The following is a 144,179-nucleotide window of genomic DNA, read 5'->3' on the forward strand; positions in this document are numbered from 1 at the left end:
TGCAAGAGGATATAAAAGGTCCCCATCTTTATGAATCTTCATAAGATCTATAGCTTCTCCCTGACCTGAAGCATCAGGAATAGTTCAGGGAAGAAAAGGTCCCAACTTTTTTAGTACTGATCTCCTATGCTTTTACTGCAGAAATGTGGCCATGTAGTTCACTTCTGACTTCAGAAAAAAAATGAAGAGTCAATGGATATTAGCTTTGGGTGCAGCCGAGTCTGTTATACCAGAAGCAGTCACCAGAGATATAATTTGCCTATACAAACGGTTATTCCAGTCAGGCCTTACTGGATACTGGATGTAAACAGTCTGTAATAAAGAGCTACATTTTTTTGACCTGAATAAATAGTGCCTCAATAAAAGGTGCTGATAAAATAAGTACATGGTGACACTCGGGGAAACATCTTGGAACAGTTAGAACTTACTAAGCCTGCAAATAATCCATCAGTGGAGTGCCAAATGGGTGTGGTCCCCAACTTCTCAGAAGTTATGTTTATTGGAACCAGCACACCTCACTTTTATTCCTTTATCACCAAACAGCTGAAGTAGGAAGAGTTAGCTTAGGTACCATTTTTCTCAAGAAGACCTGACCTGTTCTGAGCTTAAAAACTACAAAAATCGGAAAGAAAGAAGGTAGTAGAAAAATAAGGACCACCTGAATTTCTGAAATGCTTGGCCCAGGAATCCTGGAGGGAAGACAGAAATGTTAAGATGATCCACAATTATTAAATGCCTGAGAGTAAGCTACAGACAAGTAGACAGAGTTAGGACCTATTTCCTCATAAACAGAGGACTATGGCATTGAAAAGTACCATTTCAAAGCACTATTACAGTAACTTGTACTTACATCTTTTCAGGAGGAGGCTTTCTTCCTAACTCATATCCATCTGTTAGGAGGACAATTTGGGCCCTATAAACAGATAAAACCATCTCAGATACTTTTTACAGGCCTAGGTTGTTATGGCATGTAAAATGAGAAAGCTTGTCCACTAACCACAAACAGAAAATCTGTGGATTTGGGATTGAAATATCCGTGGGAACTGAGGAATCACATAACATGTAACTCAGAAAACGTGATTTACTTGATCACTTGCCCTTTTGGTTTACAATATGTTGAAATGACCACAAGACGGGTCAAGATAAGAATATTAGAACACATGAGTAACGTACAGTGTCAAAAACAATGACGAAACTCCTTGTGCATTTTGTGCAAATGAGTCACTGTCACACTGATAAAGATCTGAAGTGGTTAGTGATAGACAAACCATACGTTCCCACAACTACAAGAGATACAACAAGATTGCTGTTCCTACGGGAGCACACATGGGTACATAGACTCCAAAGCAGTGAAAAAAGACGCAATAATTCCACTCCCTGGCACCATCTGAATAATACATGTTAAAGAGTATGAGAACGGTGAAAAAAACTGATACCTATATGTATTCGTACTGATTTGGGAACTTGAACTAACATGATAAGGGGATGCTATTAGATGAATGAAAAACTCAGGTCAATAGAACGAGGCAATAGGAGCACGTTAATAATTGCTATCTTTAGATCGACCTGAGGGGGGGGGACATGCCAGGAATCTGACATAAGAAATATAATGAAAATATGGCCATGGACAACTTAGTCAAAAATAATAAACAATAAAGAAGATTGCAACAGAATTGGGCTACATATATAAAGGTAATTACATGAGCATTAAAGCTTAATGATTGTCTTTGGACTTCTTTATTGTAAATATTAACAATATATCAAGAATAATCTGATATGTTTGAAGGGTGATCCCCGAGACCAATAATTGAACTGTCCCCAGTAGTGTTGTTAGCCCATTTTTTCAGATGGGGCACACTGCATTAAGATGGCCACCTTAAAATCCAGAAATTCATGACATCTTAAAAGGGGTGTGAAGGAGCAGACCACGTGAGCTGAAGGTCAGAGGTGACCGGTTTAATTGAGGCCGGAAACACCAGTACCTTGAAGAAGTACGTTTGGTGTTCCAGTGTGTGCAGGTGCAATAGAATTCAAAATTTGCGAACATAAGTGACAAGAATTTTCAATTCTATTAAGGAAACGGAGGAGAGGATTATGCGTCTCAATTTTCTTTACTGAAAATTCTCAGCAGCCAATCATAGAAAGTAAAACAAAAATACACACTACAATACCCATAAACACTACTGGGTATCACATGGTAACCGCAGAGTAGACCCCTATATAAGGAGCACAAGAGAATACCACATCCTCTTTCTTTGTGTGAAAATAAACAGTTAAGTCCAATAATAAACATAGTCTGACATCTGGAAACAGTTGGAAATAGAACCAATTCATCTGCACGACATCCGCAGGCCAAAAGGGCAGCAACGACAGACTTGAAGCCAGCTACAACAGAACAGCTTTCTCATGTAGAGACCTTGAAAAAAACTCCTTCAACAGTGAAAATCAGCAAACTTCATTTGAGATCAGAACCTGAAATTAAAAGACAGAGCCGTAATATCACAACCCCAGCAATAGTGACATATATCATAAAGGGAAGGGCAAAAAACAGCAAGAGCACACAGTGCAATATACAAATAATGTAGAGCAGAACTCACAATACTGAATTATGGGTGGGATAATCCTCGCCTCCGTGTCCTTAATAGAATAGAAAATTCCTGTCACGTATGTTTGCAAATTTTGAATTCTATGTCAGGACCGGAGGCTCCAATTATGCTTGTTTAAAGCTGCGCCACCACAACAGATGCAATATTTACAATAGGCTTATAATAAAAAGTTTTAAATGTGGAGTCAGAGGACCAGTCAGCTGCATTTATAATGCCCAATAAACTGAGCCCAAAAGACAAGGCTTTGGATGCCATAGCACCACGAGCAAAATGTGCACCAAATCTTGAAATATCAATACCAGCTTCGCCCAAGAGCTAACACACCCATCTTGCTAAGGTAGCTGGAGTCACTGGGCGAAAAGGTTTCTGCAGAGCTATCAACAACTGACCCCCCCCATATCCTGGCGAAAGCCTGCAGTACTCAACCTCATAATTCCGGATACATTGTACTACACATAGTTTAGATTATCAGGAAACACAGGAAATGTGACAGAAGAGGTGTTACATTTAGTGCGTCTAGTCATCAAAAAAGTAACACCCTCTGGATAAAACCTACAACCCGTCAGATTCAGAGCTCGGATATCGGAAACTCGCTTGCAGGACACTAGACAAAGCAACATAGCAAGCTTAGCAGAAAGGTGTTTACGAGACAGAAATTGATTAGCCGGCCAAGTGTCTAAGAAAAGTAATACAGTGGAGACATCCCGAAGCTCAGAATACTTAGAACAAGGTGGTTTTACCAACCGGATATCTCTGAGTAATTTACACAATAAAGGATGTTCACCAATCGGCTTGCAATCAATCACTACGTGACCCGCCGAGATGGCTGACCGGAAATTATTGACAGTGCGATAGGCAAGACCCGAAGCAGCTATGGATGCAAGAAAATTCACTACCAAGGAGACATTCGCTGAAGTGGGATCCACCTCCTGTTGAGAGCACCATCATTTCCAGGCTGTGGCATAACGCTTGTGTGTGTTGGGCAACCAAGCCTCACTTGATAAATCTGGTAGCGTCTCGCGAAAGGCCTGGGATTTTCCATTGATCCCCGAAATTCGCCAAGCGACCAGCATGAGTTGGCCTGATGCTATCAATGGATGCAGTGATTTGAGAGGGTCCAGCAACAGATTCCACCGCTGGGGAACAAGGATTGGCACCGCACATAACATTTCCAGAAGTACTGGGAACCAGGCATGAGCCCTCCAAAGAGGAGTGATCAGAATCAATTCCGACTGATAACATTTGGTAGGGGCCAGGACCCTGGGAATCATTACAAATGGAGGAAACGCATAACATAGAGCAGGAGGACACACCTGAAGAAAAACATCTGTGGTTGGAGCCTCCGGATCCGTACGCCAGCAGAAAAATACTGGGATCTGTTTGTTGAGTCGGGAGGCAAACATATCGATCCGACAAGGACCCCATGTCTTGTTCAACAACCGGAACACTCGATGGTGAAGCCTCCAATCGCTGGAATCCTGGAGATGTCGGGAATTCCAATCGGCAACCTGGTTGCTGAACCCCGGAAGATACTCCGCCACTACAAACAGTTTGTTCTGAAGTCAAAAGTGCAAACAATCGTTGGCAATCTCCGCTAGAAGTCGGGACTGTGTCCCTCCCAGCTTGTTCACATAACGAACCGCTGACACGTTGTCCATGCAACAATTCGTCCGACGAGGCGAGAAGCAGCGAATCGCAAAGGAACCCACCAGAAGTTCCAAGCAATTGATGTGGATATTCAATTCCTCTGGAGACCAACAGCCTCCCCTGGATACCTGACTGCAACAGGCACCCCAACCCCACCGACTAGCATCAGATTCGATCACCACCTCCGGAGTGGTACCGACTAGGGCTTGACCGTTCCACGACTCCATGTGCTCTAGCTACCACAACATCTCGCACCTCGCCTCCTCCGTGAGAGGAATCTGATCCGAATATTTGAGGCCTTTCTGGAGATAGCATATCTTGAGCTGTTGAAGTGCTTGGTAATGAAGGGGACCCCGAAAGATCACTTGGATAGAGGAAGCTAACAAGCCGACGATCCGGGTTACAGACCTCAAGGACACAATCTGCCTGTGCAAAATAAATCTCAACTCTCTGTTGATAGATCTGATCTTCTGATTGGGCAAGAGGAGTTGACAAGCGAGGGAGTTGACTAGAAAACCCAGGAACTCGACAGACTGAGACGGAACCAACACCGATTTCTGAGGGTTGGCCAAGAAGCCCAGATTCTGCAACAGATCTATGGTCCAAGCAAGATGTTGCATGACTATGCGAAGACACTGACCCATGATGAGAATGTCGTCCAGATAAATTATGAGGCAAACGCCTCGGGCTCGAAGAAGTTCAACCACAGGCCTCAGGAGTTTCGTGAAGCACTGAGGTGCTGACGAGAGGCCGAAAGGAAGGACCTTGTACTCGGACCAGACTCCCTGCCATTGGTATTGAAGAAAACGACGATAAGGTCTGTAAATGGGCACTGACAGATAGCTCCTCCAACAGGTCATCCTGTGGGAGGGGGTTTGACACCCTTTTCCTAGAAAGGTTTTTGTTCTGAGACTCCTCAGAGCAGAATTCTCTCATGCTAAGAGGTCAGAACAGTGTCTCAGCAGTCAGGCTGGCAGAAACCAGTCAGCGAGCACACCGGATGCTGGTAGGTTTTCGGGGGGCATCTCTAAGGTGCCTTTTGGGTGCATGTATTGGTAAATCCAAGACTGTATCAGTGTGGGTTTATCGATATGAGATGTTTGATACCAAATATACCTATTTGCAGTGAAGCTATCATGTAACTGGGGAACTCGTTTTCACCAGTGTCCAGCACATGACCTCCTTGTTTAATTGCACGGTCAGTAATGGATGTAACCAGCACATGGGCATTATACTTATGCAGGTATGCCCTCACATGTAATACCAAGCACTTTGCCTTAGGGCTGTAGTGCCTGCTCAGGGCTGACTTACAAGTACTACATGCGGTGTTAATGGATCTGGCACACAGGGATGTTTGTCAGGTTGTGTTTTCACTTTTGTCTGAACCATAACACACAGCCTGCGGTACCAGCCCTGAGTTTGGGGAGGGGTCACTTAGGGTGATGCAGTTTGTACTGCAGCACTTGGGGGACCCTCTTTAGTGCCACAGGCCCTAAATACCAGGAGTACCATTTACTATGGCCTTGTAGAGGGTGCTAAAGGTATTGCCAATTGGTGAACAATTGCACAGTTTGGGAAAAAGATATGACTCTGGGGACCTGGTTAGCAGGCACCCAATTCACTTCCAGTTGAAATCACATCATGGACCAGACAGAAAGTGTTGATGACCATGTAAAAAAAGAGTACTTTCCTAAATTACCCCCCAAACTAATGAGTATGAAACAAACCTTTCCCAAGAGATGCTTAATTTTCTAAGTGAAAGAACCTTGAAAGGCCATCTACAATGGCATGATCAGTCCCAGATTGGTGTTCCATTGTAAAGTCCATACCCTGTAGAGAAATGGACCATCTCAACAGTTTGTGGTTTTCATCTTTCATTTGCATTGGCCATCTGAGAGGCCTGTGGTTAGTTTGAACAAGGAAGTGAGAGCTAAACAAGTATGGCGTCAACGGCGTCAGGGACCAAACCACAGGAAATGCTTCCTTCTCAATGGTACTCCAACGCTGCTCCCTGGGGAGTAACCTCCTGCTAATGAAAGCAACAGGTTGGTCATGGCCATCATCATTGATCAGGGATAGGACTGCTTCTTTGAATTGCTTTGTATAATCTGGAGCTTTCAGAATAGGTGCTTAGCACATTGCTCAATTCTGGGGGTGGGCTGAGAGGAGCTTCGCGCGTAACCAAGATGGCCGCGTGAGCACAGGGCTCCCGAGACCCTCGTAACCTCCCGCATCTATCCTGTAAACTATCCTGATCACATTGACGAGTTATTGAAGAAGAGCCATAGCTGAGGCGGACACTGTTGTCCAAATTTGAATCGGACTTCAGGAGCCGGAATACTATCGATTTGAATATTGCGGCCTACCCCTCGGAGTTGCCCGGAGCTCGAGTTGGTGGGATGTCCGGGCAGTAATTGAACAACAGCGGCCTGAGGAGACACTGATTTGACTTTCACTTTCGTTTTCGAGGCCTCAGTCTGATCCTACTTGAGAGCTAGCCTACTACTAGCGGAAGCTGCTTGACTGCTAAGCGATCGTAGGTACTGCTCCGATTGTGTGTTCTGGGCCCAGACGGACCGTGCCCCCTGATCGCCACTGCCGGTTGGATTGCAGTTCCCGGTGTGGCCATTTTCTTTCGTTGCCCACTACTCTGGAGGGTCTTCCTGTCCATGATGGCGACTAAGCCTGATGGCAACAAGCAAAAATCCAAGATCACTCGGCGAGGTGGCTTCACCCAGGCGAACAATATGGATCGATATGCTCAAACTAAAGGATCCCCTGGTGGACCGAGTAGATCACTGGATGATACTAAGGAGGGCCTGGCTTCATCGACAGAATTGACCTTGCAGGACGTCATGGGTGCCATTGACGGGATGAAGGCTTCCATCGGCCAACAATTTGAGACTCTCGCCCACAAGCTGGACACCATAGCGATCAATGTTAATTTGATCCGTACGGATTTATCAAAAACCAACGAAAAGGTCAAATCGTTGGATTTGAAAACTTCCAGCCTCACGGGTGATGTGTCCGATTTGCAGACAGAGGTCCGCAATCTGAGGACCTCTAATGACTTTTTTGCCCGCCGGTTGGACGACTTTGAAAGCAGGGCTCGGCGTAACAACGTACGCATTATAGGGGTCCCGGAAAAATCAGAGGATCCGGCAGCTGATCTTTTTGTGGAAGATCTCATCACCAAGCATCTTGCTCCTAAGGGGTTGAGCAAGTTCTTTGCGGTTGAACGAGCCCATAGAATACCGGGTGGTAAACCGAAGGTGGGTGCCCCGCCGCGACCTCTCATCGCCAGAATCTTTCATTTCAGGGATAGAGACGCTATCCTGCAGGGTTCGCGGACGAATGGACCCACGAAATATGAAAATACCTCGAAGTTTCTACCCGGACTTTACACAGACTGTCCAAAAGCAAAGACTTGGGTTTCTGGGCATCAAGCGCCGACTGAGGGACATGGAACTGAAATACGCAATGCTTTTTCCAGCCAGGCTGCGTGTTGTTGACACCAGAGTTAGCAAACCTCACAAAATATACGAAATAACATTACGTATAGAGGGAGATAAGACTAGAAAAACAAGGGGACTATTTTGGGATAATCTCTCCAAGGGCTATGACATCCTTCTAGCTGAAAAAGACTGGCCACCAGAGTTTGTCAGGGAGTGCCCTCATGGCGAAGAAATAATTATGCCTGCCTTCTCAAATCACATCCCAATTCATAAAAAATACACACTTGCTAGAAAGTGGGCAGTAGCTCTAGCTCCTGCTTTATATAAAAATCACGGAGGATGGGATGAGGACTCTCCTCCTCACAAAATCCAGTTAAAATCACAACCTACTGCACAAAGGCAGTACCCAATTAAGCAAGAAGCTAAAAAACAGGTAAAAGAAATTCTAGATCAGCTAGAATACCAGGGGGTGATTGAAACTTGCACCTCATAAATGAACAACCCTTTGTTTCCGGTCTCCAAACCAGACAATTCATATTGTCTAGTTTTGGATTACCGACACCTTAACTCATGTTGCAAAACTTTTGCAGTGCAAAATTCGCATAGTGCTGCACTAATGAATAACATAGTGCGCAAAAAATACAAAACAACATTAGACATCTCTAATGGATTCTTTTGTCAAAACATAGCACCAGAGAGCAGATATTTGTCTGCATTCTCAATAAATGGCACTCAAAAGCAATTCTGTCGGTTAGCCCAGGGGTACAAGAACAGCCCGGGAGTATTCTCAGCGAGAGTAACAGAATTACTACAAATATATGACGACGAAGCATTATCGTATGTCGACGACATATACTTAACAGATGATGACTTGGAGACTCACTTGAAGAGAGTGAACACCATAATACTTGGGTTCGCAGCAGAGGGTTACAAATTCAACTTTAAAAAATCCAGAATTGCCCATCTGACAGTCCTATTCGTAGGATATGAATTATCAAGTGTAGCCTGGCTGACAATTTTCTAGAGAAATGTGCCGTACTCCAAGCACCTAGAACACTAAAAAACCTACAGTCAATTCTAGGCTTCCTAAATTTCGGAAGAACATACATTGCAAATTACGCAGAAAGGGCCAAACCCCTTTATGATCTAATAAAACCTGATTTTAAAAGAACCAATTGGACTCAAATACACACAGAAATTCTGAGATCCTTACAAACAGACATGCTAATTAAAACAAAATTAGAAACACGTGATAACACACGCAATCTTGTGATTCGAGTCATCCCAGGGAGATGTGGATTCACATACCTGACCTCTAATGAGGGAGAAAAGGTACCAATTGCATTCAAATCACACTTGTACACAGAAGCTGAACAGAAATTCAGCAACAAAGAAAAAATTGTTCATGCAGTTCAAACCGCAATAGCTAGAGAAAAAGATCAAGCGGACGGTAGACACATTACAGTCAGAACAGCTGAATCAGCCTTGGAGGCATTAACAACACCATGTAATTTACCAACAACGACATTGAATCCGGAATGGATACAATGGGTGAATTCAATCACAACGGACAAAGTATACTACTACTTTGATCCAAAACTAGAGGAACTAAAAAATCTAGAATATGAAAGAACATTCCCTCTGCCAATCGACATTCTGCCTTTACGACATTACGCCTGTGTAATCTATACAGACGGACATGCTCAACCCTCCGTTTGGGGAGAACAAGCATACAGCCCCACATGTGGGATTACAAAAGAAGTGTGGCGCGGAGGTAAACTAAGACCTCTATTAACAAAAACACACTCAGTAGAAACTAATTCAGAACAACAAACTGAAATATTAGCTTTGAAAATGGCGCTAGATAATGCGGAACGCGAATTCCCGACACTTATAGTGTCAGATTCATATTACTGCGTCAAATCATATAACAACGATTTGCAGACATGGATTCAAAACGGTTACAAAGATGACACAGATGCACCAATAAAGCAGAAAATGCTCTGGGAACAAATAGCTCTTTTACAAAAAGAACTACCAAAGACTCACGTGACACACTCACTGAGTCATCAGCGTGATGGCGTTCACGTTGCAGGGAATTCATTGGCTGACACAGCCACAGCGGTAGCAACTAAATCGGCTTCCGTAGATCGAAAAAAGCGTACAGTGAAGTACATTGACGGTGAAACAGTGCTGGCGGTGAAAACGTCATTAAAAGGCGACTGCTCAGCGCTACCGATCAACTATCCACTCAATTATACATACATAATCGATGCAAACTCCGTCCCTTTTGCTCGAATCCCTGGAGTGGGGGATAGAGTGATTCCAAACATGGACAGGAGAAACTTGTTAATCGCAGACGCACATATGGGCGAGGGTCTCAGACACCTCAAACTAAAAGATTCTCTGGAAGAATTACAATCAAGGTACTGGTGGCCAGGCATGAGCCTGCATCACACCATGTTTGTAAAAAACTGCCGACATTGCAACAGAAATCGCAGTGGGGAGAGAAACAGTGTACTACCTCGTCGTTTCACTCCAGAAATAATCAAGAGTAAAAAGCAAGGCTTGCGATTAACATATACAGGCTAGTTTCCACTTATAATGTAGATCACCAGCACTCGGCTGACGTCTGGACTGTTATACAAAGATTTGCGAGTCTAAATGGCATATACGCTAAGAGCATGCTACGTTTGACCATTGTTTTCACTCTAGCCCTCCAGCCTGATGGGAAACATGGCCAAATGAGCATAGCACAGCGGGAATCTTCTCACTTCCTTCCTGAGGGATACGGGATGGTGTAAAGAAAAAACCAAGGCATAAAGCAATCTATAGCGGAAAGGGTATTAGGTTCGGGAGCTGGGTGGGTCAAACATCTAATAAGTGTCCAACGTAGTCTAAATAACTTGCCAAGAAATTCTCTGAAGGGATTCAGTCCGTACGAATTATTATTTGGAACTAGGATGTTGATCTCTGATCTTGACAGTCAAACTTCAGTGGTGAAAGAAAAAAGCTTTGATATCAAAGTCCGTTTGGCTATTTTGCAGGACTTAAACAAAACAAGAAAAGACCTGAGCAACATAAAGTTGAAACAACAGCCAACAACCACTGAAGAACCACCACCTGTCCCAGCAAGACCTGTCTGGATTCCAAAAGTCGGGGATCTAGTCAGAGAAAAGATCGCGGTAAAGAAGGAAGTTGGGCCTTCTTACAGAAAAGCAGTTCCTGTCTTGTCTGTCAACGGGACAAGATCAGGTGTACTACCGCCACTTGCTGGTAAAAAGGAGAACCGAGTTGTATCCATCGACCTGGTAAAACCACAATCATGTGGCCGATAACAAATAGTAGGCCAAGTGGACTCCCAATAAGTAGCAGAACACCAAGGTTTGCTACCAGTACAGAGGTCCTAACTAAGAGGCTCATCACATTCGAAACGCCTACAGAAGAACAACAAGGACTATGCAACAATGCAATGGAACTTAGACCTCTGAAAACCCAAATAAAAACATTTAGCAGAGACACACCAATCTATAATGAAGTACCAACGAGAAAATGCAAGAAACAGTAATCCTGAAGCAATTGGAACAATTGACAGAACTGCATCCGGCTACTTCATAAACTTCGATGATTCCTCTGAAGGCTTCAGTGAATCAAAGACACAGCCATCATCAAAAACCTTTAAAGATAAAGCTAAAGAACTTTTGAAACAACTGAAAGAAACATATCTGATTTCTCCATGGATCGAATTTTGGGTGGGTTTTGGTGCATTTATCCTCATACTTTGGCTCATCATGATACTAACTTTGGGACGCTTCATTGAGGGAAAATATGCTAAAATGGACACAGCAAGTCAGAAAATCAACTTGATCCTCAAACCACACACATCTTCACACGTCGAGAAAAGAGAACTTTCTTCAGTCAACTTCACAGCCAATCCTATACCGGGTGGGGTAGCATGGGACAACACTGACTATGAAATTTATAGTCCGGTCGAAATCCTGAAATATCCACACCAAATTAAGATCTCATTGAGTGACTTTGTAAAACCAAGCTCATTTGCTGATGATTGGGACTTCGAAAGCATTAATAATATGATGTCTGACTTAGTAATGTCTGCTAAATTTACCAAACATGATTATTTGCAGGGTTCTACAAATTATGATAGTATGTACTGTTATAACCACTATGGTAACCATTTTTTACATAGATCTGCACAACCTAGAAATGTTTTAAATTATAATCAATGGGAACATTGTGCAACACCTCCAAAAGGGAGCTCAAGAACCGTTTACGACAAATATTCATACTTTTCAGGTTTTAACATAAGTAATGCTGAAACATTTTATTTCAAATTGTCAAATAAGACAGGGATGAAGACCATGATAACAAACACAAGATTGATATATTCAGACTCATTCTTTGAACAAATGAATACTTTTGGTTTTGATTATTGGGACAAAAATGTTGAATTGAAAAGTGTTTGGGGCACAAAAGAATGGCAAGTACAGGGTATAGAATCTTTGTTTAGAGCCTGCATGATCCCAGAACAAATGATATTTTTAAATGACACTGTTCAACAAACCACCTGTCTTGGCCTAGCCAAAATCAAAGATTTAAATAAACCGTCTATTCCAAAACCAACAATGAACAGCAATAGTTCCACAGAAGAAGAGATAGACGTAAATTATGTATTAAACCAAAACAGAACACATCCAGATTGGAAACAGTGGTTAATCTGGCCCACAGATACTAATAACTGTCAAGACAGATTCCTGAATAAAACACAGGGGTTCAAAATGACCAGGCCAGACCCTAGATATCCTCAAAGACAACACCCAGGGATAATAACCACCTACAGTGTGGGCAAATTATGCCTTCAATGGCTACAAACTTCCACACTGCCAGAAATTAAGCAACACCTAACTTTACTTACTGATGGTGCTGACTTGCGTGATTTCACTATGGGACGACGCAAACAGCGTCAAAAGCGTTTCATAGCAGCCTCTGTATATGCAGCATACAATGAGGCCTGGAAGGTTACTCAAATTGAAACAGCAGAGAGAATACGGGAAATTGACCGTATTAATTTGGAAAAATCACTTTCTGTAGTGGACAATGGGTTAATGACTCTGTCCTCCAGAATTTTTTCTTTGGACAGCATTGTGTCTTCAGCAATCGACATATTATCGCAAGACTTACTGTTATTACAACACGGTCAGTCACAATTGCGTTCTATTGTACAGCTTGGCTGGACGTTACAAAATCTGCGTTCAGGCTATGTGCCTTGGCGTTTAATCAACACAACATCACTATTCCATATCTTTAACCTTACTGATAGACAAATCAGTATGGCCCAAAAGGGAGCTGATTATACAATCCTGAGCATTGAGAAACTTGAGAGATTACCAGTGACAATGTCAGAACGACCTGTCAGTGAATGGATAATACATGGGATAATTAATATTCCAATATCAACCTTCAGGTTTCAATACTGCCAAAAATATATACAGGCTGGCATGTATGAAAAATTAGGAAAAGGGTACATAAAAACAACATGGAACCTGCCCTATTCACATGCATGTGTCAGTAATAAAGGACAGAAAGTGTTTCTTAGTGGCAATAATTGTGCAATGTCACTAAGCGGTACACTTCTGTGTAACGGAATTAGTTTGCATGGAGCCTGTGAAGGGAACTCAAATAACCTTTCATGTCACCAGCAAGGCGCACCTGCAACAGAGATTGAACCATTCTTTCAAAGACTCTATAATGGGAGTTACATTCTAATTGTAGATCGCAGATGTTGTAGTCTTATGCCCGGGACTCCTTATCTCGTAACTACGACTGCGAAGGTCAAGTGCTGTGGACACTCATTGTTCCCCAGCTCCTTTCCAGACAGGGAGACAAGGGCATGGCCCAACTTGAAAATTACTTCTATTCGAATAGATACTTTAAGCAGAATGAAAACAGTGCTTCTACAGACGCCGACAAGGCTCACGTCATCAAAAGAAACGTATGATCTCCAAGTCGCAAGGACGACTGCAGAGATACATTCATTGTTATCAACTAATTCCCCCATACATTTCGCAGAAATCCTGAATGAAATCTTAAATATATCTGATACCAGCGGTGTCTCAAAAGTATTTAAGACAGTATTTTCGATGGCATTAACACCATTCAAAGCCATACTGGGTATTTTTCCAGATTTCGTCCATTCGATTTTTGGCGGACTTCCCCTCATTTTAGGACTGATTGCAGGAATCCTATTCCTAGTCCTTATATTTTGTTATGGCAAACCATGTCACAGACAGAACACCTGCGACAAGGGAAGAAACAATCCTAGCCATTGGATACCGGGACCGGATATCAAAAATCCTGGGACTATCCCGGCTTAGAGACCTGAACATGACTTGGTTTCTATCATTTCGACCAATGTGGCAACGATGTGTTTTACCTGTATTAAGGTGCCTGCTATGCGGAGAAGAATGCGTGTTAGACACCTGTCTGACGCTACAATCGGATGCGCCAATGGATGCAGCAACATTGTTGAGTCCAATCAAGGCTCATGCTTTGTGCTGCCCTCAAAGGCTACCAATCCTGATGACGGCATTCATGGAAGCTTCACCACTACGATTAAGGGGTAGTGAAGTTCAAGATGAAAGCAGCATCGATCAGGTACGACCTTCTGTCAGCAATCCAAATCAGAATGTCAATGGAGACAATCATGCGCACGAATGCATGGTTACACCTATTTCCGAGTTAGTGGAACTCTCCCAGGAAGCTGTTGACAACTTTTTCGAAAGCCTAAATGATATGATGTTCTCACCAGAACAGAAATAGAGACTTTTGAACAAACTCGTACACGGCGTTCCCTGAATTTGGCCTTCAACTTTCATAATACAGTCACATGAACAATTTTCCCTCCAGTTCACGGACAGCAATTTTTTCAGCAGCCCCAAAATATTTTTGCATATTTTTCGGGACACTATCTTCTGCTTAAAGTAAGAACTATTCTTAAAGAACTAAGATTTCTAAACTTAGCTTATAGACTTTAGCTGCCCGCTGGCATGTTCATGAATATTTTATTCTGTGATGAAATGGTCTCGAACTTTTTTTCTGTATTAAGAGCCATTTCATGTGTAAATTCTCATATACCGAATAGCAATAATGTATACAAATGCGTGATTACTTTAGCATTATTCTACAGCTTGAGTGCATACAATACATATGACTGCAATTCTTCCGTATATTTGTAAATTTCAAAATGCATTTATGTATTTTGGGGTGGTAAGGTATACACACTACTCTATAGTATGTTGTACTATGTTTTACTATGCATAGATTAGTAAATATGACCATAGTTAGCGTGGAGTGGGTGTGATGTATTCCTATAGGTTCTGAATCGATCCCCCTGTTCCTGACCCTATTCTGGTTAGCAAACTAACAAGTTAACTAGCAGTCAGCCCATGTGGCAGCAAACCCCCATGATGCAGATACTGTTATCTGACGAAGCCACACTACGGCACAGGAACGTGTTATCTGATTAGGTCATAACGCTTGCGATCTAATTAGACAAGCGATATTCCTCCAGCCCCTGATAAGGCATACGGAGTTCTCATAACAAATCAAACCTATGACAGACCTGGGAAAAACCCTGCGGCCATTGTTTTGATTTCACCGAGAACTTCAGCAAAAGAATGTGCTAACGACCTGGTCGTATGACATCCTTATTGACGTATCTATGTCCATCCTTACGTCAATCTCGGCACCTTAAAGGTATAAATATTACCGATATTGCCCTATGCAAACACACGCGGTGGTGACGAGACGGAGCAGCCATACTTGCCGAAGCCCAGAGCAGAGCAGACCCCGCTGGCGCAGCCCCGCCTTCCTGACGCGCTGAGAGCAGCTGCTTTCTCCTGCCGAGAAATCCAGCACCGGCGTTTCCGGGTAGCCCTCGCAGGCAGCCTAGAATATCGAGACCAAAACGAGAGATACCATCACTCATTCATCCTAACTTCCAGGTACAGAACTGAATAACCCCTCACAGAGAATTCTTTAGTCAGTCACTTGGCAAAAACAAACTTAACTTAAACTGTAACTTTCTATTCCCGCCCACGTATTAGGCTTAGGTCAGGTACACGGGGTAGGCGTATTTAGAAACACCAGTTGAGTACGTTTAGTCAAATGTATATGTGTATGTAATATATTTTATTCATTTTAAACCTTCATATGGCTTAGAAACCATATCAGTGTTTTTACAGTATTATTTTATACTTCTGCTTTTAATGTATGCACTTTACTTAACTATAAGTATTGCAATAATATCGATCCATTTCTCTTGTACGAGAAAAGAGACTGATCAATAAATAACATCTTTTATTGAACACGCCCGTCTCTTCCTTTTGTCTACAATCTGATGAGACTAAGAATGCACGTACTGACTGAGTAAAATAAATTGCCTTTTGTTCACACGACTCTCGAGATACACTCTTGATTAGGGGAGAGCAAAGTTGTCATGTTCTATGGTTGTCAGAAACTAAATCCCTTCTTGTCTAATCAGGGAAGTTAATTCCTTCCTGAACATTCGAGAAAGTTTCTAGTGAACTCTGAGCTAGCTGGCAAACCCAAAACTTTAAGTCTAATATCGACAGTAGTAGACCTAGTTAACGTCTGGTCTAGGCCTATACTATTGAAGGTATTATTCCAATGCGCAGAGCCTATTGGGATAATAGGAACTAACCACTAGCTTGTGGAAAACGAAAGGATTTGAGAAATGGGATAGGATTGGGATCAGTAAGGTGAGTGACCTCTGGGTTAAAGGCAAGTTCAAAACTTTTGAGGAATTGCAAGTCGAGTTCCAATTTAGTAAGACAGAATATTTTCGATATGCCCAGGTCCATCATGCTTTGCGGTCGGTTTTTCCCGAGAGTGCAAGTATTCCGGAGTCCTCTCCGCTTGAGGTTAGAATACTAGACGGTCATGTGCCAGATAGCACTATCTCCTTAATATATAAAAAAAACTAATCAACGGTAGGACTGACGTGTTAGTGCTCCTCCCGGATGTATGGACACGAGACGGTCTTGAATTAGACGACGAGGACTGGCAATCCGCGATCTCTTCTCCTAAGGAGGTCGCGAATCCGGCCCATCTCCGGTTGGTGCAACTTAAAATTCTACACAGAGTCTATGTGACTGGTCCCCGCTTGATTAGAATGGGTTACTCAGAAGATGGTCTTTGTAAACGTGGTTGTGGGCTACTCTGGACTTTTTTGCATATAATCTGGGAGTGTCCCGTGGTCGCCGCCTTCTGGATTGGGGTCCACAATAGGATGGGAGAGACTACCGGTGTTGCTCTACCACCTGAGGCTAGACGTTGTCTCCTGAATGTCTGGGAACCAACTGATTATAATGTCTCACAGACGCAGTGGGCAACCCTGGGAAATATGGTCGCTAAGAGAGACATAGCACAGCTGTGGGGTTCCCAGAGGCCATCCACGGTCGAGGCTTGGATGGAAAACATGGATTGGTGCATGTTTAGGGAGAATGTGGCACGAGGGCGACCCAGGAAGTGGGGTAAGGTCTGGGGTCATTGGAACACTTACCGTGGGGATATTTGCACTCCTCCTCTTCTGGATGTCCATGAAGTTCAGCTTTCCCCCTGACCCACCATTCCCGTAATGTAGAATTAATAATTGCTCTGAAGCTTGTCTCTCCCCTGCGTCCGTTCCCTGATATAATTTATAAACTTTACTGTATGATTCTTTGCTCTTCCTTCCTCGTTCGGACTATATCCTATTGTATTGTAATGTTTTGCCTTGTATGTTCTTTACCTTCAATAAAAAGATTTACAAAAAAAAAATTCTGGGGTGGGGGCACAATGATCCCATTTCCCCTCACACACCTCCTATAGTACCCAGTCAAGCCAATCAATGAATGCCCCAACGTGAGTCTGGGTGGTTGGAGCTACCCAGTCCACAATTTTCTGTATTTTGGGTTATAAGGGTTGAACTTGACCTACACCTATAAGGTGACCCAAGTATACAACTGACCCTGCCCTAGCTGGCACTTGCTTGTCATGATAGTAATCCCTGCACTTCTCATAGCCTCAAGGACCTTACCAAGGTGGATAAGGTGGTCCTGCCAGGTGAAACTATAGACAGCAATATCATCATGATAAGCTGCACAAAAAGATTTTAGCCCATTAAGGACATTGTTCACCAACCTTTGGAAGGTAGCAGGAGCATTCTTTAGTCCAAAGAGCATAACGGTGAACTGAAAATGCCCATCTGGGGTCGAGGATGCCGATTTTTCTTTTGCTTCAGGGTTCAGACCAATCTGCCAGTAGCTTGACGTCAAATTAAAAGTAACGAGATACTGGCTGCCCCTAACATGTCAATTAATTTGTCAGCCCTAGGAATTGGATGGGCATCTGTCTTGGTTACTGCATTGAGTCCCCTATAGCCTGCACAAAACCTCAGCTTCTTTCTATCACCTAGGGTGTAATGTTGGGGACTAAAACAACTGGGCTGACCCAGGGGCTCTCAGATAGTTCCATGACCCAGCATCTTTATTACTTCAGCTGTGATCCTCTCTGACATGATCATACTGCCTGTAGATCTAATGTTTGACAGGTAGTCTGTCCCCAGTGTCCAAGTCATGTGTATACCACTTAGTCTGACCAGGGGTCAAAGAGAAGAGTTCAGCATACTGTTGGGAAGAGAGGGTGTCTGAAAAGACTATTCCTTCCACTGACCCATCTTTAGGATTGCTAGAGGGGATGCCAGGGAGGGGTTCACTCACTCCTTCCTGGTCCTTATCTGTGACCATCAGCATGGTCATCTCAGCCCTGTCATGGTAGGGTTTAAGGCAGTTTACATGGTTGAACCTTTAGGGGTTTCTGCAACTGCCAAGGACCACCAAATTGGTGACCTCCCCGTTTCTTTCCAGGATAGGGTAGGGCCCACTCCATTTGCTGTGGGCTGCACTATGCAGTCTGATAACAGGGTGTCAGCAAATGTTTTTTCACTAGAACATTAAATTAGGATAATGAGCAGGCAGTTTCTGAGAAGCTGGGAAGGATGGAAAAAGAAAAGAACTTTTGGGAATCATCAACATAAAGGCAATAAAGAGGTCTTCAATTTTTGTTTTGATCTTGTCACATTTGCTATGTGTTCAGAGACAGAGGTCAGAAGTCAGTTTACAATTACCTTTCCTTCTCTGGCTGCAGAGTTCCAGGATTTTGTAAAGTGAACTGTCTGACCTGCAGTAAGAAGTGTGAAATGAAAGGCTGTAGGGTATCTGTTTTTTCCTAACACACATTTAAATAGCTAATATGTCAACGGTATAAACGTATCAAAATATATTTCAGTAGTTGTGAAAGTCCATTTTTATACTTCTGTATGATGAAAAAAACATTTTAACTGAATGAAAAACAAATCAGCACACTTTACTTGGTGAGTGCAAATGATAAATACATTTTAGAAACCCAATTTTCATTGATTCTTGTTAATGTCTGAAAGGTAGTGTAATGGTTTTTGCCTATTTCTTGGAAATTTACTGTCTGTAAATAACAGTGCGCTACCACATCATGTTATAGAACTATATTTATTAATAGTGAGTGTTCAAACAGGAACTGAGAAACACTCCTGCCCCTGCCGTGATGGCTATGCTGTCAGTAAACGGAGAGGTAAGTCAGAGATCATGTGTACCCTATTTGTGGCCTAGATTCTTATTACACATGGAGCAAACATTTAGCCATATCAAACAAAATCGTTTTTTTTTTTTAGTACAGCAGAAATGCTGAACTCACATATTTGAAGGTGCACTCATGTGAGAATGAAGAAAAAGGCAACTCTGTAAAATAAGATATTTGCCAATGGTCACACAATTTGAGACCAGTTTGCAGGTGATCCAGCGCTGCTCTCAAACAACCCTCCAAACCATCACTGTATGTCCCAGGAGCTATCACACTTTACTCGTCGGTGGGGCCCATAACACCGCGAGTCACTCATTCACACAAATCACACCGCTCCTAAGATCAGTGAAAACTAGAGGACGAGCTGCTGGAATAGCGGAGTGCCCTATTTCATCTATTTAATCTAAATTCTATACATTTATATGGATGTATGACATTACAACGCATGCTTTTACCACGCATAGCGCTTTGGGGTGCTGGATAGTGAATAGTTTAATTTACTATTCCAACTCCAGTCCCTGTGGATAGTAGGGAAGGTGTTGGATAGTAAATTAAATCTATTCCCTATCCTAGAGCACCCCCCAGCGCAATGCGTTGTAATGGTTTGCGTTGTAAAAGTTGTGATGTAAAAGCATTGTGTGGTAAAAGTTGCGTTGTAAAGGATGTTTCCCCATTTATATACATATGCATTTTATTAGATCTTACCATGGTTTTACTTCTCGAGAAAAAACATTTAAGACACCCCACTGTTTGGTCAATGGCTCAGCTAGTAGAAGTTAGCTAATGGACAACAAGACCAGCTTAATTCTCCATTTATTTAATTTTTATTTTTTGCTTCAGATCTCCTAGCATGACCTCACTTATGTTTAATTCTTTATTCAAATTCAGGTAAGCATTTTATTAATCACCTTAAGTAAAGAGAAAAATAAATTCAAACAGTTTACATTAATTAGCAGAGTAGTTCAGAAGTAAAATAAGTCAAGACATATTACCCATCTTCTCAGTAATGGAAATCAGGATTAAGAACAGCAACGTTCTCAAAATCAGCCTCTCTATCTTTCTAGATGTTCACCACCCATCAGGACTCCGACCCCGTCAAAAGTTAAAGTCAGGAAAATTTCAAAGTGTTTGCACCAGGGAAAAATCTATCAGTCTGACAGCATGTCGTGGTGCTAAAAGTAATTTGAAGCAAGCTTTTTTCTCTCTTTCAAACAACCTCTTTTATACCCTTTTTCCCTAACTATCTAACTAAAATTGAAACTGTAGGGTCCACACTCATCTCTCATTGGACCATTCCAGGGGTGGATGAGGGTAACCTCTTCTACTCATTGTCCAATTTTTCGCAAAGTCATTTCCTTAAGCCTAATAAAGTTTTAGTTGTCTATTGTTGCAATTTTTCATTCTTGTCCTTTAGTTTGACACTTCGCTGTATTTTCCAAGGCTTACAACACTGTCATTCCGAATTGGCACCATTCTGCTCTTCAGGCCACGCTGACCTTAACATCAGCAAAGTGGTTCTAGACATAACTTAATCATACCAATAAATGAAACACTTTTCTTGTTTTTTACGGGATTCAATCCTGCAAATGAAGAGAAGATAAAGAACACACAAAAACAGCCAAATGCATGTACAATTTTTACAGTACCCAAAGTGATTTTTAACACAAATTAGTCTGAGGCAACTTAATTAGCAATTTATTTGCATTGTATAAATAGAAACAGTGAAGGCTGGGGGTTACTGCCAGGTGCAGTAAGAAAAAGGTGCAAAGGTAAGTGCTCATGTGAAAAGGGGAAAGGAATTCAGGAAAGTTTAAGAAGAAAATCCAATAGTTTGTAATAGGCTAACGTTCAATTCTCTTAGCGAAATAGAGGGCCTGCCCCTAAAGTTTTTTCACACATAATATATTGCAGGTGTCTGTCACAGTGTCACCGCATCTGTGCAGACGATCAATAGGAGGGGACAGCAAGGGGGGAGGGGGGGAGATCGTCGGCGTTTCAACCCTAGCGCAGTTGAGGGAGGATTAACACATCAAGTGCGCCAGGGTCGAAACGTCGACCACTTTGTTTTCTATATCATTTGATACCCAGGTCCTTTGACTTTCGCTGGGTTCGACCCCATTATTTCAATGGGACCTTGACATCAGCAGCACAGGCACAGGCCGCTCGCACATCTCTCGAGCACAGTCGCGCATGCGGAGAAAGACATTTTCTCGGAGTCTCGCAAAACCTCCATGTTTTACTTGCATGGGCCATAACGGGAACTATTGTAGAATCAAACACAATTAAACAATAGATTTCAAAGTAAAGCCCTCCTGTTTACCTCCCCCCATTCTAAGTTCACCCTGTTAGTGGTTACCTAGCTTTTAAGCAACACATAAGCATTGTTTTCTTACCATTCTCTGTCATTTCTGCCACAATAATACTTCTAATAAGCATCAAAGCATAGCTTTCTATTAGGTTAAAGCATTACCGCACTCTAATAGTAAGACAAATTCGCATAATTAGTTAGCAACACAAGCATATTAGTATCCCACGTGTATTTCTGTGTGTGCTTTCTATTCTATGTTGGTTAATTTCAAACCACACGATTACTACATATTACAGTTATGGGAAACGGACTTTGAGAGGGGTGTACAAATATTTTTGTTTTCACCCTCGCTCCATCAACTCCTCCACCCCAAAAAATTATAACATTTTCAAAAACATGTTTCAGGTTATTTTCTGTTAATATGATTCACACTTAGGTATCTTCTATTGTCTTTCTATCATGATACAGTCTCTCTTTAAACTCTTTCATCTCTATGTCCCCTATTTCACGTTCTCTTTCTTTGCTTTCTTCAACTTTCTTTTTTATAGACTTTCTAATGTTTCTTCTCTTTCTAAGTTTACAACCTAATCTTAAGACTAAGATTATTACTATCATTATTGTTATTGGAATTATTATTTTCCCTATTATTGATCTACCTATTTCATAAAACCATTTCTTAACAGCTAAAAAGCTCTTACCAAGTTTCTCAAGAACACAAACAAACTCCAGTGGTGCAACTTCTTTATGCAATTCTATAATAATTGTAATATACACCTTTCAATGTTTCGACTTTTGTCAGGAATATAGGTGCAACAGTGCTGTACCTTTAAAATTCCACAGACTCCTCCCTCTTTTGCCAAAATGATGTCAAGAGCAAGTCGATTTTGCATCACCATAGCTCTCATAGCAACCATTTCTGTATTTACCATTAGAAATCCTCCTGCAGTATCGGTTGATAAAAGGTCTACTATCGTTGACAACTACCGAATTTTGTTTGCATTAAAAGATATGCCCACTGCTGGTATCAATGTTCCAAAAACCACACCTATTATTTCTATTACACTTTCCCTTCTTCTACGGGTTAGGGGGCTTACGTATCTCATGAATTCCATTAGTTCCTCTATCTACATGGAACATTTTAGGAAAGACCAGACATATATAGCAGGATCTGTACCAGTGATCAGGCAATCTATAATAAGCTTTGTTACCACACAGAAAATAAACACCAGGAAAAACTGGATCATCACCTCCTTTAAATCTCAATCCCCTTTTATAATATAGGTATCCTCACATTGACTCGCTCCCACAAAATAATAATCATACACAGTGTTGTCTCTTCGAATACATAATTTCCCCAATTGTGGTGTATCTATACTTATGGCTACATGTGGTGTATCTATACTTATAGCTACATTCACATTATTTCCCTCAAGGTTGTCATCCTCAACTGTCCACATTGTAGAATTAGATTTCTTTGCATTTTCTTTTCTTGTGTATTGAATTCTTCTTTCCTCTACCATATCCAAAAAGGCTTTTTCTTCATTTCTCATTTTACAAGTCAAATTATGTTTGAACGCATAATCATAGGTCTGTTCTTGTGTTTCCCAAAAATATTCTCCAAAAACTTTTCCAGGTTTGATTTTGTTCAGTTCAGGTACAACTTTCAACTTTGCAAAAACATCATCAGAGTTTGAAGAATAATACTCCAGGTTACCTGTTTTGTAAAATAAACTAGCTAACACACTACATGTAACCCCATACGTTAAAGGAAGATGGTGATAAGTCACCCCTCCGATACAGATGCAGGTAATTTCACTCTTTGACTCAAATGGCCTTTTCTTTTATACTCTCATTTGCCTTTGCTTTTTCAAAATCAGGCCTAAAAGGAATCACAATTGCTAATATTAACCATACCAACATTAATAACCCTGTGCATATTAACCACATTCTACACCATTTTCTAAAAATGGTAAATTTTGATCTTTGTACATCATTAGTAGGCATTTATTTTCTTTGTTTACACCAACTTTATCACAGTCTTTTCTGACCTTATCTTGTCTCTTTCAAATCGTTTGCACTTACAGAAATGTCCTTATCATCAAAATAAACAATCTTGTACCTTCCCTTTTATAACTCTTAGTTTCACAGTTTAGGCACTCTGTTGGACTTGGCCCTTCTGGCAGGTTCACCCCTGAACTTTTTGCCTTTAAGTGTTACATAATTATAACGATTTATGTTCTTCGCGCACTTTAGCACTGTGGTGCAGTGTAAAGTGCGTGCGCTCTCTGAGTGCGTGTGTGAGATTGGCCTGCCCTCCCATAGGAATGCATGGGGGAATGTGTGTGTCCATGGTAATTCCTGATGCGTGGGGAGTGCAGGTGCGAGTTTGGTATGTGCGGACTCGTGTGATTGAATGCTGTGCGATGATGTGTGCGGCGTTAATGTGTCTAGTGTGGAAGTGCCACTTCTAGAAGTTGGCCTGTCTGTGCAGTAAATGTGCTGGCTTGTGATTGGCTGGGGCTGGCTGGTGTGCCAGGCTCCTGGAGTCAGGATGGGTCTGCCCCGGTGGTGAATGGGAGATATGCAGGTTGATGGCTGGGGATGAATGCACCTGGGACCTGAATAGGGCTGGGCTTTCCCCCCACAATGCTGGCTCCCCCCCCTGTGGTGTGTCTGATGTCCCTGAGCCATCCTGTGAATAGAGAGAGGGGCTGAGCAAAAACAAAGTGCTCAGGAACCAGTTTTATCTGGTTCGCCCCTTGCCCGCACCTTTAGGCAAAGGAATTGTGTGTATAAAAAGAGGCTGTGACTTCTTGTAAAATGTTCTGGTTTCCGGACTAGAATCTACCAGGGGCGTGCTGCTGCTGGTGCCCAGGGGAAGGCTTGCCTCCCTGGATGGCCTGGATCTTGGAGGACTTCTGGGGGACCCCTCTGCCGTGTCTGGAGGACTGGGGGACTTGCTTTGCTGGGAGCTGCGTGCTCCTTTTCCTTGCCACAGGATCTCTCCTTTATCTTTAGGGACCTTTTTGCTTGCCCTAGCGCCTGGGAAACGCTTGATTCTAACTTGCCCTGTTATTTAGGTAGTCGGCCCCTCATGGCTGCATTCCTCATTGGCAGCGCGATGCTGCCCCTTTTGCCCTAGGAATTTCCCGGAGTAGGGATCCCCCCTTGGCTGATTTTTGGCGCGACTCCCCACCTTGCTTATTTGCCAGTTAAAAGCAGCCTTAACGGGTGCCCACCCCGTTTTTACTTTTATTTTTCACCTCGAGGGTGCCTACCCCTCGCTATTGCCCCGAGAACTCACCGCCGCAGCCAAAACCGGAAGTCAGGCAGGACTTCCGGGTTGCTGAAGGAAGTCCCGCCGCGCTCCGATTGGCCGGAGCCCGGCCGAAGGAGGGGACTGCTGCCCCAGAGCCACGAAGGCTCCACACCCTAAGGCTCGGTCCCGAGATGGGGGACCGGGTGAAGACCGGGCGAAGCGGGCGCATTTGGAAGGCGGGGCTCCCATGAGGAGAGAGAGCCCTGCCAAGCGCTCCCGCCGCCAGAGGACGAGCGAGAGCCCCGCCCACTGCACCAGCCGAGAGAGGAAAGCTGCCTGCGCCCCCCAGAGCTGGTGAGTGGCGCTCCTGTGGGGCACGGTTGGGTTGTGCAAGCTCCAGGCCCAGACAGTGCTGGGCGGCCCCATTGGGCAGAGGGCTGCCCCAACGATAGTGCAGAGTCTCAGTGGAGGCTCCATGACAAACAGAGCGGCGCCGTCTAGCAGCGGGCCGCTCCCACAGGTGCTGCGTGTTCATTCTGAGCCTGCGGGCTCCGTCAGAGCTGGCATGATTGTTTTAGGAGCCAGAGTGCTCCAAGGCACACAGTTGTTTTTGGAGCCTAGAGTGCTTCACCGTTGGGCATTGTTTTTGTGCAGAACCTGCGAGGCTCCCACGTGATTTGTGCAGCAGCATGGTTCCTAGAGAATAGAAGGCTCCCAGTTGGTGCAGTTTTGGTTCTTGAGGGGCTAGTTATTGCCCCTGGCACAATTTGCTTCCCAGCTGCCCAGCAAGTACTGTGCAGCTGCACCGTTTAGGTTTTTCCCTCCCTAGGGACATGTACTTTGACTCAGGAGTGAGTCGCACTCCTTCTTCCCTACATTGGCCTTCCCCAGCTGCGCAGCACTTAGTGCCAGCTGCAGCGTTTAGGCCCTGTCCCCAGCTGCCCAGCAAGTAGTGGGCAGCTGCTACGTTTAGGTTTTTGGCGCAGTGGCGTAACCTGGACTTTGTTGTGAGTTATGTGCTTCTTAGGGTGCTAGGAAATGTACTGTGTGTTGTATGTTTTGCGCACCCTGTGTTCTGGTACCTCTGAATGTGTTTTTATGCATCATGTACAAAGTTGCTTTCCTACACCGCTGAATGTGTTTTATGCATCATGTGTTTTACCTACACCGCTGAATGTGTTTTGTGTCATGTGTCTTCCTTACACCACTGAATGTGTTTTATACATCATGTGTTTTACCTACACCTCTGAATGTGTTTTATGCGTCATGTGTCTTCCTTACACCGCTGAATGTGTTTTATGCATCATGTGTTTTACCTACACCGCTGAATGTGTTTTATGCATCATGTGTTTTACCTACACTGCTGAATGTGATTTATGTGTCTTCCTTACACCACTGAATGTGTTTTATACATCATGTGTTTTACCTAGACCGCTGAATGTGTTTTATGCGTCATGTGTCTTCCTTACACCGCTGAATGTGTTTTATGCTTCATGTGTTTTACCTACACCGCTGAATGTGTTTTACGCATCATGTGTTTTACCTACACAGCTGAATGTGATTTATGCGTCATGTGTCTTCCTTACACCGCTGAATGTTTTATGCGTCATGTGTTTTACCTACATAAACAAATGGAATCCTACTAGCAGGGAAGTGTTACCCACAAGGGTGTGGGAGCACTTAGTGTTTTGTAAAATACCCCTCACACACCAAAAGGCCCCTTGGTGTCATGCTTCCTCATAGGGGTCTTTGCACCCCTCTAACGGGATGCGGCGTGCTGCGACCTACGACTACGCGGGAGCACTGACGTTGATGACTTTGTGTGGTGCAAGTGATAGGGATATTTATGTGAGTGGTGGGATTTTAGTGAAGAATTAAAAAGTACCTGGCTCGTGGGTGTACAGAAAAAACTTTATTCACAACCCCGGGCTGGCACTGCTAAAAGAAGTAAAGTGCGAGGTTCTATCTGTCGTGGTTATGGACAGTACCTCAGGTGTGCGTCGACATGTTTCGGAGCATGTGCTCCTTCTTCAGGACGGGGGCACAACTTCCCCACCTTACTCACTAAAATATTGTTTCTTCTTTTTTTCCGATTTGTGGTCTTTGGTCTAAAGATACAGGGGTTAGAAGCATGTTTTAGGTGTTTATTTTATAAACTGTTGAGAATCAGGAAATATCAAAATCATGTTTGATTTTTTGGCTATGTTTGAGTCTTCCACTCAGGAGTTTCAAAAGCAGCACAGGCACAGGCCCCTCGCACATCTCTTGAGCACAGTCGCACATGCGTCGAAAGACATTTTCTCAGAGTTCGCAAAACCTCCTTGTTTTACTAGGCGGCATGGGCCATAATGGGAACTATCATAGAAATAAACACAATTAAACATTTCGAAGTAAAGCCCTTCTGTTTACCTCCCCCCTTTCTAAGTTCACCCAGTTAGTGGTTACCTAGCTTTTAAGCAACACATAAGCATTGTTTTCTTACCATTCTCCGTCATTTCTGCCACAATAATACTTCTAATAAGCATACATGCACAGCTTTCTATTAGGATAAAGCATTACCGCACTATATCAGTAAGACAAATTCACATAATTAATAGAATTACAGTTTACAAACGTTTATTTCTGTGTGTGCTTTCTATTCTATGTTGGTTAATTTCAAGCCACACGATTAATACATATTACAGTTACGTGAAACTGACTTTGAGAGGGGTGTACAAACATTTTTGATTTCACCCTCGCTCCATCACGGGCAAGTACAATCCATTTAGGTCAAGTAGATTATTCAAGTTACTCGACTTGCAGGTCTAATAACATTTTTATGATTTTTCAAGGTCTGATTAGAGGTCGCAGCGCAACTTTTAGCTTGCCCCTAGTGACCCTCGGTAATCCTCTTGCGATCTCTGTCCTGAGAAGATGCAGAGGTGCAGCACATTATTATAAGCAGAAGGTAAAGAGGATTTGCAGCCCTATTCAGCTTCAGCGCTGGAATGGACTGGCCTCTGCTACTGGGAATACCATGAAGCAAACTTCCTCCTTCTTCGCTACAAATGAACAATGCAGATTTCAGATTGTCTCCTGCTCGAAAGGGGTGAGGGAACTGGCAGGGACAGAGTGTTGTGGAGTGGGAGGAGACTGCTCTGAGATGCATTTTTGCCAACGTCTTGTGCCTGTTAAAATGAATTCTCTGGGAAATACTCTGTGTTCTGCTGCAGCGAAAAAACCAACAGACTAGAAGAGTAGCAATGAAAGACAGTCAATAAGATTTAATTTTTTAACCAATGTTAACCTGCAAGTTCGCTGCTGAAATACAACTAGTAAACCAGCAATTCTGTCCGCATTACATATTTAATTTGCAAATCCTTGCACACAGAAACTTTGTTGCAGTACCCTCTCTAGTTCTGCCACAACAGTTCATCATGTGGGCAGGTGCATTTGTTACAAAACTGAAACAACCAGGAAGGATCTCAGGAATCATGTGAGGTTTCATAAAATTCAGCCGAATGAGTGAAGATCCACCTGGATTAAAGACTCCAGAGTTTCTGTACAGCCCAGTATGAGGCTGATGCACAAGTGTATCACTGACATTGTGAGACCAATCGTAGTCCAGCATGCTAAGTGGCTACCCAGTATACCTGCAGCTGCTTCTCAGTGAGTGATCACCATTTTAAACTAGAACCAAGAGGTAAATAAAGGGAGTTATCAGAAGGGGTCAGTCTAGGACCTAGCACTCTTATGTGGTTTGGAAACATTGTGGTTTAAGGTGTATACCCTGAATATGGCTACATACCTGGCACTTATGTTTCCATTTTAAGCCTATGATCACTCTTTTAGAATTTTACACCTGGACCTGGCAGGTTAATTAATGTACTTATAGTATATCAATGCAGCTCTGTTTGTAATGTTTGAGCAGCAACTTAACAACTCTGTCTGACTTAGTTACTTTTTTTATATTTAATCTTTAAAATGATGTTGCATTATTTTAGGTTTTCGCCAGCGATGTCATTTCTGTTTGAACATCAGGGACAAAGGGCGTGTGTTGTCATCTATTAACACATTAGGATACCGGGAACTGTCCCAGTGTCTGGAGGGTTAAAGAGGAATTTTAACCGGAGTATCTCCTTCCTTTAAAACATTAATCACAAAAAATGCTCCAATTGACCAACCAGTGGTCAGAGTTGCTAGTATACTACCTGTGCCCAAGAGCAGGAACAGAAGAGGAGATAAAAAATGAGGGGGGCCTCTCTAGTGGGAGGTTGTGCTAGCCACCACCCTGTGTATGGGAAGGAACACTTTGTTTTAATTACCCTCACACCCTGGTGATGTCATGCTTCATTGGGTCATCCCGACCCCTAAAAGTCGGGGTGGGCTCAACCACAGTGTTGGGAGCTCTTCAGATAGATAAAGGCCAAGGGGATTAAAGATTTAAATACCTCAGTCAGACCCCGGTTTCCCTTTATTCATGGGTCTATCGGGGTCAAAAAAAATCTAAAAAACGGATCTTGTTGGAGTATTATGGTCCTAAGACCCTGTGCCGACATGTTTCAGTCCTGTGTGACCATAAAGGTGTACTTGCAGCATCTGTAAAAGGGCAGATTACATACACAGAGCCAATGGGGTTTACCACTGAGAGGGCTTAATTTAGTGAGTGACCCAGGTACCGATGTAAAAACGTGTGGGGGTAACGCCCTGTTCATTTGTTAAGTTGGCTCCACAGGATGCCGCCATTTAATCCTGTCTCATGAGTTTTCAGATGGTATACCCAACGCACAACAGTATACAGTCTGAAAACTCATGAGACCGGATTAAATTACGGCATCCCGTGGAGCCAATTTAACAAATGAACAGGGCATTACCCCGACACATTTTTACATCAGTACCTGGGTCACTTACTAAATTAAGCCCTCTCAGTGGTAAACTCCATTGGCTCTGTGTATATAATCTGCACTTTTACAGATGCTGCAAATACACCCAACTGAACCCCCTACACTGGCAACTTCCATTGCTGTGTACATCACATGCTTCTTGCTGACTTCAGATGTTACCTTATCGTCCCTCTGAGACTCATGTGGCAGAACTAGTATTCTAGACTCCCCCGCACCGCTCTACTGTATCGGTCTACACGGGCTCAGGATGACCTACTTAAACAAATGTATTACTCTTTGTGAATAATTTTCCACTTACAGGGACAAATGTCCTTTTATTCCCGTGTCACACATTTTTACCGTTCACATTAAACCACGGGCTCCGTTTAACACCCTTTAACACCAACGACTAGGTCTGAACTACATTTCACATCTTCCCTAGCACATTCCCTGACACATCCACGCCAGCGCTGTGACGCCACTTCCGGTAATCCAGAGGGATAAGAACATCCCCCCCCCTGGCCTTTACCGCGCCACAAATAGATTTAAACTCCGGCCCCGCGTTTCACCAGTGCACGAGCCGAGGACCGGAACCGCAATAGGTTGAAATGCTGGGTGAGGAGCCTGAGGATCATAACTGAAGCAAGTGCTAAGCAGCTCTAAGACACACTTTGTATCTGCGTGTAAAGGCATCCTGTGGAGCCAACTGCAACTACCCCATCGACACTGTCACTTCGACCTGGGGCTGCCTGCTGCGCTCCTCTTCCCCACTATCATCTTTTTAATACCATTCTTAGGACCGCTCACATTATCGCTCCAGTCCTGTGTGTAATGGGCAGCCCTCCCGCAGTCGGTAAGTTATGATGAGAATACAAAGAGATGATGGGTATGCATGGATGAGTGTGTATACATGTGCATGGATTTTAATAGTCAACACTATTACGAGGCAGTGCACCATGTTCTGCAATTTGAGACTGTTTTCATTGGTGCAGATATTTTTCTGAAAGCCAGACTAACACACAGATAGTGTTAGAATGCAAGTAAAATCGCCACTTCACTAGGTCTGTCACATATAAGTAGTATGTCACGAACAACTAAGATGATTGGCACAATGAGGGGATGATTCCTCAAACAGAGGCATGCACACAAATGTTGGCATGCTATTCACAATACAACCACCATACACCTATTAGGTATGAAGCACTGAATGTTCTTACTGAATGTTTTTACTTTCTGTCTGTCCCCGATTTAAGCTTTCCGATGGAGATTGGCAGATTACAGACACAAAACTTCACACACCGCAAGGAGTAGCAACTCTGCCCTCGTTTCACGGAGAGGATAGGGACTTCCCAGCCTGTATTACTCCTCACATAGGGGGGTTCTCATTTTGCCCTGAAGAAAGTCCAGGATGTTTATGGCCACACAGGACTGAAACATGTCGGCTCCAGGGTCTTAGGACCATACTACTCCAACAAGACCCGTTTTTTAGATTTTTATTGACCCAGACAAACCCATGAATAAAGGGAAACCCAGGGGTCTGACTGAGTTATTTTAATATTTAACCCCCCTGGCCTTTCTTAATCTGAAGAGCTCCCAAAACTGTGGTTCAGCCCACCCCGACTTTTAGGGGTAGGGGTGACCAGATGAAGCATGACACCACCAGGGTGTGGGAGGGTAATTAAAACAAAAGGTGCTCTTTCCCATACACATGGTTGTGACTAGGACAACCTTCCACTAGAGAGGCCGCCCTCATTTTTCTCTCCTCTTCTGTCCCTGCTCTTGGGCACAGGTTGTATACTAGCAACTCCGACCACTGGTTGGTCAATTGGAGTATTTTTTGTGATTCATGTGTTGTCATCACCTGAAAGGATGTGTGATGACACATCCTGTAATGTCATCAGGGCAAAGGGCTTCTGATGTCACCTTCGCTACCCCTGGCATTTTGATGAATTGACGGCCATGACAAATACCAACAAAAACCACATCGAGTTTTTTTTTTTTAAAACAAACTTTGAGCACCACAGGGAAATTTCCAGTTGACATAGCAAATACATTGCAGCTGTTTTCTGTTTTCTTATCATACACATGTGTATTAAAGTTCTGATTGCAGAAACCAAAGTAAAGTGATGTAGTCGCCTGTCTAAGAAACAGGAGTCCATACATGATACCAATATCACATTTGGTTCGGTATGCAACATCTTTACAAATCACTCCATTAACATATATTCCCTCCCACCCTCTACCACTCTCCTGGCGGTTCCTACTTGTCCCACGACAGTGTGTATTTGGGTATATGCACCGCTTGATACAACCTACTGTTGGTGTGTGAATGATCATACCATTTTGACACTGTGCAATTATTTAAATCTTGAACTGCATACAACGGGTGTAATGTGGGGTAACCGTGACATGCTGTGGGAGAAGATCTAGTCATTTAAAACCTTCTACCATGAGATCCGATTAGATGGGGATGGGGTGTGTTCTCAATTTGAGCGCCTCTTCACGCCTAATTCCCGCACTTTCTGCACCACTTCCTGCCACAGATAAAGTGGTGCATCTTGAGGATCATGATCATCGCTCATATGGCCAATATGAGGGTAGATCAAGGAAGCGCAGCTGGACCTTCAAAGTACTTGCGCGTTTGCGGAGGCCCAACAAACACTACAGCGTGTTGTCAGCGATCTGAAAATGTGTAATCCCACAATTGCGTTTCGGATCCCTGCCCAATAGTCACAAGGTTGAGGGCAAGCCCGTAGCATGTGGCTAAAGCCCGCCTCCTCAGATCTGCAACACGGGCAGTAGAGTTGGCTGTTTGGGAACATGTGATGTAGTCTCTTTGGAGTTAAATAGGATCTGTGTAATAACATTATTTGTATGAATTTAAATTTGGCGTTGCAGGATACTCGCTTGGGGTGCTCTATGATACCCGCCCATGTTTTGTCAGTTATTGCAACTCCAGTTGTCTCCGTCCATTTGTCCTGAGGTCAGTAAGTTGAATGGATGCCTCTGCCTGAATACCAACATATAACCATTTAATAAGATGGCAACCCTCCCCCATATAATACAGTGAGCGGACCAGAACCACATCCAGATATGACCACAATATTATATGTAGAAGGTAAACATGGCTTGCAGCCCTATTCAGCTTTAGTGCTGGAATGAACTGGCCTCTGCTGCTGGGAGTACCATGAAGGAAACATCCTCCTCCTTTGCTACAAATGGACATTGCAGTTTGCAGTTTGTCTCCCGTTTGGAAGGGTTGAGGAAACTGACGTGGACAGAGAGTGGTGGAGGGAGTAGTGGAGTTTGCTCTGAAATTTATTTTAGCGAACATTCATACTTGTTAAATGCATTCTATACATACATTACATAGGTTAATATAACATCAAAATAATGTAAACACAGCTAAATATACTACAGCACAAATGGAGAAAATAAGGAGATAAACTGACCATAGCACACTAGAGCTCTATAGCAAAGCCTACAAAAGAGCGATCAGAACCACAAAAACATGCATATCTGAAGACTGCCCTTCCAAAAAACTCCATAAAATTATAGCAGAATTCCACAATCCAGGGTGCCTAAGCACAGAAACACCCAGCAACAAGAATTCTGTGACAAATTTTCAAAGTCTGAAAATTACCTAAATGAAAACACAGACACCACAACAATGCCTAACCTAACCTTGAAAAGAGACAACCATCCATCAGTGCATACTATCAATACTCTGTTTTAAAATGTTTTCTCAATATGATCATTGTAACCAGACCACTAGGATCACCATCAGATCCTGCACTGCAAGAATCTTTCACTCAACCTGTGCAGGAGAGGTAGCCAGATGCCTACTCAGCAAGTCCATGGAACCCAGTTCATTCCCACCTGAGTTCAAAATCATCTAAGTAAGGGCCATATCAAATTGACCATTCTTAGGAAAAGATTTTAAGAGAGCAGTGTTTACTCAACCCTCTAATTTTACCAAACAATATGGCTTACTGTCAGACCAACAGTCACGTTTCAGACAAGGCAGAGGCGCAGAGGCACAGAGTCAGCCCTTATATATAACTAATGATCTAAAACTCACAATGGACAAAAACAGATTTACTGTCTCATTACTTCAGAATTTATCAGCTGCATTGGACACTGGCCACCACCACACCCTACTGTAAAGACTTCACAATAACAGCATTTGTGAATATGATTTCAAATGGATTGCTTCTTATCTCATAGACAGACAAAGTGTAGTGCAAGTACGCCCTTCCACATCGTCCCAAAGAGTGCCTTCTACACAATAACTATGTCATCTTCTCATACCTTGCATTTCAACATAAACTGCAAGCCATCCTTACACTCTCAATCTCCAAGCTTGGATATGCCAATAACCTATACATTGGTGCATCCATATTAATTATATGCAAAATACAACTCATCCAAAATGCTGCTACAATGCTTCTTCTCCACCTTCACCCAAGAGAACACAAACCCCTATCCTGCCATTGCTCCACTGGTAACCTACAACTAGAAAGGCAATGTTCAAGGCACTCTGCACTGTCCATAGAGCCTCCCAAGAAAAAGTACAGCTATACCCACAAGTTAAATTAAATTCAAGCAATACAAACCACACAGAAAACTGTGCACCAAGCTTGTACCACTTATCATTGTATCGCGAACCATAAGAAATCTGTAGGAGGCACTGCTTTTTCAGTACTTGCTGCCATGCTCTGGAACTCACTACCAGCCAGCATTATAAGCACATAAGAGCATACACACTTCCAGAGACAGATGGAAACTTGGCTATTTCCTAGATAAATGCATCACTTGCAGACGGGCAATAGATCCCAGAAAACAGTCACAGCCTCATGCTCTGTCCTCAGTTTACACCAATAAATTGCAAACAACTCAACCTGCAAACTACACTGCTTTCATTATGCAGGTAAGCAAAAAAGGCTTAACGATGGCTCGCCATGACATTATATAGTAATGTACTTCCATATATACATGCTATGGCCCACAGTAATATAAAAAAGCATAACACGCAGTAGTCAGCAACAACTTGTAACTTTTTACTATCAAATTCACTTAATACACACTTGCTATGAGGGTGTCCATCACCAGCACTGTACAGCTCAAAAAACAAACCACCAAATGAACAGCATGGAATAAATGGAGATCTGTCACACATAACAGGACAGTTTTGATGGACTACAATGTAGTCCATACACTGAAGGTCTAACACATCAAGATAATCAGATCACTTCTTTACATCTCACATAGACATTTGGGTATAGGATGATATTAAAAATACTTGGCTTTAGATCTCTCCTCTTCGCTCGTCCTGCAACCATGCCAGGTTAAGACCACATCTATATACAGAATTTCAGTGCAGTACCCGCTAAGCAGATTAGATCATAAGAAACTCTATAAAGGGACCTGCAGATCTGTTCAAAAGCTAACAGCATACTGAAAACCATAAAAATGCATGTCTATCTCTTACACTTAATCATCCAACACACTGTTGCGATCTGCGTCTTAAGGTGTCATCACACATGACATAGAAACGCTACCCACATAGGATCAAAACAAAAACATCATTCCAGCCACACACTCTACATGGCGTAGCATGCTACTCAAGTTGGCAAGTGCTTCTGCACCCCACATAGTAGTAAGCGCTATATAAATGCTGCAATATAATACAATGCTCTTGTTTCATTGCTTCAGTGACAGCAGCCTAGCAGTGACACCTCTCCCCTAGGTCCTTCAAACGGGTTTTAGTCACGGTCAGACAAGCCCTGGCTGTGATGGGTGTGGAGTGTGCTTGTTGGACTCAGGTTGTAATCCATGGTGAGGCACAGGAGCAGCAGATGACTTTCCAGCCTGAGCCCAACACACAGATAGCAAACACATCATGGACATCAACAGTGAAAGCTTCCCTCTTGGCACATTCATCTGATACAGCACAATACTTGCAGTGTAAACCTCTAGTTCTGCATACTAGAGCTAAAGTATGGACAGCCTGATAACCAGGGGCAGAGAAATGAAGGTTAAAATATTTTGTCCAGCAGGCACCAGGGAAGCTATATACAGGACAAATGCTCAATCCGAGAGTAGGCATGAGAGGGTAGTGACCTCTACTAGAGCTACATGGCCATGATGGCTGCACAACAGAGGCACTCCTACAGTTCTGTGAGAGACAGGAAGCAGCCTTGCAAGTGGCTCAATACAGACAACCCCGTAAAGGTGTTATAACAGTTGAGAGGCAACAAAACAGAGTACCCATTCAAAAAGTTGTACATAGGACCCCAAGAGTCAATGAAATGAATAGACCTTTGATTGTTTCTGCAACTCTAATCAATTTCTTCTTCACTGAATACAGATCAGTGCAGCCGATGCATTTCACCTAGTTACAAGCCTCCTCTGGGTAAAATCATGTGTCAGGTCAAATGCACAGTTCAAAACAGACATGGCGTTGCAATTGGTATATAAATATTCCAAGAAGGCTCTTATGGCAACAGTAAGCTCGAACATTCTGTAGGCTGTGGGTAGACTTAGGAATAGGCTTCTTCTTTTTTTTTTTTTTTTAAACCTTTATTGAGTCAATCAAAGTATGACAAGCGCAGGCCTACAACCACAGAGGCCGGCCGCAAACACAGGAATCAGATCAGGAGTAATGCACGTATATACGACCAAACAATATCGACAATACAGATACAGCATGTGATTGTATATGCCTCAACGCAGAAGGATATCAAAGGTTTAATTTTAAAGTTATAATGAAGCAGAAGTGGCTGTACTATCAGTGGCGTCACACCATAACATTAAGTTAAGAAGAGATGGGGGGGAGGTACCCCGCAGTGCAAACAAGTCCAGGTGATGAGCAATATGAACCTTGGGCACACTATGCCCGCCGAGGCTGACGAGGAATAAAAGACAATGTAATAGCAAGCGATTAGCGAGCACACCCTCCCGAAAACCCACCCTCCGGAGACAGTAAGGTATAGGCAAGTATAGACGCCAAACAGAGAAAGAAAAAAGATAAGGAGAGAGACTCCCAGTGAGATACACAGTACAATCCCGGCATAGATCACAAAGCGGAGCTAACCCCAAAAGTCAAAGACAGCCATGACAGTTCGGTTCTTCACGATAATCTACGTCGCCAAAGCCAGCAATCTCGCAGAAAACGAAGCGTCCCAGATAGTACAAAGCAGTGGCATCGGATCTAGGGCAGGATACAAGATAAAGTCAGCCCTGACCAGTGCGATTCTTTATGAAAACCCATGCCACCCAAGCCACAGTATTCATGTGGTAATCGAAACGTCCATAGCAGTTCGAAGCAGCTGAATCGGACCGAGGACAGGATACAAGATGGCGGCATCCACAGGACCAACGGGGAAAGATGAAGGAGATAAGCAGACCTCTCCGATGGTCACTAAAGAGCTGTTCTTGGCGATCAAAACCTTCGGCAACGATGTTTCGCCGAGCAGGAGTCATACCGGGAAAGCTAACTACGGTCTTAGGTGCAACATTCACGAGGCCAAAATCATCGACGTGAGCTGAATCAGGCTGCCGCGTGGGAACCTCAGAACAGTAGGCCAAATCTTCCACTGGAACCACAGAATGCCGATCGTGTGTCGCAGCATCATCGTCCGGTCGCAAGCAGATATTTCCCAGCGTTTCTGACACTCGGTCATACGTGACTGTGAATTGAGAGTGGAGCGCCCCAATGGCGGCCATCACGGACCTCAACGATGGTGCGCCATCTGTCCTCTCCATCTCCCCCCCCCAAAGAGACAAAGCAGGACTCGAGCCCCAGACTCACTTCCGAGGCTCCAGGCACACACGAAGCCGATGGCAACAGCAGGCGCTCCCTCAGCTGGTGATCACGACACCTTCGCCGGCCGCGGGGGCCCCCCCTTCAACACCGCCGTCCTCAGCAGGGTCTCCGGGCGAGCGCCCCCGACCGCGGCGCACGATGCGCACCCTGTGTCACGAGACCGAGTCCTCAGTGCCAGCTGGTAACTGGATTGCAGATCGGAGATGCAGAAAAAGATCCGAGTACGGAAGACCGGACGAAACACTGGTTCCACAGCCGCTGCTGATCAATGCCAGCCCGGATGGGCTAGAAATCGAGGTCCCGGCTTCAGCCCTGGAGTAGGCCGAAAACGGAACACGACATAACTCCACCACCCAGTATGTTAGGGAGTCCGGGATTGCACCATCGGTATCAGGCGAGCTTCATACACACGGGAGTCCGGCGTAGGTAAAGGATAAATGACAGGATATGCGAGCTGCCGGCGGAGGTCGACGGAGCCGGGAGCTTAAGCAGCCATCTTGGATCGTAGCGTAGCTCCTCCTCCGAATAGGCTTCTTTTGAGTGGGTAATGACATCCATCCATGTAGGGCCATATTCAGCAAGGAGTGTCCAACAGCCAGCATTCTGCGTGTGTAACACTCGACCATAAAGCCATTAGGGCCAGGTGGAATAGAGGCAGTGTTGCGTAAAGAGTGTGCAATCCTACACATCACACTCTCCAACTTTGTTGCTGTCTGACATGGGCAGCAGGAGCATTAAAGAAACTGCTGGTGTGAGGCCTGAGTGCACTTGTGACACTGGGGCTAGAGGTTAGTGCAATGTAGCACGGAAAGTAGACGGCCTCGGAAGGTGATAAGCGGGTGAATGCTGTGCTGCTCTTTTGTGAATGGCATCACAAAAGTGGCTGCTGCAGGGCAAAGGAGTAGCACATTCAGACTTAGTGAAGCGCCAGGATGCCCGTCGGGTGACAGTTGCGCTCTACAAGAAGGTTTTACATACATACATACATACATACAATGCAATAGCACCTATCTTCCAGCTGCTTCAGGCACAGGTGCCGGTTCCTAGCCAGGACTGGCAATGTCACCCAAGCGTTTTGTAGGCAATAATGTGCTCTCTCCAAAATAACTCAGCAAAAAAACAACTAGTAAGCATTTCTCTGAAAGTACCATGTATCACTACACCATTCTTTGAAGCCCAACAGCCAAAAATGGTGGAAATAGGTGAGCAGAGGGGCTGACTGGACATCACATTGTTTTCTTCCTCATCTTGTTTTTCTATGTTTATTGAATGCAATAGCAACGGATCCAACTGTAATGTAACTGCAATTGATTTAACGCTGTAACATGCCTTAATCCTCATGTAAAGCGTTCCGATACCTCCGGGTCTAGCCTTGTCTTCCTCGTCTCCTCGCTGTGTCTCCTACCCCCTCCCCCATCTCTCCCCTCCTTCATTCTTTGCCTGCCTCCGCTATTCCTTCCCTCTCTCCCCTGAATCTCTTTCCCCCTACCTGCTTTGTTTATCCCCGTGCCTATGCTCTGCTCAGTCTCCCTCCCCGTCAACCTTTTACATTATCCCCTTACCCTTCTACACACCTTGAACAAATGGATGTAACTCGTAATTGATGTAATTTCTGTAATAATGTGTAATTTGTAACCTATGCAACCCTACCAGCCCGACTCCCTATTATGGCCCCCTCTAGTATGCCCTTGTCCAAAGCACTCCTACTCCCCTTTTTGGGGCAGGATCCAGCATTTTTGCCCTGGAGTCTCAGAGACCCTTCTGAGAGAGTCCACAGTGACAAGGGAGTCTCACATAGTGGAGGTCTGGGATTGATCCCCTTACCTCTGGAAACCGTCTCCTACCCAGCCGTAAGTCGGACACTGTTCATGCTGGGTTTTCTACCCTCTCCCCCCCTCCTCCTCCTCCTCCTCCTCCCTCCTTCATTCATTCTTCTAAGTGTGCCCATGACCAAAGCTCTCCTCTCCCCTTGTTGGGAAGGGATCCAGCATCTATGCCCTGGAGTCTCAGCGACCCTGCTGAGTCCACCGTGACAAGGGAATCCCACAAAATGGAAGACTAGAATTTATCCCTTTACCGCAGGAAACCGTCTCCCACCCAGCGGACATCAGGCAAAGTTACTTCCTCATCTCCTTGCTGTGTCTCCTACCCCCCCACCCACCCCTCATTCATTCTTTGCTTGCCTCACCCATTCTTTTCCACTCTCCCCTGAATCTCTCTCACTACTTACTCTGTTTTTCCTTGTGCCAATTCTCTGCTTAATCTCCCTCCCCGTCTCCCTTTTACATTACCCCCTTACCCTCTACACGCTTTGAACCAACTGATGTAACTTGTAATTGACGTACCTTCTGTAACAATGTGTAACTTGTAACCTATGTAACTCTCCTCATGTAAAGTGCTCCGATACCTCCGGGACTAGCCAGCGCTATATAGAACTCAAGTAAATAAATAAGCAAAGAGTTCTCCCCCAGCCAATATATTGGCAAACACACAACAAAACAAGCAACGGTCCTTACATTATCCCATGTCTCGTAGAAAATATTTTTTCCTGAGTATTAATGCCATGAAGAAGAAAGTGTTAAAACAGAAATAGAAAAGATTAAGACTCAATAAGCATATTTATTAGTAACAAATATAACATTTTAAGTTGATTGACTTGGAATAATACCAGTATTTGGATAGTTCACCCTGAATATGTTGCAAGGCAATTAGCTGAGCAGATAAACTAGAAGTACAGGGAAAAATGCTTCCAGCTTTATCTTGTGCAAATACCGCATAATAAACAATTGCAAGGAAGAAGAATATATGCTTTATGAAACCATATGTCTTTCATGATCACAGTAGTATGGACAGGCTTGCAGGATCTTCTGACTTCATGATATGTAAAAAAATAAAAAAAACATCTGAAAGAGACTTTGTCTAGCCTACCTGAGGGTCTTCTAGCTGCTCATTTGTCCTAGAATTTGGATTCAAATCAGATAAACTTCATGATTCATATCCTTTTAGATTCGACATGTGACCACACACTGATCCACCGCTCACACAAGCGATGCAGAGGTTCTCAGGTGGAGTTGAGAAGAGGAATCTTGTTCCTGAATGTATTATGAGACACATGGACAGATTGAGGCTAGGACTGATACATGGCAGTCTTCACAAAGGAAAGGACTGTATCATTGTTAGCTTTAAAAGCCCACAGGTCGCCCCTTACATTTGCAATTGGCTTGTAAGGCCTGACAAGTCCACCATTGAATTAGTGTCTCTCTCACACTTCTACCCAAATGTTTGCAATTCAGAGGTGGGGAGCGACCTGGGCTGGACTAGAGTGGGTTTTGCAGTAGATGGCTCACGATACAGACCCAGGCACAATGTATTTCCCGCTCATAGTAATTTCATTCACCACAATAGATTTTCCTGCCTTGATCAGGTGGATTGACCACAAAAGGGTGATAGTCAACAGTCTACAGAAAAATCTGCCTATGGGGTTCCAGATAGGGGGGAAGAGAGAGTTGCTCAGGAAATTGATAATAGGGCGCAGGACCCCGATAAAGAGGGAAGGCCTACCCGTGGAAGTAGTTCGGGTCAAGTAGAGTCATCACCTAATACCCGGATTGCCCTTAACTTGCAATTAGTGAAGTCGGCCCCAATACCGATTAACCTGGTTACTAAAACTGGCTCGCGAAACCCTGACTCTCCCCCAGTTACTGCACCTTCCCTCCCTTGTGGGCCAGGTTTATTACTGCAAGGCCCGGGGCTGAGAATTTTTTCCTGGAATGTGGCAGGGATCATAAACAAGGCAGGTACACCAGATTGGGATCTCCTGACAAAGGGCAGTGACATCTTCCTCTTCCAGGAGACATGGGCGAGGGAACCACAGACTAGAAGAGGGTTTGATACTTTTGAAATCCCAGCCAAGTGGAACGGGAGGGGGAGGCCTTCGGGCGGTTTGGCGATCTGGGTAGCAAGTCACATTGGGTGTCAGGCGGAAGAGTTGGTTACTTTCTCGCAGGACATCCAGTGTGTGCTGCTCAGATGGCCTAATGGAACTTCATGGGCAATTGTTAATGTTTACTCGCGACCAGTTGCCGCACCTAATGAATCCCCTACCCTAGATGAATTGTCTTCCTTTTTAGGTCAATTGTCAGGTGACTATAAGATAGTGTTGGGAGGGGACTTCAATTGCCATTTTGAACCCCTAGAAGGACTAAAAGAGGGTGCTCTCACCGCTGAGGACGACCATTGGGGTGTTCCATCTTCGTCTTCACCTCACCCCAAAGCGTGGTCCCCGTTGGCACTACAACTTACGTCCCTTACTTTGAATTTCGCACTGAGGGCATGCAATGGGCGTACCCCATCTGACACCCCCTCACTGTGTACTTTCAACAGAAATGGCCACGAGTCAAGGCTGGACTATATATTAATAGATATCACCATGTGGCCCAAACTTCACGACTTCAGGGTCCTACCGAGGACAGACAGTGACCACAATGCCCTTCAACTGGAGATCCAGCATCCAGTCCCCCTAGTAGGTCCGCCCCCCACCACTGCCTGTGGAGATGACCAGGGGGACTTGCTTCTCTCTACCAACAGGCGCCGTGTTAAATGGGGAAAGCTACTTGACACAGATGACGCTCTAAATAAGCTATATGGCCTAGTACTCCCCAGGTTCACGGAAGTGGACGCTCTCATAAACCAACCGAGACCTCTTGATTACAATGAGAGACTAGCTAGCATCCACCAGGAACTAGTGAGGGACCTTGCAGAGGTCTTCCATCCGGTGGTACAATCACGGAGGAAAAAGACACGCACTCCTACTTGGTATACTGCTTCCTGTAGGAAAATTAAGTCCGTGTTAATTGCTACCATCAAAGAGGGCACTGATAAGGCTAGGGTTGCACAGCTCAGGAGGGAGTATAAAGCAGCAATGGCCAATGCAGGGCAGAGTGGGATTGGAACCACTGGCATGACCTGTCTGAAGCCCTAAAAGCTAAAGACTCCAGGAAATTTTGGGCTCTGGTAAACAACGGGATGGGGGAACTCAAATCCGCAGTAGAACCTAACATCGCCCCCTCTGTCTGGGAGGCCCATTTTGGGGCACTTTACCAAGACACCACTCTATGGCCCGAGGGAGTGGCGGTCGAGCCCCCCCATAGTCCGGATATGGCCCTGGAACTCTCCCTAGGTGAGGTGGTAACTGCACTGGAGCGCCTAGCGCTGGGGAAGGCGCCGGGGTTGGACAAGCTACCGGGGGATCTCTTTAGATACCACCCTGACATTTGGGGTCCGTATCTTCACATCCTCTATAACGCCATCTTAGGAGGTATGGCGGTCCCCTGCTCTTGGCTGGGGGCAGAGATTGTGCCAATACACAAGAAAGGGTCTCCTCTGCTCCCGGCCAACTACAGGCCGATCAGCCTTATAGATGTCCCCCAAAAGCTTTTTGTGCGCCTCATCCTGAACCATCTGTTAGACTGTGTGGAGGACAATGACATCATGAGTCCCCTGCAGGCTGGCTTCAGAAAGAACACGTCGACCATGGACCAGATCTTCCGCCTCGTCCTCCTTTACTGGAAGACGGTGAGGTTGGAGGGGGGAAGGCTGTACATGGTCTTCGTGGATCTGAGGTCAGCCTTTGACCTAGTCCCGCGCAGGAAACTCTGGGAGGTTATGGAAAAGTTAGGAGTTCCCCCCCAGCTACTTAGTATCATAATAAGGCTGCATGAGAACAACTATGCGCAGGTCAGGTGCGGGAGGGATGGTAACCTCTCGTCCAGGTTCCCTGTCAGGCGAGGGGTGAGGCAGGGTTGTGTCCTGGCACCGACCCTGTTTTGTCTATTCATCGATAACGTCATATCACATCTAGAAAACGTTAAGGACAATGACGCCCCATATTTGGCAGGCAGGAGGGTTCCGATTGTTGCCGATGATACCCTCCTGCTTTCCTGCTTTCCAAATCCCCCATGGGAATCCAGAGGATCTTGGATGGATTTGGTCTCTTCTGTCGACAGTTGAAGTTTCCCCCGATGTAATTAAGAGCACTGTCACTCGACAGAGGTAGAGAACCAATGACAGGAACGTGTAGAATCAAAGGTAAGATTTCCTCGATCACAATAAGAGCTCAATGTCTTGAGGGCTTCGTTCTGGATATCGCTGGATCCTACAGAGCTGAACCTTCATCCTCTGCGGAAGAAAAAAAATGTGTTACTGAAGAAATGAGGGAACATGCCACCAATGCTAAATGAATAGGGGGAGGTAGGTAGGGTTAAGAAATGAGGGGAGTGTGTGTGAGTGGAAGGTAAGTGTGATCGACATACTCTCGGTGTGAGTAGGACAGGAGTCTGGTGTGGGAAGGAAGGCAAGCAAAAGTAGGATACACCACATACCTGGATGTAAAGTGGGCATGTACGAGGAAGATAGCATCTGTGGTAGGAGTAATAGCACTGTATTGTTGATTAATTAAAATCTTACAATATTAAAAGAAGAATAAAAACATCATGAGGGAAATCAATTCAGCCATGATTAAAATCACTGAATGTTATTAAAATAATTATTACATATTTAGATTGATCAGAAACTGACCGTAGTATCCCATTTTCATTTCCACTGCCTTCATGAATTTTACAAATATACATTTCAGTGCTGTATCAGATGATTTAAAGCATGTTTTCACAGCTTGTCTGCATGAACAAATGGCCAGCTGATTAAACGGTATCCTAAACCTCCGTCTTAGTTCCAATAAGGCTGGGCTATACAGATTAAATAAATGAACTTCTCTTCACCAAGTTTACACAGCCTGCAAGAGGTTGGTTGTGTTTGTTGCAACCAGGGCATTCTGTGCGCAAGGCCTGGAAGTATTCCAAATCATGGTCTTGTGAACCTTCCTTTTGTAGCAGGGACCATCCAGACTCTAAATAGTACGGTGATTTAAGCATTTTAAATTCATTTATAAACATCCATGCATGCAACCTAGGTGCAAAATAAATCCTTATCCTTTAGCATGGATTTTTTTTTTTATTAAACAATTGATTTTTTTAAAAACATTGCTGGAGGCAGAAGCTTTTCCTATAAAGAATGAATAGACAAATATTCTAGTACCTCAATTAAATACTTCCATACTGGTGAATTTGGATTTGTTTGAACTTCATGCCAAAGAGTTTGGACAAACAGACTTGAAATATTTGATATGATTATTTTCCAGATTTTGACGAACTATCCTTTTTGTGCAATAATTTGGTTTAGCGGACCAAATTCTAATCTGATCCGAGCTGGCGAGAAATTGCATTGAACGTTAAAAAGAGATCTAAATATTTTAGCGGCAATTATATTTAATGTTACTGCATCTCTACCCAGCATCGCCTCACTTCAATACAAGAAAGTTGATAAATGTTTTGCAGATGTTATTTTGTAGCGGTTGGTGGCTAGAGCCTCCTAGTGACTTCTGTAATGAACGGAATGCCAAGAGTAAGGTGTTTGCTTTTCTCTGTAAATCCATCTCAGGTTGCTTCAAGAAGCCCTTATCAAATATTACTCCGAGATATTTATATGTTTTAACTTGTTCTAGTTGCAGTGTTTGTAGTAACCACTTACATTTTTTAGCATGTGTGAAAAGGAATGCAGATAAGAGACAAGAGTTGGATGTGAACAGAAATGCGAGTAGTAGAAAACAATGTCGTAGATTTCCTATTGGTAGTGGAAAATACGACTGGCTGGGAATATCGAATTCCAAATCGATGGGACAGAATATTTTATAACAATAGCCAAAGTACCAAAAGGTAAATTCTTCGAAAACGGTAAGTATTTACTAATCTTAACTCCACATCTATGTGCCGTGAAGATATACATCACCAAGGTACGTATATGTGGAATTAGGTATCGAAAATGAATAGAAATCTAAGTTTCTGACCTTCATAGCTGCAAACAAAAGAACAATTGCACTAGCAGAAGTGGTTCTTTTTATATGGGTTGCTAGGTACCGACTCATCTCGCAAAATGAGAAAATGGAACAAAAAAACCTTGTGCTAGCCTTTGCCGACACCACTAAGAGATGGAACTGCTGACCCCAGTGGCTTCCAAGCAGCACATTCGGAGACAAGAACTAGCTCCCTGCCCAAGCCCAGCACATGCGCGGGAAAGGTATCTAGGAGCACTGCACTGAACATTTATCAGAAGAGTGAGATGAAATGTAAGCACATACTTTAAAACAGAAAAAGTGTCTAACCTTGAACTGGAAGTCTTGGAGGGGAGGGGGTATTTATACTTCATAGCAATGTAAATTAGACAAAGGATCATGCTGTGCTTAGTATCTGTTTTCAGAGTTAGGGCAAACTGTCTGAGATAGGGCCTCCACACTAGTAGTGAGGACTAGGACAGGAGGACAGGCAAAGAGGTAATGGAGTATTCAGGCATTTGTCTGGCTGAGGAAACTAGTGAATTCAGTCAACATGGAAAGAGTGGTGTGTCTTCCATCTCTTACACACCTCGGGACACTCCAATAATATTAGGCATATCTTCCACTTAGTAGGCAAACCCTCACCAGCAAAAAGGAATATCTGGGATTCTGTATCCAGTAGAGTGCAGCATAGCTTACTTAGGTAGTCTGCAAGAATCCCCTATTGTAGGGACAGCTTGCAAACCTCTGAAGTAAATCCCAAAGATTATGTATCGTCCTGAACTTACCAGGCTCAGTGCCTCGGATCCTCCAGGGGCTTAAGTCGAGGGTAGGAATCTGGTTGCAACGCACAAAATCTCGTGGGTAACTGTTTGCCAAAAAAACATTTCTTGGATCTTCAGTGATAGCCGTGTTGTCACAGATGACTCGCGCCAGCGTGACCCTTTCCAGAGACCGTCGTTGGGCACTGCTGAAAACACCGGGATTCTCATAATAAAACCTGTGTAGGAAATAAAGTAGCACATATCGTGAAGGTCTGCTAGCCATACAACGCACATTTCAGAGACCTTTCACACCAGTACTAACGGCTACAACTGCCATTATCACATTCCTGCTAGTCCATGAGGAGTACACCAAGTAAACTCCAAACCTAGAATTTGCACTGCATAATAAAATGCACATCCAGATAGACTATCCCTGAACCAGAAACCACTTACACATGTAAGTCTGACTTGCACAAGCACATGGCCAAATTTATTAATGCAAGCAATTCATAAAAGATGACTTTGCAGCAATAATGCCTTTACTCATGCAGAGTATTACCAATAAGTGTGTAATCTTGCACTTGAGTAAACCCCTTTTCTGGTGTGAATGATATGCTCCTTCTATCAACACCTAGCATTATTGTACAGCTGGGAAATGTCAGATTAAATGGTGAGGTTCTCAGCAGAGTCTTGCTTGATGACCCCATTCCAATACTGGACTAGAGATGAGCTTACAAGATAAATCCCTTGCACTACGGACCCCATGTTTGAGATGTGGGTTTTCTTTTTCCAAATCAGCGCTTTTAGACATAGTTCAATTGGGTTAGTGGCTGGTTCTGGAAGTTGCAATTGAACTGCTACACAAACAGAGGTCAGGACGGTAAGAACCAGAGGTTTGCAGAATCGGATATATACAGTGTTTAACTGCTATGTCATTTTGTAAACATGAGTTTCTTCTCCTTAGTCATTACAAATCATTGATCGCCCACAGGTCTTTAAAGGACACAAAACAGATCTAAGGAGGTCTATCATGACAGATGGGGAACTCTCCTTAAACACATTTACTTAAAGAGGTCTATCTCAGACACAGGCCTGAAGGGGACTCTTTACACATATATACCTAAACAGTTTTATCCCAACAAACAAAGATCTGAAGGGCATTTTGCCTACAGATATAGATGAAAAGAAGTCTATCCCAACAGACACCTGATGGGGAATTCTCTTTACAGATACAAACTTAAAGGGGTGTATGCCAACAGACAGATCCAGGCTACAGAACCCAAAGACACAGGGCCAGATGTAGGTAGGCTTTTACTGGTCGGTAACGGCCGAATTCGGCCGTTACCGACCGGTAAAAGCCTTTTGAGATGTAGGAGGCATTTTACCGATTCGGTAATTACCGAATCATTTACAGATTCGGTATTTACCGAATCGGTAAATGATATGTAGGAAGCACTGTAAGGCCTCAAGGCCCATAGGAATGAATGTCAAATACCGAATCGGCAAATACAGAATCGGTAAATACTGAATCTTACCGATTCGGTATTTTTTACCGAATTTTTTCCTACATACCATTTACCGATTCTGAAATACCGAAAAGGTAAAATTCGGTATTTAAGAATCGGTAAATGGAACTTACCTACATCTGGCCCACAGTCTCTTCTTTATACAGAGGTACACAATCTGTTCCCAAAGACACCTAGCCATCCCTAAAATGTCCCCAAGGGTCTCACCACAGACCAAGAGCCACTACTTCCTGAGAAAGACATAGGTGTTTGTTTACAGGGAATTCAGCTATCTCTTCACACAAACATACAAAATATTCTAAAATGTGATGCACTTACCGGTCACCATCCCGGGCCACACGGAACTGGTTTCCAATGATGCAGGCTAGAAGAGGTCCAATTTTCCCACCAGGCACAGAAGGTTCTGCCACTCCTCCAAGCCAAATATCAATATTTTTCGGAGTCCCATAGAGGTCTATTAACTTTCTGGCGAGGTCAAAATTATTCAGGACTCCTCTGAGTTCTGCCAGATTTTGTGGCTCAGAGAGTCCACAAAAACGCCGCCAAGCACCGTAATCTATTGTGAGGGATAGACAGTAGAGTGGTGAGAATAATGTAATTTTCTAATTTATACCCAGAACCAGCAATCAGTTAAATTTGTATTCGGTGGTGGGAAGTTGGAAGGTTGAAAGAAACTTCCAAAATCACTAGTGAGGGTCAACATACCATTGCATTGTTGTCACTTAGAGATAGAGGCACAGCTGTCAATTGTTCTCATGTCTTGAATGACACCTTTAATTTGATTTGGCTTCTTAGCAAACAAAATGTAGAAATTCTGCATTCTTTTTAATTTCATACTTTACATACAATTTTTAAAGTGAAACCACATGTCCTAGGATGAAAGTTGCATATAGTTAAAAGCGTGGACTGGCTGAAAACTATGTGTAATAAAACAGTGCGTTCATGCTTTGACTCTACAGTGAAGTGGTGGGTTGTGCCTACTGCAGTGAGAGTTTAATGAAAAGGGAACAAAGAAAGAAAACCTATGTACCATGAACACTATATGGCACATTGAATAGCCAGGACATTTTTTAGAAACACTATTGGAGAACTGAGCCTCCCATATTGATTTGACTCTCACCCATGACTGGCCGGCACATTTAGCAGAACACTGGCAGGTTTAAGTAGTCAGCTGCAGAACCTGACCAGCCTTCTGGTATATCTGTGAATCACACTGCCATTTTTGAGCAGTAACTCTGGCAGGATGGCATACCGAGCATCATTTGCAAAACGTGCCTGAGAATATTAAAGCAGCACCCTAATGTTATTGCAGAAACCTCCAACATTAGAGTAAATCTCAAGTATTGATTGATATAAATACCCTGGTAGATTATTTTATATGTTATTTTTGATGCTCACATTGATGGGCAGCAACACTATCTGAAAAGCACGGTTTTACTTCTGGCAAAAATAATGTTGAGCTGGGCAGCCAGTATTACTGCTGGGTATTTAATAATTTTCTAATAGGCACAGTTTTTTTTCTAAAAATGGTGCTGTAAATATAAAAATGTGCTGTTCACTCAGATTGTTTTCTAAACCAGGTTAGAAAACAACTGCACTGACAATGCTCTACTTTACTTGCTTGATGCAGTAAGAGGCCGGTATAACTAGCAGTACTGCACTCCAACCTACCACCAATGTCACCTGCTGCTGCCACCTTCTACACTGACAAGAACATTTTTGGGTAAAAGCCTTTACTTACAGCAGAACAAGTATGTTTAGGGCACATCTACAAAGGAGTACTCCTACTCTTGAGAACAGGGCTTCCCCAGAGTTTCTTACCTGAAAAGCATGTTGTGCCCTAGGCTACTTACCTAGAAGGCTTAGCACTCTATCTTATGGTTTAATGACTGAAGGCTAGAGTTTAGGAATCTTTCTCCCTCCTTCCCTGGTTTACCTGTGAAGCCTTATTCGCTCTATCCTTTGTCTCTTACCTCGAATTCATGTTCTCTCTGTCTTGTAGTCCTTTGTCTGTGAAGCTCTATTCTCTTCCATCTAGCTCCTTACCTGGGATACACGGGTTTGCCCACTCTGATCTTTGGGCCCAAACCTTAAAAGGGTCAATACCTGGGATTGCGTGATCTCGGCCTCGTTGCATGTTGATAGCCGCTAGATCAAGTCCAATCCTCATGAATAGTTTGAAGAGACGGTCTCGCAGTTCATCCACCACCATTTGATTCTGCCTGTTCAGCTTTGCACGATTTGACATGAGGCCACGAAGGACAGGGTCAATGCCACCTACGAAAAAAAATTATTAATATGATTATTACATCTGTACTGTGATCGTGACAATGTAACTATATTGAGTGAGCAAGGAAGTGTTTTTAAACAAACTAGTTTAGCTGAGACGTGGCCTGTATGATGGGAAATGAAAGCTACACTTTCTGGTTAGTTTTTAGTGGTAAGCATACTATGCAAGCCTGATGATTGGATACAGCAAATACTTTTGCACAATATATGTGCTCATTTAAAAACCTTGTAAGTTTTGGGGCATGCCCCAGAAAATGGAGTTTTGTTTTTGGAGAGCAGGAGAGCACATGTATGGTTTGTGCTTGGGCTAAGCAGGAGCACTTGCAATTTTTGCATTGGACTCCATGGTACTGATCGTTTGGGGGTACTGAATTATCCCTCTTCAACTTGAGACTTGGGTTTACACATCCATTTGTAACTGGACCGATACATGGTTTTACCTTTTGGCTTTCTTGAATGACTGATATTGTAATATCCCTTCAACCTCTGACTGGGCCATTAAATGCTGATTGTGAACTATTGATTTTGCATCCTATCAGTAATTTAGCAAAGGGGTTTCACTGTGGCTGGAAACTAGAAAAGGAAAATTTTTAAAAACGCTCAGTGCAGCCAATCACATACCTCGGAAGTTAGTGAATAATCAAGGTTGAATCACCTTCGAACCTACACTTGGGTTTTCATTCACTGCATTTGGGCTTTTGAAAGTTCAGGTTGTTGATTTCTCCTCACTATAAAAAAGCATTGCAATGCAATTCCTAGGGGCAATCGTTGACACCAACTCGGTGTAACTGTGCTACCCCCCTGCTACTTACCTAAATCAGAGCTTCAGGCTGTATGTGGAAGGATATAGTCAAAGAATACTACTGTAACAAGTTGAAACTAGCATACACTGATTTAGAGCTTTCATCAGGGGCGGCCTATATTCTGCAGTAAGGGGTCTTTGTTAGAACCTTTTAATACGTTTTGAGTTTCTGTCCTTTTGTAATGGTAATGTTTACGTGTGTGCAGGATTCCAGGGATACAATCAGTTTTTAAAAACTGATTGACTGACTCCCTCTTCGAAACAGATCTTGATTACACTCAGTATAGAACCTCTCTATATTGATTTCCTTCAAAGAGCCCCCTTAACCTGTGTAGAGGAATTTAGGTGAAAACCTTTTGGTTGTAATACATACTCATGTCTTTCATGATGCAACTAACGGAAAAAGGCTAACAAAACATTTCTTCAACTACAATAGGAGGAAATCATGTACTCCTATTTTGCGCTGAGTCTGGCAAATCTCTACAATCTTTCCTTTAAGAAAAAGTATATTTTCCAGCCGGGTACCCCTTGTCTAAGTAGCTTCATGCGGTTTAGAAGCTATATAGATGACATTGTAGTCGTTAGGGTAGATAATGAGACAAAAGCTAGACAGTTGTATGCTAGATAAACCAGCAGGATATACATTTGAAATTGCAGCTCAAATAGGTAGGATTAACAGTGTACCTGGAGTTGGAATTGGAGTCCGAAGATGAGAAATTGAAAAGTTAGGTGCATTTTTTAAAACTATGGAGAGAAACTCTATCGACTGAGAGCTTTGTTCTGATAGTGTTCTGATCTCGGAGAGGTGTGGCGCCGCGGCCAGGGCGACTGACGCTGGATTCTGGAGATCAGGGTTCGATCCCCGGCTCCGGCGGCAGGTTAGCCCAGCACCATGTGACTCTGGGCAATAGCTCGCTTAATCTTCCCTAGACCCTTACGGGTGATTGTGCGCTTTACAAATGTGGATTATTAATATTATTCTGGACAAAATTGCCAGGAGGCAAATATGAACAAATCTGGAGGCAAATATGAACAAATCTGAAGGACCGGATCCTATTGCACCAAGTTGGTGACCTCAGGCAAAAAGAAAGGCAAAGAAGCAAAAACAGCTTAAAATAATTACAAAGTGCCTTATTGAAGAAACTTCAGAATTCCTAAAAGGACAGGATACCATGTATCTACATATAACGAGTAACAGAATAAAAGAATATACTGAAATATGAGGAAGACTACAAAAAAAATTAGATAATGCGGTTTAATCAGCCAATCTTTGATTTAAAAAGGATACGAAATTTGAAGAATCAGTTGGTGCATTCTAAGCCTATGAAGAAGATAACACAATACTAGGCAGCTGGTCTGTGTGTAAACAGAAATAGTCAAAATGTATTGTCTTAGGGCTGTAGCACCTCTGGGAAAAATAGAAATTCAAAAATTGTTCTTCTGGGGCATAATATACATGATTGTATATCCATGTGGATTAAAGAGTTTTGCAATGACAATGTCTCAAGATAGAGAGCTAATGACAGACCTCTGTAAAATGTGTAAACTGACTACGAAATGATGTACACTTTAAAAGAGATTTTCAATGGAGCGTATTAGAAATAATCTACAGCTACAAGAGCTGGATTACATAAAAGACATCTCCTGAAAAAAAGAGAAGAATTGTGATATTTTGCTGAATGGATGGCACTGATTGTAATGTGTGAATATAAGCTTACATTGAGTGAGGAATATGCACACATGTCCTCTTCACTGAGGTCAGTAAGAAGGTTTTGGCTCAGGTTTACAAAGATCTGTGTGTCAGGTTTGTGTCACTTTTTTATGCAAACCTGAGACAAATGTATTTTTGCATTTACAAAGCAAAGCAGAAGAGTGCTTGCATTGCTTTATAATGTTTTAAAAAAAATAACGTATCACATTACTTTGCAATATCTTGCATCAAGTAGGCGTTCCCTGGGTGATGCATGGATGTTCCTATGCATCTACCCATAGATTTGGATGCAAACCCATATCTACAATGACATAAGGAACTTAAAATTGTACTTGCTGCGGGTCTTGAAGCCAGTGAAGCTCCACCAAGAGAGGAAGCGTGGTCAAGTGTGATCAAATTATGGTGTTCTACAAAAAAACAGACCTGCAGAAAACTGGAAGATCTGAAGTTTAGCCATCTGAACATTTGGAGGCCAAGAGCTAACAAACTGCCATGTTCCTGAGCCTGTGGAGGCAGTTTCTGCATACACCCACCACGTCTCAGCAAGCAGGATTAGAACCGGTTAAAAAACAATGTGGAAAAAATCTAGAGCCAGTGACAGAACCTTTTGAGTCCTAGAGGTGAAGTTGAGGACTGATTTAATGGAGTGGTATCATACCTGTGAGTCAGAAGTTGTAGCTCTAGAGGTCTGTTTTAAATGCACCTAATAAACCATGCAAAATTCTCAAAGCTCAGGGGTGATGCAACAATTGCAGCGTTACAAGAGTTCTGCTAGAATTATTTACTTGTAGAAGAAGGTCACACAATCCCTTCAACAGCAGGAGCAGTACTGCCAAAGTAAATTTCTGACTTTCTTTGGAAATCAAACTGTTGCACATGGACAGTGGATGGGTGAGCCTCTTGCTTATGTCAATCCTAGTTAGCCATTTCGCCTCAGAGGGGCCTATCATTATGCTTACAGTCCAGATCCCAAAGATCACATTTCAAAAATCTTTAAACAGGAAGTAAAACGGTATGAAAGAATGTGTTATTAAGATAAGCAATTCAGTATTTTCCAGTTCCATAATTCTCCTACTATGGAGGGAATAATGCAGCCTTTATAGTAGGGACGCAACACATGAACGTTTTTGGGCTGCTTTATAATGTGTACAATGTTACATTATTCTTCCCCTGGTGGATGGAGATTGTCGGGTACCCTGGATCCATGCGGCTGCGACTGTCTCCGCAGGACACCTCACATTTCATGATGTTCTGTAGATGTTTTAGCTTACCCAGGAGAATGTACCTCAGCCCACTATCGAAATCTTTGAGTTTCAGGCAAGTCCGACTTCCTCTTATGTTTCTCCAGCTCCTGAACACATTATCTTCACAGTGTCCTGTTTTTTAAAAGCCACTATAAGATTGAGGTTTTCCAGGCCTCCTTAAATTTGTTGCTGCAATCAGTAAAATTTTTGTAATGAAATAATGGGGTTATTTTTATGAGGTTTTCATACCTGTGTATTATATTATTGTACATTTAACTTGTATCTCTATTGTACGTACTTTGTTTTTATGCATTTTATATATATGTATTGTGATACCATGTTCTTTCAATGTTATAAACATAACAGCAAGAAACACATTTACTAATGAGGAACATTATAGGAAATAAAATCTTTATTCGGTTAAGTGACATCTAATAATGGAAACAATACTATACGTGTTTTTATTTATTTATTTTATTTTATTTTTAGAGTTTTGTATAGCGCGGACAAGACCCGTGGGTATCAGAGTGTTGTCTTCATAGTGTCTAACATTTAATGTGAGGTTATTAAAGTCTTCTGGTAGATTCTTAATCAACCTTTGACACAAATAAAGCTTCATGCATATTAAGACATGAACCCGTTTTGTGGTGATCAACACACTTTTCATATCCAGGAGAAAGCATATCCGCACAAAAATCAGCGACTGTGCGGCTCTTGATGGGTCACTCTTTCTCTCCAGCTGCACCTGAAGCAGTAACTCCCTCACCCACCGTTCAGCACACTGATGGGAAAAGTGTATTTGCATTTTGTTGCTGCACAAGGAGAAAAAAATTAGAGGGAACATTGCTACAAATTTGGATGCTATTGAGTAGTGGGGTTTTCCCTCTTGCTCATTATTGTGATTATCGAAATATCCATCCACTAGTGTGACACCAAAGTACAAAGGATATTTGCCGCGTCCTTCCTCTATATTGAGTTATTTAAATCAACCAGTCAAGGCGAGCAGATGTGCAGTGAAGAATACTAAATTTACAAGGAGCGCAGCCACCAAGATAAATATTGTGGTGTATTTTGAAGCTTCGCCAGCCATCCATAAAAATCCGCGCAAAGTCCTGACCCAAATGTAGCCGTTTCATTTCAGAATTCAACTAAAATTGTAAAGTAACCTATGGGTGATGACGTGGTGTCCCTGAAACTACCGGTTCCGGTGAGCCTAAGAAATCGGACAGCAATGATAAGCCATCCAGCACCATGAGAACGCGCTGGAAAGGAGAACTTTGCTGCAGCGGTGCTCTACACCAGGCTCGGGTGTGGTGAGGGTTATACAGTTTCCTGACCTACAGGGACCTCCATCGTGCAGACCCTCATTAATATGGAGGACATACATTCTCATTAGTGCTACCCTAAAAGCGTTGGTAGATATGGTGGATACATGATGCAGCCTCAGCTGTATGATGGATGTGCACAGACAGGACTGAAGTAAGTGTGCCCTTGGTTGGCTTTACAACCATATACCTATAATGCTGGTAAAGATTAATCTAAGAGCATCACGAGATCGTCGTGGGGCAACCTGTATGATGACATTTGTTTTGTTATTTTCTATTTAGGGAATTATACAACGTAGTGAACTTGAATCATGGTGAAAGATAAACCAGCATGACATACCCAGGCTTACAAGATTCAACCATATACATCTGCGATCCTGTGTTGAATGGGCAAAAAAGCTCCGACATACCCACAGCAAGCAACAGCATGAAAGTGAGAGCAGATTCCTAACGTCCCCAGACCACAGGATAGACTGTCTCCGTAGAGATATCGTCAAAGCTAATTTGAAGGTAGCCGAATGGATAAAGGCGACAGAGGTTGCATAGGAGATCATCACAGAAAAACTACAAGAAATGTGGGCATTAAATGAGGGGACCACCTCTTTCTGGAGGCAAGGGTAGAAGATGCTGCAGGTAGACCCAGAGGCAAAAACCACCACTTCCTCAGATTCCTGGCACATGTAGAGGGATACACTGCTAAAAATCTTCATGAGAAATTGTTGCTTGACACTTTGAAACTGAAAGGGCTATCTAAACTGTTTTGAATAGGAAGGGTTCATAGGGCACTGGCAGCATGACAAAAACCTACTCACAAGATTGATTCTAGAATTTGAGACAGGGATGCCACTATTCAGTGGCTCTTCACATCGAACATGCTCAATAGCAAGGGATGATCATGAAAAACATTTTTTCAGACTACACCCAACCACTGGAACATCACAGCTTCTTTGAAGAGGGTAAAAGAAGTCTTTGCAAACACGGCCAGGCGTATGTTGTTCTTTCCCACCAAGCTGAAAGCACTTCAAATTGTGTTGAATTCTTCATAACCCCAGAGATGGGATTTAATAGTTAGCTAAAACATTCCTCACCCGCTTCGTGAAGCAGCTGAGGAAGGGTATGCTCTCGACTGACAATTCACCCAGCGGAGAGGTAGAAATGAAAGATGTTCATACGGCGACTGGCACAGTGATGGTGACTGCTGATGGAACACTGCAAGTTGAAAAATAAACATGGCGCATGGAAGGTACGGATTTCCTGTTTTGAGTGGCCCGTGAAATATGGGAGCCGAGGGCGCTCCTCAGCTGTGCTTTACAACAGGGCCGGGCACGGCTCCAGTAGCCCTCCCACCCTATAAGGGAGTGTGTGGTCTTTGGGTCTGATTTTGAATTGGAATTGGCATAAGATGCAAGGATGCAGGATTGTTTTAACGAGCCGGAGGAACTGTATACAAACAATAATGACTGAGTCTCAAGTAATGTGAAAGATTACTGTTCCCTGGGTGGGGGATAGTGTACATGATGTTCGATTTACTGACAGAGGTGTCACTAGTCTGCAAAAACATATTGGAGCTGAACAGATACGACAGCGACACACTACTACGGGGCGCTATGAATAGGCATTTGTTGTATTTTCTTTACACAGCCATTAGATGACGGGGGTGGGGGGTGAGAGTGCGGACATGAAACAGGATGGGCTTAAAAAAATGATAGAAAATGAGACCGTGTCCTTTCTGTTCTGCACTCCTGGAGGATACACACCTCAATGCTGTAGTACATGACAAGCTGGTGAAAAAATAGAAGGGGGATCTATTTCTTGTATGCCACAGTAGTTTCAGTGCACAGCCAGTGTGCAACCCGTACAGAAAAAGTCAAGTAGTACAGAACCCGGAGTGCCTTTTGCCGGTTGGCCTGGTAAATCAGGATGTCCCTAGCGTCCCAGACAAGGATTCCTCTTCTTGATGTGGGCTGATACATTAATAGTGCAACATATTGCGAGATGGTTAGGGTACTCCTTAAAATGGGTGCTGCTACCAGGACTTCAAGTCAGTTGAGAGAGACGATCGAGGTAGACAGGACTTAGCAGATACGTGGTTGGAACATCTGCCCGAAGAAAAATATACTTTTCTCTTGCCTGCACAGTTGATATCAGTAGAATTATTCATATCATTGTGACCTCTTTGACTGCAGATCACTGTTCTAACTCCTATTACCTGTGTAGAATGTTGTTTGACCACTGTCCACATTGCTTCTTGTACACCTGGTATGATGTTGAACTGGAGGTTAGGGGAGGAGGCCATAAAAGATGTACATTTTCGTGAAGACTCACCACAGACACTTGATGAATATTTTACAATTGGGAAACTGCCTCTAACAGGGAAATAGAGTAGAATGCAATTGAAGCCCTACTTAGGACAGCGTGTTTAGGAAAATGCATGGGGTCAGCAAATATCTGTAGGTAGATATAAATGAGACTAAGAGGAAGACAACCGCCCTGGAGAAAGAAGTAGTACAAAGACTATAATTACATGAACGCCTGAAAGATAGCATTCTAAACTGCAATGATTTTATGAAACTGGCAAGTTTTCATACATAACATTCTAACCGACATTGTTTACAGGAGTAGAAGGTCTGGGAGGATGTTTCCCTGGTTATTCAAAGAGAAATCAAAAAGTGACCAATCCTAATCCTGATGCAATTTATGCAAAGAATAATAAAGTAGATGTTCCATCATTAGCTAAAAGCCTACACTGGAGAAAATGAATTTGGGAAGACTCTGGGCATAGATGGACCCGAAGTCGAGTTTTATCAAGCATATATCGAATTGTTATTGGATAAACTATTAGAAGTATGTGCCAAAGCTCTGGAGAGGAGCAGCCTTCCTGACCTCATGAAAGGGCTTTCCACTGCTATGGCCTGCCAGCCTTGGAATTAATATTGCATTATATGTCACATTTACTGCTGTTGATAATCTCAGTTGATGAAAAAATGTGTGGGAGACCATTAGGAAGCAAATGTGGGGTGTGAATGCAGAACTGCGACATCTGGAACAGTGTGGGTTCTTTCACAAATGAAACATGCCATTATTTACATAATTTAGCAAATATGCAAGAGAAAGCAGGTTATTAGACAAATGTCACAGAGATAGACCCCTTAAATAGCAGTTCTTCTCCCCGATTGACAAGAGATCCAGTGGTCAGACTCTTTTGACACATTTGGGACCTTTTGTCCAGATTAGTAAGATAGAAAACACTGCGTTCTGACTTAGCCCCATTGTGGAGGTCTCAAAAGTTCTGCAAGCTTTACATGGAGGTAAGGGCAGTGTAAAGGACCAGAGGTGAATGTGACATAGGGGGACTTGTATAGTGGTATTCATGGTTTGAGAAGCTTGACTACTATAGGGGGTGCAGTTGGGCAATTTCCACTTCTACGTAAGATTGTCAAGAACCACACAAACCAGTTTGGAGGTGATTTCCAGATAACCAACCATCGGAATCTAGCACCATAAAGATCTTTCTGACACGGAGACTGGATGGTTGTCTTCTTTCTACACTTTACATAGTGATATATCCTAACTGATCAAATCAGGATCTACAGATATTGGTTAAATGGGACAGGGACTACATACTGACTGTCAGTGGTTTAGAGTGTTTGGTTATTTTCATAAAGTATTCAAAAACCCACGGTTCAGGCGCACCACATTAAGTACTTGTATAGAACCTATCCCGACCCGTAGTGCTACATAACAATACTCCACCAGTAACCATATAGTTTCTCTAGATGTCATGTGGAGTGGACAGACCTAATCCACATGGCATGACTGAGTCAGATACTTTGGAAGTGGGTAGTCCAGGTCTTTAGAGGACTAATGGACAAGTAGTTAAATTAGAACTTAAACACTGCATTCTGGGCCTACAACTACACCCAAGAATGATACACATGCAGTTCTGCTTGATGTGTCTAGGCTTAATTCTTCCTAAAATGTGAATAGTGATCCTTTGAAAACAGGCGGGGGAATGAAATTTGAAGCAGAAGCATGTTAGTGACTAGGCATTTGTGGAAAAATATGCATGATTGCAGTAAGCACAGACGCCCAGGTGGGAGAAAACTAAGAGACACTGAAAAATTAGCATTAAGACTTATGCCTGCTTAGCATATGATAATGCTGTTAGTCAAGAAGTTGAAAATTCTAAATACTAGGGGGTGCTTATGAGTTACGCAACATCTCTGATGTACTGACTGTGAACCCTTAGCTGTGCACAATAAATGTCTGCCACTTATGTAAAACCTTTTCAGTTGCAGATAGCCTGTTGAGCTGTGACTAGATTTTGAAGTTTTCCTTAACTATGAAAAACTAAATTAATAAACAAATAGTAAATCTACTTTTCCATATATATGTTCAACTTTACGATATGTTACAATATTTAGTAATTGATATTCCGGACACAATATTATTGCACGTCAATAACATAATACTCAATATTTTGATATTCTATTAGGATGAGGTATTTTTTAGAGTAAATGTCTGGTGGACTTTGCACCAGCACCTTTGTAGGATGGTGGTATTTGCATATGGATTCTTAAAATGTACCCCACAAAAGTGAGGCAAGGAGTCAATACCCGCACACAATGTCTCCCTAGCATTCAGGTGAATTAAGTTTTCATGATAGTTCACTAGCCTTTTAAAGAGCAATCCTTCATGACGCTAGCTCTGCAACACTTAGTGGTGCATCTGATCTGTCAAAAAGGGCGCTGAACTATGACCATTTTTGATGGAGTTAGCTTGCCTGGCTGTGTGTGCCATAAACTGAGCTCTAAATTGGGCAGCTAAGCCCCTGGATAAATTGGGCAGAGCCTTCATTGCTAGTGTCCTGTACATGTGGCTCATTGTGTTTGTAGGATCATATCCAGAGATGGCCACCCCTCATTGAAGATTATTGTAACAGGGAGTGGCCATGTAAGAGGAGTCTTTTAGAGTTACCTTCCCACCCTACAAGATGCTTTATCACAAATTTGATTCCTGTGACCGGTATTGTGTAGCAGCCTCAGTTCGACAGTGCTGTGCCTCCGCTACCGTTTTTGTCAACATTACTAAGTTAGTAATTACTTATAATTGATAGGTGTAGCCCTCCAAAATAACACATCACTGTCTGCTCATGACCCTCCATGGACATATGTTGGGCAGCCTTCCAGTTGATTTTCTGCGCAACCCTCTGTCCTTTACCTCCTTGTAGCATGCTGTGTGTGAAGGAGTTGCACGTGCTGTTTTGGCAAGAAGGATGGGGTACTATCTTACCTTCCCTCACGATCCTCCAGCTGTTGAAGAAAGTCATGTGGAGTGGAACCTCAGAAGCTGCCCCAGTCAGCGGGCGGTACCCATCCTCCAGCCGGTAGATTGTGGGCTGGATGGAGGCATGAGCAAAGCGGAAGGCGAGGGAGAACACATTTGCTACTCGTGGGTCCACCGACTCGTTGTATCCCTGGTAGGTACCAATATTTCGTGCAGCTGCTTCATAGCCCAACAAAAGGGGGATGTAATCTTTGTAGGTGATTTTCTGGAAGAAAAAAACAAACATTACAAGGGTTTTACCCGATCTGAAACTGCATTGTGCCTACAGTGGTGCCGAAATATGCACATGGAAAGACTAGATGGGTCTGGTGATCTTTGTCTGCATAAATACAGGAAGGTGCTGAGGTAGTTTATGCATTAGGATAGCTATAACTGACCCCTTTAGCCCTGTGGTACAGAGTTAAGAGTGCCTAGCTTATTGACATTCGCTGCTGTTCAATGAGGACAAGCTAGGGTATGATTCAACTTTCGTGGTCTCATGGTCTGGCATGCTTTGTTAACTCACAATGTTACACAGTATAGTGTCACCAGCACAGACTCACTCTCACTGTTACACAGGATTGTATCACCAGCACAGGTTCACACTCACAATATAGTATCACCAGTACAGGTTCAGTAACATTGTTACACAGTATATTTTCACTAGCAGATTCACTCATTGTTACACAGTATAGTTTAACTAGCACAGGATCTCTCCCTATTACCAGCACACGGTCACTCTCACTGTTATAGAGTTCAGTATCAGCAGCTGTTCGCAGCACAGTATCAACCGCATATAATGCCGCTCACTGTTACTAAATACAGTATCACAAGCACAAAATCACTTTCACTGCTACACAATACAGGATAGTATCTCAAGCACAGAACTACTCTCTCTGTTACACAGATAACTGACAATTAGACAGTCAATACAGTATCACCAGCAGTGGATCACTCTCACCCTTTTAAACTATAGTATAGTTTCATAAGGAATAGATCACTGTGTTACAAAGTAATCTCACTGCTTCACAGACTGTACAGTTTACCCTGCACTGTTTCGCTAACATTACCCAGTACAATGTACTCATTACTAGATCATTCCCATTGTTGCACTTATGTTTGTACGAGGAGGCTTTCACCCCGCTTGGAAAGGATTCAGTTTGTTCTTTGACTCGCTCACAAATAGGACTGTCCTACCAAGAAAGCTGCAGTTCAACAGTCTTTAAAGGTGGCTGTACCATGCAGTACGGTTTAGCTTTCCGTGTTGGTCAGTCCTACTTTTGTGCAATAAAAAATAACATTCATCCTGGATACAACACTACAAATGCACCAGTTAATATATAAAACGCTTCCATTCTCCTCCCTGACACCTCTTGCAGAAGTAGATTCAGTCACATCGTACTGTGAAATATATCTGCGGAGGTTGACACTAAAGCTGGTGCAGCTAAAACTGTGGTCAGTATCTGGATGCATAAAAGCCTCACACTAGTATTACGCATAGTCAAGCCATGTTATTCAATCAGAAGTTCTCTGCTACTTTCAGGCACATTATATGTGCTACACCCGCATAGATTGTTTTTGATGTTAACGCAAATTCAACAGGGTTTCAAATTCAGTTACATAAATGTACTTTTTGGAATACCTGGAGAATGCCTCCTACAACTTTTCTAGCTTCCTGGTAGAGCATTTCTCCTGTCCATCGCCGGTTCATCCGCCGCAGGTCCCTGGCCACACGGTTGTGTTCTCGCATGAAAAGCGCGTGGAAGGCTGTGAGGCCTGGTTGCTCACTTGTCCTGGGATCACCTTGATGTAAAGAAAAGCATTACATACAAGATTAGGAGTCTTGTCATTTAACAACAATAATTCAGAGCAAAGTATTATTTTCACCTCTGAGGCTGCATGGAAGTCAGACTGGACGGTGTTGGAAATGCCCATCGTTTGGATGGTATTCCCCCAGATTGGGGAATTGGCTATAGAACTCTTCGCACTTTGCCCTTGCTAACCAGTGGAATAAAAGTGCCTGTGTTCCCTCTTTCAACATGATGAAATTGGCATTCCCCTAATTTGCATATTTTACTTACCTATAAGTCACTAGTACATGGTACCCAAAGTGTATCCAGTAACTGTTAAATCTCTCCAGTGGACTATAGCACTTATTGTGCGGTCACTGCACTGTTACAGCAATCCTGACCCCCACCCCTGGCAAAGCAGTTTCAAAACTGCCAATTCGACCTTTCAAAATATACCCTTTGAACAGACCTAAGTCTTCATTTGAAATACTAAGTCATCCTTAAGGTAGGGCTTAGTGCCCATAAAAACAATTCATGGTATTTACCATGAGGACATAAAAGTTTAATGTCCCACACGGTGAAAAAGCCTAAAAGCTATTTTCATTGTGGCAAGGCTGGCTCCTTCCATATAGAAACACTGGATTACTTTATTAAACTTTTTAATGCTGATTTTGGTTTCGTAACAGTAAAACTATGATTCCAAAGACTTGTTTTAATAGTTAGACTAAATCAAAGTTAATGATAGAGTTGGATTTTACCAAACTATTAAGGAGAAGGTATTTTTGAAAAATCATCCTTTCACTGCCTAAAGCCTCTAAGGCCTTCCTGTAAGTATTCCAACTGTCGCCTGGCAGCTGATGGCTCCCGGTAGTGAGGTTTAAATTTGATCCCATGAAAAGGACAGGAACGTGGGTGTGGATAGGTGTAGGTAGGTGTTCTACTTTCCTTGACAGGATGGCTTAAAAAATGTGCCCAGGCACTTGGTGAACTTAAAGGTCGACCTACCCTGTCTAAGGTAGATGTAGCTCACGCCTAGGCCAGACCCCCTGGATTGACCCTCTAGTAAGGCTGGTCTCAATCCCTGAAGGAGAGGGAGCTGCCTCAGAACCAAAGAGGAAGGGCTGGCCATTTCCATAGCCACACGTGTGGGTGGGCATGGGTAGCTATGACCAGGGGAAGAAATGTTCTGCCATGTTGGATTTAGGGAGAAAGGGCACTGTGGGGTGGTTTGTAGTAGACCACAAAGGAAGTGCTACAAAAATAGGTAAGTTGTTGGTAGGGTGTTGTGCACACACAAGAAAACCCAAGGATGTGTAAGGACCAAGTGAACGGGCGAAGGGTAGTATTATGTTACAGTGAACAAAGGTCCCTAAACAAAAATACAATAATTCACTGACAATATAAATAATGCCCAGGAACCATCCAATCAACTATTAAAACATCTTAATACATAAAATAAAAAATTATCCTCATGAGGTGCACTTGTAAATGTATCAAAAAGACAGACAAAAAAGTGAGTGACAAAAAATACACAGAAATAAAGTCACAACTCCATAAAACACAACACTGCTGCACCCATTAATTAATTCTATATAATCAGGCTCGTAAGAGTGATTAGGTCGACAACGTTTCCTACCACTCAAATCTAGGGATCAGCATCAGCCCAAAACAATGTTTGCCTGGATGCATAAACCAATATCACAAGAAAATAAATCAATATGAAAACCGTAGGAAACAGTCTTGTATCATACAATGGCAGCATGCCGAGGCATCACATTGCCCAATGCAGACTTGCAGGGATATTCCAGTAGTGTGTACTCCCCTTCACCAATTAAGTTCCCACACAGCTGATATCGGGAAAACGGTATAAAAGTAATTTGTCATGAATGTGAAAAAGCCGTACGAATCACTGGAACTAATAAGCGGGATCGATACTCTATAAATAAATTCAGTCCTGGACACCATGAATTCAAAGCCCGCCTTGGCTTCGCTGTATCCACACAGCACACAAGTCACAAACACGATGGACTTCGGCTTCCCGTTGATGTTGAGCACAGCTTTGACCACAGCCTTTTGGTCCATAAAAGATTAAGTGCGAAGCTAACTTTTTGACTGGGACAAATTAGGTCCTTGTATCCCAACCGTGCTCCATCACTTTCAACCTGAATACTCACCCTCGTCCCGGTCATGTGCAACCAGATGACTGCGGTTGGCGTATAATTTTTGCAATAATTTAAAATTCTGAATTTAAAAAAAATTCCAAAAACTCAATAACTTTGGTTCTTTTTATTAGGTTGTCAATTATTGACATTTTATTTAATACATTCACTCTATTTTTCTACATTAGTGTGGGATTTTTTTTGTTTTAGTGTTGTTTTTTGACTTAATTACTGTTTGAATACTGCAATTATAATTTACACATTGCCTCTAAGTTAAGCCTGTCTGCTCTGTGCCATAGCTACCAGTGGATTGGGATCATGTTAGTTTAGTGACTTTAAGGGTTCATCTCCACAAGGATTATGGGAATTTTTTGAGGTGGGTACTCCTCCCCCTCAACTAATACCCCAATTTCCTTTTAAAGTTGGCATTTAAATCTGATGCTGAGGTTGTAAACAGTACGAGCATCACAGGTATCTAAAGCAGCACACATTCAGCTCCTAAAGAGGTATCTTGACTGTATTGACAGATAGGATATGCTTGCAATTGCACAACTCATTGTTACTCATTAAATCGCCCTCTGTAGGATTAAAGCCACATTAGACCCACTGGGTATTATTTATGTCTGAGCTAGTATGGCTTGGATTGGAAACCAAGTGTCTATCACCTAACATGTAAAAGGGGACATCCTTATTGTTGCCAAAGAGCTCTGCATCACAGTACCTGTTCCTTAGTTTTTCATTTTTGCTCCACCCGTCTTGTTTAAGTGCCTCAGACTTCTTGGTGGTTAGAACGATCAATTGCTGTCATTAACTGATCAGATTGACTAAGTCACTGTAGGTCAGAACTGATTCACTGATTTTGTGAAATGGTTGAGAAGGTCATCATTACTATAGGTGCTGGTTTCATAGCATCCCAGTTAACACCAATAAAAAGATCCAGCTATTTCTGTCTATCCAGTTTTACAAGGTTTCGATCGAAAGAAACACACGAGACAGATTATAACATTTCTGCAGTCTCCGACAGTCACTGAAGAATGCAGGTTCAAGTCCTCTCCAGGGCCAACAGGTCTATCATGGGCAGTTCATAAAGAAACAGAAAATCAGGAAACCAAATTGGCCAACGATAAATGTGACTATTGGTAACATGGTTGTCGCCACACTCAAAACATCAATTCCAAAAGTTTTTTTTATACTTTGCTCCTTTATTTATGATATGTAAGTGTATTCATTCATCCATTTGTTCTCATATATATAATAATACATTCCAAAGAAAATGATTCCTTCTTAAATGCCAGCCATGAAACTGTGAGCTCATAGCACCATAGGTAAAGATATTCCTAAACGTTGGCTGTTTCCCAAAGCTCTATTTTTGCAGTCTCACACAAGACTCGTTTATTTCCTTAATTTCACATTTAGACCTCTATTTTTCACTCACTATAAAATCAGTTGAAATTTTGGACAATCTAAAAATAGTAAAGAAATAAATAAGACAAATAGCCTGGAGGAATTAGAGAACTAAGGAGATCCAGGGCTGATTTTACATTGATCACCCCATGGAGGCACCATGATATTGTAAGCTTATGGCAACTGGCAGAACACTTTCTCTGAATAATGGGAATAAGGGTTGTGAAGGAGACCTTGCATTTCGGGTGCTCAATAATAATACAGAGACACAAGTAAATATATTCAAGCACATAAAGATACACTTCAGTGTTTTCAGAAATCATGAATGTAAATGGAGTCTACAACTCTACTGAAAGCACAAATGATGCTACTTACCACTCAAGAAACATGGAATGCCCGAAGATCTGTTGGTTTGGATGCAGAAGTCTTCTCCCATGGTGTTAAAGGGAAGATGCTCTCGGCCGTTATCAGTAAATCTCTGGTTAACAGCCAACAGACCAAACTGGTTTGTCGGGTCCCTAAGTCTGGTTGCCAATGCCATATCACTTCCATACACTTGGCTTCCATCAATGAATGATGTCAAAATGTTAATCTGTTCACGGACAGGTGATCCTTCGTTGCAAGCTGGAGCCGAGCGGAATAAAGGAATGCAGTCACTTCTGTTTGCAATCCTTGGATCATTGGGTGGAATCTGCAATAAAAACATCAAAGGAGAAGATAGTCGGTTATTCTGACATATGATATGATGGCAATTTGTTATAGGACTAGACGACATCTTAAGGTAAATGCACAAAGTTAGTTGCAATCTGAGTATAAATGCCTCTTTGAAGGAACTGGATATTTGGTATGTACTTTACTGATTTAGCTAGGATAGAGCTTACCTGATGAGTTGTTCAAGGTAGAGAAAGGGCAGAGGTTTAAGAATGTGGTTATTGGCATTGGAGATATAGAAACGTCGTACAAAGTAGTGGTATTTTGTGGGTTGCGTGGATTGAAGGAGAAGACTCTGAACCTCAGACGATACTGTTTATAAGTAGGTGAGGTGTGGGTGATGATTCTTTGCATGTATTAATTCAGGCCATTATTTAAACATGCCTCTATGGGAAAGAAGAGATAGAGATCTTGTATGGCTTCTATGGATACAGCTTCGATTGTGGTGATCATAAACCTCCAAGGATGGATTTTAAGAGGTAGATAAATCGTGGGTTGGTGTTCTTTGATTAGGCTACCAGAGATATAGGGGCATCAGTAAGAGAAAATGGATGTACAACTCGTATGGAAAGCTTTGTAAGAAACATTAAAAGCAGAGCTCCGAAAGCTCTAAGGTAGTTCCATGGATAGGGTAATGAAGAAGAAGACCTTGACATCTTAGATGGCATTTATTTATTTGTTTATTCATTCAATCTTAAACCATTCTTTATTAGCACACTAGGCTACATTTAAATGTTGTTGTTTTGCTAAATGGGAGATTCAAAGACTCTTCGATTTTGATTTTGGTAGGAGATATTTCAGGTTCTACAGATGGGTTGTCCCAGGTGGCAATATATTAATGGTTGTATTGATTGGTTATTGGCATTTAATGTCTGGAAGCTCTTTGATAGACATTTGGAAAGTAACATCTCAAGGTTCCTTTGATGGAGCACCATTGGAGTGTTACTGGAGGTGAAGACGTAGTGGTGGTTACTCATTGGAAAAACAACGGTCAGATGACCCTTATAATTACAAGAGGGAAGTGTCTGACAGATAAACTATAGCTGAGTTGTCCAACATAAACCCGGAATGGCTGGATGAGTGCACATTTTCAGGATAGCTATAAAGAACGCAAATTAGTTCAGTTTACAGTCATATGTAGGCTTGTGGATATTCTGAATATCTACCAACAATCACACCCCAAGATTATAGGTTGGGCACTCCTGACTTATCATGCTTGGTTGCAATTTGAAGGCTGGATATCTTAATTTTCTTACTGTAAAATCAAATCTGGAATCTCTAACAATTTGTATTTACTTCACCCACTTTGTAACTCAAGCAATCTCCAGCAATGATATCAGAGTGCTGTAAGTAACAATGTAACAGTTGGGTTCTCAATACAACAGTGAAGATTATGCAGCCAGATACGTCATTACCAATGCATTAGAACCCTAGTTTAAAGTTTAAAGATATTTTAGGAAGGAGAATTTTTGCATATTCTCCGAGCACCATCAGAGTGGAGGTGATCCAAAGCTCAAGTAGCGCTACGTAATTTAAGAGCTGGTTCTGAGAAAGCCTGAGAAACTGTTTGGCATCATTTTAGCCATTAGGAGAAGGAATCGGGTGCAAATTCCTGACCCTCTTCAGATTGAAAACTATTTTGTTTGGGGATTGTTCCATTACAGCGGTCTTGAAGATGACAGCCTAAATGGTTCATTTAATTGTTGCATTATTGGATAGCTTCTGGAATAACTTACTTAACTAATTCAATTGTTAATTGATTGCATTAAGCATAGAAGGTGAGCAGCTAGAGGAAGCCTAATCCTATCATGTGAACAGATATAGTACAGTAAACGCTGGTCTGCATAATACCCTCAGTGGGAAGCAAGGTGGTGCCTTGACACAGGTGTGGTCACAGTCCAGGCCCTCAACAAAGGTGGTTCTGGCTGGAGTCTCTGGAGAAAGGTCCAGGTCATGGTCTGTCCACTGACCAAACTGCATGAAGGTGAGTGACCGCTCATTATCCAGTGTGATTTCTTCGTTTGGAAACTGGACAATCTGGTTTGAAACTGCACGTGCCTGGAATAAACAGAAAGGTGATTGCCCTCCTTCTACAAACAAATTGCTTAAACACATTCTTAATTATTCAGACTATCTCATCTTCTAGAAATGAGATCAACCCTCTGCTTACAGCTAGAAGGCCACTCCTTCCTAATCTAGAAAATGGAACATTTCCACTTCCTCTCAAAGTGACTTTCCTTTCCTCGTCTAGACTGGAGACCCCACATTTTCTCTGAAAGTGAGACCACAAACTACTCTCCTGAAAAATTGATCATCATCTCTATTCTTCTGGAAGAGGGACCCACCTTCTCTGAGACCCCCCCCCCCCCACACACATGTTTTTGAAGTGAGCCCTATATTCTTCCACAACCAATAAGACTTCTCATTATATTACTGACAAGAAGGCCGCTTTCTCACTCTCTGGAAGCGAGAGTGCCTTCCCATTTCTAGCATGGCTAGACCTGTTACGCTCTCAAAGTGAGCACACTGCCTTCTCTGCTGGGTGTGTGAAAACCCATCCTCTCCTTTAAAAGCACTCCCTTGTTTTCATGAAGTGGGACTATCCTTTCCCCTTTTGGATGCATCATAATCTCTCCTTTTCCAAGCGTTCTCTGAAAAAGAAAATACGCCATTTGAATCTGCTGCCACTTCTCGTATTCTTCTGGAAATAGGATTACCACATCCGGCTCTGAAAAATATTTCTCTCCTCACCTGAAAGTGCGGACACCCTTCTTATTCTGGAAATGTGAACTTCACTGTTTTTCTTGAAGTGTGACACCCCTGCCCCTTATCTGACATGAACCCAACATGCCATGCCATGAAGAGCCTAAAGAAGATGACCCTTTTCTTTGGAAAGTTTCATGCAGTTCTATGTGCAGTGCCAAAGTTAGTAGCAAAACGCAAAAAAAGTTTTCAATGGAAAGTCTGATACTTAACCATGACTACACCTCACCTCCTGATAAAATATACATGTATAGGTGAGTGATGTTATATACATTTATGAACCTATATGTAGATTTTCTAAATGTATCAGCTTTAATAAATTCCTTTTTATTTTTCTCTTTATTGCTGTACTCATGTTATGCTTGATTCTCAAAATGTTATATTTCAACATAATATTTTATGTGTTCAATTAAATAGCCATTTAATCTAGTTTAAATAATTTATTTTTAACACTATTTATCTCCTTAACCCTTTTCCTAAGCTTTCATTATTTATAAATACTTATCTGCACTGATAAGTGGAGCAAAGATGAACCCAATGTAATGAATCACAATATAAATGTAGCAACTCACCAGCTAAGTAATGATACTTGATATATTGTATTAGCGTTGTCATGGAGGTACACTGCTTAAGTGGTGATGTGTGCATGGAATGGTGAGTGTTGTGTATGGAATGTTCTCTGTGAGAGTCAGTAGGATCGGGAGGTTGAACAAACAAGCATTTGCTCCAAGTTGGGTGTCCTATCTACATTTTACTGACTACTTTCCCTTGGAGCATATGCGGCACCTGATATATTCAAGAAGTAACCTGCCTGATTTGGTGATCCGTACTATGTACCCACTACAGAACGTGGTTTGTACAGCCCCTCTATTGTATGGTCTCCTGCCTTAAATCCTTACTCCGCACAAACACCACACCAGCTTACAACCTCAAACTTGCCAATACTCTCCGTTCACTGATACTTTGAAGCTAAGACGTGCACAATCTCGAAGTGATTCTTATTGCTCAGAACAATGCTCTACTCTGCTTTTATTCCCCGAACTCTGTTATGATTTGTTTTTGTATGCCATGTTTTTACTAAATGTGCTATTCATACCTTGCTCCCTATGGAAATCAGTCTGATACCGTACCTTGGGTCTGGTTCGTGCTATAGAGAACTCTAAAAATAATTATGGTAGGCAGACATCTTCCCTCTTAACCACTGGCTCTACCATCAGTCATATCTCAGAGAAGAAGCCCTCCAACTATACTATATGTCCAGCTCCTCATACTCTACCAGAGGAAGTGCAAATCCATTTATTCTTCTGTTCTCTGTCCATCCTTTGGGGAGGGAATGTCCATCTTCATATTCCGCTGGGAGCCAACGAGCAAACCCCCTGTTTGAAGCACTGAGAAGCGGATTCCTCCTACAACGAGAATGTAAGACAAATGCAACGAATGCTGAGATTAGGCACTGCTAATAATCTTGGTGTTAAACTTTGCAATGTCAACCATATTGAGATACCCACCTATAAAATGCTTCTGTGAAGAACAGTTTTTGAACTGAAAGTTGAGACATAGTAATAAAATAGTGGTGGGTGAAATTAATTGAACAGAATGCAAAAGTATGTCAGGGAACACCAACTGCAATTCCATTACGGAGTGCTTAGTAAACACAAAATGGGTTCCTAAGGTAGAAAGTAAGAAGAAAGGAACTTGACAGAAAAACACTAAAAAAAGTGAGTCTTTATTAGAATTTCAGAAGAAAATATTTATAACCACCACTATTAGGGTACGAGACCCATTGCTCAAAAGGCCTTGGATAATTGTTTGAAAGAGAGTGACGCACAGCTGTCTAGTTCTTTTGTTAAACATATGGATTATGCAGTCATTTTTTAAAATTTATTTTGCAATATCCTATAGCGCAAACATGGCCCAAGGAAATTAGAGCGCTGTACAAGAGAATGCTAACTAATGTGTACAAATAATGGAAACCAAAAGCTGAAGAACAATACAGTCAAGAAGAGGCAATGGCCATTGGGTGGTGGAGTTAAGAGCAGTCAGTGACCAGAGTCTTTGGAAGAGGAGGAGGGCTTTAAGATCCTATTTTAAAGTAACCCTGAATGAGGGCTATGTGTTGAGTTGGGTAAGAGTTGCAGATACTAATAGAAATACTGAAGGACTGCCTCTTATTTGAATATCAGGAGTGTGAGTAGGAGGGATTCAAATGTCCTTGATCACAGTTGTGCACTAGAGATTTGCAGTTTTAGCGTGATAGGAGAATTTGGAGTTGTGCAAGACTGAGCAAGGCAGACCGTCTTCAATAGTGCCAGTTCTTCAATATGAAGCCATTCACAAGTGAGAAGGATAAGAGATTTGGTCAGTTTTTTTATACCCTGAAACAAAGAAAGAGGCAGTTTGAAGAACAGCTCTGAGGGAGGCCAGGTTAACTTTAGTGAAAATCAGATAGAAGGAAGTTCCCATAGTCCAATCTGGAGAGAACTAGTGTCCTGACTAGGGACTTAAAGTCTTAGTGAGGGATGACCGGTCTGATATCCCGAGGTAATCTAAGGTGGTAGCATGAGTTTGTGGACATCATCCAGATATGAGATTGTAGATTAAGCTAACTGTCAAACATGAATCCTATTCATTTCACATGCAACCCAGGAAAGACTGAGATTAAATGCGCTCTTGGACAGGAACACAGGAATTTGTGTAGCATCATTAAAAAGAAATCTGTTTGAGTTGGGTGTGTTTTAGGTTGTGGATGGACATCCGCTTTTGAATTCTGGACAGGGTGTTCATACGTTATCAGCATTATGGTGATAAAGTATACCATTATTACTGAGGATTTCTCAGAGTCTCTAGAATGAGACAATATTAATTCCTGAAGGATAAAGTTAACTTCAGGTGATATGGAACTCACTTTTATTCACTTGGAAGTGGTTGGAGAGATAGGAGGTAATCAAATTTAAATTTTTTGCCTTGGTGCCCATTTATTCTTTCAGGATATTAACCGTATCAAAGGCATCTGAAAGGTATAGTAGAGGATGATGGCAGGTGTTTCTCTATTTGATGAAACAGAGTGCTTCCTCAAGCACTTGTTGTATTAAGGTCAGTGTGATGCAGCCCTGCCTGATTGCAATAGTCTAGGAGGTTGTTTTTCTGGATATCAAAAGTTGTGAGACTACCCAGCTTTCTCATATTGCCTAGGAAGGAATGGTGTATGGCAGGCCGGTAGTCTTTTAAGTTTGTTGAGTCTGCACAGGCTTTTTTCAGAAGGCAGAAGACTGTCCAACTTTCAGACAATCTGGGAAGGAGTCTTGCATGGCTGGCAAATTCACTAAAGTGGTCCAGAAGGGTAGCAGCTCTCTGGCAAACTCCTTACTAATGGATCCTTGCACAGTGCACTGAAGTGACTTGGCAGTTTAGTTTTGAATAGCTCCGTGTTCGATACTGCATCAAAGTCATACCAGCGTGAATGTGCCTTACAGGTGAGCTTTTGTTCATCACGATCAACAGATCGGGTGAAAGAGAAACCTCAATAGAATTTATTTTCTTTGCAAAGAAGAAAACATTCTTCACACTTATCTTTCGGACCATGGGCAATGTTGATGGAGGGTTGGTTGTTTGACTGTTTAATAACTTGGAAGAGAAGCTTTGAGTGATTCTAGAAGTCATCTGTGATATCGGAAGGACACATGGGGTTCCCAAATGGACAATGGCCACCACTTCCTGCATGAGGATTGGAGAAGAGCTGAAAGTGTGGAAAACAGGGCACTTCAGACTGGGAATTTGCTTGGAGGGAAGAAGAGGACACAAGCTCACCCAGGAGTAAAGTGGGCATCCCCAATAAAGTATAGATTAGTCCAAATATCTGGGTCCATGTCCTCTGTTCATCTCTGCTTAAAGAATATAACATCATTAAGAAAAATTTAATGAGAGGACTTATAACTGAAAATTAGAGATTCACAGCTTCTGTGATATAATAAATAATAAATAAATAAATAAAAAAATTAAAATAAATAAATAAATAAATAAAATAAAAAAATTCACACAACCCTAAGCGTGGAAGGGTATACTCAGATGTGAGTCCCTTGCTCATTGCACCATCAGGATTCAAGCAAGCCGGGCCGACGACGGCTGAAATGCCAGAAACCGGTCCCCGGAAGCTTGTTTCGTTCCCAGTGTAAGAATTGGCTTGGTAGTTTGGTTTGCCCTGTTCCCATCATGCACTGGGACAGGAACAGACTAATTTGCATATTGCCAGGTTCTGAACTGGGATGGTGCAGTGAGCTAAAAAACGGTGTTGGATCTAGCCCTGATCTCTTGACTGGGTGAGAGTATTCTGCTTAATTCAGAAACTCTGTCCATCACCACCCCTTGTTGTTAAATATTTTGTCCACCCTAAGCGTGGAAGGGTATACTCAGATGTGAGTCCCTTGCTCATTGCACCATCAGGATTCAAGCAAGCCGGGCCGACGACGGCTGAAATGCCAGAAACCAGTCCCCGGAAGCTTGTTTCCTTCCCAGTGTAAGAATTGGCTTGGTAGTTTGGTTTGCCCTGTTCCCATCATGCACTGGGACAGGAACAGACTAATTTGCATATAGCCAGGTTCTGAACTGGGATGGTGCAGTGAGCTAAAAACGGTGTTGGATCTAGCCCTGATCTCTTGACTGGGTGAGAGTATTCTGCTTAATTTAGAAACTCTGTCCATCACCACCCCTTGTTGTTAAATAGGAACTGGAATAGGGCTGATATTAGTGAATTTTGCACCCTGCTCAGCGCTTCCGCGCCTGCTGAGTGTGATTCCCCAGACACCCAGGCCTTGAACCTGAGATACTGGCTTGAATCAGCTAGTGATATCGTGGCAACACTTAAACGTGTCAAATTAAAACGTCCCCATGATGCGCAAAGATGGTTTTCAGAAGAACTTAAAGGAAAAAAACGTACGCTAAGGCAGACTGAGCGTCGCTGGAGGCGAGACTATGATCCAGAGAAAAAATGTGCATTTACGGCCATACTTAAAGATTACAAGCAAAGCATTATTCAGGCTAAAACCTTATATTTCTCTAAAAGAATTGCAGATTCTGCCACCAAGGCGAAAGATGTTTTTTGCCATTGTGGAAGAACTGTCACACCCAGATAGGGTGACTATTAAACCTCTTCCTTCCCAAGCACTTTGTGACTCCCTTAACTCCTTTTTCGTTGATAAAATTGTTAAAATTAAAAATAGTATTTCTCGCCGTATGCCATTATCTACACTGATCCCCGCCACTATCCCCGCAACTCCGAGTCCCCATTTAGTTGTACAGATACCCCCGATCTCGGAGGAGGAATTTTTTGTTCTATTAAAAAAGGTGGCCTTGGGATCCCCCACAGATTGCTGCCCCCCCCCATGTCCTGCGAGAGGCCTTTACTGCCTGTCCACTGACACTTCTCAACAAATCCCTTCGATTTGGTTTGGTCCCCGACTCCTTTAAGACCGAAGAAGTGGTACCAATCCTAAAGAAGCCTAATGCCGCTCCGTCTCTGATGAGTAACTTTCGTCCTATCTCCCTCCTTCCTTTCCTTAGTAAAGTTCTGGAGGCCCATGTCACTAACTTTTTGAGCTCCTTCATCGAACATACTCAGTTCCTTGATTCCCAACAGGCTGGTTTTAGACCTGCCCTTTCGACTGAGTCAGTTATACTCTCAGTGATGGAGGAGTTGCGGAGAGGGGCGGACCTTAAGATTAGCCAGGCCTTGGTGCTCTTGGATTTGTCGACTGCTTTTGACACGGTCGACCACGACATTCTGGTCGGCCGTGTCAAAGATGCCGGCATCCAGGGGCCAGCCGTTGAGTAGGTTCGCTCCTTTTTAAGCAATCGGCACCAGGCAGTTCGTCTCTCCCACATTTCAGCGGAGAAAGTTATGTTGACATGTGGTGTCCCTCAGGGTTCTTCCCTTTCTCCCCTCCTTTTTAATTTGTACCTCACTCCCCTTATTCGATCTTTACGCGGTAGCAATGTCACCGCATTTAATTATGCGGATGACATTCAGTTGGTTTTTGACATTGATTCCTCTGACCAATCCATTCACAACTTTCAGTCCACCTTGTGCCTTATCAGTGATTGGGTGGGAGAAAATCATCTAAAGCTCAACCCCAACAAGACCGAGTTGGTCTTTGTCGGGGGCGCTTCCAATCCTTGGAGTTCCAACTGCTGGCCTTCGTGTCTTGGCTCTCCTCCTTGCCCTGGCTCTCCTCCTTGCCCTGTCGACTCTGCTAAGAGTCTCGGAGTTATTATTTCTAAGGACCTTTCGATGAAGCCCCATATTAATGCTGTGATCTCTTCTAGCTTTTTCCATCTTCGAAAGATCCGCAAAATATCTTGCTTCCTCACTACAGAGGCCCTTACCCTGGCCCTTCTGGCACTTGTAATCTCCAGGATCGATTACGCTAACTCCCTCTATGTCGGAATTCCTGAATACCAGCTGAACCGTTTGCAGCTGGTACAGAACCAGGCTGCGAGATTAATTTTTCATCAGCCCAGACACCACCATGTTCGTCCCCTGCTAAAAACCCTTCACTGGCTCCCGGTGGCCAATCGCTGTGAATTTAAATTAGGCTGCATCACCTTTAAAGCCCTGGCCGGCCTTGGCCCGGTTTTTATCTCTTCTCTCCTTCACCACTACCTCCCATCGTGCAACCTTCATTCCTCCCATCTCGCCCTCCTCACGACTCCCACTTTTAAGCGCAAAAAGCATGGTGGCCTTAGATTTTCGTTTCTCGCCCCCTCGCGCTGGAATGTACCCCCTCTGGAGCTCAGACACACCACTTCTTATGCCCATTTTAGGTCCCTCCTGAAAACTTTCTTGTTCTGTAAAGCTTACGACTAAAAACTCCTTCTCTCTGTTGCCTCGTCTTCTGACTGTCCGTCCTCTCTTGCTCACAGCGCCATGAAACCGTTGGGTGTAAGTGCGCTTTACAAGAATTTTAACATAACATAACATAACATGCTGGAACACTGGCCGGGGTGTTAGAAGGGGGTCAGGATCAAGTGAGCGGTGTATCCTTTCAAAGACAAAGCTGGGAGAGAAGTCTCGCTTCAGTATCATGATCTCCAGTCACTTTGCTGGGAAGTGCTCAGGGTTTGCTCCTCAGCGCCCTGAGGGAAACCTACAAAAGGCAAGTTGTTTTTGCGGAAGTGTCCCTCTTCATTCTCTGCCCGTGCTGACTGGACTTTTAATTCTACTAAAACGTGTCACCACGATCCAGTGTTCCCTAATTGTGTCCTCCAGCTCTGGTATCCGCCCCTTTTACAAGGCACTAAATTCACTTTGCTTTGGATGCTTGACCCAGCGCAGACATGAGCAGTGGTGTAACTCCGGCCGCTCCCTCAAACACTCACTGATGCTCTCTCACTGCGAACCGAGGACATAGACCGGGTGCCATACCTGGTGGTCCCTTGCCTTGACATTGCTACCTGTTCCGGCTCCCGTCTGTCCACTTACCCTCCTCGGCTTCTTGTATTCACGCTATCACTTACAGCCGGGTAGCAGCACCGTGGTTGGTGCAGCATGATGAAGCGAGGTGAGGAGCTTAGCAATGGGCATGGTTCATTGTGTCAAAATGTTGAAGCAGGGAGCTGTTGAGAGGGGCAAAGGTTGCAACTTCGTAGGAGCTATATATACTATAGGGTAGCAGAAGAGGCCAGGATGGTGCGGCTTGAACACCGTGTCTGCCTTCAAGGACCCTATTTCCGCCTCGTTCTGCCTCCAGTGGTTCAAACAGTTGGTTCTTTATAGTGGCCAACAGTGTTTAACAGGATTACAATTTATAAGGGCTCAGTACCATACCCTTGTGTCTGTGTCTGCCCACAGTACGCCGTTAGACTCAGGTTATCTTGGACAAGGTAGCACAGCTAGGAACCAGGAGGAAGGGGGTATAACCGTAGAAGCACAGTGGAAATGCAGCAGACATGCAGAGACGCAGGCATACGTGCCCATGAGTAATGATACTCGATGACCTGCTGTCGATCTGTTGACCTCAAGAGGGGTAGCTTGGTGCTGAGTCACATGAGTAAACTGAGTAAGCGGCTGCTCTGAGAGCTGGGGATTGCATCAGTCCCCTACTTTGGATAATACCTACCACCTGGCATCGTCAGGCACCACCAGAAATGATCAGTTGATCAGACAGGAAAACCATGAGTGCCAGTACCATTGATGTAAACTCAAAATATAGAGGTGACAGCCAATTACTGTAGTTTGCCAATTTTATTGTATATTTTATTCTCTATTTTTGTAAAATTATTACAAATCATTTAAGTGATCCTTTGTGTATGCACAATGAGCAAATCAAGAGGGAAATTAATAGCAAAACAAGCAAGGGCAGATCAATCATATCTGATAAACAACTGCGCAGAAAGCCTGGAGGATTTTAATCCACTAGAAGTTTGGTCCACTGTGGCCACATCTTCTGAGATCTCAGAACTATAAATGCATACATCCCATGTATGAGGAAACAAGAGCTGGTTATGACTACGCCACTGGACATGCTAATGCACACAACTCTAAGCGTTTGGGAAACAAGAGTTATGACTATGCCATTGGACATGACCAAGTGCAACACGGCCAAAGGTAACGCTGATCTCCCTATTGACCACCTCATGGATGGGAAGAAGTGCTCCCAAACAGAGCCATTGGAACCAACATACAACAAAAAGATTGGCACCTAAAAAGGTCCTTATAGACCGCCACCCAAAGCAGCACCCCTGATTCAATCATTATTCACCTCTAGGAGTACTGGTCAAATGAACGCCATAACAAATTAATATAGCAATAATCATGTTAATACACCAACTTCATACATCAAGGCTATCAAGTACACACACCCAAGAGGTCACTCTAACTACCTAATACATCAAATTTACAAGGAGCAGAAAGTTTCCGTGGAATTTTGCAAATTACATCATCACCAGATGTAAAGGTGTCTCAAAAAAGCACACACATGCACTGGACAGTGGACCAATTTACATGAAGTCAGCACTAACCCCAGAAAAATAAACCAATATGTTATATAAATTCCAAAGCTCCAACAGTGCCCTCTGTCCAAGGACACCACTCTTGTCAACAGAGTTAATCGTAAATATCTCTTAAATTGGTGCTGCACCACTTTCCAAACATATATAGTCAGGTAATTTCATATTAAGTCCAAATTGAAGAAATGGTTGTGGTTCTTTCTCAGATGCTTTTATTTTTCTTTGAATTTTTAAGCCACAGCCAACGCATTTCGTTCTGCAAATCAGAACTTCTTCAGGGCATTCATCGTTCTTTTGAAGCGAATCAATATTATGGAAATATGATGCAAAATATTTCTTATTAATAACGTTTTGACTTCAAATTCCGTCTTTAATTATATGTAACTTCGTCAAATCAACAATCTGTGTGCTCCAAATACCAAAAGATGATTATTATATCAATTCCGATTGTCAGGCCCAATGTCCCGTATACCGTGTCAGCAAGCCATATACGTCAAAAACGCCGATCTCCACCTTGGGCAAAGTCACGCCCGTATTTATGCGTGTCTCAAAAAAGCATTAGTAAAAGCAACAGACACCATTGTACCAGAAATGACACTATAAATGCCACTAGAAACTTCACCTCAAATTAAATCTGGTTTTGATTGGAATAGAGCACGATCTTGGGAGGCTCCTAGAGTCAATATAGAAACTGCAGAGCCACCTGCTTTACTATCTTCTTACAAACTAAACTCTGCAGGTCCGTATTCTGGTGACCGTCCTGACTCGTTCAGACACGGTCACTCCCCACGCTCCCTCGTCTTTGGGTATCGTAGTACATCGCTCGCATTGCTTTCTGAACCATTGGCGCCTGTCTGGTATCTTAGCGCTCTGTTGCTCACTGCTGCCAGGATCTAATTTGTGCATTGCTTCTGAAATTATCTGTGCCAGCATAGTATTGTAGCGCTCTATTGCACGCATTGCTTAATATAAATAAATAGTGCCTTTCGCTTTTGTTTTTGCTGCCATTTGTTGTGTGCCTCCTAGCCCGTCTCTCCACCCCGCTCCCGCCTCCCAGCTGCTCCTCCCTCCCACTGATAGTCAGCGTCCTGCCTGCTGAAGCGCTGTGACCGTCCTGACTCGTTCAGACACGGTCGCTCCCCACACTCCCTCGTCTTTGGGTATCAGAGTACATCGCTCGCATTGCTTTCTGAATCATTGGTGCCTGTCCTGTATCTTAGCGCTCTGTTGCTCACTGCTGCCAGGATCTAATTTGTGCATTGCTTCTGAAATTATCTGTGCCAGCATAGTATTGTAGCGCTCTATTGCACGCATTGCTTAATATAAATAAATAGTGCCTTTCGCTTTTGTTTTTGCTGCCATTTGTTGTATGCCTCCTAGCCCGTCTCTCCACACCGCTCCCGCCTCCCAGCTGCTCCTTCCTCGCCCCTCCCGCCTCCACCATCCACTTATGACAGATGCCTTTGCGTGCAGCGTTCACGCGCAGCGGAAGCGCCCCATGCGCGCCGAAGGTGCACCAAAGGTAAGCCCGTCTATGCCCGTCCGTGCCTGGACCGCGCCCAGCGCCATACCCCCTGGCCCCCGCAACATCCTCTCCACCAGGCTTCACGTACGACACCGCAACCCTCTCAGCCCTTAACCCCGGTCGCACACCACAATGCTACCAAGCTGCCCCAGGACACACCCATGGACCCTTCACCTGCCACTCCTGCAAGTTCGACTGCATCAGGACCCACACCAAATCCACAAACTCCAAACAGAACTCCGACACTAACCACCTAAAGTGCATCTTGCTCAACACCCGCTCGGTCCACAGACACTCCATTGAACTCTGGAACCTACTCGACACTACATCGCCGGACGTCGCCTTCCTTACAGAAACATGGATGAACGCCTCATCAGCGCCCGACATCGCCATAGCCATCCCGGACGCCTACAAGATCATCCGAAAAGATCGCACCAACCAAACTGGAGGAGGCATCGCCATCGTCCATAAGAACACCATCCGCATCACGACCAGTTCCGACGATAACCTCACTACCGCCGAACACCTTCACTTCCAGATCCACACCGACCCCAAAACCACACTCAGAGGCACCCTCATCTACAGACCTCCAGGACCCCGCACACAATTCAGCGAAGACATCACTGACTTCATCAGCCCACACGTCCTCCCCTCCGAGGACTACATTCTACTGGGAGACCTCAACTTCCACCTGGAAAAGAAAAACGACAGCAACACCACCACCCTTCTGGACAACCTGGCCAATCTCGGACTCAAACAACTTGTTGACACCCCCACTCACTTGTCAGGACACACGCTCGACCCTATCTTCACTTCCAGCAAGCACATCTCCTTCGATCACACCACAGCTCTCCATTGGACGGACCACAGCTGCGTTCACTTTAACTACAAAAAGACCACGACCTCAACCCCCCACAACCTATCCCTCGGAGAAATTGGAACAAAATCACCACCGACCAGCTCTTCACATCGCTTCACCAAAACCCCCCTACCAAATCGTCAGACCCAAACCAAGCAGCCACCAACCTCACACAATGGATCACCCACAGCGCCGACGAACTAGCACCCTTGAAAAACCATCTAATCAAGCAAGGTAGCAAAAAAGCCCCCTGGTTCAACGATGACCTTAAGAAATCCAAGAAGTTCTGTCGTACTCTTGAAAAAGCCTGGAGAAAAAACCCAACCACTGACAACCTGGCCACCTTCAAGAACGCCACCCACAAACACCACCAGCTGATCCGATCCACCAAGAAATCAGCATTCAAGGATCGACTCGACAACAACGCCCAAAACAGCAAGGAACTATTCAACATCGTCAAGGAATTTACCAACCCCACCGCCGACACCAACGACATCACCCCCTCCCAAGACCTCTGCGACTCTCTATCCTCATTCTTCCACAACAAAATCACCGAAATACACAACAGCTTTGAAAACCAGTCTGAAGACCAGTCCACTCCACCCACCTCCGAACCAAAACCGCACTCCAACAACCTTTGCACCTGGAACCCAATCACCACCGATGACACCATCCGCCTGATGAACTCCATCCACTCAGGATCGCCAACGGACCCATGTCCCCACCACATTTTCAACAAAGCAGACTCCATCAACGCACCCCATCTCCGCGATGTCATCAACTGTTCCTTCAACTCCGCTACCTTCCCGGAAAGCTGGAAACATGCCGAACTCAGCGCCCTTCTGAAGAAACCCACAGCAGACCCCACTGAACTTAAGAACTACCGCCCCATCTCGCTCCTCCCATTTCCTGCCAAAGTCATTGAGAAAGCAGTCAATAGTCAGCTCGCCGCCTTCCTTGAATCCAACAATTCCCTCGACCCCTCACAGTCCGGCTTCCGAGCCAAACACAACACCGAAACCGCCCTCATCGCAGCGACAGATGACATTCGAACCCTACTGGACAACGGGGAAACAGCTACCCTCATCCTACTTGATCTCTCTGCAGCCTTCGACACAGTCTGTCATAGCACCCTCATACAACGCCTCAGCAACGTCGGAATATAAGGAAAAGCATTGGACTGGATCATCTCGTTTCTCGCCGGAAGAACGCAAAGAGTCCGCCTCCCCCTTTTAGATCAGAGCCCACCGAAGTTATCTGCGGCGTACTACAAGGATCATCACTCAGCCCCACCCTCTTCAACGTATACATGAGCCCCCTCGCATCCATCGCGCGCCCACACAACCTCAACATCATCTCCTACGCAGACGACACCCAGCTGATCCTCTCCCTCACCAAAGACCCTAACACCGCCAAAACCAACTTACACGAAGGAATGAAAGAAGTAGCCGAGTGGATGAAGAACAGCCGTTTAAAACTAAACTCGGACAAAACGGAAGTCCTCATCTTAGGGTCATCCCCCTCTGCCTGGGACGACTCATGGTGGCCACCCATACCTAAGGATCACGCACGTAACCTGGGCTTCATCCTGGACTCCTCCCTCTCGATGACCAAACAAGCCAACGCAGTCTCATCATCTTGCTTCAACATCCTACGCATGCTCAAAAAAATCTTCCGATGGTTCACCACCGAAACAAGAAAGACGGTCACTCACGCACTGGTCACAAGCCGACTAGACTACGGAAACACCCTTTATGCCGGAACCACAGCCAAACTGCAGAATAAACTCCAACGCATCCAAAACGCCTCAGCCAGACTCATATTGGACATCCCTCGACAAGCTCACAAATCCGGTCACCTGAAAGACCTCCATTGGCTCCCCGTCAACAAGAGAATAACGTTCCATCTCCTCACCCACGCACACAAAGCCCTCTACGACCTAGGGCCAGCATGCCTCAACACACGAATGTCCTTCTACACGCCCCCGCCAACTACGATCGTCCAATCAAGCCCTCGCCGCAATTCCGCGCATCCATAGATCTACCATGGGGGGAAGATCCTTCTCCTACTTAGCGGCCAAAACCTGGAATTCTCTCCCCACCCACCTCCACCTTACACAGAACCACTTCTCCTTCAGAAAGCAACTAAAAACATGGATATTCGATAAGTAAAGCACCCCCTTCCCTCAAGCGCCTTGAGACCCTCTGGGTGAGTAGTGCGCTATACAAATTCTTGAACTTGAACTTGAACTATTCTGATTTGGGTGTCACATAAATAATACCAAGCTGCATAAAATTGGCACACAAAAGCGTCTCCAACGCAAAAAAACGACTCCGTACAACATTTACAGCCAAAATGAACCCTCCAATCTAGACATCCAGGGGCAGATTTACAAGCCCCTTGCGCCTCTTTTACGCTGTTGTTGCGCCACTGCAGAGGCGGCGCAATGCCAGCGCCATGCTGTGGGGTATTTACAATGTGACGCATCTGGGAGATCATCATCATGTTGTAAAGCCCTGCGCCACATGTAGGCATTCCGGCGCAGAGGGGGCGTTCTGGCGCAGGAACGCCTCCTAAAAGTGCCTGAGTGAAATCTACAAGATTTCACTACAAGATTTCACTCAGGCACTTTTAAGGCCATGCTGCGTCAAAACCCTGCTCCTGCTTGAAGCAGGCGTATGGATTGACACAGCATTTTAAGGATAGGGCACCCCCCAGCCTTTCTGGAGCTGCGTCGGGCTTGCAACGCAACTCCAGCAATGTGCCGCCTTTACTGCAGCAGATGCATCAGGCATCTGTCCATTTTTGCCCCATGGTGCGCCACATTGTAAATGCGGCTCATCCATGGTGGCAGAGCGGTGACTCACAATAACTGGCGCATCCCTGCTGATATGCAGGGTTGCACCAGTTATTGTAAATCTGCCTCCCAGTGCCTGGACTCATTTCTTTGATCAAACTCAGAGGTTCCGGCTCAGGACAGATCAGGTAGTAGCGGGGTAGATTCATAAATGGATTGCATAACTTTTGATTTTGATATACTTGATAAAGAACATCAACTGCATGAAGGATATTAGACACCTGACCTCTGCGTGGATCGAACAACAAATAAGTATTCACTGGACCAACCGCTACTGAGTATCATGAAGGCAGTGTGCAAAATCTTGGACATAATCGCAGATGCAATTACGACACAGTCCTCAAAACTTGATGCCCAACATGAACTTATCAAGCAATTTAAAACGTCAATAGTGACCATCGCCCAAAAGATGGCTGTGGTTGAAGAAGTTGCAAAGGAAACAAGACAAATGGTGCAATAGGACAGCTATTCTTCCAAGTCCACCGAGTAAGTAGAATCAGTGTCTTATCCAAATACACTAGAGAAAAGGCTGTGGCAGCACCTGTTGTGTATAGTTACCCCAGTGGAGTGTGTAAACGAATAATGTGTATCGGAATAGGAGTTCACAATTTGTGAATGCAAAAGGTTAATAGGTCCTGACCGAGGTCATAATGCCGCCACCTTGTATTGTGGGCGAATATCATAAAACTGATTCAAATCAACCAAACCAACCAATCAAAACTGATTAAAATAAATTGAATCAAATGAGTCATATAAACCAAATAAGTCAAACCCAACTCTAACATGGTGCAATAGATAATAACAACTTCTGCTGTCCATTGATTCATACCAGCAACCTTCAAATAAGACTGCATGTAACGGAGAACTTTGCATACAACATGAAGCAAGTTCAGAACAAATAAATCTAAGCATTTCAAAAGCCTTACATGGTAAATTCCATGTTTTGGCTCCATGTGCTCTAATTACTCTGGTTACTACTGGCTCGGCCTCTGACGACCTTGCTCCGCTCAGTTTAAAAATAGTAAATTCTGTGCCTCATAGGGTTAAACCATCCACATTGGATACCTGGGGAGAACCAACAAAAGAAATGAGTTCGGGTAAAATGCAAATAAATACAGTACAAGAAGTAAGCAAAGTAGCATAAATACTATTAAAGAGCAGTAGGCAATCATATGTACCCACGAGATGCATCGTGTGGGAATCAAGATATTCTCAATAGAGGCAACAGTTTGTGACTTATAAATACATTGCCAGATCTACAAAACATAAGGTCAAATGGTCTGGTAGTTGTAAGCTTGAATCAATCCACCCAAAATGGGGGGAAATAATCCACACACACACTATGGTCCAGTATAATAGTAACAAATGAAATGTTAACTCATGCAAATCAGTTCAAAACATGGGGCGTTCATATAGAGTCACCAGGAATTGGATCCGACCCTCTCATCTTTTTAGAGCAGCCAAGCTTAAATACACCAGAAAATCAGCAAAAGCCCAAATGAAGCCTACATCCACTCTGAAGGCTGGAGTTGGCGCTTCTCAACTTCATCCACGGTGAGCTACCATGATGGAAATAAAGTTCTGTATTTCAAATAGTTTACCACAAAATCAACCAGTTACTATAATTGGAAAAACGCAATAGCAAACAGTTCTTTCAAACCAGACTTATAATCATCTGCCAATGAAAAGACCCTCACTAGAAGATCAAACATGTAACCGCCTATAGGAAAAACCCAGAACCTCTAACTCAATAATTAGATTATCAGCACATCTAAAAATACTGAGTTGGAACATAGAAGGCCTAAAGTAAAAAATGGATGATAAGGATTGGTTGACTTTTATAAATCAACAATATGCTGCTTGCAAGAAACGTGGGCTGTAGATATCATTGACCGTGACGGATACTTAACATACTATTTACATGCCAACCAAGAATAAAAGGGCAGACCCACAGGAGGCTTGACTATCTGGGTGAGAACTTCACTGGCTGCTAATGGTGAAGTGACTAATACCATAACAAACAAGAAGATACAAGCTGTTGGCCTAAAAAGCCAGGTGTGGACACATAACATACTGAATGTTATTTTCCACCTGGCAGATGGGTTCAGGTTAAACCTGACATACTGTTATTTAAAGATCAGCTCATGGCAAAAAGGCTGGCAGAGCCATTGACAATGCCATTAAAAAGTCTGCATTGAGGGCCTTGTATTGTGAAAAAACGATTGCATACTGGTGTGTGGTGATTTTAACTGATCAATGCACCATATAATGCTGGATCACACAATAAAAGATGAAGACACCGCATGGAGCATTCCTTCATTTTCCAAAGAGCACTGCACTCTCGCAAGGAAAGGCACATTCATCTTCGAAACTCTAGTCGAGGGAGGTATGCACCCTTTGAATGGTTTAACTCCATCAGATAATCCTACAAAATTCACTTTTAGATCAGGACACAGGGAAAGTACTTATATTAATTTTCCTCAGCAATGATGTGCAAATAAATGTCCCATCTCGAAGAAGTCCAATACGAAGCCTTCATATGAATGCTGGAATGCGAGTTAGTTTCAAATGACCCTTAGATTCTTCAAACACTACAGGGGTTCCAGGTAGATTTTCATGCCTTACCAGCTCAATGCAGACTTCCTGCTTCAGTGCCGTTCTCTTGGGAGAAGGCAGAGTTGATCCCAGTAGAGATACAGGATTTGCTTTCAAAAGGAGCAAAATAACCATGTTGCATGATCCTAAAGAATTTGTCAGAAAATTTCAGCCCAGTAATAAACCTGAAGGATCTCAATCAGTTTGTGCTCTACAGCCAATTTAACATGGAGACAGTAATCAGCTTATGGGATATCCTACTTCCTGCAGATAGGATGTTGCGTTTAAATCTTAATGATGCCTATTTATTGGTTCCGATATGTCACAATCTCATACGGTACTCTAGTTCCAATGGCAAGTTCAGATGTACAGGTTCAGGTTCCTACCTCTTGGCCTATCCTCTCCTCCTTGTTGTTACACCATACTGTTAACGCCTGTGTCATGGGCTCTTAGGGTCCAAAGAATGAGCACAGTGATTTAGCTGGACGATTTGATATTCCTGGGTCAAAAAAGAACTCTTTAACTGAGACAGGTTCAGGAGGCAGTAGATTTAATCCAGAGACTAGAAGTTATTAAATCTATAGAAAAGGTAGACTTAATATCATCAAGGAGAATTTATTTTCTGGGGTTCCTTCTATGATCAGAAAGGCATTGGGGATGACGCTGGCGTAGCTACTGATTTCCTTATGGCACATAGGAAGGATGGTGGGCCTTCTCTCATCTCCTACTCAGGCGATCTTTTCAAGACCTCTTTACTACAGGGTGCTACAGCAAACTAAAGATAAGGAATTGAAATACTCATATAGCTGTCTGGAACAGGCAAGCCATCTTTCCTATTTACCCAGATCTAATATTAGAGTCAGATGCCAGGATCTGGATATGGAGGTAAGGTGTGGCACCTTCTCGATTGGAGAAAGATAGTCCAAGATGGAGTCTTCAATTCATATACATTGTTTAGAGTTTCTTGCCGTTTCCATTGCAATCGAGAGGTTAGTAAAAGAGACAAGGTAAAATGTGCAGTTATTCGCATGTTTGTATACAGTCTGGTACATAAACAGGTTGTGGGGAGTGAGGTTGGAGCCCCTAGTGAAGTAGACCATTGCAAAATTTGAGTTTTCTGTTCTCCAGAAGATATTATTGATGGATCACTCATAAAATATCGAGGAGAAGAATATTGACCTGCCACAATATCAAGGTTAAAATATCGAGTGACATAATATTGACTTCCTATCTACAAACAGGAACGTACAAAAATATTGAATCCTAAATATCGTTGTTAATAATATTGTTTGCTAAAATATCAGCTTTTCAAAAATGTCTGAAAAGTAATATACAATTAATGGAATAATAAATATAATTAAGTAAAAAATACTCAAAAATAATTAAAAAAAAATTACAAATAATAAATAATAAATGTAATGTAAAAAAAAGTATATAATTTTTTTATGTATATAAACTTAATAATATTAAAAAATAACCAATATTTCCAATGATACAATATTAAAAACAACATTTAAAATATAATTACGTATATATATATATATATATATATACATATATATATATATATATAAATAAACCTATAATATAAATATAAAAATCAATTATATATTATTAGTTAAATATAACAATACTGAAAATGTTGCATAGCGTAGGGGATAAAATTACAATTCCCACTCCAGCGAGTGGTACAGTAGGGAAAGTGTTGGATAGCGGGTGTGGATAACAATTACTATTCCCACTCCAGCGAGTGGAACAGTAGGGAAAGTGTTGGATAGCGGGTGGGTAAAAATTACTATTCCCACTCTAGCGAGTGTAACAGTAGGGAAAGTGTTGGATAGCAGGTGGGTAAAAATTACTATTCCCACTCCAGCAAGTGCAACAGTATGGAAAGTGTTGGCTAGCGGTAGGGTAAAAATTACTATTCCAACTCCAGCGAGTGCAACAGTATGGAAAGTGTTGGAAGCGGGTGGATAAAAATTATTATTCCCACTCCAGCAAGTGCAACAGTAGGGAAAGTGTTGGATAGAGGAGGGTTAAAATTACTATTACCACTGCAGCGAATGGATCTTTCAATCATTGCTAATATTTGCACCCACGTCGATTTCATCTTAGGGTGGCACCTCTCAGCCAACCCCTACACCCTCTTTCCAGTTGTTTACTCTTGTGGAGCCCATATTTTGCCCCAATCTTGTCTTTTGGGTTGGTCAAGTGGGTCTATCACAACACATCTTGAAGTTTATGGTATAGCAAGCTTTACCCAAGTACTCCAACCATTGCAGTGCAGCTCTCTGAAGGCACAGTCTCCATTCCTGTATGTAGGGCAGCTGCCAGTGCCGTCTGCTGAACTATTTTGCATTGTTCTTATAGAGACTCTGGCTTGTTGTCTGTTGTTCACTCTGTCAACCCCTTATCACATCATTCAGCCAGGCTAATGTTAGTCACCACTTCACAAACCATAACAGGGACCCTCCACGGGACAAAGGACAACTCGTACCCCACCAAGCAGTGACAGAATGGAACATTAGGAAAGCCTGGCAGCACCCTCCCAAGCATTCACGATAGAAGTATAGGCTTAGTGAAATAACATTGAGTTACACATCATTTAGACTCCGATAGTTACAGATGACAATGGGAGACACCACTTAGTTTATGAGAGGGATGTTTACCCGGGGGTGGTAGCATGAAGAAAGGGAGTTTACTGGTTACAAGTGATGTAGCAAGGACTAGTGAAAAGGAAACTTGCTTGTATGCAATCTTCTCTTGTAACCACTAACCCCGTACTAAAACTTGTATTGTGGAAATAACATGCATTACAAAACATTTAAGAATAAGAATGAAGCTTTCCTATGTGTCTTATTAACCAGTAACCCGAGTGTGATTTTAAAAATAGCTGCTAACCAAATTTCTTTAGTGTTCATGCGTCTACTGCATCTGACATATCTTTTGCTAGGAGGGATTTTTCTGCAGTAGCTAACAAAATGGCAGTTTCACACTCACATGCTTGCCACTTGCTTGCTGAAAATCTAAACCCAGCTATCCTACTAATGCTAATGCAGGGAGAGTAATAATAAGTAAATGGGAAAAGAGTAGAGATAAGTGGTATACAGTGAAACCATTTATTTTTGATTTTAACATTTGTCTTTTTGACTCTCTCAATAGTGCTTACTATGGGCCTACAGAAATGACCACAGTCTATACCCTCTTGTTCTACTGCACATGCGTAGTGCATCCAAGCTAGCTCATCCAAGGTTTCCAGTGGATACTTTCATGGGAACCGGAACGACAGTCCACTGAAATGGATGAGAACTACTGTTTTTTTCTAATATGTGACAATGACATTGTGAATACGGGTGGGAATAAAGATTGATGTATAAAACTTAAGGGGTGGGATTTTTTTAAACAAAGAGTTGAAAGAAAATAATGGGAAATAAGCATGGTGTGATGATCACCTCCCCTTGCCTTTCCAATCAGAGTTAGATTTTCATAAGTTTGAAACATTAATAGATGGTACCAGTATACAGAAAGGTATAATTGAGGTAGTTCTTAGTTAGTTAGTTAGACTGGAGACGGAGATGCTGAAGTCCAGACCGGGATGCTGCCGGAGTGACGAGTGATGCTGAAGAAGAATCGAATTACAGAGCAAATTTTCTTAAGCAAATTAATTTAAAGAAGATTGCGGAAGAATATCGAGGAGGAAGAGAGTGTCAGAGAGGGGTGCTAAGCAAGGATCGGTGATAGAGAGGTAATCTGTCCTGTCCTGATTCCTGTCCTGAAGTCTTTGTTCCCCAGACCTTTCCTGGGGGACCCCTACCAATTCCTAGGCCTGAGAGTTGGTTTTCACACCATTCTAGGTCAAATATATCTATATCTGTGTATGCTATTATGTGCTTTTCTCTTTAGCCTCTCTCTCTTTCAAGCAGTGTCATTGCAAAGTATCTTGATTGATTATTTGAATCTTCCCTCCTGTGAGAGACGGTGTTTATTCTCTACTGTGTGAGTGGTTCACATGAATTTAATTTGAGATAACATTTTAAAATACATCCTGACTCTGTAATCATTTGCAAGGTGTAAGTATATTGAAACAAATGTCATTTCACCCTAAACTAGTTCCAACTAATGGTCCATTTACCAGAGGAAAGAACTTTTAATCCATCAAAGATTAGTTAGGGACTAAGGATAACTAATCTAGATAATTACAAAACATGACCCCAGTGGTTATTGCCAGTATTTTGTGAATGAATTTATGGGCCCGAATGAGTATGTGGTGTTAGAGTATCTGTTGTTTGCAAACCCGCTGGATCACAAGGTTTTCGAGTGATGATATTGAATGCCATACAAGCCACTATACATGACGTATAAAAAGGCACAGGAGACAGACGTGTGGGAAAGACATTGGACTAATTGTCTCTTGAGGATTCCTGGTGTTTAACCGCATACCATGAACCGATGGCGAATAATGCATTGAAGTCTTTGAAAATAGTCATCTGCAATATACGGGGGCTGAATAGTTTTGTTAAACGGTAGTGGCTATTATGGGACACAAACTTACTTACGTAGACCCATAGTAGGATTAGCATTCCTGCAGGACGCACATCTGGTGGATGTTATAGCAGCTAAAAAGCAAAAAAATGGAGGGACCAAATGGTTTCCTTCACCTAGTCCTCATATGCCAGGGGAGTGTCGGTTTGGGTGGCTCCTGGGGGGCCCTTCTTTCATAGTCACAGACTGCTATAGAGGAACGAAATTTACTGATATATGGCATGTTGGATGGCATAAAGATATATCTTTTGACCTGCTATGCTTCCCCCAATGACCACAAGACATATTACTGGACCATATTTGACTTACTGCTGCCATATATTACCCTACCAGTGATTTGGACAGGGTACTTTATTATATGCTGGATGCGCTAAGGGGTAGACCTCCATAAGTTACAAAGCCATCAATGACAAGTCCTCTGATGGAGATGATGGACAAACTGAGGTTTATTGATGTCTAGAGAACCCTACACAAAAATGTTATTCCTGTCCTCACTGACACGCAACATGAACAGCAGACTAGACAGTGTACTAGTGTCATCCCCTATTGACCCGCGTGTCCTCGGTACACAATTCCTCTCAAGATTTCTCTCTGACCACACCCCTCTTCTGTTAGATTAGGAGACTAGCAGACGTGGATATGGGTCTTGGCTGAGCATGTTCAATCCGGAAAAGCTCCGGATGTTGCTGCCTTTAAGGTGGACTTGAGAAAAAGCCTGAATAATTGCCTGGAACTTTTTTAATTAGTAAACACCAGATTCAAGAGCAATAGAGTGGGAGGACCTAAAGGCAGTGCAGAGTGGATTGCTTATGTAGAACATACAGCACAAAAAGACAGCTGCAATGTACAGTGGCACAAATATAAGGGCCCCTTATGCGACTTCAAGTATTAGAAAAACATGACCCACAAAGACAGGAAAGACAATTGAGGCAAAGTGAAAGTCAAAGCTAACTTGTCAGGTACTAGATAAGTTCACTTATACGGAATATATGCAGAAAATACACAGGAAGGGAAACAAATGTGGGAGATTACTGGCCTGGTTCCTAAAAAGGCAGAATCCTCCATCCCTCAAATTGATCTTAAACAGGCCCAATAACACACTGGCCATAACACAAACCAGAATTAATGCTACCCTGACTACATATGTAGCGACCCAGTGCCAGAAACCACCAGGTGCCAAGAATGAAGAGGCGGGCGGCAGAATTCCTCAATAAGATTGGGCTCCTAAAAATACCTGAGGAACAGCTACAGGAACTGGAAACCTAATTGGGAGCTGCCCACAGAAAAAAACCCTGGGCTGGAGGGATTTCTGCCAGAGTTCTATAAAGTGTTTGTGGCTATACTCCCTGATAAGCTCTTGGAAGTCTATCTAGAGGTTAAATATATAGGAAGCCTACCAGAAGGTATGAAGTAGGCCATTATAGCTATGCTACAGAAGGCAGATGAAGGCTTAACAGACTCGTGTTGATATAGGCTGATCTCTGTTAAACGTAGAGATAAAAGTACTATCTATAATACTGGCAGAGAGACTGAAACAGGTTGTAGAGACTTTAATACGTGAAGATCAATGCAGGTTTCTCCCTTGCCGCAGCACACTGATGAACGTGAGGCACCTTAACCATGTACATAAAAAAACTGGAGGAGAGTGCCCTAGTGGCATTAGATACTGAACAGGCGTTTGTTACCCTAGATTGGCAATACATGCTAGAGGTCCTTGGAAGGATGGTCTTTAGGCCCAATTTTCTGGATTAGGTGCACCTATGATACTTCAAGGCTCCTGCCAGAGTTCAGTCGGGAGGGATGGTGTATGGTAGTTGGAGTTTCACACGGAGCACTAGACAGGATTGGCCTTTGTCATCATTACTATTAGCCCTAGTGATGGAACAATTGGTGATTTGGCTTAGGACAATGACACAACTGTGGGAAATACGAATTGGTAAAGCAATACACACAGCACCAATGTATACAGATAGTACTTTGGTGTACCTAAACTAGCCTCAGGGTCCTCTTCTGCTCTATGAACTTGATAGATTTGCAGTACCCTACACTTTAAAAAAACAAGCAGTTCTGTTCTCATTATCGGGCCTAGTGAGACAGTCTTAGGTGGAACTCCCAGTGCCGGACATGCGTTAGCAAACCAACAGGTTCTGTTATTTGGGGATATGGGTGGCACATAGAGGGAAACTAAATCCTTCCAATATTGTTAAGGGTCTGCAGGACCTTGCAGCATTTAAATGTTTCTGGAATTCACTACTACCCTGTGTTGCGGGAAGAGTGGCCATAGCGAAGATGGTTCTGCTCCCCGATTCTTGTACACACTCCAAAAGTCTATGGGTCTAATACTGATGGATGCTCCAGAGACGTCCATGAAATTGAAAATGAGCCAGGTCAATAGCTAGTTGCTCGTCTTTATGGGGCTTTTAAAACAGATAAGCAATGAGCTCAGCTATGGACCCCTGTCTGATTCTGAAATGCACACAGGTGAAGAAGGTAGCGAGCAATTGTAATTGAATCGCTTTAATTTTTTATGCTGCACATATTTGACACTCTAAGATTACACAGGATATATTGAAGCAGATTGCTTTGTTGCCTTAAATGCTGTGACCCAGCAGTTCCATTCATGCACATGACCTGGGCCTGTTCAACTGTAGTAAACTACTGGAGGGAGGTGGTGCAAACTCAGTGCACCTCAGCTGCTATAAATTGTGAGGTAATCGTATATAGCCCAAAAACAGAAAAATACAACATAGATCTGTGGCTCAAGGATAACAGTTGGCAAAGCGTTTTACTGCATTTTTTATTGGGAATTGGGTGCAACGCCCACTAGGAAGGCCTGGGAAACGGATGTGAAGGAATGGGTCCTGTCAGGAGAGATATTAGAACTGAGGAGAAGGCAACAGAGAATTGATTGGTTTGGGTGGATATGTTATCTAATATACTTGATATTCCGGCAGGAGACTCACAAGATATAGGGATCAATTACCACCAGCAAGGTGATACCAAATAGGAGCTCAAACATAGGCAAGAAATATCTCTCTCCGCGGGTGGGGAATAGATCACAACGGACTAGCCTGACTTTGAAGGGAAGAGTAAAGGGGAGCTGGAGGGTGGTGTGGGAGGAGGACTATTCCAAGATGTGAGTTGACTGAGTCAGGAACAGCATGGAATATAGAAATTGTTCATAGCTTTGTATATTTGCAGAAACTTACTGATAAAGGCTGGTGTGTCCAATGTCTTGAAAACGATAAATAAAGATGTTGAAAAAACAGTGGATGGCATGGAGAAGAGATGTCAAGTGGAAATACCCAAGAAATAGAAGAATTCATGTGGTTGCTTCCTGGTTTACTGTTGTTATTTTACCTATTTCATTTTACAAACGGACTATAGACTTTTTTGACGTCATCAAGAAAGGCGAAGTTAATTATAGACTGTCCGATTTATACTGATGTGTTGTTACTTCCTTACTAGGGTAAGTGTAGTTTACTTTGAAAATTTTAAACAGCAAGAAAAGAGACTGCTTAATGCTCTCTTCCTTTGTCTTTGATTAAATTAGGACTTTCCTCCACCGAATGGCTAGGAGAATCTGACATTGAACTGAAAACAGCTGTTTAGAGTCTCAGCAGTGCTGCTCCTCAAGTCACAATCCTGTCTCATGGGATACCGCACACAGCTCAGGTGCACTTGGCATCCCCGCCTCTAAGCGCTAGAAGTCTGCTACTAGCAGCTTGTGGACCACCTGCGGGCTCAGAGCACGCTGCTGCTCAGATCCTAAACTGGGTGAATCCCGGTGCCCATCCTGCTGGGTGACACAAGTCTTCACAGTGCTCCTGACTTGCAATGTATGGATCACAATCCTGCCAGGCTGTGGTACCTGTGGGCGGCGCTGTGCAGTCTGGGTAAGCCTGATAACAGGGAGTCAGCAAATGTTCTTTCACTAGAACTTTAAATGAGGATAACGAGCAGGCAGGTCTGAGAAGCAGGTAAGAATGGAAAAAGAAAATAACTTTTGTGAATCATCAACATAAATGTGATTTTCCAGACCTGAGCTCAAAAAGTAGAAGTAAATGAATAGAAACATTTACTTGCTTTACTTGTGTGATGTATGTAGAGCAAGTTCTGGCTCTTAGGATGCTTCGCATATTAAAAGCAAAACTACAAGTTCCAGAATGCCACTAGCGGTTTGCTTGCTGAAGGTATCCCACTTAATGAATGGGCTCCAGGGCGTAGCTTTCATTGGTGCAGCAGGTGCAGTGCACCCTACCCAAAGACCGAAGGGGCTAACTGAGCCCTGATTATTTCTGTATTTTATCATTCAAACAGCAGCCAGGGGGGCCATCCCCCTACTTGCACTAGGACCCATGACACACTCGCTACACTACTCTTGGAGGCTACGACTTATTTATTTTATTTATTTATTTTAACGATTTATAAAGCGCCTGGTGACCCGAGGGCATCCCCGCGCTATGAGGAATGTTATCCAGATGAAGGGAAGAAAAGAGGGGGAAGACGTTATTTAGGGAATAGAAGGGTTTTAAATTTTTTTCTGAAGGCCAAATAATTGGATTCCAATCTGAGGGTACGTGGGAGGAAGTTCCATCCAGTGGAGGCTTTCACGGAGAAGCGTCAACCTCCCGTACCTGTCTTTTTAAATTTGGGAATGTTGGCTAGGTGCTCATTCTCGGACCGCAGGGATCTAGGTGCTTTATAGGGAGTGACCAGGTCGCTGAGGATCGAAGGGCCAACTCCATTGATCAATTTGTATGCCGTGCACATGGCTTTGAATTCCACCCTTTGGCGCACAGGGAGCTAGTGCAAGGCCCTGATGGCAGGTTTCGCTGACACTCTGGATGGAAGGTTCATGAGTAAACGGACTGCTGCATTCTGGGTTCGTTGAAGTTTCGTCAGTGTGGCCTCAGGGGCTCCCAGATAGACCATGTTACTGTAGTCTAATCTTGACAGTATGAGCCCTTGGACTAGTAGTTTCCTGGAGGCAGGGGGGAGTAGGGGGAGAATCTTGCGGGTGGTGCGCATAAGCCCAAAACAGGTCCCTGCAGTTTTGGCCGCTTGCGTCTTCATTGAAAGTTTGGGTTCTAGCCATACTCCTAGGGTCTTTACTTCATGTTTCGGGGTGGGAATTTCCCCGAACACGTCTGGCCAGACCGCTGGGGGGATGGTCACCCATTGCTTTCCCATGAGCATCACTTCGGTTTTTGACCCGTTTAGTTTTAAAGATGAGTCACACATCCAACCGTGGATTTCCGTAAGGCAATTTGCCAGGTTGTCTGGGTGGTCGTCTAGTTGGGACAGGGAGACGACAAGCTGTGTGTCATCGGCATAGCTCACTATTTTTATACCGAATGGTGTCACCACGTCTTCAACGGGGGCCATGTAGGCATTAAAAAGCGTCGGGCTCAGGGACGATCCCTGTGGAACCCCGCACGTGAGGGGGAGGATGGACGAGTGGTAATTGCCGTCCCAAACCTGAAACGTACGCCCGGTAAGGAAGGACTCTATCCATCTGAGTGCCGTCCCGGTGAGCCCTGCTGCCGCCAGCCGATGGAGGAGGACACGATGGTTAACTGTGTCGAAAGCTGCACTAAGATCCAGGAGGATCACTGCCACTGACCCTCCTGAATCTAAAATGCGCCTTGCCTCCTCGATGACGGCAAGAAGGGCAGTATCTGTGCCGTGGCCCGGGCGGAACCCAGTTTGGGATTGCCGCAAGATGTTATTTGCCTCGAGAAACTGGGACAGTTGACGGTTGACCAATTTCTCGGCTACCTTGCTAATGCCAGGGAGTAGTGAAATTGGCCGGTAGTTTGCCATTTCTGCTGGGTCTAGCTGGGGTTTTTTAAGGAGTGCCTTCACCACTGCACTCTTCCAGCTAGCGGGGACAGATCCCTGGGCAAGTGAGCTATTAATGAGCTCTGTGATCGTGGGAGTGACGACGGGGCCTACGGTTTTAAGGAATCTGAAGGGAACAGGGTCTAAGGGAGATCCGCTTTTCATTTTGGTCATGATGGCTTCTACCTCGTTGCCGCTTACTGGCCTAAATGTCGCAAGTTGGGGGGGTAGGCTGTTTCCAGTCTGGCTGGGGGGTGAATTATTGTCCATGTGGCTAGAGGGACAAGAAGGGGGAAGGGATGCTAGGATGCGAGCAATTTTGTCATGGAAATAGGTGGCTAGTTCATTGCTTCGGTCCACCGGGGGTATGTTGGAGGAGGGAGTGGTAGGTACTTTCAGAAGCTCCTTTACGATTTGGAAAGATTCCCTGGCTGAGTTAGTGGATTCTTTTATCCGAGTATCGTAGTGGGAAGCTTTAGAGTGCCTAATAGCAGTTTTGTATAGTCTAACCGAGTTTTGGTAGGCTTCCTTGCTGGCGTGCTGCCAGTCTTTCCTCCAAAGTCGTTCGGCTCTCTTACAATTTTTGCGCAGTAGTCGGAGTTCCGGGGTGTACCACGGGGCGGAACCTGGTTTTCCGTTTTTGTCCTCCCGAGTTCTAAATAGGAGCACGGAGTCCAGGGAGGTAGTAATCCACTCTCTAAATTTACTATCGGCGATAGCCGGGTCTTCTGCATAGGCAGGGGTGGTTGATTTAAGGGTCCTGGTCCATTCTTTGGTAGGAAGCTTGGACCAGGCCCTGTCCCTAGTGTAAGTGGGTGGTTTTTGAGGTTTCCTAAAAGTTCCTGGTAGTTGGAAGGAGACTAAAAAGTGGTCCGTCCAAGGGAGGGGAAGGGACTTATTGGCTTGCATAGTGGAAGTGCTCGTGAACACGGGGTCCAGCAGGTGACCTTTGTTATGAGTAGCCCCAGTGTTTAGGAGGCGGATGTCGAGAGCCGCCAGATCAGTGATCAGGTCGACAGCCCCAGAATCTAAAGGGTCATCGAAGTGAATATTCAGGTCTCCTAGTATCACGGTATTAGTGATGGAGTGGGCATGTGTAGCTACTGTGTCCAAGAGAGAACTAGCAAAAGGACCTGGATGACCGGGGGGCGGTACACTAGGATCCCTGTAAGGGAGTTAGTAGGGTCTACCTTAATTGTGAATAGCAGGCTTTCAGAGTCGGGAATCTGTGCATCATTGGATTTGCAGAGGAGGTGATCCCGGTGGATAATGGCGACACCACCACCCCTACCTGAGGGACGAGGTAGGGACTGAATAAGGAAGCCCGGTGGGGTTGCTAACACCATATCTGACTCTGAGTTTGGGGAGAGCCACGTTTCCGTTAGGAAGAGAACGTCTATGTCGTGGTCTTCTATGAGGTGGTTAATCAGCATCGCATGTTTGGGGAGAGAGCGACAGTTCAGCGAGGCGAGGTTGAGGGTTGAGGGCTTGTGGACTGCAAGCTATGATCAGGAATACAGTTCACTGTTATGCTTTGGAGATACAAAATGCTGCTGCAATGGCAGGACCAAGGGTGTCAATAACTTGCAGAGAGTCGCACATGCCCTGACCGGGGGCAAGTTTGTGCTAAGGTTAGAAAACTACAATGTACTGATGTTTGTAAAAGGTGGAAGCTGTGTGTGTTGGTGTGTATGTGTAAGAGCAAGGGGGTTTTGTGGTGTTAAGCACACAAGTTCTGCCAAGTGATGTGTCCTGGGAGACTGGCACCTTTGAATGGTCAGGCACTTCTATAGAGATCACATTTGCTGCACTACACAAGGGCGCTAGAACCAAAGCAGCTCACTCTGTTTATGAACGTTCGCATTATATGATAAATCAGCATTGAGAAAAACAATAAATCTGGCCTATTGAGGCAACAGAGCTTCTTCATTTATTGGTAAATGTATTTGTGTGATAATGTGGAAGGGTGAATGCAAAAAAGAGTGAATGGATAAATGAAAAACTGCACTCTTGAATAGATGAATGGAGGAGTGAGCGAGTGGGAGGGTGCATGACTACATATGTATTAGGTGCAATACAAATTGTATAAATATAGATATATTTATAAGTATTAAATAAAGTTGCTCTTTCCAACATCAGTATTTGAACAGGACAAAGCACCAGGGTGATTTATTAATTTATGAACATGACAAACAACACCATACCTCACCTTAATTACAAACACACGGCTTAGAAAAGATTCTGCACCAACATGCTATGTTATAAATGAAATAAATAAACATGCTATGAAGCCATCCCTCCTGATGTTCACATCGTTACCAAAAATCATAATGGCAAAATTGGCGGAGATCCAGCTGTCACCCATGCATAGATACTACAAACAACAATCATTGAAAATCTCACCAAGGACGGATGTTTCTAGGAAACATCAACATATGGTTTGACAAGAAGAATCTAACAGCAACCACAGTTATCACATCCAACCTTGAAACCTTCAACCTTACAACAAATATTTCTGACCTAAATCACTGTGCAGGACGTCAAGATGTCATATTTGCACCCCTAGGACAAGATAAGTTCCCTGTAAGCTGGAGTGGCCACAATGTCATAACCTTCAAGATCCACACACCTATCAATAACAATACTTTGAAGACAACAAAAACCAACAACAAACACTTCTACAGACAATGGAAAACAATAGACATCCAGCAACTCAACACCCCCCTTTAAAAAAAAACAAAAACATGTGGCCGTAAGTCATACACACCTTCTACGACTGGAGCTCTGCTGCCCTGGACAACAGATACCAACAAAAAACACATTCAGAGTTAACCACAAATAGAACACAATGTGGTTTAATATAACAACGTCAAAAAAATGAAAACACAACTCAATATACTGCAGAGCAAACGGAGAAAATCAGGGGATGAAACAGACACAAGCACGCTACATCTCTATAACACAGCCAAAAAAAGAGCCATCAGAACCACAATAACAAACTATTACACCACAACAATGCCTGACATAACAACCACAGAAAGAGACAGCTATAAACATCCATCAATGCATACCATCAATACCAGTTGGTTAAAAAAGATTTCCTCAATATCATCAATATCATCACTGCAGTCAGACCACTAGGATCCCCATCGGACCCAGCACCACCAAGAATCTTTAAAGATATTCTTTGCTCAACCTGTGCAGGAGAGGTAGCCAGATGCCTATTCAATAAGTCCCTGGAACACAGATCTTTGCCACCTGAGCTCACAATCTCCAACATCAGGCCCATATCAAATTAGACCATTCTTAGGTAACATTTTTGAGAGAGCAGTGGTTACTCAACTCTCTACTTTTACCTAACATTATCGCTTACTGTCAGACCAACAGTTCAATTTCAGACAAGACAGATGCACAATGTCAGTCATTATAGCTATCTAGAATGATCTTAAACTCACAGTGGGGAAAACAGAGTAGGTGGCTTATTATTTCTGGATTTATCTGCGGCATTTGACAATGTCCACCACCACACCCTTCTGCAAAGACTTCACAATATCAGAATCTGTGAAAATGCTTATCTTATAGGCCAATTGTAGTGCGCCTACCCCATTTCACATCACCACCTCACACACAACACTGTGGCGCTTCTGAGGGGTCCATGATCTTCACTCTATTATTCAGCATCTACCTAACCCCCTCACTAAATCTAATTAAATCTTACAATCTCACCTATAATAACAGTGCAGATGACACCCAAATCATTTTTAAAATGGATAGCCGTAGACATCTACAATGCAAAACTCAATGACTGCCTTCATACTATAACCACATGGATGATGAATTACCATCTAAAGCTCACCACCACAAAGACAGAGATTATGACATGCAGACAATGGCAAAACTACCACCCTACCGCCACATATGGTCTAAAGAACTTGCAGAGTAACTATGGATTCTGATTTATCCTTGATAATGCATGATAACAACACCACAAAGAGTGCCTTCTACACAATGAAAACACTATGTTGTATCTTTCCATACCTTTAATACTAATATGAACTGCAGCCATCATCACACTCTATTATTATTTGTAACTTATAAAGCCCCCGAATCACCCCTGGAGGGGTATCTCCGTGCTACGGAGGTGCAACAGTTAGGAAGGGGAAGAGATGTTCAGAAAAGCTCAGTTTTTAGGAGAATTCAAAATAGTAAATAGTCTGGGCATTTCCGAATGTGGCTGGAAAGTTGGTTCCAATAGGAGGGGGCTATGTAATAAAACGCTTTCCCACCTGTGCGGGATTTCTTAACACGGGGTTCTCACAGTAGCGTCTTAGAGCCTGAACGGAGGGTTCTGGAAGGCTGGTAACGGGTGAGTCTATGTGCTAAGTAGCTAAGGCCATTGCCATTTAGTGCTTTGTGCTAAATGCAACAGATTTTAAATCTGATCCACTTGCGGATTGGTAACCAGTGTAATTCTTGAAGAAGGGGGAAAGAGGCGGACCTAGCGGGAGAAGTAAAGGCGGGCCGCTGTATTTTGAACAACCTGAAGTCTATGAAGAGAAGGCTCATTAGCTGAAATCAGAAGAGCATTACAATAGTCTAAGCGGCTAATTACTAATGATTGGAGGAGAGATTTATGCACATTCAGAGGAAGAAAAGAGAAAACCCTCCGGAAAAGGCTTAGCGTCTGGAAGCATGAGCCTACGCTGGTAGTGACGTGCTCCTTGATAGTACGTTTTTGTCCCGGTAGTTTCCCTGCATTTAACTGCAGGACATTGTTCCTCATCCAAACAGCAATGGCTCTGAAAAGGTCAACTGTATGTTGGGAGAGTTTTTATCAAAAGCCATTAAAAGCTGGGTGTCCTCAGCATATGAGATTAGAATGAAGCCCCGTTCCCTGCGTAAGTCCACTAAAGGAGTCACATGAATGTTAAACAATGTGGGACTAAGACAGGATCCTTGTGGTACTCCTTTGGTCAACTCCGAAATTCGAGAACGGAAGGCGTCGAGGTTGATGGTTTGGGTACAGTGGGTTCGAAAACATGATAACCACTGAAAGGCTAAGCCGTGGGTTCCAATATCCCTCAGTCTGTTGAGTAGGAGGAATGGGATAACGTGTCAAACGCTGTCGACAAATCCAGCAGCACCAATAGTGCTGTTTGTCCATTGTCCAGGCAATGTCTTAGGTTGTCAGTGACGGCAATCAGTGCCGACTCCGTACTTAACCTAGGCCGAAACCCAGACTTGGTGGGGTCGAGGCTGCCTATTGCTTCAATGTACTCGGAGAGATATTTATTAATATGTTTTCCAAGAGTTTACATAAAAACGGTAACAGAGAGATGGGGCGGTAATTAGATAGATCTTCCTGCGAGGCATTGGGCTTCTTCCGGATAGGGATTATTTGGGCGGCCTTCCATTCAAATGGTAAATGGCCCTTGCTCAAAGAAAGATTGCGGATTGAGCAAATGACAGGTGACAACTATTTATGCAGTAATGAGGATACTTTAGCAGGTAAAATGTCCTGAGGGGAACCTGACAAGCGTTTTCAACAGAGACGCCATAGTATCAGATGTAAGAGGGGGGAAGCTTTCCAAAGAATGTGCATTGGGTGAAAGTAAGGGACGGTGGGTAGAAGTGTCAGTCATCAAGTCCCTTTCTTTAATGATTTTATCATAAATACTCTCAATTTTCTGAGAAAAGTGATTGGCTATCTTATCACAGAGTTCTTGTGATGGAGTTACTTCATTGTGACAGGCCTTAGGATTCGTGAAGGAATTGAGGATGCGATAGAGTTCTTTAGAGGAATTCCCTGCCTGATAAGTTGTGACTCAATGTGGGCTCTACGCACATTCTTTAGGTTCGTATGATATGGGGCTAGAGAGATCTTATACCTAGTTTGATTGTTTGCATCATGGAAGAGACCCCAGAGTCTTTCCAGCTTTTTACAAAGGCTTTTTTCCTTCCTTAGATCTGGTGAGAACCATGCTGCATGCATAAGTTTGGTTTAAAGGGGCCAATTGATCTAAAGTAGTTTCTACTATGGTGTTGTAACTAGCCAAACAATCCTCAATGTTTCCTAATGCCAAGTTAACATTGGCTGGGAATGCGTCCGCAAAGCGATCTGGTGTGATTTCACGCCATTGTCTTCGGAGGTTGCATGAGGCTTTGGTGGAGGCGAGAGTGGCCTTTTATTTGAAATTTAAGTTGAGAATGATCAGACCATGAAAGTGGGCAGGGGGCCTCACAGTCGATGTTGAGTGAGTTGGTCAGAATTAGATCCAAGATATGACCCGCAAGATGTGTGGGCCCTACATTGATCTTCTCTAGTCCTAAGGCAGCTAGGTCCGCCAAAAACATTGGGGTATTCACATTGGTGGTAATCTCCCTATGTACATTTATTTATTTTATTTTGAAGGTTTTGTTTAGCACGAACAAGACCCTTACGGGTATCAGAGCACTTTACAGTGCAAATGTAAGTAATTGAAAACAAGCATAGGGAGATAAAAGTGAGTCTAATACAGAAAGTTCATAAATACTATATAAATAGATATATCACAGGTATATATGGAAAGTTCATCTAAATTTAGCCATGAGACTAGCTTTCACTTCTTTTTTGAAGAATGCAGTGGATGGGTTCTGTCTCATTTCTGGGGGCAATGCTTTCCAAATTGTATTGTATTGTATTGTATTTATTATTTATAACGCGCAACTGTCACCCTACGGGTATCCTGGCGCCCAAACAGGAAAGTAGTCAGATGGAACAACAATACACTAGCTGTCATGTCATATAAAACAACCGCCAGAACTATTAGATGGAATCAAGGGGATTAAACTTTGGCGAACAGCCATGTTTTCAGGCTCTTCCTGAATCCCAACAGGGTGTCAATTTGCCTGATGTTCTGGGGGAGCTCGTTCCACAGCCTAGATGCAGAAGTGCAGAAAGCTCTGCCTCCCATCCTCGATCTCCTGATCCTGGTAATTGCTGCCAAACCCAGGCTAGAGGAGCGCAAGGACCTGGTAGGCTTATACCAGGTGAGCCTTTCCTGTAAAGGAATAGGTCCCATGTTGTGCAGGGCTCTGTACACAATACATAGGGACTTACAAGCGACTCTGTTCCCGATTGGCAGCCAGTGTAGGTCTCTGAGCGCCAACGTAGTGGAAGAACTGCGAGGTCTTTTAAGTGCCAGCTTGGTTGCTATAGACTGGACCCTCTGGAGCCCCTGTAAGATGTATAAGGGGCCCCCTAGATATAGAGAGTTACAGTAGTCCAGTCTGGCCAGGATCACACTCCTAACCACTAGCGGTCTAGACTCATCAGGTAGAAGGGGCAAAATCTGTCTGAGCGCTTTCAGCAGTCCAAAGCAGACACTGATGGTTTTATTGGTCTGCGAGGTCATTTGGAGATCTGCATCAAACAGTACCCCTAGATTGCGCACGGTCTTAACTGGGATACAAGGATCAGCTCCCGGCGCAAGCCTGATCTCATAGGAAGGTTGCTGACTCAGTTTAGCTGACGAGCAGTATACTACCTTCGTCTTCCCCTCGTTAAATTGGAGGGAGTTTATTTTCAGCCACCTGGAGACCCTGCTCATGCAGTTCTGAAAGGCCTCCATGGTCACTGCCTGTCTTCATTCTAAGGAGAACACCAGTTGGGTGTCGTCGGCGTAATTTATCAAATCTATTCCATAGGATTTAATCATGGGGATCAGAGGCTGCAGATAAAGATTAAAAAGAATAGGGCTGATCGAGGAGCCCTGAGGTACTCCATGACAGACCAGAGACTTGGGGGATGAAAAGGGTGCTAGGGTCACCACCTGTTGTCTGTCTGTCAGGTAGGATTGTATCCACCTCAAGGCCTTGCCCTTCACGCTCAGTTTTTCCAGCCTACTTAGCAGAACTGCATGGCTAACCGTGTCGAATGCGGCCGACATGTCCAACAGCACCAAGAGGAGTTGCCATTGTCGGCTCGCATTCAAAGGGTGTCCTACATGGTTGCCAGTGCAGTTTCTGTTCCATGGCCTGGGCGGAAGCCGAATTGGTCCTTGTCCAATAGGCTGGTATCTTCCAGATATCCTGACAGGGACCTACTGACCACCTTTTCCACGATTTTTATCGGGTAGGGCAGGAGGGATATGGGCCTGAAGTGCGCCGGAATAGTAGGGTCCAGCGAAGGCTTTTTAAGCAGGGTGGTAACCACTGCCTGCTTCCATGCTTCCGGCACTATGCCTTCCTCAAGGGATTGGCAACAGATCTGATGCATCCAGGAAAACAGCTTTGTCCCATATTCCTTCCAGATCCCATGCGGAAGGGGGTCTAAAGGCGACCCTGATGACACATTATGGGCCAAACTAAAAAAGAGCTCCTCTGTAAGAGGGGTGAAATTTTCCAATGATGACAGTATTGGTAGAGGTTCCTCTTCTTCTATCTGTGGCACTGCATCTTTGCAGCTAGCCCTTTCCTCCTTCAGCCCCCCCACAATTTTAGCAATCTTTTCCTCAAAATAGATCGCAATCTCGTCACATAGTTCTTGAGTTGCAACCACCTTATTACTCATACAGGTGGGGTGTGAGAAATCCCTTATGATAGTAAAAAGGGTTTTAGTACTGTTAATGTTAATGTTAATGTTAATTATGGTTCTTCTATAGCGCAACAGCTACTCCAGAAGGAGTGTCCCGGCGCTTTGGCGAAGGAAACCTTCAAGGACGACAACACGACACAACAACTAGGGAAAGCGGCAAGCCTATCTGGTGAAGAGCCAAGTTTTTAAAGCCTTTCTAAAGGACAGAAGGCAAGGGGTCTGTTTGAGGGAAAGCGGAAGCTCATTCCAGGCACGAGGGGCCAAGTGATGAAAGGAGCGGCCGCCCTGTCTAGCACGTTTAATGGCCGGGACTACCATTTTAGACAGACAGGCAGACCGAAGAGCTCTGTTGGGTTTATAGAGAGACAGACGTTTCCTGATGTACCTGGGGCCGATGGCATGAAGGGCTTTAAAGGTCAGCGTCAGGCTCTTGAACTGAACTCTCTTGGCTATAGGAAGCCAGTGCAGCTCTTCAAGCAGAGCAGAGGCACTTGCGCGTCTAGGAAGCCCGTAGATGGCACGGGCAGCTGAATTTTGGACTACTTGAAGCCGCCTCACCAAATATTTGGGAAGCCCTAAATAGAGGGCATTCGCGTAGTCCAATCTAGACCCTACAAGTGCCTGAACAATGATCCTTCTGTGTTTGATGGATATCAAGGGCAGGAATTTTCTAAGCATCCGAAGGATGCCGAAACATTTCCCCGAAAGGCTAGATATTTGGGGCCCGTACGATAGGTCATTGTCAATAATGATTCCCAAATTTTTGGCTTTAACGCTTGCCTTTGCAGGTGGAAACAGATCCTGCGGCCACCAGTTTTTCCAAACTGGCTCAGTAGCATAGCCAAAAAATAGCAGCTCCGATTTATCGGAGTTGCATTTTAGACCACGCTCCCTGAACCAGCCGAAAACCGCCTCTAGACAACTTCTGATGCGGCTCCCGTCGAACACCTCGTTCCTGTTATGGGTAAACAGGAGTTGGGTGTCGTCAGCGTAAGACACGATCTGGGCGCCAAAGGACTCCGCCACCTCTGCAAGGGGGGCCAAAAAGATGTTAAAAAGCAGGGGGCTGAGAATGGACCCCTGAGGGACCCCTACTTCCAGAGGTGCCATAGCGGCGGAGTGAGGGGGCGCCCAGATTGTTTGTCGGCGGTCGGCTAAGAAGGATTTGAGCCAGTTCCACACCGTCCCCCAAAGACCACATTCCCAGAGTCGTATTAGGAGGGTTTCGTGGGGAACGGTGTCGAACGCTGCCGACAGATCCAACATAACCAGCATGGCCTTTCCTCCTGCATCTAACACCTCTCTGATAGCGACAGTGACTTCCAGCAATGCGGTCTCCGTGCTATAATTGGCACGAAAACCGGATTGGGTGTTGTGCAACAGATCGTTCTCTTCGATGAAGTCTGAGATTGATCTGTGCACATGTCTTTCTGCCACCTTCGCCAAGGCAGGGAGGAGAGATATAGGCCGATAATTGGCATGGACGGTAGGAACTAGGGCTGGTTTTTTCAGAAGTGGAAGAATAAGCGCACACTTCCACGCCAGGGGGATCACACCAGAAGACAGAGACGAATTAAGAATGGAGTTAATGGGACCATTTAAGACTGGGGCTATTTTGTTAAGACAGGAGACCGGGCAAGGGTCCAAAGGTGAACCAGACTTCAGCCCAGTCAGATGGGCTAACGAGGAATCAAGGCTTAGCGGAGGAAATTCCCAGAGAGTGGGAGCCACAACTAGGTTGGGGGAAGAAAGGGCACAGGGTGGATCCACCTTAGTATGATTGGAGTAACTAGCAAGGGAATCTTGGAAAGTCGTTATTTTTTTGACAAAATAATGTGCCAATTCAATCAACCAAGGTTTTGAATGGGATTGGGCCAGGGTACTCAGGGACGGCGCAGTAAAGTCCTTGACAATTTTAAAAATTTCCTTACATGCGTTCCCGGCGTCGTCAATACGACGTTCAAAATGAAGTTTTTTTGCATTCCACATCAACTTGTGATAAGATCTAGTCAAATTTTTAAGTTTGGCTTCAGCCAAAGGATTGTAATCCTTCCGCCAAACTCTTTCGGCTCTCTTGCAGTTTTGGCGGGCTTCCCTAAGCTGCGAAGTAAACCAGGGAGCAGAGGGCCTCTTGTTTCCCACTTTAGCTATTTTCTCAGGAACGAGAGTCGCCAATCTTGCCGTGAGCCAATCGCTAAAATAGACTAGATCTTCTTCTACGTTACCCGACAGAGTACAGGGTGGGTCTTCCATCGCCTGTAGTAGACTCTCATTAGAGAGGAGATGAAAAGGTCGGGACGTACGCTTGGAAGGACTAGTGAGTTTCCTTCTACAAGGTGAAACGCAAGAAAGGAAGAAGGTAATCAAATAATGTTCAGACCACAACACCGGCTGCGGTGCTTGAGAGTCCATAGGAAGGGTGGAATAGACTTGGTCCAAGGTATGACCTTTATTATGTGTAGGTTCATGGATGAGCGGTGACAGTCCTAGCATAGTAGTAATATCCATCAGTTTAATGGTGTCTGGATTAGTATCATCATCCATGTGTATATTTAAATCCCCGAGCAGTAAGCAGTGCTCCGATTTAAGGCACGGGACTGAGAGTGCTACCTGCAGTTCGTCTAAAAAAGGGCCTATAGGGCCAGGAGCTCTATATAAGAGGATACCGGTACAGGCCTGAGATGAGGAGAGATGGAGTGTAAAGCCAATGGCCTCAGTTTCCAGAATGTTTTCAACCGGAAAAATGGTGCAGTGCAGCTGTTTGTTGACTATAATGGCCACACCGCCCCCTCGCCCAGACGGTCTGTCTCTTCTGAAGATGGAATAATCAGAAGGGATAACGTTGACTAAGTCGGGGGTCGAGGAGTCATTTAACCAGGTTTCAGTCAAAAAAAGACAGGAAACATTCGAGTTGTACAGCAGATTCCAAATGTCAGACGCGTGACAGCCTAAGGAACGCGTATTGAGAAGTAGACAGACAATGGGCGGTGGGTGAGGAGTCGGATTGGCTTTTTCATATTTAGGAAGGCGCCAACCGCAGTCAGGGCAGACTTTTCTTAACGCCCGACTACCGGGAAAAACATAATGGCAGCGACCTACACGAGGATGAAGAGATAAAAGGGTCTCAGATGAGTATGTGTACGACATACTCAGAACAGATAATAGTAATGCACCTATCAAAAAGTGGAGACAGCCAGCCGTCCTGCCCCGTCCGCTCCCGGAACGCTGACGGGCGCAGACGGGCAGGACTCTGGCACGACTCAGGCGCAGAGAAGGCGCCACCCTGCGCGTCACCGCTGCGCGTTGGAAAGGGTGGAGCTTTAAGTAGGCCGGCGTAAGTTGCCTAGTCAGGCGCCACGACCCGCACCAATATGGCGGCGTCTGGCTTCAGGAACTGAATAATTATGGCGCTGCCACAACACCCCAGAACCGGACCCGCAAAGTAGCGGTGCTTTAATAAATTTTAAGTGTGGGTGAGGGGCAGTACTAGCGCTACAGCGAGCAGCTAAAAGCAAAAATTATATTTATGTAAAGTTAAAAATTACAAGCGCTGGAACAGCAGTCTTTAATCACTGCAAATAGCGCGAGCGCACAAACCAGAGCAGCGTTAGGCAGCCTGTCCTCAGGGCACCTTTGCCAAGAAGAGCCCCTGCTTGGGTTCCGCCTTAAGTAGGCCGGCGTAAGTTGCCTAGTCAGGCGCCACGACCCGCACCAATATGGCGGCGTCTGGCTTCAGGAACTGAATAATTATGGCGCTCCCACAACACCCCAGAACCGGACCCGCAAAGTAGCGGTGCTTTAATAAATTTTAAGTGTGGGTGAGGGGCAGTACTAGCGCTACAGCGAGCAGCTAAAAGCAAAAATTATATTTATGAGGGGGGCGTGGCTAGCAGCCAACATGGCGACAGCTTAGTTTGAGAGCTCCTTCGGGCACTGCGAAATAATCATTAATCCGGCACATAAATCCGGGTCAGCAACCACCTGAAGCGGCGGCGGTCGGGTCCGGGGTCGGAGCGGATCCACCAGGTGAAATTCTGGAGGCCGCCGAGGTCCGGAACCCGCCGGACCAAATCCTGACGTGAGAGACCTGTTGCTGGAGGAGAAGCACCGGCCTTGCGTGCCCCACGAGCCCCGGCGGAAGTGGGACCGGACCGGCTTGAGGACGGGGACGCTGCCCGGAGACCTGCTGGGGACTCGCACTCAGCGAAAACTGCCACCGGAGCAGCGGAGGTGCCATCTGCCCAGTGCCGGGGTACAGTAAACCCCACTCCGCCTGCTGGTGTTGGCGTGGGGCGGCGGCGGGGAAAAGAAATCCACGGGGGTGAAGGAGAGCCGAGAGGGCCACGAGACGCGGAGAGGCGGTGAGCCCCCCCCCCCCGGCCACATTGTGCGGGACGTCTGCGGGACCCGGCAGGAGAGCCTCACCTGACTTAGCCTCCCGTGCATCTGCTTGTGCGGGCGGGCGGTGAGCCGACGGCAAGTGAGTCTGGTGCCCCCGGGGGACGGCTCATAAACCCATTGTACCGCGTATGACAGCGGTGCATACAAACAGCACCCAACGACCCTGACACACTGGCAGATGTCCTGACCCGCTCCTGATACTGCGGCCTCACAGTGGGGGGCACCCTGCTGGGCCCTTGCCCTCCTTTCTGACCGCGACGCTCTATTCGCGCGTTGAGGAGCCTGAGTGTGTCTAGTGTGGTGCTCGGCCTGGCTGCGTGCGGCCTGGGCCCTTGCCGGCTCTACCAACGTGCCACCCACTGCGGTGGTTGCGATTACCACCCTCCTGTACACGGCACGACCTCTGCCTGCCAGCAACGCGGTGTTCTGCCCACCGGACATAGTGGATGAGGACGGCAAAGCCTTTCAGACGGCAAGAACACTCGGACGCGCGGATGCCCGCCGGTGGTATCCTGCACTAAAGTGCTTGCGCTGAGGGGACTGGAATATATTGTCGGACTGCACCCCCGCCGGCGGCCCCCTGACGTACATATCGGGAGGAGAAACGCTACCCTTCAGTGATCCGCAGCGGGCGAGGAGGAGGACCCGAAATCCACGAGTCTCAACGCCATGGCGGGCAGGGGCACCAGGAGTGGGTCTACTACGCAGGTCAGACTGGAAAAATTTGCTTACAGCCAACACGGGCAGGCTCAGCACGGTGGGCGCAACTCCACGGGGGCCACCTCGGCGACGGAAGGGTCCGCGAAAATAACGTTGGAGGACATTTTGAACACCCTTACGGAGGTCAAGGCAACTGTGGGCTCCATTTCCTCTGAAGTCACGCTCCTACGTGCAGACTTTCACAAAATGGCTGAAAGAGTGTCCCAGGTGGAGGTAGTCACGAAATCACTGATAGAAGACACGTCCGAACTTCAGATTGCCATGGAACGCATGGACAAAGTCACCAAACTCCTGCAAGACAAGTTGGACGACCAAGAAGGGCGTTCACGAAGAAATAACGTGCGTATCCTTGGTCTTCCGGAATCAGAAGGGAAGGGGGCCATGGACCTCTACGTCGAGGACCTCATCAAGAACAAGCTGAAACCTAAAGGACTATCCCACTTTTTTTCGGTGGAAAGAGCACACAGGGTTCCGGGCGGGCCCCCTAAGCAGGGGGCGACGCCGAGGCCTGTGTTGGCGAGACTCTTCAATTTTAGAGACAGGGATGCGGTCCTGCAAGCAGCGAGGGTCTCCCCGCCTGTTAAGATTCAGAATGCGACGTTATCCTTCTTTCCGGACTACACGGCGGAGGTGGCCAGACGCCGCAAATCGTTCACGGAGGTGAAGAAAGCACTGCGGGACAGAGAATTGCCGTATTCCATGCTGTTCCCCGCCAAGCTACGGGTAGTGGCTGATGGAAAGACGTGGTTCTTCGATAAGCCGGAGACTGCTCACGACTGGCTGGAGGGCTGGCGACAGGTGGGACAGCGTCATCGTCCACGCAAAGATCGGACTAATCATCGGAACGTCACGCCATTGGAAGACAAGACCGACCCCCCGCCTCACCGCGAGGACACGGCAGCAACGGAGTCCGACTCGACACAAGATCCGCTGACCCAGGGCGACCAACACTGATCTGGAGATTGTCTGTGCAGGAGATGGCCTGGGGATGCCGCGTAGGACCTTGGACTTGCTGCCGCTGAGTAAGGTGGACACACTTAGTGCCTGAGGGGGCCTCACCAACCCCACGAGCAAGTAAGATAGTTGGGGAAGGACTAAAGCACTCTGCGAAGTTGGGGATGCGGGCGGGTTTCGGTCCGTGGAGCAGGGGAGCAGGGAGGGGGGATGGGGTTACTGTTTTACTGTTTACATTTTTGATATTGTTCATCACTCACCTCGCACATTCTGATACCACCCTAGGCCATGGCATGCTCCTCGTTCTCATCACGCTGGTCACCGACACATTGCTAACAACAATCTCGCAACGATCTCATGGCTAACTTACTTCAGACTCCACCCGCTGGGAATGCCACGGTAACGGTGGGAGTGCCCCCTCTGCGCATGCTCACATGGAACGTCAGGGGGTTGGGTGACAAAATAAAGAGGGGCCTGGTACTGCAGGCTATTAAGCGGCGGAGCCCAGATGTGGTTCTGCTCCAGGAAACGCACCTTACGGGGACGACATGCAAAGCGCTTGATCGGCGCGGATACAAGATGGCGACACATGCAGATTTTACTTCAGGATCCAGGGGAACGGGGATACTACTAAAAAAGTCATCACCCTTTATACTCACACACCATGCGACAGACGACCGGGGATGCTTCGCAGCGATACACGGCCAATGGGAGGGTAGACCGCTTAATGTGGTATCAGTATACATTCCCCCGGCACTACACTCCGTGACATTGCCTGCACTGGGTAAATTCCTGCTGGACCTCCCTGAGGGTGACACGATCATTGGGGGGGATCTGAATGCCGTCGTAGACCCTGCGTTAGACGCCTTTCCCACTAGGACCCGCTCAAGGGGACTTTCACCACTTCCTGAGTTTTTAGATGCATTGGGCATTGTGGATATATGGCGACATTTACACCCCACAGCGACTCAGTACACCTTTTACTCCGCAGTCCACAATAGCCTATCTCGCATTGACTACTTCCTGTTCCTGGGGGGGGGCTGGGCACGGTTGACACGATCGAAATTCTACCCAGGGGCGTATCTGACCACTCACCAGTCACGCTCACCCTTACTACTGGAGAACAGAAATGCGCAAGGCTCTACCCCATTTATCCAAATTATCTGAAGGTCCCTAAATTGAGACGGAAATTGAAATTAGCGACGACACAATACTTTGCGGAGAATAGTGGCTCGGTGACCTCCCCGTCGATTCTATGGGAGGCCTACAAGGCCGTCCTGCGAGGGGCAGCGATAGCAGCCATTACGGGACACAAGCGTGATTCCCGGAAGGAGCTCACAGAGCTGGAATTGGCACTCCACGTTGCCAACACGGCACACATGGCGAACCCTTCCCCGGAGGCGACACACGCGTTAAAGTTGCAGCAACAGCAGTACCAGACCCACCTGAGAACGACCGAACAGGGCTACTTAGCGAACACTAAACATAGAATTTATGAAGTAGGCGACAAGGCAGGGAAAATGCTGGCATGGTTAGATAGGAGGGAGGGAGGCACGAGAGGAATTCAGAGACTCATTAATACTGACGGCCAGGTACTAACACACCCAGAGGACATAGTGCAGGCTTTGGCACGTCACTTTCACACCATATACACACCAGAGCATGTTGTCACTGCACAGATGGCGGCGGCGGCGCTGGTGGACATTCCCCTCCCCGGCATACCGCCAGAGGCTGCACAAGAGTTAGAGGCAGACCCTTCAGAAGAGGAAATCCAATTGGCGATACATTCACTACAATCAGGCAAGGCACTGGGTCCTAACGGGCTTCCGGTGGAATGGTATAAATCGATGGCCTCAGAACTTAGTGGTCCCCTGCTGGACATGTATCTGGACAGTAGGGAACGGGCTGAACTGCCACTGGATCAACGCACGGCCACGATCGTAGCTATACCTAAACCAGGTAAACCCCCGGAAGACTGTGCCTCATATCGCCCGATCTCATTATTAAATGTGGAAGCCAAAATACTGGCTAAACTTCTGGCCACCCGCCTGATGCCACACTTGAGTGCCCTGATCCATCCCGACCAATCAGGCTTTCTACCCCATAGGAGCACGGCACTGAACCTCAGGAGAGTTCATGGGGTAATGGCGAGATCACACCTTCTCACTGAGAGGGCAGTGATCCTTTCCCTAGATGCGAAAATGGCTTTCGACCTAGTGGAATGGGAGTACCTCTTCGAGGTGCTCGCACGTATGGGCTTTGGGTCAAAATTTATCGCCTGGATACGTCTACTTTATACTAACCCAGTGGCGCAAGTGGTGTCTAGTGGTCACGTCTCGCCGGCGTTCCCGTTGAGCAGAGGTACCAGGCAGGGGTGCCCTTTGTCGCCCCTGCTTTTCGCATTGGTACTCGAGCCTTTAGCTCTCCTGCTCAGACACACACCCTTGTTTCGAGGCATTCAATGGGAGGAGGGGTGGGAAGACAAGGTCTCCCTATATGCCGACGATATGCTCATTTACATGGTCGACCCTGATAACGGCATCCCAGCCCTTCTGGACATTTGCAACACACATGGGGCGACTTCGGGCTATACCCTTAATTGGTCGAAATCAGTGATCTACCTCTTGAAGGGACCGGCGCCGAGACTGCCGGTCGATTGCCCTTTAGCAGAACCGGTGACCTCCTTCAGGTACCTGGGCATTGTCATTGTACATTCTGAAACAGATTTCTTCGCTAGCAACCTAAAACCGCCTCTGGACCGCCTGCGAGCTGATGTTAAGCACTGGGCAACCCTGCCCCTCACCCTCTTGGGGCGCGCAGCCTTATTCAAGATGATGGCACTCCCCAGATTTCTGTATGTACTGGAAAACACCCCGCATCTTGTCCCTCCGCGATACTTCACACAGATCGCGGCATTGGTCTCCGCTCTCCTCTGGAGCAATGGTACAGCGCGAATAGCCTACGACAAATTGGTAAAAAGTTGGTATGAGGGGGGAATCGCACTTCCCAACATTCAGGTGTATTACTGGGCGGCTCAGCTTAAAATAATTAACCAGTGGGTTCACGCCCCGAGAAACGACCCAGCGTTCAGGGCTGATTGGGCACAATTAGGAGCAGACTCCATGTTGTCGGTACTGTATAATAAACCAAGGCTTAAACATCTGCACGGCCCGACACGACACACAGCAGCCCTCTGGCATACAGCACAGGCACGACTGGGCTGGACAGGCAGAATTACCAAAATGACGCCACTGTGGGACACGAAGTCATTGGGGAACCTTAGGACATGCAAGGGATTCACACAGTGGGACCTCATAGGTATCTCCACGGTGGGGGACCTATGGGACAATGACACAGTGATACCATTCTCGCAACTTCAACAGCAATATGATCTCAGACCCACTGAAACGTTTCGCTATGTCCAAATTAGACACGCACTGCTACAAGCGGTCCCGCAGGGCACTGCACTGCCGGACTCCTCGCCACTTGAGGACAGGCTATTAACAGAATATATGCAGCAGAGCGCCACGTCCCTCACCTACAAAAAGCTAATCAACAACTTAAAAGACCCCACGACAAAACTTAAGGAACGCTGGGAGGGCGAGATAGGTATGATGGATGAATCGGAGTGGAATGAGGCCTTGGCTTCTCCAAGGGAAATAGGCATTTCGGCCAAATTTAGACTGGTGCAACTAAAAATCTTGCATCGCATCTACTACACCAGGACACTACTCCACAAAATACACAGAGCGCCCACTCCCTTTTGCTTGAGGGGTTGCGGGGAGGAGGGAACACTGTTCCACACACTCTGGGACTGCCCAAAAATACGGGGATACTGGACACGGGTAATGCGCACCATATCCCAGACACTTCGGGTTTCCACTGTGCCAGACCCGCGTAAGTGCCTTCTAAACATTTGGGACCCCAATGACCTGAACAGATATGGCATCATCTGGGCCACACTTGCCATGACAGTAGCGAAACGTGATATTGCACAGAAGTGGGGGGCTCCGGACGTGCCCACAGTGGAAGGTTGGGCTGAACACATGGACATCCTAATGGTCACGGAAAGAGCTGTGTATGTCCTTCGAGCAGCCCCCAGGAAATGGAACAAGGTGTGGACAGACTGGAATGTTTACAGGGGGGAAATCTGTGAGCCCTTGCCGGAGGATGATGACCTAGATTCTGAGGAGGAGGGGGAGTGATAGATGAGACTAGAGATTTATGCTTTTCAGTACTAATTGTACCGGCGTGATGGGAGGATGGCACTGAGTTCAGACACAAGGGCAAAGAAGCGTGATTGGCTGAGGAGAAGTATGCGACCTAATTAGAAGTGATGAAACTAAGTTGGGATATGGGGGGATATGTTTCTTGAAAGTTACTAGACAATTTCATAGGTTGGGCATCGTGACACTGCTACGTGACAAGTTAAGCACTATTGGTAATATATATTGATGTACGGAACTCCATCGGCGAGGATTGGGCAGACAGATTAAGATTGTGTTGTAACGAGATTGCTACCGCCAATGGTTCCAGGTTGATGTTATGCAAACGTAAATGTGACAAATGTATGCATCATTCTCACTGATTGCACCACCTTTATGTTAATAAAAGATTTATAAAAAAAAAAATAATAATTATATTTATGTAAAGTTAAAAATTACAAGCGCTGGAACAGCAGTCTTTAATCACTGCAAATAGCGCGAGCGCACAAACCAGAGCAGCGTTAGGCAGCCTGTCCTCAGGGCACCTTTGCCAAGAAGAGCCCCTGCTTGGGTTCCGCCTTAAGTAGGCCGGCGTAAGTTGCCTAGTCAGGCGCCACGACCCGCACCAATATGGCGGCGTCTGGCTTCAGGAACTGAATAATTATGGCGCTCCCACAACACCCCAGAACCGGACCCGCAAAGTAGCGGTGCTTTAATAAATTTTAAGTGTGGGTGAGGGGCAGTACTAGCGCTACAGCGAGCAGCTAAAAGCAAAAATTATATTTATGTAAAGTTAAAAATTACAAGCGCTGGAACAGCAGTCTTTAATCACTGCAAATAGCGCGAGCGCACAAACCAGAGCAGCGTTAGGCAGCCTGTCCTCAGGGCACCTTTGCCAAGAAGAGCCCCTGCTTGGGTTCCGCCTTAAGTAGGCCGGCGTAAGTTGCCTAGTCAGGCGCCACGACCCGCACCAATATGGCGGCGTCTGGCTTCAGGAACTGAATAATTATGGTGCTCCCACAACACCCCAGAACCGGACCCGCAAAGTAGCGGTGCTTTAATAAATTTTAAGTGTGGGTGAGGGGCAGTACTAGCGCTACAGCGAGCAGCTAAAAGCAAAAATTATATTTATGTAAAGTTAAAAATTACAAGCGCTGGAACAGCAGTCTTTAATCACTGCAAATAGCGCGAGCGCACAAACCAGAGCAGCGTTAGGCAGCCTGTCCTCAGGGCACCTTTGCCAAGAAGAGCCCCTGCTTGGGTTCCGCCTTAAGTAGGCCGGCGTAAGTTGCCTAGTCAGGCGCCACGACCCGCACCAATATGGCGGCGTCTGGCTTCAGGAACTGAATAATTATGGCGCTCCCACAACACCCCAGAACCGGACCCGCAAAGTAGCGGTGCTTTAATAAATTTTAAGTGTGGGTGAGGGGCAGTACTAGCGCTACAGCGAGCAGCTAAAAGCAAAAATTATATTTATGTAAAGTTAAAAATTACAAGCGCTACTGTTAGGTGACTGAAGAATAGTGGTGGCATAAAAGAGTGCCTTAGCTTTGGCAATAGCTCCTTTATATTTTGCCTGTTCCACTTTCAGCAGTTTTTTATCCAGCTCTGAATAGTATCTGCGCCATTTCTTTTCTGCCTGTCGGCGTGCATTGCGTAGGGATTTCAGCTCCTCATTAAACCAGGGAGCTGATGGTTTCCTCTTATTCTTTATATTTTTCAGAGGGGCAAATCTATCCAAAGTATTTATGATGGGATTACAATACTTTTGATAGTTCAAGTCTACAGATTCCTCTGGATCATAAGATATGTTGCTTATAAAGATAGGCTTTATTTTATCCTTTGGTAATTTCGACCAAATCCGTCCCTTCCTATAAGTCACCAGGCACTCACTTCCATTCCCCTCAGTGGGTATGGAGATCTGGAAATGGATTAAGGAGTGGTCGGTCCAGCACTGAGGTAGGATTTCAATCATCTTAGTCTCAGTCTGGTTGGCGAAGACCATATCTAAGATATGTCCCCCTGAGTGAGTTGGTTTCTGTACCAGCTGATCAAGGCCCCAGTTTCCACAGATGTCCTTCAGATCCCTCAGATGGCTCCCCAGGGACCCATTGTCCCATAGATTAAAATCTCCCAGTATCAGCATTCTGGAGTGGGTCAGAGCGAGGGCAGCAATGGTGTCAAACAGCGCCTGGTATTGTGTATCCGAACCAGGTGGCCTATAACATATCAATCCAGTCAGGATCCTACCTTTTGGTTCTTGCAAGGAGAACCCCAGTAGCTCCACCCCCGCCACCCATCAATCTGTAGAGGGGAAAAGTCCCAATTGTCTTTATAAATCACTCCAAGCCCCCCTCCTCTTCCTAGCGGCCTAGGTTTATGGAATAGCTTATACCTTTCCGGGCATGAAAAACCCAACTCTACGGAGGTGTCCACACTAGTCCACGTCTCCGTGATGAATAAGGCATCTAGGTCCATGTCATTTAGCAAATCTGACACTTCCTGGTGATTTTTAACCAGGGATCCGCTATTGATCAGCCCGCAATCCAACATTACAGAGGACTGTGGTAGGGCATTTGGAGATGTTCCCTCTACCCTCTTACCTATGGCCAATAGCTCGTCCTTGGAATACCTACAACCGACAGCGGTCTTGGCCCTAAGCCCGTCCGGAGCACGGACGGGCCAAGACGGGCTTTCCTCTGGCACTCCTCCGGCGCGATGCTGCGCGCGTGCGCTGCGCGCTTGCATACTGATCTTTAAATGAGGTGTGGCAAAAGGTACTTGCAAACACTAGAGCGCTAGCCCCTGGAGCGTTTGTAAGCCCTCACCCAAAATGGCGGTCGGGAGTGAGGCGGCGCTAAATTCCCCCGGTTGGTGAGTCCTGTAGGGTCTTTATTAATTTGTAGGCAATACGAACATAGGGGGAGCGTGGAACACAATTATGGATTACCACAGAATCGGTATTGTAACATATATCACCACAACACAAACAATTTTAAAAAACGAGCAAAGTACTCCTAAAAATATTATAGAGCAGCAGAAGTTCTAAAAGAGTAGCAGCAGCGTGACAATCCAATCCTTATCCTGGGTGCTATTCCTGAGAAGGTGGGGTTATATGTTTTCTTTTTTACGAATCGTTGTGGTTTCAATAGGAGATTATTGGAGATCCTATTGTATCTGTTCCCACATGAGAGCACCAGTTTCTGAGCTAGATAACTAGGAGTTTTGTGATGTAATGCCTTGTGTGTCTCACAAGAGATTTTCAGATGAATTCTCGCCTTGAAAGGTAGCCATTTGAGGTCTCGCGGGTCAGGGGAGATGTGATTGTTTCTTTTGGAGCCTGTGATGAGTCTAGCAGCTGCTTTGAGTGAAGCTGTAAGAGGGGCCGTCGATGATCTGCGGAGGCCACATAGAGTGACACTCCTATATTCCAATCTAGGGATAACTAGCGCTTGAACTTCCTGTTTGAAGTCATTTGCTGGCAGGAACGGTTTCATTCTTCTCAAGGTTTTCATTTGAAAGTTTGCTCCTTTTGTAGAGGTGCTAATGTATTTCTGCATATTTAGATTTCGGTAGAAGGTCACTCCCAACAATTTGGTTGAGTCTATAATGAGGGGTTGGCCTTTGAGTGCTGTAAAGTGCTCATCCACTCAAGGATGGTGGACGATTGGTTGGGGGAGCAATTAAGAGCAATTCAATTTTGAGGGTGTTTAGTTTCAGATGGTTTTCGGCTAGCAAGCTCTGCGATTTCTGAAGCGTTGATTTGAGGGATTTGATGTCTTTAAGTGAGTGGATCTTTATGTAGAGTTGTGAGTAAGCATGGGCGGATTTTGCGGATCCACGATTCGCGGATTTGCGTATTCACGGATCGTGGATCCGCAAAATCAGCGGATTTTGCGGATTTGCGGATCGGCGGATTTGGGGCGGGGCTTCCATGCGAGTGCACATGCCTCTTGTGTGTATAAAAGGTCAGAGACCGATCAGAGCATCAGATGAAGATACAGAAGCTCCTGGCCACAGGAACAGCACGAGGATTGCGCTCGTGAAAGTCAAGGATGCAAAGGCCTCTGTCCAGCATCACAGCTGATTTTCGATGGTATTCATATTTATTCAAGAAGACGCCACCGTTTTGTGCCATACCTCTACTCAACTGGAGTACTTTCTACTGGATAATTAGTAAGTGCTACCTCGTTGGGTAAATGTATAGTGCTTTTACTACACTACAGCTGCCTAAAGTGCCAGAGAGTTGTCTACTGCGACCAGGTGTGTGTTACTATGCAATCGCGCCGAAGGGCGCAGGGGTCCCTTGAGTGAGCTATCATAGTGGGTAAATGGCGGGAAGACGGTGCACACCACGAGTGTGTGGGCGGGGCCAAACGGACGGGGCTTCCATGCGAGTGCACATGCCTCTTGTGTGTATAAAAGGTCAGAGACCGATCACAGCAGCAGATGAAGATACAGAAGCTCCTGGCCACAGGAACAGCACGAGGATTGCGCTCGTGAAAGTCAAGGATGCAAAGGCCTCTGTCCAGCATCACAGCTGATTTTCGATGGTATATTTGGGAAGAAGGCACATCTGCCCAGCCTTGACAACGCTCACGATTGTTTTTTGGGCCGATGAATGAGTCACTGAATTTAAGCTTCAACTAGGGCACATGCTTAATTGATATCTGTAAGTGCTTCCGGTTGAGGTTTAATTTTTGTGCCAGGACCATCGTGCCAGAATGAACCCTGCCCTTCATATTTATTCAAGAAGACGCCACCGTTTTGTGCCTGTTGTAACTATTTTACGATGGCGCCGGCAAGCTGCCAGCGCCATCCTAAAATAGTTACTAAATTAGCTTCAACAGGAAGCTCTAATAGATAAAATAAAGCAGGTGCTTGAGCACCTGCTTTATTTTATCTATTAGAGCTTCCTGTTGAAGCTAACTTAGTAACTATTTTAGGATGGCGCTGGCAGCTTGCCGGCGCCATCGTAAAATAGTTACAACAGGCCAGCAAGGCTTGAACTTTTGCCCCCGGAATCCGCCGCTCGCGGATTTGCGAATTCGCGGTAAATTCGCGGGAGTTCGCGGATCGCGAATTTACAGAAAATTCGCAAAATCCGCGAGCGTAACGGATTTTGCGCTCATGCTTAGTTGTGAGTCGTCTGTGTACATGTGGTAATGAACCTTCAGGCAGCTGAGCAGATCAGTGAGAGATTCCATGAACAGATTGAAAAGTGTGAGTGAAAGGGAAGATCCCTGCGGTATTCCTATAGTGACTGGGATGGGCTTGGATAAGGATTGATTTACCTTGAACCTTTGTGATCTATTCTGTAGGAAGGAGGTGAACCAATTTAGCATGGATCCAGATAATCCTTTTCTGTATTTCAAGAGATCAATCTAGTTGTCGTGTTTAACAGTGTCAAAGGCCGAGGATAGGTCGAGCAAGATTAGTAGACAGGCTTCGTTTTTGTCAAAGATTTTTAATGCTTCATCTATTATGTGGGTCATGGCTGATTCAGTGCTGTGCCCTGCATGGAAGCCGGATTGGGATTGGTCGATGGAAGCCGGATTGGTATTGGTCGAGTAGGTTGAATAGGTCTATGTTTTTGATAAGCTGTGTATGGACACATTTTTCTAAAAGTTTGGCCAGAGTGGGGATGTTGGCTATTGGGGTTATTTAAGTCAGAGGGGTCGGCTAATGGCTTCTTTAAGATAGGGGTTACCGGCCCTGCTTTCAAGATTTCTGGGATGGTTCCTTGATGGAGAGAGAAGTTGTTAATCTTGGTCCATAGAGGCAATAGCAGTGGTGTGAAGTATTTTATGTAGTTTGCGGGCAGACGGTCAGTGACCTGGCTGGAAGGGTTCAGGCCTGTGAGCGCTTTTAATATAGATTCTTCACTGTAGGTGTGGAAGGAGGACCAGGATGCTTGGTTTTTTAGGTCGAACTTTGTGGAGCATGTGGATGGGGCTCCTGGCAGGAATCGTGAAGTGTCCATGTGAGTATCAGATTTTAAGTCATTGAGCAGGTCTGTCTTTATGTTTTCTGTCTTCATAGTGAAGAAGATAGCAAATTCCTTGCAATTGGGAAGTGAGTTCGGGTTAGCTTGTGAGCGGTGGGGTGCAGCCTTAGATTGATTAATTCGAATAGCTCTTTGGGGCAGTTCTTGGTATGGTCTAATTGCTAGCTGAAGAAGTATGCTTTTGATCGTCTGATCTTACTGTGGTAGGCATTTCTTGTGCTTCTTAATAGCTTGAGGTGGTCAGATGATAGTGACAATCTCCATTTTCTTTCAATTAGTCTTGTATTCATTTAGACTACCATCAAACCAGGGTTATGAGTCTTTTGTGGTGAAACTTTTCCGTTTTAAGGGAGCTAGTTTGTCTAGTACCGTATTCATGGAGTAGTAGTAGTGATTAGTCAGATCTTGTACATCCAATAAGCCTATGGGTGGACGCAGGATGTTTGAGTGGAGGTTGTGAGTAAGTCGGAACCAACAATTTTTAGGTTCCTCTTCCAAATTTTTGTTCTTGTGGGTTGGATAGAAGGTAATTTATTTGTTACATTGATGTGGAATGTAATGATGTGGTGGTCAGACCAGTCGCAGGGGAGAATCGATTCAAGCTGAGTGGAATCCACTTTGGAAATTATTAGATCGAGGGTTGAGCCTTCATCATGTGTGGGGCTGTCACAGATTCGGGTAAGTTTAAAGTCAGCAAGGAAAGCTTTTAGGCTGTTGACTCCTGGATGATCTAGGTCATCCCAGTGGAGATTGAGGTAACCAAGGAATATTTGCGTATTAGGTTGACCATCATTTGTAACTATTATATCCATGAGAGGTTCGATGAAGATGAGGTTATCCCCTGGTGCTAGAAGGCCTGTAGTGAACATATTGGTTTATTACTGCTAGTGATGTCTAAACAGAAGTATTCACCGAAGGATATTACTGGTGATTGGGAGCGGTTCACTGAGATAATGTTACGATGTACGCAGGCAATACCTCCACCTGGTCTAGCGGATCTTTCAAGTCTTATGATGTTGTGATTTGGGGGGACTAGTATGTCTAGGATGGGCGTGGAAGTTTCGTTTAGCCACGATATTTTGGTCAAAATTAGTAGGTCGGGTTTATTAGTGAGAATGAGGTCCGCTATGTCGGCTGCAGGTCTCCATGCTGACCTACATTTACGAAGAATACATTTTAGCTGCTTGTGTATGATGAGGACTCGCGTGAGGTTGTTTTCCATTATACCTCTAGAGATGTGTCTTGTGACTCTATGTGTATTGAGGGGAAAGGAGGAGATTACGGAAGGTTTATACAAGTTATCAGAGTGTGCAGTATTAAGGTGGGAAACCCGTGGTTTATAGTAACGGAGTAGTGTAGTCAAGTCTTTACTTGATTGCGAGCTTTTCTTCCGGACCGGACATTGAAGTCTCCTAAAAGTAATAAGTGTTTAGTGGAGATAATATGTGGTGCAATTAGTTCCATAAGTAGTGGTGAGAAATCCTAGATGGGGCCTGGCGGTGGATATGTAAGTGCACCTTTCCAACAATAGTGGGATTGAAAATCAATTCTGAAAATAAGGATTTCTATTTTATTGCCACTATATTGTTCGAGTAGGATATATTAATAGAGTCTTTATGAACAATGGCTATACCTCTGCCAAACTTGGACTGCCTATCAGGTCTTTGAATAAGGTAGCCATCAGGGATAGCCATCGTAATAGCAGGGATGGAACTCGGTTTGAGCCAGGTTTCCGTTAGGAAACCAATATCAGTGTGTCCTGAAGAAAGCAAATCCCAGATTTCAATAACATGCTTGGGCAATGATGTGAGTTTTGCCAGAAAGCAGTGCTAGCCGGGCTATAATTACTAATAGAGGGGTTTGGGGGGGTGATAGAGATTGTTTGGGTCCAAGTTTGAATGACTCTTTCTGGAAGCCGGTAGCAGAGAGCCTTCTCAATCTCCAAGCTTGACTATCCCAATAGCCAGGGCCGGGCTGGCCGTAGTGGGCACCGGGCATTTTCCTGGTGGACCGCCAGGGTGGGGGCCGGTTTTGGGTACCTGGGGGGCCATTTTTGTTATAGGGCCATTTTTGCAGCATAGTTGCAATATCGGCCCCTGTAAACAAAATCACCCAAAACTGGCCCTGGCAAACAGCTTGCCACACCCCAACACCCTCGGGTGACCGGTCACGCACTTTGACTGGGCCAGTTTTGTTTCCCAGTCCACCCCTGCCATTAACCTATACCTTGCACCCACATTCATTATATGCACAATACAACTCATCCAAAATGCAGACTTAATCGTTCTTCTCTGCCTTCACCCAAAATAACGCATGCCCCCAGTCCTGCAATTTCTGCACAGGCTTCTATAGCTATAAAGGCAATGTACAAGGCACTCTGCAGTATCCACAGACCCTCCCAATGAAAAGTACTGCTATACCTACAAGTTAAATGATAATCAAGTAATACAAACCACAAAGAACAGTGCCTTCCAGGCTTCCACCACTTATAATCCTATTACTTTACCATAAGAAATCCGTAGGAGGCACTGCTTTCTCAGAACAAGCTGCCAAGGTATAGAACTTACTACCAGCCAACACTAGTAGCACCCTGAACCATATACCATCCCAAAGACAGTTTAAAAGGTGTCTATTTCCTAGATAATTGCACCACTTGCAGACAGACAGCACAGCCCAGAAAACAGTCACGCCTTCACTGTCAGTCCTCAGCTTCCAACAAACAAATTCCAAACAACTCACTAGCAACCTGCACTGCTTTCATTATGCAGGTAAGCAAAAAAGGGCTGAACTATGGCTCGCCATGACATTTTGTAGTTATGTACTTTCATATATATAACTGCCATGTCCCACAATAATACTAAAACCATAATGAAATGAAATGAAAAGTGCGGCTTATATAGCGCAACTGTCACTCCTAACAGAGTCTCCTGCCGCTGAAAATGACAAAGATCAGATTAAATGGAATTGGACCGAAATTAGGTCTAAACAGCAGGCATCAGATATCCCAAAGATCCAGGTCTTTAATGCCTTTCTGAACTTCCCCTCCCATTCAATTACTCTAAGTTCCTTTGGCATGCAGTTCCAGGCCTTTGCTCCCAGTACAGTGGCTGATTTCCCACCTCTGGTTCCTAATTTAAAGCTCGGCACTTTAAGCAAGCTTGCAGCACTAGATCTTAGTGTTCTTGCTGTAATATAAGGCTTAAATCGTGCTGAGAGATAAGTTGGGCCCACTTGACGATGTGCTCTAAAAGTCGTCAGTAGTAGTTTGTACAAAACTCTTTTATGAACTGGAAGCCAGTGGAGGATCTTCAGGGCGGCCGAGGACGATGCCCTGCGCGGGAGCCCTAGGACCAATCTGGCTGCTGTGTGCTGGACTACCTGTAGTCTCCTCAGGATAGTTTTATTAATTCCTAGGAGGAGGCTATTACAGTAGTCCAGCCGTGATAGTATGAGAGCCACTGCCACTGTTTTCTTGGCGGCTAATGGGATCAGGTTGAAGAACTTTCTTAATGTTTTTATAAGCCCCTAAGCAGGTCCCAGTTGTCTTCAGGACATGGGGCTTAAACGAAAGAGAAGAGTTGAACCAAACACCCAGATTTTTTGCTACCTCCTCCGTCGATGGGGGGCTGTAATGTCGTCTGGCCACCAGTCCTTTGGTTGAAAACAATTATTTTTACCGATAGGTAAGATCTCAGTTTTATCGGTGTTACAGCAAAGATGATTATCTTTCATCCACTTTATAACTGCTGCAAAGCAAGATTTGAAGTTTTCTTCCGCATCGGTGAAATTCTTATTCAGGGACAAAATTAACTGAGTGTCGTCTGCGTATGACGTGGTTTCAATCCCATAGGACAAAATCAACGAGATGAGAGGGGCCATATATATATTGAACGAAAGTGGACTGAGTGACGCCCCCTGTGGCACACCAGTGGACACGGTCCGTGCAGGTGAAAGAAAAGATCCCAACGGGATCACCTGCTTCCTCTTTGACAGGAAAGATGTAATCCATGCCAGTGCGGAATCGGATATGCCACAAGATCTCAGTCTGGCTAACAAGATGTTGTGTGAAAACAGAATATATCCTGAGCTAAAAGACAATATAGTGTACATATGAACAAATGACGAATCGAGTGTTTCTTCTTTTCTTCTTTTATTGAGCAGTAATCCTTCACGTAATGCAATCTAGCCTTTGCCAACATGTGTTTCGTCTTTAGTGGTTATATACCACAGACTTCTTCAGGGCTAAAATAGGGCTCTCAGGTCTTTATTCATATAACCCTGCCATTATTGGTTCACAAGTGCAATTCATATAACTTTAAAGAGGATTGTGTTTCCCAGCTGTAAGTCTACCGCAACTGAATAATAAACTCCCAGTGTACGGAGAAACCATATGTTTTACCGCGAATGGAGTAACGTCCTGTTCGTTGGAGAATAATCGGCGTCTAGATGTTGTGTGAAATGGAATCAAAAGCGGCAGACAAGTCCAAAAGGATCAGGACTGCCTTCTTGCCATTAGCTGTTATAAATTTAATGGTATCTGATATCTCAAGTAACGCAGTCTCAGTTGAATGTTTTGGTCGAAAACCGGATTGACGGGAATTGAAAATCATTGATGACTCATAATACACAGTTGTCAACAACTTGCAACTTTCACCTATCAAATTAGCCTAATACATACCTGCTATGAGGGCATCCAGCACTTCACCAAATGAACAGGCATGGAATAAATGAAGAGATCTGTCACACTTCACTGGACAGTTTTGGAGAAGTTTATTATAGTCCATTCAGTGCAGGTCATGATAGCTAAACAATCTGACCGCTTCTTTACATCTCACATAGACACTCAATTATGGGAGAATACAAATGGCCTTAGTTTTCAGATCTCCTCACTTTGTTCTCCTTCCAACGATACCAGCTCAAGACCACAACTTTACAGAGAATTTCAGATTTTATAGCCCAGTTCAGTATCGAGCTAAGCAGACTATATCGTAAGAAATACCATAAAGGGACCTGTAGAGCTTTTCAAAGCTAACTGCATACTGAAAATCATAAAAATGCATGTTCATCTCTTACATTTCATCATCCAACACAATGCTAAACCAGAGAGTAGGCATAAGAGAGTGGTGAACTCTACTAGAGCTACATGGCTAACAACTCTGCACAAAAGAAGCACCATTACTGTCCTGTGAGAGACAGGAAGCAGCCTTGCAAGTGGCTCAGTATAGACAACACCGTAAAGTCATTAGACCCAGGTGGGAGGAGGGGCAGTGTTGCATGAAGAGTGAGTAGTCCCACACCTCACACTCTTCAACTTTGTTGCTGTCTGGAGTGGGCAGCAGGAGTATTAAAGAAACTGCTGGCGTGAGACCTGAGTACACTTGTTGCACTGGGGCTTAGAGGGTAGAGCACTGTAGCACAGAAAGGAGAGGGCGTCAGAAGGTAATATACTTGTAACATGGGTGCATGCTGTGTTGCTCTCTTGTGAATGGCATCACAGAAGTGGTGTCTGCAGGGCAAAGGAGTTGTACATTCAGCCTTAGTGAAGAGCGTACTCAAGAGCACCTATCTTCTGGCTGCTTCAGGCACAGGAGCAGGTTCATTGCTTGGACTGGAAAATTAACCCAAGCGTTCGGTAGGCAATATTGTGCTCTTGCCAAAATAACACAGCTAAAGAGAAACTATTACGCATTCCCCTGAAACTCCCATGCTTCAGTACACTCTTTGAAGGCCAACAGCCAATAAACAAAGAGATCTTTCCCAGCCAATCTATTGACAAGCACGCCATCAAACAAGCAATGGTCCTTACATGTTCCCAAGTCCCATAGAAAATGTTTCCTCCTTAGAATTAATGCCATGCAGAAGAAGGTGTTAAAAACAGACATAGAAAAGAATAGGATTCAATAAATATTTATTAATAACAAAAATAACATGTTAAGTTGAGAGTCTTGGAAAAATGGCAGCATTTCGATAGTTGACCCTGAATACGTTGCAAAACATTTGGACGAGCATACAAACTAGAAGTACAGGAAAGTATGCTTCCAGCTTTATCTTGTGCAAATAACTCATAATAGACAATTGAAAGGAAGGGGAACAATATATACTTCAGGAAAACATATGACTTTCATGAACACAGTAGTAGAGACAGGCTTGCAGGATCCTCTGACTTCATGATATGTGAAAAACCATCTGATAGAGACTTTTTCTATAACATACCTGAGGGTCTTCTAGGTGCCCTTTTGTCCTAGAATTAGGAATCAAATCAGATAAACTTCATTATTCATATCCTTTTAGATTTACAATTAACCAAACCTTGTGATCCACCACTCACACAAGCGATGCAGAGGTACTCAGGTGGAACTGAGAAGAGGAATCTTGCTGCTGAATGGATTATGACACTCATGAACAGATTGATGCCTAGGATTGATACATGGCAGTCTTGACAAAGAGAAGGACTTAGCATAGACTGTCATGGCAAATATATTTCAATTGAATACTACAGTCTAGTGGTGTATCTCATTATTAAGGTCTTTACATTGACTAGGGCTGAGCATAAAATCTTAGGCTTGACATTTCTAACTAGAGTAGGATGAGTGTAGGTTCCAGTATCCATGACTCCATTCGGGCCCACAGGATGAGAGTCCATACAGACACTTTGATGGGGTGCAGGTTTTAAAGATGAATGTCACTCATACACTACTATTGAGTGCAGGGTTTCATGATGAAGGTCTATCCACCATCTAGGATTTGGTGTAGGATCTCAGGGTGAAGATTTATTCAAAAACTAGGATAAGGTGTAGGATTTGAGGATGAAGGATTCACCATGCAGTACCATTAAGTGTACAGTCTCAGAAAGAAGGTCTTGCCACCCTCCAGGATTAGGTTTAGGATCTCAGAATGGAGGGCTTTACAAACACTAGTGTTAGGTGTAGGATCTCAGGATGAAGGGCCCTCCAAGCACTAGAACTAGGGGTTGGATTTGGGGAAGAAGGTCTCTCCATGTACTTGGTTTAGCATCTCAGGCAGAAGGTTTCTCCATCCACTACAATGGAGTGCAAGATCATATGATAACACCCTTTATGCTGGGGCTGAGGGTGGAACTGCTGAATTAAAAATCTTTCCATACATTTGTGGGATCTTGTCAAAGGCCTCACCATACAGTGACTGTGGCTCTCTAGAAAAATATCTTCCCAGACACTGGAGTTAAGTGGAGGATCACTGGTAGGAAGATTGCAAGATTGAAGTTTCCCCAGAAGTAATTAAAAAACTGTCAATATAGAACAGCACCAATTAAAGGACCATGTAGGATCAAAGGTAAGATTGCCTTTCTCGGAGTGAAAGCTCAATGTCTTGTGAGCTTCGGTCTGGGTATCGCTGTCTCCTACAGAGTGAGATCTTCATCCTCTGTGGAAGAAAAACATGTGTTACTGGAGCAAAACAAAATGAGGGAAAATTCAACCAGTGCTAAATGAATAGAGGGAGGTGGGTAGGGTTAAGAAATTAGGTGGGTGTGTGTGAGTGTACGGTAAGCATGATTTACATACTCTATATATGCGTAGGATAGAAGTCTGGTGTGGGAAGGAAGGCGCTGGGACGCTTCTGGGCAGCCATGCGCTTTATAAATCAAATTTCATTTCATTCATTTAATTTCATTTCATTTCAAGCACAAGTAGGACACACTATATGCATGAATTTAAAAAAGTGGGTATGTACGAGGAAGATAGGGTGTGTGAAACTGAATCCAGATGAGGAGTAGGGATTGGATGTGTACAGAAATGTGGAGTGGTAGAAAACAATAATGTCTAGATTACTTATTGGTACTGGAAAATACGACTGGGGATGTGAATATTGAATGCCGAAATGGATGGGACAGAATATTTTTTAAACAATATCCAGGGACAAAAAAGTAAAAGGTAAGTTCATAAAGAGATGTAAGTATTTACTAATCTAAACTCCACATCTACGTATTGCGAAGATATATATCACCAAGGTACGTATATGTGGAATTAGGTACAGAAAATGTATAGAAACTTACCTTTCTGACCTTCATAGCTGCAAACAGAAGAATCGGACTAGCAGAATGGTTCTGTACATATGGGTTGCTAGTTACCGACTCTCATATTGCGAAATGTGAAAATGGAACAAAGGAACCTTGTCCTACCCTTTCCCGACACCACTAAGAGATGGGAATGCTGACCCCAGTGGCTTCCATGCAACACATTCTGAGACCAGAACTAGGTCTCTGCCCAAGCCCAGCACGTGAGTGGGAATGGTACCTCGGACCACTGCACTGAATATTTGTCAGCTGAGCGAGACTTAATAGAAGCATATAAATTAAAACAGAAAAAGCGTCTAACCTGAAACTGGAAGTCTTGGAAAGAGGAGGGTATTTATACATCATAGCAATGTAAATTAGATAAAGGACTATGTTGTGCATAGTATGTTTTTACAGAGTGTGTGGAAACTCTGGTATGGGGCCTCTCCACTAGTAGTTTGAACTGGGACAAGGAGGACAGGCAAAGGGGTAATGGAGTATTCAGGCATTTGTCTGACTGAGGAATTACAGTGAACCTTATCAACAACATTGGAAGGGGTGTGTGCCCTAATCTCCTATGCACCCAGGGAAACTCCAGTAATACTAGGCATATCTTTCACTTAGTTAGAAAACCATCACCACCAAAATAGGAATATCTGGGATTCTGTTGCCAGTACCAAGCAGCACCAGTCAGAGAATCTGCAAGAATCCCCTATTTCAGGGACAGTACTTGCACACCCCTGGGAAGGGAAACCCAAAGATTATGTATCGTCCTGAACTTACCAGGCTCAGAGCTTCGGCTCCTCCAGGGACTTAAATCGAGGGGAGGAATCTGGTTGCAACGCACAAAATCTTGCGGGTAACTGTTTGCCATGAAGACATTTCTCGGCACTTCAGTGATTGCCGTGTTGTCACAAATGACTCGCGCCAGTGTGACCCTTTCCAGAGAGCGTCGTTGGGCACTGCTGAAAACGCCGGGATTCTCATAATAAAACCTGTGTTGGAAAGAAAGAAGCACACTTGGTGAAGGTCTGCTAGCCATACAACGCACATTTCAGAGACATTTCACACCAGTATTATTGGCTACAACTGCCAATATCACATTCCTTCTAGTCCATGAGGCATACACGAATTAAACCCCAAACCTAGAATTTGCACTGCATGATGAAATTCACATCCAGATAGACTACGCCTGATCCAAAAAAACAACTTGCACATCTAAGTGTGACTTGCACATGCACATAGCCAGATTTATTGCTGCAAGCAATTCACAAAAGATGACCTTGCAACATTAACGCCCTAACTCATGCACAGTATTACCCATAAGTGTGTAATATTGCACTTGAGTAAATCCTTTTTGCAGTGTGAGTGGTCTGCGCCTTCTATCACCACCTAGCATTATTGTACAGCTGGGAAATGTCAGATTAAATGGTAAAGTTCTCAGCAGAGTCTTGCTACATAAACCCATTCCAATCGTGAACTGGAGAGAAGCATAAAAGATGAGTCCCCTGCATCGTGGAGCCCATGTTTGAGATGTGGGTTTTCCTTTTCCAAATCACTATTTTTAGATATATAGTCCAATCGGGTTAGTGCCCCTCTTAGAATGCAATAGATTGATAAAGGAAAGTCTAGGGTTGGAAAATTGTCTCTCTGATGGAGGCATCTGGTAAAACAAGAAGTGACAGATTTTTTTTATTAGGCCATAGAGGATACCACACCTGTGCTGCCTTACCATATGCCTTTCATACTTGTCCAGAGTGATTGCTGCACTCAAAATATGCCCACACTGATTAAGCTTCCGAACTTTTACATATTACATCTCCTTAAATCAAAATTAGGACTTTCATCATTCACGTTCATTTACAGAAATATTATCTGTCTGCATGAATTTTCAAACAGCTCGTTGAATTGTGAAAAAACTGAGTGATGAAACACATGTTGGCTGCAGCTGGAAGTTTCATTTGAACTGACACGCAAACAGAGATTAGGAATACAATAATTGTCATTCAGAATCTGATATGAACAATGTTTCACTGCTATGTAATTTTGTAAACATTGTTCCTTCTCCTTTGTCATTACCAATCACTGGTCACCCACAGGTCTGTAAGGCACACAGACAAATTTAAGGAGGTCTGTACTAACAGATATAAACTTGAAGGGAATTCTCTTTACACATATTTACCTAAAGAGATCTAATCCAACAGACATAAGCCAGAAGGGGACTCTTTGTACACATTGAATTTCTAAGGGAAACGAATGGTCCAGAGATCCTGGTACTGGATATTGATTCCTAAAATGCTAGAGGAACGTTTGCTTGAGGCTCTGAACCTTTCCAACCGTGTATTGAACAAGTAGAAGGGAAGGTGTAAGCATGTGTTCCTCTCTTCCAAGGTGGTCTTTTTTTTAACAGAAGAATAATTTCTTTTTCAAGACACAACACAATAATCCAAGTTGGTTTGAGTGAAAGTAGTTCTTTTATTTTCATTTATTGCTTTATAAGTCCATGTCACTTTTTTTTAGACAGTTTTTATAGAAGAGAACAGTCAACACATGTTTCGCCCTATGTGGCAAGTTGAGCCATGGCTTTCTCAAGGCTGCGAGAGAAGAAAGATGCAATAAATAAGTGACACCAAGCAAAGAGCCTCAGCGAGAAAGCACCAAATGTAGTGTTCAAGTGAGCCGTGATTGGGAATAATTAATTAATTTATTTATTTTAAACATGTGTCGGCTGTTTTGTTCTATAAAAACTGTCTATTAAAAAGTCAAAAGAGTGAAATGGATTTTTAAAGCAATAAATGAAAATAAAAGAACTACTTTCACTCAAACCAACTTGGAAAATTGTGTTGTGTTTAAGAAAAGGAATTATCCTTCTGTTCAAAGAAAGACCGCCTTAGAAAGAGGAACACATGCTTACACCTTTACTTCAACTCTTTATACACATATCAACCTAAAGAGTTTTACTCCAACACACACAGGCCTGAAGGGGACTCTCCTTACACATATAAACCTAAAGAGGTCTATCCCAAAAGCAAAGATCGGCAGGGGATTTTCCCTAGAGGTATATATATCTAAAGAGGTCTATCCCAACAGACATATGACTGATAGGGAATTTTCTATACAGATACGATCTTAAGGGGTGTATTCCAACAGACACAGATCTAGGCTAGATTCCCACAGACAAAGGGGGTCATTACGATGTCGGGCGGATTTCCTCCGCCAGGCTGGCAGTGGCCACCGCCAGCCTGTCGGAGGAAATCCGCCCGACATCCACTGCCCAATTCCCCCCTGCCATATTTGGATGGCGGGGGGGACCGTGGCGGTGTCAAACACCGCACGCCTGTTTTCCGACCCGGTCGCCTTGCGGCCGGGGCGAACAATGAGTTACATGGTGGCGGTGTCTGTTAGACACCGCCCGCCATATTACTATGGGTATTTTCAAATGCTTTTTGGAAAGGCATGCGGAGACTCCCTGCGGGGGCCCCTTGCGGGCCCCCTGGGAGTCCGGTGTTTGGGGGGGTGCACATGGGGGTACCTATGGTACCCCGCATTTCCAAGTGCAACATTACCACATTACCACATTACCACATTACCAAAAGGGTGGCAGGCGGGCAAAGCCCGCCCGCCATCCTAATAAACCCCATAGTGTCTTGTTATGTTATGTTATGTTATAAGAGACTTATAATGCGCACAACTACTCAGGAGTATCCTGGCGCGAAACGGACTCATGCGTGTGAAAGGGAGACTTAAATGAAAGCTTGTTTGAAAAGGTGAGTTTTAAGAAGTTTCTTAAAAACATTGAGATCCTGCGTATGGCATAAGGCTGCAGGGAGACTATTCCAAAGCACTGCTACCGTGACCGAAAGTGACTGACCCCCAAGTCTGGAGCGTCGAAAGTGGGGGGTAACCATCAGACGGTGCGAGGCGGAGCGCAAAGAGCGATGGGGGTGTAGAAGGACACTTGTTTCCTAATATAGGAGGGTCCGGAATCATGCAGGGCTCTATATGCTAAAGTAAGAGCCTTAAACTGCACCCTCTGGGCCACGGGTAGCCAGTGGAGGTCTCGGAGGTGAGCCCTTATGCTGTTTCTCTTAGAGATGTTATATAAGAGTCTGGCCACCGCATTTTGAATCAGTTGGAGTTTGTTCATTAAGTAGCCAGGAATGCTCAGAAAAAGCGCATTAGCGTAATCTAAGCGGGACAGGATAAGAGCTCGGCCACCATTTCCTTAGCTGGCTGAGGGAGTAGAGGGAAGAAACGGCTGAGTGACTTAAGTGTGCCAAAACAGACACCAGTAAGTCGCATGATGTGCTCAGAGAATCGGAGGTCCTCCCCAAACCAAACCCCAAGGTTTTTTGCCGGGCCACCCTTCGACAATGGCCGGGGAAAATCTGCGGGCCACAGGGCCTCCACAAAATTAGGCGGGAATTGACCATAGAGGAGAACTTCCGATTTTCCCTCATTACATTTAAGCTTGTGCTGCGCAAGCCATGTGAACACAGCGGAGAGGCAATTCTGAGCAACATCTGTGCCCAGATCGGGGCTGTTCCAGGTAAATAAGAGCTGGGTATCGTCAGCATAGGCCATAATTTTGGCCCTCAGCTCTTCAGCCAGAGAGATCAGAGGAGTCAGATAGATGTTAAAAAGCAAAGGGCTCAAAGTCGAGCCCTGAGGGACTCCCGTTGAGACCTACCTGGCCGAGGATGCAAACGGATGTATCCAAACCTGCTGGGACCGGGTGTCCAAAAAGGACTCCATCCAGGCATGCACAGCACCCGAGATGCCAATGGCAGAAAGGCGGGAGAGGAGAAGCTGGTGGGGAACGCTGTCGAAAGCGGCAGAGAGGTCTAGCAAAATCAGAGTCGCTCTCCCGCCTCCGTCCAAGCACTCCCTGATAGCCTCCGCCATTTCCACCAGAGCTGTCTCGGTGCTATATGATGTTCAAAAGCCTGACTGGGCGGGATGTAACACCCACGAGGATTCCACAAAGGCGTCAAGTTGACGAAAAACCACCTTCTCAGTCTTTCGATAGTGCAGGTAGCAAGGAAATAGGGCGATAGTTGGCAGGGACAGCGGGGTCCGCAGTCTTCTTCAAATATAGTACACAATCTCTCCATAAAGACACCTAGCCATCTCTGAACTGTCCTCAGGGGTCTCTCACCACAAATCAAGAGCTACTACTTTCTGAGAAAGACATAGGGGTTGTTTGTTTACAGTTCAATGTCATATCTCCTTACACAAACATAAAAAATATTCTAAAAAGTGAAGCACTTACCTATCACCATCCCGTGCCACTCGGAACTGGTTTCCAATAATGCAGGCTAGAAGAGGTCCAATTTTTCCACCAGGAACAAAAGGTTCTGCCACTCCTCCAAGCCAGATATCAATATTTTTGGGAGTTCCATAGAGATCCATCAACTTTCTGGCGAGGTCACCATTATTCAGGACTCTTCGGAGTTCTACCAGATTTTGTGGCTCAGAGAGTCCACAAAAACGCCGCCACGCACCATAATCTATTGAGAGAGTTAGACAGTACAGTGGTGAGATTAAAGTCATTTTCAAATGTATACCCAGAACCAGAAATCAGTTAAATTTGCATTGGGTGGTGAGAAGGTGGAAGGTTGAAAGCAACTTCCAAAATCATAAGTGAAGGTCAATGTACCATGGCACTGGCGTCACTTAAAGATATCTAGGGGCACAGCTGTGAATTGTACTCATGTCATGCATGACACCTTTAGTCTGATTTGGCTGTTTTTAATTTCATACTTTACAGTTTTTAAAGCAAAACCACACATCCCAGGCTGAAAGGTGCATATGGATAAAAGTCTACACTGGCTTATGGGACAGGATTCCATAATAAAGGAGCGCAGATGTGGAATCTAAGATCTCCTGTGTTGTAATGTGCCCATTTTGAAGCCCATGGTACAAAATGGCTTACTGACCAAATACCCATCCAGGTACATTTTCCTAATTATTTCACTTCAATTGTTGATTCTTCTTGCCCATGTATCAGAATATCAAGGTTTCTTCATTGATATTGAGGCTCTTTCCTTTGCATATGTCAGGCTGTTTGATAGATATCTTGGTGCTAACTGTTGTAATTGCAGCCAAACAGGTGGAGCACATGATGCCGTGTGTGAGCAAGATAAAACATGACTGTGTAGGGAAAACAAAAGTGAATGAGATTGTGGATGATCTGAGCAATGTCTGGCTGTTAAAGGAGACAAGAAAGAGCCAAAGGAGAGTCAGAATAATTGGAGTTTCAGAGGAAACTGTTATAGGTGTGGGAAGGTGGGACATTTGACTAACAGCAAAGAGTGCCCAGCATTAAAAGCGACTTGCAACAAGTGTGGGAGGAAAGTTCATTTTAAGATCTGTTGCAAGAGTTACATGAATTACAGAAGGATGCTAGATGAGAAAATACACAAGTGTGTGATGAAATTGATTTGCAAATAGACAGAAGAGGTGTGAGTAACCCCAGGGACTTCAAAAGTATTAAGGAACAAAAGATTGAAGCAATGTTTGATTCATGCTCCAAGTTAACAATAATCTCAGCAGATCTGTATGACAAAATGTTCAAGGGTAAGAAAAAACTGCTAAGAATAGATGTCAACCCGGGAGGCTATGGGGGACAACCTATAAACATGAGAGGTTTCTTTTGGGGAACTGTGGCATACAAAGACAGATATGCTGTTACCAAGAAATATGTATCCTACAGGGGGGACAATAATTCTAGGGTGGCAAGCACAAAAGGATCTTGGGATCTATTACAACCCCAATAAAGACCCTCAAATTCTGGTTCATAGAGCAAATTCAAAGTGAAGATAGAAGAAGAATTCCCTGAAGTTTTTCAGAACAGTTGAGGTGTCATGAACTCTATGTTCATTGAAAACTTAAAGAAAACTCACAGCCGGTCTCAGCCAAGGTGAGGAACTTGCCCATATCCATGTAGCAGGCGGTAAGAGAGGAGTTGGAGAAACGGCAGTTTGAAAGTGATTGAGCCTGTGGATGCCACAGAATGGCTGGCACCGATAGTAGTGGCCAAGAAAGGTGATGGGCAGTATGATTGTGCATAGACCTCAGAGCACTGAACAGAGAGGTTATTGTAGATAAATATCCGCTGCCGAACAACACTCAAATGATGAGTAGGGTAGCTGGAGCCAAAATATTCTCAACTCTTGACTTGACTTCTGCAAACTACCAAGTCAAACTGCACCCTGAGTAACGAGAACTGAGGGCGTTTATCATGCCGATGGGGGCCTTTAAATTCAAACGTATGCTGTTTGGACTTGTGCCTGCGGCTGCAGTTTTCTAGAGAATTATGTCCAATCTACTCCAAGGGATCCCTGGGGTGTTATGCTACCAGGATGATGTACTGATATTTGGGGAGAATGGAGTACAACATGTCCAAAAGCTCAAACAAGTTCTGATGGGGTTCCAGGAGCAGTAACATATGGTAAAAAAGGAAAAGTGCAGAATAGGTTGCTCTGAAATAGAGTTTCTGGGACATAGTGACAGCAGAGGGCATACTACCTAAAACAGAGCTGCAAGACACCATACTAAACCTTACACCACCTAAAACCAAAGAGGAAGTCAAATCCTTTGTGGGTATGGTTGAGTTTTATAATAAGTTTGTTCAGAATGTTGCTAGGCGAACATACCAGATTCGCAATCTGTTGAAGAAAGGGGTAATGTTTGATTGGAGTTAGGAATGTCAGAAAGAGTTTGAGGATACCAAAGCAGCATTGGCGGATGCTCCCAACCTGAATACATTCTTAACAGGCAGGAGAACGGTTATAACAGCAGATGCTAGCTTCAAAGGCCAAGGAGCTATCATGACTCAAGAGGGTGAAAAGGGGGAGGAGACAAAAGTATTTGCTTCTTGATTGCTGCGTCAGGCAGAGATGAACTACTCTGTGATTGAGAAGGACGCTTTAACTGCACATTTGTTCATTAACACATTTAGAAATTTTGTATAGGGAACCAAGTCCGACTTGAAGACCAACTATAAACCTCTCGTTTTAGTTTTGACAAAAAATGACTAGACTCTATCTCGAGTAGGATCTCAAAATGAGAAAAGTGTGCATCATAACTCAAGGGGTGGTAGAACAAGCAAAGTGGAAGGAAGGTTTGAAGACTGACCCACTCTTGCAGAGGGTATGTGAAAGGACACAGTGTGGATGCTCATTCCAGGACAAACAAAAGAGTCGCTCAAACCATTCTGAATGGTTAGAGATGAACTGTCCATAGTGGATGAGTGCCTTTTCCGTGGCATGAATTTAATTCCGCCCGGAACCTAAGGGACATACTGAACAACTTGGCCCACGGCGGACATCTTGGTATTACCAAGACTAACAAGAGGCTATGTTTAGACTTTATGTGGCCAAACAAGTATACACACATTACATTACATGGATTTGGACATAGAGAGGAAGATGTGGGAGTGTGTACCCTGCTCCTCTAGTAATAAGATACTCAAGTTGCATACGCCGCCCTTGTACTGTAGGTCACCACCAGAGGGCCCGTGGGTGGTTGTAGCCCTAGACATAATTGGGCCATTAACAGGAGAGAACCGGTCACTGTATATATTAGTACTGGTAGACTTGTACCCAGTGGCCCAAGTTGAAGTTTGTCTCAGAGATCACCACAAAATCAGTCATTGAGTTCCTGCTGGAAGTGTTCCTTAGGGAGGGGTTGCCCAGCGCAATACAGATGGACAACAGGGTTCAATTGCTCCCATAAAATGAAGGGGTTTTTAGAGTGCAATAGAATAAAACACAAGTTCTGTGCTCTGTATCACCCATAGGCTAGTGGGATGGTGGAAAGACTGAACAAACCCAACAAGAAGAGCATCAAGTTAGCAAGAGTCAATGGGATGTCCTGAAGGGAAGAGGTGATGAAGCGTTAGCAGACATATAGGCTAACCCCACATCAAACTACAAACCTGACACCTTTTGAACTAATGAAAGCTAGAAAGCCCAACTCTAGGTTGGTACCAGGGTGGATGAAGTGACACAAAGGGGGGTTAGATCTCTCTAAGAATATTTCTTTGAGTGACAGAGAACAGAGTCATGACTGATAAAAAAGCAAGTTATGACAGAACACATGCATTCAAAGGCATAGGTCTCAAGGTGGATGATTTCGTCAAAGCTCACACGGGTAGAGCAAAGTGGTCCAAATTTGCAAGACCTATGAGAATTATAAAGTTATTCAGGAATGCAGTTAAGACTCAAGATGGTAGGATTTGGAACCTAGGGAGGGTAGTGAAGTACTCTATCCCTCTCACAAACCTTGCCGCACCGGGAGAAGGCGAGAGTGAGACCCCTGTTGTAGCAAGTGGACCCACTGCAGCTGACACTGAGAAAACCAAAGTTCACCCCAGGTCAAGTGCAAGAAAGATATGCCGTCGAAGTTTCCTCAAAGATTATGTTGTAAAGTAAATTGTTGTATCATCTGCTCACTATACTTTCACATGTTTTCATGTTCTATTGGTCTCTCTCCTACCATACTTGGTTCTCCCTCTCCTCCTTGTCCTCGTTCTCACCCCAGAGTTTCTGGGTCTTTTTCTTTTTGTGTGAACTTAATGTTTGTATAGAAGGGGGATGTATGGTATCCTCAGAATAAGGGGAGGAGACTCACGCTGGTTTGCATCTTTCCTTTCCTCCCCACAACAGAATGTTATTTCCCCGCACCCTTGCTGATGCGGTTAGAATGTTGTTGTGGCCAGGATTCTATTTGAGGCTCCTGTGTAAGTCTTTGGAGAACATTGACATTGACAGCTGTGGCTGAGGTGTTCGCTATGATGTTCATTTAATAAAGCCTCTTCCTTCATCCACCCTCATCTTCTGTGGTTTACCAGCAACACTAGATATTACACTACCCTTCTTAAAACCATCTTCCATAACCACCATGGGAGATCACTAAAGGCCAGGGACCTCACCCTGCTTTTTAAACTTAGTGACTTTAACCCCTTTTTGGGCTGTTTTTTTTCTGATATGAAAAGACATACTGGTGGAAAAACAGTTTCACTTATGGCGTCTGTAAATGTTCCCACTTGTTTCCTTTTATGAAAACAGCAAAGGAAGTAGTTCCTTTCCAAAAATTTACAAGCCATATAGAACTAGCGTTGTGGAAAATTAGTGCGTTTTGGTGAACATTATCTGCGCCATCTTGCCTCTTCCCCTGATGCCACACTTTTGTCGTGCGCGCCCGCCATTTTAAGATGCCCCGATCAGAACAAACCCTTTTGCATGCCGCTGGCCCCTGACATAGCCCTTTGCCTTCACTAAGCCTGCACGCTGACCACCCCCTGCTTGCACCTGCCTTGAGTCATAAACCCCTCTTCGGCGCTGCTCTGCCCCCGGCCCTCATCCTGTTCCCAGCGCGACACCTCCCTGCTTTCCTTTCATGATCTCCGGCCCTTAGATGCAAACCCCCTTTTTCCCCGTGTGCCCGTTTTGTCCTCCCCGTTCCCAAGCCGACACCCAGCTCTGCCAATACCATCCTTGCCCCTCCCCGTACAATAGAAAGCTTCCCCCATCAAAGAATCCCCGGGTTGATCAAAGCCCCCCCCCACCCCATGAGATCCGATCAGACTCCCCTCATTCCGTGAATCGGCGGATTATCCAGCTGCGCGATGCTCATCGCCTGTTGTGACTAGGGTGGGGACTTTAACTGTAAATATGTGTGGGAACGGGCCCAAAGGGGAGTTCCGAGAATGTCTTTTCCGCACATCAAAGCTTTAAACATGTATGTGTAATCTGCAATAAAGTCATAAATGTGGATATAAGAGGCCAGGCCTCAGAAATACAGTTAGAGCACCTCAGAACGATACCTTCTGTCCGTTTCGTTGTGTTCTCCTCCGGAGAGAATAAAAAAACCTTGTTTCCTGCTTTCCAGTCTCCAGCGCCTGCCTCTTCATTGATTTAAATAACTAGAGGGTCACAGAGGCAATACCGCCGGGCAAATATCGATTGTCCCCGACCCGATTGAACTTTTTACAATTGGCGTCCCAAGCGTGGGGCCCATCAGCGACTCGTGGATCCAGTGGGAGAGGTCCCGACGACAGAGTGAACGACTGCAACGATCGGGAGAGCTCTTGCCCAATAGACCCTCGTCTGGCAGCCGATCATCCGAACTTCACTAGTTCCGAACAGACCTCTCTCGAGTGATCTACGGTCCTGACTGGGAACCATCAGGAGTGCCGTGAGAAATACGAGAAAAAGAGGACGATCGGGCGCTGGATTCGGAAGACAAGAAACTGTCCACATGGTCCGGGTAAGGTCGTGTTGCCACGACAAGTTGCGAAAGAATTTGTTTTGATTGCTTGATTGTTCAAAAATACTAGTATTGCCTTGTTTATTTTTATTTAGAGATTCACTGTCTGCAAACGGAGAAGCAACAGGCTCTCTCTCCCTTTGCAAGCAGTGGAGGATAAGTAGGGTAGCAGCCGTGCTTGTTCTTTTTCTCCCCCACTCAATAATTGCTTGAAACTGAACTGTTGTTCACAAACTATTGTTTCCTGGAGATTCTCTGTCTGCAAGCAGGGAAGAGACCATCCTTTTTGCAGATAGTGAAAAGGGTAGGTAACGCAGATCTTTGCGGTCCTACTCATTCTCCCCATTGTTATTTTGTTGGTCTTTTGGTTTTTTTTGGATCCATGAGGTATTCACTACCTGCAAACAACGTAGAATAGAAATATTCTGTCTAGTCTTTGCACCTAGTGATAAGATAGGCAGTGCTGACTTTTTAGTCCCTCGTTACGAGCCGTCATGTCTGTCTTCTCCCCATTGATAAATAGCCTGTTTAGCCCGGACCGGGTGTTAGAGGTGGACCATATGGCTCCACTAGAAGGCACCCCTAATAAGGACATGTTCATAAACTATGGGTTAGTCACCATAGCTTATAATAAATTATGGCACAGGTATACCGAAGATAGCCAAGACAAACAGTGGCCACTGGCAGGATCCTTTGACCTTGATAAAATAGAAACGTTAGAAATAGCCCTTCGAAATAATAAGACGACGCCAATTATGCTCGACAGTCTCGGTATGTGGCGCAGAGAGGCTACGAAACGACAGAGAAAAGACGAGGATAAACCAAGTAGGGAAATATACCGACAGGACAACCCCAGGACACCGCTACCCACAACTTATCCCCCGACACTATACAAAGGACGACCAGACTTAGGGTCAGACCAATGCGCTTTTTGTAGGTATGTCGGACACTGGAAAGCCCAATGCCCGACTCTACTGAGCGTAAGTAAAGGCAAAGGGCCGACAAGAACGACAGACCGACAGTACGAGAAAAGGCGCGAGACAGAGAAGAACCCGACTTACATAGACAGACCAGACAGAACCACCACGTTTGATTATGCCCGATGGCACAGATTTCGCCAGGAAAATCTCAGCGGCATGATCAAGTTCTCCTAGGTCGGGCAATGTCAAGACGGGAACCCAGCCTCGTTTAAAATTCACAGACGGAAAGAGATAATTATGACCAATAACTGTTTTTATATTTGTCTTGGGTCTTTGTATGTCGTACTTGTACTGTCCCCCGTCTGAGTTCGTGTGTATGTAATGTACAAATCTGCGTCATCCCTCTACACGTATTTCCGTGTTACTCGACCCCTGTTAGCAGAAACTTAGCATAAAAGCAACCTGGAAAGAAAGAAATGATAAAACAAAATCCGTAGACCATTAATAAACTTGAACTTTTAATTTAACACAACAAACAAGGAATAATAACGATAAACTGTAGAAAATGAAAGTCAAACAGAACATTCGCCCCCCCCCATTCTGGAACCTTCCAAAGTAGGGCAGGGTTACGGCTACGCCCAACCAATGGCAACCCATATAAGGCGAGCCCCGCCGCCAACTCTTGGTCAGGAAATCTTAACGTATGGGGGAGCCGGAGGAGAGACAGGAGCCCGCAGCCTGGGCATTTGCAGGTAGTCCCGCCACGTGTCTCCTTGGCCGGCCGCAACGGGCCTGGAAAGACTAAGGTAGTCCCGCCACATGTCAAGAGGAGAGCGAGGCACCTCTTCCTTTTCTCTTCCGTCACAGCCGCAGCAGTCCTGGACGGCGGGATGTCCTGCACGTACCTCCACAACAATTTGTCCAAGTTGGGCTGGGAGGGAGAGGCGACGCGGACGAGCCTCTCCCACCTCCACCGGTAGGAGGTTTCCCAGCCCCCAGCCCGGCGCCGAACACCCCCAGTCAGGCGATGGTGCCCATACTTGCGCAGCACCGAACGTACAATGGTGGCACCCCAGTATTTGCGCAGCACCGAACGTACAATGGTGGCAATTGGGGAACACCGGATGTGGAGAGGCCTTCATGCGGGGCGATGAAAAGCAGCGGCATGGAGTGCACCGGGAGAAGGAGACGATGTGAACGAGTCTCCCTCGCCCCCAGGTGGGGGCATCACAGCTGCACCCCAGCTGAACGTCCCGCTCTCACAAAACAGGGACCTCTTCCTTTCACTCCGAAGGGTCTCTTCCATTCTTGCAAACTCGACGAAAGTGGCCCCTGTAGGGCCTCAAAATGGCGTCTGGATCCGCTGGAAGGCGGGCCCCGGCCACTAGAGTAACTTTGGCCAGCCATACAACTCGAACATTTGTCCCATGGAGCACGAGCCCCCATCTCCGACAGCATCTCCGCAGCCTTGAAGATCATACAAAGGTCCCCGGCGGAGCCTTCGGCCTTTGCAGGTTTCCGGTAAGGGACGGCTGCTTCGATCGCCAACGAAACAAACATGACATTGCCACACCTTCTGTTAGCGTGAATTCTAGAACTGCCGAAAAGGACTCTGGTCCAAACTGCCAGTAATGGAAACATTTCCCCCTGATGCTGCTTCCGGACTGTGCCGGCCCCGCCCAAAATGGCGCTGGTATCAATCGGAACTTACGAACACCTCGTGGTGTTCCTTCGCACTAATATAAACTTGATGTTCTGAGATTTTTGTGATCCTTTGTACACTTGGCTAGAAAAGACAAGGAGAGCTCACTCGACGAACAGTATGAAAGAATCCCCATTACAAATGTTGATTACAAATGTACAATGTATTATATTTTTATAACTGATGTAACCCTCATTTACGATGCACACGTACGGTATGCATATAGGAAATCTGATTACAACTGTTATGATTATGTTTCTAAATTATGAAAATATATGCCCCCGAACCCCCAGCCAATTAATAGACGTTTTAGTCTCTTACAAATGAATGAGTAAAACTTTCCGATGTTTTTATTGTTGCAAACGACACCCCCCCCACTGCGCGCACTTTAGCCATTGCCACGACCGACCAAATACGACCACACCCTCCTAATCCATATGCTGAAATGAATTTGCAAAATAAAGTCTTTGAAACTATGGACGGGTATTGCATGCTTTATTTTAAAACAATATGGGATGGGTAGGAAAGTTCTTTTTCTGTGCACCCTACTCTGCTCTCTCTTTAAGGTTAAAGGAAGATGGTTGCCCAGCCCTGGAGGACGGATCGGATCGACAACACGACACTCCGTCTTAAAAGTACGCGACTGACTCATGAACTCTCGCGTAGAGGAAGACCGTGACTTCCAAGGATGGGTAAAACGAATGGTGTAAATGAGGGAATGTAAAAGGAGGGTGAAATGAAATAATGTAAATATTGTAAAGCACAACGTTCCAAAGTAGCAGGGACCCAAGAACCGAAGAACTTTAGAAC

General features: G+C 44.4%; 2 protein-coding genes across 2 annotated transcripts in view; both read right to left on the reverse strand.

Moving 5' to 3' along the window:
- Positions 1–20,905: 20,905 nt before the first annotated feature.
- LOC144822753 (eosinophil peroxidase-like) lies at positions 20,906–86,328 on the reverse strand. The gene is made up of 12 exons (XM_078680612.1): positions 86,224–86,328; positions 72,829–73,071; positions 71,578–71,732; positions 70,634–70,763; positions 68,446–68,652; positions 66,259–66,574; positions 62,173–62,333; positions 60,498–60,756; positions 49,941–50,111; positions 48,153–48,390; positions 46,333–46,544; positions 20,906–20,982 (listed from the first exon to the last, which is right to left on the reverse strand). The coding sequence occupies exons 1-12, from the start codon at positions 86,326–86,328 to the stop codon at positions 20,906–20,908; spliced, it is 2,274 nt and encodes a 757-aa protein (XP_078536738.1).
- Positions 86,329–127,340: 41,012 nt separating this feature from the next.
- Positions 127,341–144,179, reverse strand: part of LOC144824458 (eosinophil peroxidase-like) — an 80,006-nt gene continuing 63,167 nt past the window's right edge. Inside the window, exons 12-14 of the mRNA XM_078683555.1 lie at positions 134,746–134,983; positions 130,257–130,468; positions 127,341–128,842 (exon numbers count right to left, since the gene is read on the reverse strand). Coding sequence (XP_078539681.1) covers positions 128,820–128,842; positions 130,257–130,468; positions 134,746–134,983 — 473 coding nt within the window. The 3' untranslated portion in view covers positions 127,341–128,819. The remainder of the gene's footprint in view (positions 128,843–130,256; positions 130,469–134,745; positions 134,984–144,179) is intronic.

The sequence above is a fragment of the Lissotriton helveticus genome, chromosome 3_1, assembly GCF_964261635.1.
Source record: "Lissotriton helveticus chromosome 3_1, aLisHel1.1, whole genome shotgun sequence".
Taxonomy (NCBI): Eukaryota; Metazoa; Chordata; class Amphibia; order Caudata; family Salamandridae; genus Lissotriton; species Lissotriton helveticus.

Coding starts and splice junctions, on each gene's coding strand:
- LOC144822753 (XM_078680612.1), bottom strand. CDS start 86,328: ATGGTTATTTTGCTCCTTTTGAAAGCAAATCCTGTATCTCTACTGGGA. Junction 68,653..70,633: donor ATGGATTTGCACTTCCTCTG/GTAGAGTATGAG, acceptor TGTTTATTCCAG/GCACGTGCAGTTTCAAACCA. Junction 20,983..46,332: donor GATCCGAGGCACTGAGCCTG/GTAAGTTCAGGA, acceptor CTTCATTTGCAG/GATTGAATCCCGTAAAAAAC.